Source organism: Equus przewalskii, chromosome 4 (genome assembly GCF_037783145.1).
Source record: "Equus przewalskii isolate Varuska chromosome 4, EquPr2, whole genome shotgun sequence".
NCBI lineage: Eukaryota > Metazoa > Chordata > Mammalia > Perissodactyla > Equidae > Equus > Equus przewalskii.
In genome coordinates this window covers 64909434-65039138 of record NC_091834.1, presented here as the reverse complement: position 1 = coordinate 65039138, position 129705 = coordinate 64909434, and the positions used below count along the sequence as shown (strand labels likewise).

The 129705-nt window shown below is 35.9% G+C and overlaps 1 protein-coding gene and 1 long non-coding RNA gene across 3 annotated transcripts; one reads left to right on the top strand and one right to left on the bottom strand.

Moving 5' to 3' along the window:
• The first annotated feature begins 11310 nt into the window (after positions 1–11310).
• On the top strand, positions 11311–115272 carry DPY19L2 (dpy-19 like 2). 2 transcript variants are annotated; one of them, XM_070616219.1, is made up of 22 exons: positions 11311–13043; positions 21569–21593; positions 22973–23060; positions 25604–25741; positions 40943–41063; positions 43972–44065; positions 49782–49839; positions 51562–51653; positions 53845–53944; positions 67682–67759; positions 68568–68654; positions 73353–73412; positions 81431–81511; positions 83798–83899; positions 85243–85314; positions 87752–87798; positions 95930–95954; positions 102453–102572; positions 103513–103687; positions 106895–106994; positions 108293–108418; positions 113840–115272. In XM_070616219.1, the coding sequence occupies exons 1-22, from the start codon at positions 12665–12667 to the stop codon at positions 113994–113996; spliced, it is 2325 nt and encodes a 774-aa protein (XP_070472320.1). In that variant the 5' UTR covers positions 11311–12664; the 3' UTR covers positions 113997–115272. The 2 variants fall into 2 exon arrangements, with proteins under 2 accessions (XP_070472320.1, XP_070472321.1); XM_070616220.1 differs by lacking the exon at positions 102453–102572.
• Positions 110347–111850, bottom strand: LOC139082871 (uncharacterized). Its single transcript, XR_011539207.1, has 2 exons — positions 111758–111850; positions 110347–110789 (listed from the first exon to the last, which is right to left on the bottom strand). It is a non-coding gene; the product is annotated as an uncharacterized lncRNA (long non-coding RNA).
• Positions 115273–129705: the final 14433 nt, after the last annotated feature.

The window sequence follows — 129705 nt, the reverse complement described above, 5'->3', positions numbered from 1 at the left end:
GTCCTCTACATAATGAATTCTTAGAATCCTGGGACTTTACACCTCTCTGTACTGCATGATACTGAAGACTCTATAAAGCTTAAAGAACTCCTACCTCTCATTCTAGGCATGAGCTCTTGGATGTGCTGTAATGATATTACACACAGCAGGCTGACACAAAATAAGATTAGCCGAATTCGAAGTCTTAATCCTTCTTCCACATGACAGTCCCTCAAAATATTTGACGTTATCATACCTTCTGCTTTCAGAAGTCTGCTCTATTACCCTTAATTTTTTGTGCATGCCAAACACCAACCTTTTAAAAATCTTTTTTTTGGAATAATTCCAAGCTTGAAAAGTTGCAAGAATAGTATAAAGAAACCTTGTATACTCTTTACCCAGATTCACCAGTTGTTAACTTTTTGCCTCATTTAATTTATTATTTGCGTTCACACTGAGTAGTGCATGCATACATATACATACACACACGTAATACATACAAATTGTGTTTCTGAACCATTTGAGAGTAAGCTTCATATATCATGCCCCATTATCCCTAAGTAATTCAAAGTGTATTTCCTAAAACCAAGAAGATTCCATTAAATAGCCACAGTAGACTTAGCAACTTCAGTACAATACTGTGATCTACCATCTGTACTCCAACTATGTCAAATGACTTGGTGATGTCCTTTCCAGCATATTTTTTCCTTCACTACAGATCCAGTTCAGAACCACATATTGCTTTTAGTCATCATGTTTCTTTAATTTCCTTTAATCTGGTACAGTTCCTCAGCCTTTGTCTTTCATGGCAACAGGATTCCTATTTTTCAATGGTTTATAATTTATTATTGTCCTTAGTTATCTTGATGTTCAAATCATCCCAGCTTTGGTGACTGGGAGTCCCTTAAGCTGACTCCTGTGTCCTTTTGACATGCCATAACTTGTTTTTTTTTTTAGCACTTCTTCAATTTCTGGCATAAATGTTGTTCCAGGCTCACCTTTACCTTTCCTGCCCCAGCCCTGGAACCAGCCATTTTTACAGGAAGCCCAGATTCCTTTTAGTTGGGAAACTGTATTAGAAACCAAGATGTGGGTGCCAGATGTGCTCATTGGGGTATATTTGTTTCTAGGTCTTTTCAGCCGACAGTTAGGAATACATATATATATATATATGCACACACATTCACATATATGTATGTGTGTGAATGTGTGTATAAAACATATTAGAATCATGAGTTTATGCTAATATCTCCAAGTCAAGTGCACTCGCATAGGGTCCTTTTTCCTTGCTTGGCCCCAGTCCATAGCTATATCTGCCTTCTTCCCCAGTGGGAACCCCGGCTCCCAACAACATCAACATATTTATTCACTCAGTTTTACCATATACCCCAAATCATTTCACATGGCTTCACTCACACAACTACAATAAACAAATCTAAAAAGAGCTCAGGATTTGTCTGTGGTTGTTCCCCACCTACTCAACCAAGTGTATAGAGTCAAATGACATGTTTAGCAGTTACTTAGATTAGCTCCTTTTATGTTCTTCTGTGTTATGTTATTCATTTGCAATACAACTGGGTTCATTTGTTCAGTTTAGTTACAGTTTTAAGGGGTTTTTTCTTTTCATTCTTACTGATTAAAAAAAAAAATAGAGCATTAACATGCTTCCAACAAAAAAAAACTCACAGAACTGATAAGTGATTCTAGCAAGGTTGTAGGATACAAGGTTAATATAAATAAGTCAATTGCTTTCCTATATACTAGCAATGAACAATTGTATTTTGAAATTAAAAATACAGGGGCTGGCCCCGTGGCAGAGTGGTTAAGTTCGCACGCTCTGCTTCGGCAGCCCAGGGTTTCGCCGGTTCAGATCCTGGGCACGGACATGGCATCACTCATCAGGCCATGGTGAGGCAGTGTCCCACATGCCACAACTAGAAGGACCCAAACTAAAAGATATACAACTACGTACTGGGGGGATTTGAGGGAGAAAAAGCAGAAAAAAAAAAAAAGAAGAAGAAGATTGGCAACAGTTGTTAGCTCAGGTGCCAATCTTAAAAAAAAAATACAACACCATTTATATCAGCATCAAAGAAGGGGAAAAGAAATACTTAGTTATAAATATAATAAAATACATGCAAGATCTATAAAACTACAAAACTTTGATGAAAGTATTCAAAAAAAGATCTAAATTAATGGAGAGAATTCCAAGTTTGTTGATAGGTAGACTCAATATTGCCAAGATATCAGTTCTTCTCCACTTAATCTATAGATTCAACAAAATCTCAACAAGTTTTGTGGCTATCAAAACACGGATTCTAGGGACCGGCCTGGTGGTGTAGCAGTTAAGTTTGTGTGCTCCATGTTAGCAGCCTAGGGTTCACCCGTTTGGATCCCAGGCATGGACCTATGCTTCACTTATCAGGCCATTCTGTGGTACTGTCCCACATATAAAATAGAGGAAGATGGGCATGGATGTTAGCTCAGGGCCAATCTTCCTCAGCAAAAAATAGGAGGGTTGGCAGTGGATGCTAGCTCAGGGCTAATCTTCCTCAAAAGAAAAAAAATAATTAAAAAAAAACTGATTCTAAAGTTCATATGGAAACGGAAAAGACCCATAATTGCCAACAAAATATTGACGAAGAACAAAGTTGGGGGACTGACAGTACTCAACTTCAAAACTTACCATAAAGCTATAGTAATAAAGACAGTATGGTATTGGTGGAAGAATAGACAAGTAGATCAACAAAACAAAATAGAGATCCCAGAAAATAAACCCAGATGAATATATTCAACTTATCTTTGACAAAGGAGCAAATGCAATTCAGCAGAGAAACAATCTTTTCAAAAAATGGTGCTGGAATAACTGGACATACATACACCAAATAATCAATCTAGATACAGACCTTGCACCTTTCACAAAAATTAACCCTAAATGGATCACAGACCTAAATGTAAAATGCAAAGCTATAAAACTCCTAGAAGATAACACAGAAGTAAATCTAGGTATTTCTTCTTGGCCTTTTGGCTGAGATCAAGTGTAGAAGTAAATCTAGGTAACCCGGGCTTTTTAGATACAACATCAAAAGCACAATCCATTAAATAAAAGTTAATATGATGGACTACATTAAACTTAAAAATTTCTGTTCTGTGAAAGACTATTAAGAGAATGAAAGAACTGGCCACAGGTGGGAGAAAATGTCTGCAAAACATATCCGATAACAGATTTGTATTCAAATATACAAAGACCCATTAAAACTCATCAATTAGAAAACAAACAACCCAATTTTTTTAATAGGCAAAAGATCTATCTGAACAGACACCTCACCAAAGAAGATATAAAGCTGAGAAATAAACATCTGAAAAAACGCTCAGCATCATACATCATTTGAGAAATGCAAATTAAAACAATGAAATACCACTACAGATCTCTTTAAATGGCTAAAATCCAAAACACTGACAATACCAAATGTTGGTGAGGATGAAGAGCAACAGAAACTCTCATTTATTGGAGGTGGGAATACAAAATGGTGCAGCCACTTTGGAAGACAGTTTGGCAGTTTCTTGCAAAGCACTTAGTCCTACCATATGATCCAGCAGTAGCGCTCCCAGGTATTTACTCAAATGAGCTGAAATCTTATGTCCACATAAAAACGTGCACATGAATGTTTATAACAGCTTCATTTATGCCCAGACTAGGAAGCACCCAAGATGTCATTCAATAGGTGACTGGATGAACAGACTGTGGTACATCCAGACAATGGAATATTATTCTGCAATAAGAGGAAATGAGCTGTCAAGGCATGAAAAAACATGGAGGATCTTAAGCACATACTGCTAACTGAAGAAGCCATTTTGAAAGGGCTACCTACATACTGTATGATTCCAACTATATGACATTCTAGAAAAGGCAAAACTATGAAGACAGTAAGAAGATCAGCAGTTGCCAGGGGTTTGGGAGGAGGAAGGGAGGGATGAATAGGTGGAGCACATAGGATTTTTAGGGTAGTGAAACAATTCTGTATGATATTATAATGGTGGATACATGACATTATGAATTTGTCAAAACCCAAAGGACTGTACAACTCGAAGAAAGAACCTTAATGTAAACTATAGTTACATTAGTTAATAATAATGTATCATTATTAGTTCAATTGTAACAAATGTACCATACTAATGCAAGATTAATAAGAGGAGAAACCGTGTACAAGGGTGGGAGACAAGGGATATATGAGAATTCTATACGTTCTGCTCAGTTTTCCTGTTACCCTAAAACCGCTCTAAGAAATAAAATCTATTAATTTTAAAAAGCCCCAGAGATACCACTTCACACCCACTAGGATGGCTGTAATAAAAAATGATGGATGAGAACAAGTGTTGGCAGTGATGTGAAGAAACTGGAACCCTTGTATATCGGTAGTGGGAATAGAAGATGGTGTGGCCACTTTGGAAAACAGTTTGGCACTTCATCAAAGGCTTAAGCTCAGAGTTAGCAGATGACCCACGATTTCCCCTCCTAGTTGTACACCTAGGAGAAATGAAAACAAATGTCCACACAAAAACTTGTATGTGAATATTCATAGCAGCATTATTCATAAAAGCCAAAAAGTGGAAACAATCCAAATGTCCATCAACTTGTGAATGGATAAAGAAAACTTGTATATCTACACAATGGAACGTTATTTAGCTATAAAAAGAAATGAAATATTGATAAATTCCACAACATGGATGAACCTTGAAAACATTATGCTAAACAAAAGAAGCCAGACACAAAGGACCACATATTGTATGATTCCATTTATATGAAATGTCCAGCAAAGGGGTATTCATAGAGACGGAAAGCAGATTAGTGGTTGCCAAGGGCTGGAAGGAAGGAAGAGTGGCAATGACTGCTAATGGGTACAGGTTTCTTTTCGGGGTAGTGAAAATGTGGAATTCGGTAGTGCCCTTGGCTGCACAACCTTGTGAATATACTGAAGTCACTGAATCCTACACTTTAAAAGAATGTATTTTATTTTATGGTATGTGAATTATATCTCATTAAAACTATTTTAAAATATAAAAGAAAAAAAAGCTATCCAGTAAATCTTTTATTTCCTTTCTTTAGGGTCTAACCTGTCAATTTTGAGGACTTTCAGGGGAATAAATTTTGTGGACTTGTGAGTTAAGAGTGGGCAGTCTAGAATCTTCTCCCTGCCTCAATTTTTTTTTATCTGTAAAAAGAAGATACTACCTATTTAATAGCACTGTGCAGCCTTATGCTCTCAATTTATATTAGCTTATTTTTATTCCTTCCTTCTTTTTTTCCCAGGAAGAATTGTAGCTGGTTCTTTGGACTCCCTGGGAAAGAAAAAGGTGATATAAATAATTCCTTCTCCATCCTGAGCCTTGATATGGTAACAGTTGCTACCTTTCATCAGACATTTACTTTATCTATGCACTTTATATATATTATCTTACTTAATCTTTGCAACAACTCTATGAGGTAGGAGCTACTATTATTCTCTGGAGGTATGAAAAAACTGAGGCTTAGAGAGATTAAGTGCTCAGAGACCCAAGTGAGTAAGAGCCAGGATTCAAATCCAGTCTGCAGTTATAACGAGGACACTGCACTAACCCCTCAAATAAATACTTCTAAATTTTAAGAATTAAAAAAAAAGTCTACCTTGCCCTTTCTGAATCCAGGTACACAGCCTTAATTAAGAAACATAAAAGCTGCATAATGACAGTTTTTTTCCTAACATATTATAAATTGTCACTAGTAAGTAACTCAAGAAGAGTTTCAACAGACTGACCAGAAGGGAATTTTAAACTACCACATTTATCTTTTAGGGATGGGTCAGTATCTCTGTGGAAGCAGTACTCTGCTGCCCAAGCAAGAGTCTGGTGGTCTTGATGTAAACACTTAATACTTATTCAGGGATGTTTTTCCCTCCCCTTTATACTCTAGTTGTCATTTAGGCTGCTGGAGGATAGAAGTAATTAGAAAATGGGAACAATGAAGCTTACTGTACTTAGAGACTGGAGAGTAAGTGGAGTCAGGGAGGAACCAGAAGAACAGAGACCAGGGCCAAAGTGAAGGCAGGTTGAGGCTGGGCTGAACAGACGAGAGAGAGAAAGGCTTAGCTCATCTGGGGTGGCAGTGACAGGTGTAGCAACTAGAGGACAGGATGGGGGACAAACTGTGGGGTAGACTGCAGAGAGCGAGACCCTCAGGGTGGAATCAGAGCACATAGCAAGAGACAGAGGAGGAGGGAAGGGAAGCACCGGTAAGAAGAGAGTTTGGCACAGGGCACTGTTTTACTTAATAGGTATATCTTTCCAGCTACCCTAATATATGTACAAATACTAACTAGAATCAAATAAGTTTAAAAGACTAGTAAAGCCATGTGGTCCAAAGTCTTTATTTCAGAGTTGAGGAAATCAGAGCTAGAGAAGTAAAGTAAATTACCCAAAACATACAGGGCCCAGTCCAGTGAGATTTCTAGGTCACTATGTCATAATCAAAGTTAAATCTTAAATCAATCTAAAATATGTGATATAAAACATTCCAACAGTGCCTTATGTATCATTGCTGTTTTTGCTATGTTTTGCATTTAATCTGCCCGTATATATTCTACAATTCATTCTTTAATATATTTTAAGACTTTTGCTTATTAATATTAAGGTAATAATTCTTGTATTAGTTACTTTGATAGTAAATAAAAATAATCTCAATACGTTGAAGTTTGTACACAAAACTATTGTCACTGGGTTTATGGAAAAATTGATTTCTGGGGTATGGTATATGTATATATGCACATGCTTGTGTATATATTGGTTAAGTCATGTAGCAATGATTACTGAGTACCCTTCTGCTCAAATCAGTGTGCATATGCTATGCTGCAAGTGGGTAGTCTCCCCAAGAAGGGAGTGAAGGAATTCTCCCAATTAATTCATGGATTAACCTCCCTTCCTCTGAATGAAACATGCCTCTATATAAGGCTTGCTGCCTGCAGCCGCAAAGAGCAAGGAATGACAGGTACTGCCAAGCCTACTTGGTTGTTTAAGCAATCAAAGTTTATTGATAAAGGGAAACAGAACAAGGAGCAGGGATAAAGGGGAACAACAAATTGGTACTTACAACATCCACACCACAATCAGCTGGGGAAGTCCCAATAGTTTGTAGGGCAGGTGGGAGTGCCGATTGTCCAGGTCTGAGGCAAAGTGTCCTTTCCTCAGCAAGACTTCCAATTATTCTATGCCTGTGACTCCCTTTTATCCTAAGGTTTCTCTGGGTTCCAACTCAGGGTTTTAGACATTTGGATATTTTGACTTATTTCTTCTTGTTCCCACGGATGGGATGTTTTTATCTTTTTTGTTCCCACGGATGGGATGTTTCTAAAGTCCTGTCAGGTGCCCATTGGGGTGTTCAGCCCAGACAAGGAACATGACACAGGACATATTTTTTGTAACTTGTGCCTTAGAGTCAAGGCTGAAGTAGCTATCTTTGGCCCTGGGACCAGACACATTCCTTTGTGTGGGGCCCACGCCTAGTGTCCTTGGAAGGTGCAGGGGTCAATGAACTCTGTACAAGGCTGTTCAAGGTCAAGGGGGTCTCAATTCATCTGATATAGGCCTGGGGAACTAAACTAAACTAAACATAAAGAATATGCTTTATTTTTTTAGGACCAGAATACGGGTGGCTGAGAGACCTCCAGTTTTCAAAGGAGAATAGGCCCCTCATGGACACACAAAGTAGATCAGAATGCTTAGAAATTCCAACTTATCACAGATACCTTTTCTCCTGCGGACAAAATGCAGTGTTATGCAAAGCATCACATACAGATGCATTTACATTCAAGCTATATGCTTCACTGCAACTTGGTGACTTTCCATTTTCTCCTATGAAGAAGCACCTGCATCCAACTAGAATTTAAGCAGGCTCTATAAAGTAATTCAATAGCAGCAGATGTACTATTGTAAAATGGATCAATCCAGGAAATGTAACGGTTTTAGACTGAAGCAGTTGTTTTATAAAACACACATGTGCAGATACATTTCTTCTACTGGAGGCAACTTGCTGAAGAATTTGAAAGGATCTCTTAACATATGAAAACAGACCAGTTAGAAGATAAATAGCTGCCAAGAACCACAAACCCACGGTTATCCCATTTTTGGGAGACAAAAATAGAGATACATGATTAAACAAAAAGATTTTTTCATTTTTGTGAATTTATAAGAAGTCTCACAAAAGTATAAAAAAATGAATCCCATTTGGTTCGCCTTTTTAAAAGTTCTTAATTGAAATGAGTAAAATTACTAAATCAAATTCTTCTAGAAGAATCTTGCATATGTGGTTCAGTTATAGTTACATAATTAGGAGAGCCTAAGAATTTTGCTACCATCTTTTGGACCAACTAACGATGACAGACTGGAGATAAATGCTTGGATGCCAATTCCAACTCCTTGCAGCATAAAAGGGAAAAAAGTATTTTAATATATAAGAAACTGTGAAATAGCACAAATAAACACCTATCTTTTTGCAGAAGAGTATCAATTAAAGTGAAATTAGTATTTTAAGTTATCAAATTATAAATGGAAAATTTAACATTTCGAAGTGACGTTCATGGAACTACCTCTATCTTATATAACCAAGTAGATATAGATGTTACTGACCTATCATTTATATCTATGTATTCGCACAAAGTTAAAACATTTAAACTTGATAAAAAGTTATCTGAATCAATTAAAGCAAAGTCATTATTATTTGGAAAACCAAACATCGGCCATGAGGAATATCTTAATTATTTTGATATATGAAATATACAATGTAATTATTTTTGTGCAGGGTTACATTTGGAATTTCCCTATATTTCATATTTAGTAAACTGATTTATTACAAGAACAGGTTTTTTCTTTTTAAAAATGAATTTAAAAACTACCTACATTTTTAAAATTCTGATTTACAAGTCATTATTGCCATCTGCTGGTTATATAGCTTCACTGCATTTTTTTGTAAAAATTACCAAACGCTTTACTAAAAGACAGAGAAAACAGAGACGAGTTTTAGAAATAGATGACTGGATTAGAAATCTCTATGCAAGAGAAATAATTTGCTAAATCATGAGGCATCTTCATTTCAAAGAGGATAATGCAAGAATATATTGCATTGTATAAAGTTATAATGTGCTATTTTAATTGTCAGTTCATCATGGAATAAGTATCAAGCATACTGGTTTAAGTTATTGTCATTATAGCATGTAGCTAAAATAGTACTCAAATAATTGTTCAAAATAACTAGGTCAAAATAAGTGACTACTGTTAGAGAAGTTATAAAATGTCACGATTGTATTCAACTGAATAAAACTAAGTACCATGTTTTCCCTCACATACACAAATCTATTCCTCTCCTTAGTAAGAGAATGCATAATTACTTAGGCAAATGTATCTCAGTTTTTTGAGTTAGCAAATGAACCTAGAACTTGTATTACTGTTTAATAATAGAACTAACATATAACTTAATGACAAAGAATCCAGGTGAGCAAAATATTAATTCAAAGTAATACTCATCAGAATACTCTGAATATGGTTAATCTACAGCAAGATATAGCAACATCTTTTTTTTAATTAAGCACATATTATATTTTAAGTGCTTTAACATTTTTCAGATGAGGAAATAATTATTAGAGAGGTTAAGTTACCAGCCCAAAGTCACACACTGGTAATCTTCCATATAGGAGTCTTTTATGTAAAAGACTTAGAATGGAGCATGGTACATAATTAATTCTATGTGTTTACTATATATCTGAATCATACATATCCTGCTTCTTTTACCTTTAACACTGTATCTTGAGTATTTTCCTATATTATTAAATATACATTCAAAATGACTTTAGTCAATTTAGTAATGCTTCACTATCAGTGCTTTATAATTTATTGTTTGGTGTTGAGGTTATTTCTAATTTTCTCCGATATAAATAATAATACAATGAACATTCCTATAAAAATTTTTTTTTAAGTGGTAAAAATGAACAGATTTTTACTTTCAAGGGTTAGACAAAGGGTAAGAATATGCTTTATTTTGTTAGGACCTTGAACGTTCCAAAAGGCAGTTGCAAACTCCAGGAAACAAACAAATTAGTCAAAAAAAGGAAACATCAGAAATGAGCAAAATAGGGGCTGGCCTGGTGGGCGAGTGGATAAGTTTGAGAGCTCTGCTGCAGGCGGCCCAGTGTTTCGTTGGTTCGAGTCCTGGGCACTGACATGGCACCACTCATCGAGCCACACTGAGGCGGCGTCCCACATGCCACAGCTAGAAGGACCCACAACTATGAATATACAACTATGTACTGGGGGGCTTTGGGGAGAAAAAGGAAAAAAATAAAATCTTAAAAAAAAAAGAAATAAGCAAAATAGATCGAAAGGTGGAAACCAAAATCACAAAGCTCAGTTCAGAGTTGTACAAGAAAATGTCACTGAAAATGAGATCTAGCCAACATTCCAGTAGCAGCCACTCCTATTTCCCACAAAAATACCCACTCCTCATATAAAACAAAGACATAAAACTTATAAAATCACTTAAATGTATATTCCAACTTTTAACAAGTTCCCTCAGATTGTTTTTTAAAATATTCAACAAGAAATAGCTTAAAATAAACACATCTAATAAAATCACAGCGAGTTGGATGATAAACAGATTCATTGGGCAAACATTAATTTTTTAAAAAGCACAAATGGCCATACTAATTTCAGGTAAAGTAGGGTGTATAATTCAGCTGACTTGAAATTTCTATGGGAAAATAGGAATTTCCCAAACGGACCTCAGAACGCATAGACAATGTAAATAGACCCATAATAATAAAGAAAACTGAAAGATTAAAGAAAAAAGAGGCTCCAGAACCAGATATTCTAATATAGACAGAAAGGTACAAATCCACCCAATTCATTTTATGAATCTAATATAATTCTAATAAAAAAGGAAAACACAATCGTAGCATTTCATTCATTATTCCAAAACAATATTAAAACAGTCAAATAAAAAACTAAGGTATTTTATTTTGAGTTTGGGTATTTACTCAAGATCGACCACCCAAAAATACCTCGTATTTTAAATTCAGTATTGGACAGACAGAATTCATTAGCTGTTGAAACTTGGGCAATTTAGAACAGCCTTGAAGCTCAGTTCCTTAATTTGCACAAAGTTACTGTATGAATTAAATGGGAAAACATTTTAAATCCCAAACACAGTGCCAGAAACGTAGAAATGCTCCTTGGGAAAAAACCTTACAAAGCAACAAATTAACAATAGTGCTTATTGGCTTTAAATAAGTGACCAGATGAATAGTACGTACTGTCAGTGAATGCTTTAGACGTTCAGATTAGGAGGAATTCCTGTGGGCCAGAAGGTGATAGGACGCAGACCGGCAGGGAGAAAAGGACGAAAAAGCTACGGGGTGGCTTTTCGGTACGAGTAAAAGGATAGTCATGGAGTCTTATGCTGCAGATCTCACTCGAAGTGACTGGAATGGAAGATTTGTGTCCGAAGAAGTGGGAAATTAAAGTTGAAAAGGTAGATTGGGGCAGATTATTGAAAGCGCTTTATCCGTGCAAGCCAAGGAGTTTAAATTTTATTTGTGGGCCGGCGGGAGCCATGAACATTTTCGAGTGATGCTGCGTCAAGAAAATTAACCTGGCCACAACGAGCCACATATTAGACGGAGGAGAAGGGGATTAGGAGATTTAATCCGAGCCGTCACAAAACAGACGGAGGTGAAGCGCTGTGCGCTCCAGCGGCATGGCTTGTGACAGAGGACACAGAAAATGTGAGCGGCCACTGCCCATCTATACCAGCCGTTGTGGCATTCTGTGTGTAGCGATAGTGACTGACAGGCTCTGGGCTCCCCTCTCAGATGGTCCCGGGTGCTGTCTGATTTAGGAAGGTGAGATCGCTGAGCACAACGCTTCTAGGGCTGGCGAATTCTGAGCAACCTTCTCGGGACACAAAGTTTGACTTCAAGAAAGGATTAGTCAGCGCTGTCCTCCAAGGGGAAACCGCGGAAACAGCGAATGCGCGTCCACCCGAGGCTCCGGGGTAGACTCGCCGGGCTCACGCCTGCTCTGCCACCTGTCGCCTTGTGGCCTCAGCCTCAGCGTAGGAGCAGGACACTGACTGCCCCATGGAACGTGTTCCTGGGAGGTGAAAAGAGAGCTTCCTAAAGTGCCAGGCGCAGCACAGGCGCTCACTTCCTTCCCTCGCTTTCTCTGATTTTTTCAACTAAGGTCTCCTTCCCCTTTAATAACCTCGAGACAGGTAACCTTTCGGTAAAAGTAATAAAGCTAAACTTGAACTCGAAGAAAGGAGTTCAACTGCAGAGAGCTCTTCAGAGTCGGCCCCAAGGACGATCCGGACTTGAGGCGTCGCGCGCGGGATTAGCACCGCGCGGAGGATGCGCGCGCAGGCGGGACCCCAGGTCTGCGCGCGGAGGATGCGCGTGGGCGGCGCACAAACTGCGCGGGCCGGCCCGACCCTCCCGGCCCCTCATCCGGGATTCGCGGTCGCCTTGACGACCCGGCGGCCCGCAACGGCGGCTGGGACCAGTCGTTGAGTCCGCGAGCCGCTTCAGGCCCCGGCGGACCTCGCCTGACTCGGCTGAACCCGCGCCGGAGAAAGACCCAGCTTCATCCGAACAGGGACTATGAGAAAATGGTTGGGCAAACGAGGAATAAGCTCAGAGAAGCGGCTTCGGCGCCGATGCACTCTCCCCGCTCTGTGCAGTCTAGACGGCGGCGCCGGGCCACCGGAGCCGGGGAGCCGGAGTTGGGGGAGGAGCGGCAAGCGGAGTTGGAAACGCCGGAGCTGCTTTTGCCTCTAGGCGGCGGGAACCTGCCAGGGGGCGCCCGGCGGTGCTCGCCGCGCAGGACCCGACACCCGAGGGTTCAGAATTGCGCGCAAATGGAAGTGGTCTCAAGGGCGCTTTTTCTCGGCCGCTTCCAGTTCCTCACCTGTTTCCTGGAGCTGCTCCGCAACAAGGCGCACCTGTTGCGGAGACGTCCGTTCCTGGGCAGGACCATCTATGGCATAGGTGAGCAGACAGGGCGGGGAGAGCCCTCGGCCGGAGCCCCGTCGACGGCTCAGGGCCGGATGCCCTCCTTCCAGGGTCCCGGGGGGCAGGCTGGGTTCCGAGGGAGCCTCCGGCCCTCTGAGTCTCAGGTTTGAAGTGGTGTTGGTGAGTCTTGAAAAAAGGCCAGTTTAATAAGTAAGCCTAGCAGCAATAATGACAAGGTCCAAGCTCTGGGACATCACTGACAGGAATTCCCAGCCCCTTGGGGCCGGCCCTGTGGGTGAGTGGTTAAGTTCGCCGCTCCGCTGCGGCTGCCCAGGGTTTCGCTGGTTCGGATCCTGGGCGCGGACGTGGCACCGCTCGTCAGACCACGTTGAGGCGGCGTCCCACATGCCACAACTAGAAGGACCCACAACTAAAATATACATCTATCAACTATGTACTGGGGGGATTTGGGGAGATAAAGCAGAAAAAAAAAAAAAGATTGGCCACAGTTGTTAGCTCAAGTGCCAATCTTTAAGAAAAAAAAAATCCCCAGCCCCCTTAGTTCTTGTTTTAAAACATTTTCCAGAGTTTTCGGGCACAGTGATCACCTCTGTGTCACCAACAAAATGTCGTCTTAATCAGGGCAGACATTTATCACAGGCTGTAAAAATAATAGGCTAGCTCTTAAGGGGCAGACATTATGTTCCTCTGCATCTTAAATAAAGCAAAATAAAGTATTGCTTTTTTTAAAGTTGAGAATCTTTAATAGTGGAAATAGGGTCAAATTAGACAATATATTGTCCCATGTTGGCACCCATTTACTTTCATGTTGTTGCGGAGCTTCAGTGGCTAAATTTGGAGAATTATCTTCTTAGTTAAGCACTTGAAAGATTTTTCTTTATTTACATTCTCATTTTCTGTAGCTTAAGTGGTAACTTAAATGTTGTTGTTTCAATAAAATCAATTTTGAGCTTAATCCGTGGTCATACTGGCTACTGACATAAATTGAAACATAGGTAAATGTCTCATTACGTAGGTCGTTGTGATTTCTTTGCTACCATAAGTTGACTGTTGATGTTAAAGTTGAATGAGTCTCCACACTTAGGGTGTTAAAAATACTAGAGGAATAATAGATGAGATTTCACATTTAGATTTTATCAGATGTCTAATTATGGCAACAGTTAGATCCCACATCAGGAATCAGCATCGTCTTGGATACCAAGCTGTTTTGACATCCCAAATACAAGGTCCAGAGCACCCATGTCTAGCACATCAAAGGCACTGGATGAACGTTGGGTGAAATAATGATTGAGTCTATTAAGTGCTATGAGAGTTCAGCAGAGCAAACTAACACTTTAGGATGGAAAGTGGGAAATGAGATCTGGGAAGACTTTTAGGAAAAAGTGGGATTCAAATTGAGACAAAAAGGCTAACATTTGGATGTGTGAAGCAGAGAACAAGTATTAGAGGCCAATAGAACAGCATAATCAAAGTCTATGAACATGAAGTGAGGCTGAAAGGAAGGGTACAAGGAGTGGAAAAAGAAGAGAGTAGGAAGTGTCAACTTGAAAAGCAAATTTACCTGTTATTTTATCTTCATGATGAATTTATTCGGGAATAGCCAAAAGAATTGGAATTCAGGCTGTGCATTCTATGGTAGCCCTTAGGCTAATCCGGAAAACAGAGGAGGATAGCTTGCTTTTATAGAGAAGAATAGGGAGTAGGAAGGGGCTGTTGTAAATAAAAGTTCATTGGGGGAAAGTAACAGGTCAGGGTGGCAGTGGCTTCTCATTGGCTGAGCTGTTGCCTGGTCGGGAGAGAAATCTTCCTTCAGTAGTAAAGTAGCTTTACTTCCTCTCAGAGATGCAACGTCCCTCTGTCTCTTCCTTTTTGGTGTAATTGGCAATGTATGATAGGGTCTGAGAGATCCCCCTACAGGCCTTCTCAACTCCAGTTTAGTTAAGGTTTCCTTTATTAATTTCCACACTTCCCCTTTTGATCAAGATTTTTGTCTGAAAGCATTGGTGATCAACCGTCAGGTTCTGTGCATGTAGTGGTCTTGTCCCTTGGTGCCAGGAAAGACCTTTTCTGTTTGTTGGTGGTGGGAAAGTGCATAGTGGTTGGAAACTATTTAGGCCACATGTGAGTCACAAGGAAGGTTAGAGGGAGAATTTTCAGGCATTTCTTATTCAAAGTCTATAGTTGTGTGAGGTTATAACAGAAATCATTTCAAATTGTTGAGCTAACATCACCTTATTAGGTACATCATCTTTACAAAGGTTTGACAGGCAACAGGTACACAATTTAATAGCAAGTACAAAAAGCAGGATTAAGAACAATACAACAAGCCCAGTTTGCAGGATGGTTTTACTCAGGAGCCCAGACTTGAAGGTGAACACATCAGAAGACAGTGGATTGTTAGGTGAAATTTGTTGAGGCCAGTGTGCTTGCTTTCTAATCTTATGTAGTTGGGTTTTTATTTCCCCGGAGATATTTATGCATGTGCAATAGGAGGTGTTCACCACTGCACAGATACCTCCTGGTTCAGCAAGTAGATAATCAGGGACTGTACAATTGTCTAAAACTACCTTGGCCGATGAGTTAAGTGCCTGTTGCTGAGCTGAAATCGCTTTGGCTGTGGAGTCAGCCAACTCTTCTGGTGTCAGGGAGAGATTCCTGAATATTTGTTTGTTGGCACTCACTCCAACTCATGGGAAGAAAGCTCTTCCTACCAAGGCAAACCCAGAGTCACGCACGCCTCTTGGAAGTGCTCGTTTAAAGCAGTTATAGTGGTTTAATGGAACAGAGAGGCCTCTGTTTGTAGAGAAGATAGGACGTGAATACAGCAAAGGCACATTGTCCTTGTATTCTCCAGCCCAAGCATAAAGTTGCCCAAGCATAAAGGCCAGTTTTGAAACCTCACAGATGAAGACGTAACAAGGGGGTACATAAGGCCCCTGCATAAGTTATATCATCTGTAGATTCATTCATCGGCACAGAGGCATTAGCAGTATATAACCAAGGCACACATACCATGTTGTTACCTACTGAGAGGTTGCCTAAGTATTTGAGTATATCAAGAAGTTTACAAATGGCCTGTGTTACATTGATGGCCTCACAGAATTTTTCACACAAATATTCAAATAATCTTGTTTTCCCCTCCCAAGCCTGGGTTAAATTAAAGCAAGGAACTAGTTTAGGTGGGCTTAGCACCCTGAGTGGGTAAAACGGGCCAGCAGAGATATTTAGACAAATAGCATCTGGAATCCCAGTGAAATTACTTATAGGGTGAACTAAGGGGTCGTTACTGTCTTGGACAGATCAAGGTTTCTGTTGGCAAAGCCAGCAATCAGAGAGGTTTCTCCCTTTCTCAAGGGATTGGTAAATGCAAAGAAGGGCATTATCCTTCCAGGAAAGACAGGGAGAAAAGAAAATAAGAAACAACAGTGGGAAGAGGGCATACAGACCTGGTCCAGTCATCTTAGGAAAACTGTCTGCCTCACATGTCAGTTGCTTCTCTTCTTAGTCAGTTTGGTTTGGAGATCTCCAGTGTTTGTACAGGACCAGCTGTCAGGTGCAGCCTTCCTTAGCTATGAGATATGTACCCAAGGCTCAAGTCCCTGAAGTTTGGGTAGTGAGGAGGGCCTAGTAGAGTCCCTTCCAAGGAGATTTCAAGGGCAGTAAAATTGGAAATATCAGTTTGGAGTACTATATCCAGAAATTTTAAGGAAACTAGAAGAATTTAGGATCCAGTCCAGCTTACAGGTATAATAAATCCTTAAAGACAATTAATAGGACTGGAATTTAAAATCTACAAAGGTTCAAACATAATTTCTTTCTCCACAATGACACCCATTTTTATTAAAGATAATCATAGAAAAACTAATTTGTGTTAAACTTGGCCTGGTTATTTATCTAAATGTAGCAAGAGTAGTGATTGACCATAGAAGCTCTTTTTTAAGACTGTTTTGGTGAAACCTTGTAAGCAAGGTACTAGGCTGATTTTTCCAGTCACTTCCTTAAAGCTGTCTGGTCATATCTGAGCCCATTTACATCTTTTTTGAATATAACATTCTAGTCAAAGCCTTGGTGATGTAGCCAATATTTCCAATTGTGTCCTGTTAGAAGGTGAACAGACCTTCACTGAACCCATGCAAATGCATGGATTTTCATGAAAGGAATACTTGAGTTTCTGAATTCTGGAGGGATCAGCTAGAGAGGAAAAAGATGAAAGTTGAAACCCTTGTTGCAAAGATACACTTTACCAAATAGCTATAAGTTTTGGATAGCTTAAAGGAGAGGAGAAAAAGAGGTCCTTTACGTCTGGGGAAAAAAACATTAAAGCAATCAGTTTTCCATTAGAGTTGTAGAAATTCTTACCCCGTTCAGTGCTGTGATCTTAAAGTTATCAAAACCTGTATTCCAGAGTACTTGTCAAAGTCTTTTTCATCAATCTCTTTGAAAATGAAACACATTTGTAAGAGCATCAGAGTAAAACGATATCTGTAATTGACAAAGGCCTTTTAAACAAAGTCAGTGGGTAAATGCAATTGATAAGGATATTTGGGTATTTTTGAGACATTGCAGATAGTAACCAGAATTACAGGTCATAACATTATATTAGGACATATAAGATTTTTAGGAATTTTATACAATTTCTAGAACACTTTTTAGTAACATTCATCCATACAGTATGACCTAAAGTTTATCATCCCTTATTTGACCATGTTTCTCGTGTGACTTGACATACCAAAGAAGCCTAATTAGTGTTATATATCTCTTTTTATAAGGAAAGGAAATAAATCTTTTGAGATGTCCTAAGTGCCCTCTGGAAAGTCCCAAAGTCACATCCAGGTCAAAAAAATGTAATTTAGAATTTGAATATTTTGAGAAACTTAGTATCAAAAGGTTTGGACAGTTGACTAAATAGGATCACAGATCATTATTAAATAATACTTAAAAGTACCTATTTGACCAGAGTAGCAATAACAGGTTTCAAAGGGAAATACAAAAAGTTTCATAGTTGTAAGCAAAACTTAACTCCTTCAGTACTAAGAAGATTCGATTCTCTTAAGTAATTAAAGACCTGTTAGAAACAACACTGGAAATTATTTTGACAAAGCACAAAAGTCTCTGTTTTCTAGGCATATTGCTTAAAGAAGTTTTCAGTCTGTTTCACCAGCAGACCAATAGCCCAAGAAGCTTCGTCCTTTCAACAGAAAAGAAAGCCAGATTTAAATTTTGCATCAGTTTATCTTGATATTAAAATTCATTCATTCCAATCTTAGCCAGACCTGACTATTCATAAAATTCTTTTCCCAAATTCTTTTGAAATTCTTCTTTCTGTAAACCTTCTACAACTTTCTTTTTACATTCAGATTTTGTCCTGTGTTTTCTTTTTTTCCCGTTCTGAAATAACCAGCCTCTCTTTAGGAAAAAATTACTTTCTTTTCCCTCAACAGAATGCATTTTCATTCCTCATACCTTCTTTCACCAAAACACACATCCTACATTTTTTGAATACAGAGATGTTTTCCTTTTTGTTTCTAGTAGCTTTAGTTACATATATTAGAATTCTTAACCCTTAGAATCCCCAATTCCTAGTGAAAACTAAGAAGGAAGCAATCATGGACTGGCAGATTTATAAATACATTTCATATTATCTAGGAGTATATGCCCTTTTGAATAGTGTAGTCTTTCACTGTGGCACAAGACATGGTACAGACACAAATTTATCATTAGTTTCTTTGCAATCGGAAGCCAAAAGTAGATAAACCTATGTTCAAGAATTAATGTTTTAGTATTTTATCTTGTTTGAAAAATGATTTAGGTACTCAACGACTATCCATCATTTAGTTTAACTTGGCATAAACTTTGATCTTATTTACATTTATTTTAATTACTTGCTCTTAACAATCATGCTTGGATTAGACATTAAATAACCAAACGTCATGTTAAAGTTACTTTCTTGCTGACAAATTTTGTAGCAGAGACAGCATGAGCCTACTTGACTAGTAAACCTAAGTGGAGAAAAGAAGTTGCACATTTGCATTACACCCAATACTAACAACTCTGAAGACATGTCTGTTTTCTATTTACACCAACTTTAAGCTATCTTTTATTTACCAAAGGTTAGTCCTAGATCACATAAACCTGAAAGCATTTAAGTTAGTTTCTATTTATATTTCTGAAGTTTAAGAATACTTAATTTATAAGTGCTTAATTTCGAGACACTTAAATAGAGCTTTTTACAAATCAATTCTAGCAATACCATTCAATGGTAGAAAAATAGCACATCTCTATAACATATATACAGACACCTAGACATTAAATAGAGATCTCATAGCTTTCATTTTAAAACTTTTAGCCATGTCTCAGGTCTAGTAATTTAAAACTCAAAAGGATAGTTGGATCCAAATTGTATTTCTGGCAGAAGGACTAAGGTAAGGTTACTTGTTCAGTTGGCCAAAGTCTTTTACCAAAGATGTTTATTTGCATGTTATAAGGATCCTTTCAGAACTGTTTTTGGAGTCATTTTGTCTATTATCAAAAGTCTAGGGTAATTGCTATTTAAAATTTCCTTTCTAGTTTTTTATTTGCTCTAGGTGACTTAGAAATAGTAATTAGGGATTTAGCATTTTAATCCTCAGAGGGTGTAATTTTAAAGGGGCAGATTTTCACAGAGGGGAAGAGGAGAAGGTGGTGCCAGGGGTGGAGCCTGGGCAGGAGATGGCTGCTGGGGTGGAGTCTGAGACAGAGGAGTCTGGGAGGACAAGCAAGGTGGTGCCTGAGACAAAGAAGAGGGATGGGAACAAGAGGCTTCAGAAGCCATTTTGTCTCCCTCAGTTTTTTAGTGGTTTTGGCTAATTTAGACAAAGTATCTTGTAGAGAGGCAGTTTTAGAGCTTTATGCATGTCCAGAAGCCTCCAGGCACCAATGAAAATAGATGTACCATTTGTTTTGCTTAATTTTAGAGCACAGTCTTCCAATTTGGTTTTAAGAAAAGCTAATTTGGGAAGATCGAAAGTTCCCCATCATGGCCATTATAATTCCAGACTGCCTTTTGGTCTGCTTGGCCCATTTAGTTAAAAATGTGCATGTAGGGGGTCCAAAATTCTCAAAGATAAACCCAGCCAGGGCCTCCGAAGGAGGGTTTTCCTCAGACCATTTAGATGACAGGGATCCCACTTCTGAAATGTCTTCTAAAAACCCAAGAAAGTTGCTAAAGTAGCTGTGATCCCCAAAGGAATCTAAAAACAAAAGTTGTATTCCCTGCCTGATTCCACAAGGAATCTGAAAACCAAAGAAAAGCTCCTAGATTTTCAGCAAGCCTGAGCCCCAAAGGACCTTCAGAAAACAGCTGAGTACTCACCAAGGATGACGCCTTGAACCCAAGAACAGAGCCTTGAATCAGGAGAACAGAGTTCCTCCCCCCGAGAAGACGAAGCCTCTCCCTATCCCAAATAATGTCTAAGGAGCTCAAAACTCAAGGAGAAGGGAGCTCAGAACCCGAGAGGAGACTCACCAAACTGAAAGGAGGTGGCAACTCAGAGAAGCAATGAACACAAGGGGCTCAATGTGGGTACCTTGCTCCATTTGGGGGTCGCTGTCTCTCGGGGGTCGCCTCCTTTGGATCACTCTTTTCTGATGCCATATATGTCAACTTAAAAAGGAAATTTGCCTGTTGTTATATCCTCAAAACAAGTTTATTTGGGAATAGCCAAAAGAATTGCAATTTAGGATGTGCATGCTATGTTGAACCATGGACAAATCAGGAAGACAAAGGAGGGGAGCTTGCTTTTATAGAGAAAAAGGGAGAGTAGGAAGGGGCAGTTCTAAATGAAAGTCAGTTGGGGGAAAGTAACAGTTCAGGGCAGCAGCGGCTTCTCATTGGCTGGGCTGTTGCTGGATGGGGAGAGAAATCTTCCTTCAGTAGTAAAACAGTTTTACTTCCTGTGGGAGTTGCATCCTCAGTCTCTTCGTGTTTGGTGTAATTGATGATGTGTGATGGAGCATGAGAGCTCCCTGTATAGGCCTTCCCTGCTCCAGTTTAGTTAAGGTTTCTTTAATTAATTTCCACAGAAGTAAGTTCAGAAGGTTGACTGGGACCAGCTATGGAGAGTCTAATGCAAGACTAGGTTTAAGGCATTTGAACTTCATTCTGCCCTGATTGATTCTTTCTTTTCTTTAAGAAAAAATTTTTTTAGTGAGGTAAAATGCACATAACATAAAATTAACCATTTTGAAGTGAACAGTTCTGTGGTATGTTGCAAAAGAGTGATGAAGTTATTGATGTTTCAAAACTGTGTAAATGAGACACATAAAGACTTTCAAGTCGCATTTGCTCCTCAGATCCCCCTGGCAGAGGTAAGCACTATTCACATTTGTTTTATGTCCTTTTGGAATTTTTCCCATGCTTATATAGACAGAATTAGCTAGCCATCTTATTTTTGTGTGTTCTCTCTCTAGACATGTAAGGTAACGCATTTGAAATAGTTATTTTAAAGATGTATTATGATAAAGCAGTATTTAATGACTTTTTTCATTTTTTCTTTTTCCAGCTGCCTTTGTGGGAATTTTGCACTGGTAAGATTAGTTTCAGTTTGAAATGAATAAAAACGTTTGGACTAAAAATTGCCATCGCTGTTTGCGTACAGTGAAACAATAACCTGTTGTTATGTGTATAGAACATCTGTATGTACATCAGTTTACACACATATATATTACTTTAAAAAAATCTCATATGTGAAGCAGCATTTACAAAATGAATGCATTAGGGGAATTGTAACTTAGGAATTAAAATGTTTTTGCTTTACGAAAGGATTCACCACTATGTTTTTTAAAGATCTAGCTTTTCTAGTGTACTTTGCATGTTTATTTCATGGTAAAAAAATCTCCCTTATTTTACAGTAATTGTGTTTTGTTAGTGACATAAGCTTAGAGATAAGGTTTTAGTAGCACCTGTCAATCAGAAATCAGGTAGAAATGAAGATAAAGACTCTGCAACAGTAATACAGAATTAAATGAGCCTTTCAGTGTGCATGCACATGAACCTTATTATACAAGTGATCTATTTGTAAAATTGTGTGTAAAATAATATTTTTTCTCTGACATATTTTCATTTCTACCTGAGCTCAGGGATTTCCACTCTTGGGAAGAATGGGATCTGCCCATGTTCTGTTGGGACGGTGCTGTTCTGGCTCTTTAGTCTGCAGGGAGATTTTGGTGTTAGAACTAAGGCTATAATGGTAAGAAACATTTCCCACAGGTGTTGGTACCCTGGCATATGTCCCACATGTACATGAAGGTGAGTGCAAGACAGGGCTGATGTATGGAATTTTGCTTTATTTTCTACTTCATTGGAAAGCATCTACTGTGTAAACTAAGGTTAGCATGATTGCCGACTATAGCTAATTTTACTTATTACATATGCTTCTATTTTCACTGGCTACAGCTGTTTTCTTGAGCTGCACTAGTAAAATATCTTGAAGTACAGTCCTCTGTTCTTTGGCACTTGAAAGTTGGTCCCTTATATGGTATTATACATATTTAAAAATTGCTTTAATCCAAAGTAATTTTATTTAAAATTCCCAATGCTTTTCAGCAGTTACAGAGGCATGTCCCAAACCTGACATATTAGAACCACTTGTGAAACTTAACAAACAAACACAAAAACTTGCCTTTGTTGTGATTTAGAGGCCTGGAGTGGGAGGAGGGCTGGAGAGGTCCACAGGCGGTTTAGGCAGACAGTCAAGATCAAGAGCCCAGGAGCTAAGGAATTTCAGCTGTGTGCCACACTAGATTTATAATGTCTAAAAATGTTAGTAAGCAAATTATAAAATTATCTCAATATTTATTATAAAAATTCTTTTTCCTTTTTATTATTTTTGTACTTTATAACGTAGTTATTTTAGTACTGTTTTTGAAACGTGTTCTTATAATATGGTGCTTCATTTTTTTTCTAGGATACATTTAGTAACACTTTTTGAAAATGAGCGTCATTTTTCTCACCTCTCATCTTTGGAACGGGAAATGACTTTTCGCACTGAAATGGTTAAGTTCTTTCTTCTAATGAATTCATTTGTAGTTTAAGAATAGTAAGAGTATAAGGTGAAACTTATTAAGAACTGAAATGAATTTTTTGTAAACTGTGCTATTTCTCAAGCTATTATCTGAGTTTATTATTGAAATAGAAAAATGTTTTAGGATTCTTTTTCTTTAACTTGACTCATCTCTCCTCCATTCCTAATGCAAACTTCTTTTGAAAATAATAAAGGTCAGTTATAATAGCTGAGGAAGAAGGGAAACAAAGACATTTAAGAAGTGATATGGGGTATCAAATGTTATCAGAAATCGCTTTCTCTTGGGCTAGAGGTGGGAGATCCATGTTTTACCTGGCTGTTTTAATTTTTGTTTTTTAGCTCTCTTGAGGTCAAGATTTTTTTTTTTTTTGCTGAGGAAGATTCACCCTGAACTAACATCTTCTGCCAGTCTTCCTCTTTTTGTATGTGAGCTGCCACCACAGCATGGCCACTGACAGACAAGTGGTGTAGCTCTATGCCTGGGAATTGAACTTGGGCTCCCAAAGCTGAGCACACCAAACTTAACCATTAGGCCACTGTGGCTGGCTGACAAGATAACCCCTCTTCAGAGACAACTTTTGATATAGTTTCTTTAGTAATTTTTCTGTTATTTTGACAACTAGTCTATAAAATGGAGATAATGCCATCTGCTGTACATATTTCACATAATTATTGTGAGGATTAAAGGGGATAATGAATGCCAGAATTGTGGAATTTTACACTTAAGAGAGACCAGGACCATCCTCCAGATGAGTGAGTTAGGGGCCAAATGAAGAACTGAAACCAGCACTCCTGGCTCTCCTGACTCTGTAGCCTCTACTTTTGTTTGTTTGTTTTTATTTGTGGCTAAATTAAAATGAAAAATTTAAATTCAAATTAAAAAAATTTAAAAATAGCAGAACTTATTATTTCAACTGTTTTTAAGTGTACAGTTCTATGGCATTAAATACACTGGTATTGTTGTGCAACTGTTACCACCATTTATCTCTAGAACTTTTTTATTCCCCCAAACAGAAATTGTACCCATTAGACACTAACTCCCCCTACCCTCCCCTGAGCCCCTGGTGGCCTCTGTTCTATTTTCTGTCTGTAAATTTGCCTGTTCGAGGTACATCAGCCACTGCTTTTCAAATCTCACCCTTATAGCCCCCTTAAAGGTTCAAAGAATTGGATACATTAGCATTTGTATGGCATTTGAATTTTTAATATTTTGTAGGTATTATTTCCAAAGAGAGGATATAGAATATTGTTAAATGAAGAGTGTGGTGGTGGAATCTGGGCTTTGATGACAGATCACTGGATTCGGATAGCAGTTCTGTGCTTCGTTGGGTGATGGCTGGTCACTTCACCTCTCTGATTCTCAGTAATCTCATCTGTTAACTAGAAATAATGCCAGCCTGACAGAGGTTTATTGAAAATGAAGGGAGAGAATGAACAAAGCACGTAGCACAGTACCTGGCACCAAACAATAACTTATTAATAAAAATTTATTTATATGTTTTCTATTTCTCTAAATAGAGACACGCATATTAGATTTGTTGCCCTCATAAGCAGAAAGGAAAAATCCTTACATTAACTCATAGGTTAGTCAAAGCTATGAGGAAATGCTCTTTCAGACATCAGCTAAAACAGATCTTCAATTTAGTAGCCAATAGCATTGCTTAATCTATCAACATGAAGTAGTTGTATGAGACAGGAATGACTGTAGCATTGAAGATTATTTTTAATGTTTTTTTGGAGAATGTATTACAAACAATGTGGTCCTTTATTTGCTTTTATATTTCAGGTAGAAAAGCAGGAAATTGATGAGGGAAGAAATATGAAACATGCTTTTGTTAATCTTTGAATTTTAACTAAACAGCACTTTTAATAGCCTAATAAAGTCATTATTTCATTTGCTGAAATAATACCTAGGATAATCCCCTTTTCTGGATACAGCATTTGTCTCATGAACAAGGGTCACTTGACACTTAGTTAGCTTTCACTTTGTGCAGAGCTGTTAGGTGGAACTAGGAAGTAAGTTGAAAGCATGAACTTCCTTCTCATAATGCTGATGATCATTATATGTTATTTATTAAGACCTGGAAAAAAAAAGAAGTAATTTTCTGTATGCAGAGCTGGGCAAGGACATGGAGGCATCTCTGTGCCAAAATTCATCAGATCTCAACGTCTAGGCATCTCATAATGTAGGAGTAAAATCAGGCTTGGTAGAATTAAAAATATATGGTTTACACATTTTAAGACATCGTTAGAAATGCTCCTTAAAACATTTAAGCATCCCTGCAATTCTTTTTCAAAAGAAAAAGAAAATACAGAAAATATGAAAGAATAGTACAGTGATAACCTAAAAATGTATGCCTTTTTGAGCCCAAGAATGCAGCAGCAAGGAGAAATTAGAAGACTCATTATCAAGCTTTTCCTTTTGTTTTTCCAGAAGAAATTGTTCTAAGAGGAGTTATAAAAATAAACATTTTCAAATTTTACTTACATTGATAATTTGTGCCTTTTTTTAAGGGACTTTATTACTCCTACTTCAAGACCATTATTGAAGCACCTTCATTTTTGGAAGGATTGTGGATGATTATGAATGACAGGCTTACTGAATATCCTCTTGTAATTAATACAGTGAAACGTTTCCATCTTTATCCAGAGGTGAGTAGTATTTTGGGACAAATATTTGTAGAAAGATTCTTTTTTATCAGATAAAAATAGTAAGTAAGGACAGTGATGTTATAAAAAGGAGGAGACCTTGTATGTGTCTTTATAGTTGAGCAGAGTATCAAAAGTTCCACTCCTAAATTTAAAGACCGCAGAAACTATGCTCACCTGAACTCAAAGAATAGAACCTTAGTACCAAAGTAATCCAGTGTAACGGACAAGCCATATGGGAAGGAGCCGAGAAGAGTTCTAAATGGTGATGGTCTGTTGGGGATGGCTTTGGAGATGGTGTGGATGGGCATACTGATCGCATGAAGGGACAGTAAAAGTGATGAGCAGAGCAGTGACCTTGGAGTTAGATTAATAAAGCAAGATTTACTTAGTCACATAACCAGAAATCTATGAATATCTCCCAGTGGTTGGCCTAATAAAGTATAGATTTTATGGTAGTCTGCAAATTCTACAAATTGAGAAAACAACAAAAAAATTAGTAAATTCGGTTTGTAAACTCTTCAGATAAATGCTAAATTTGACATCATGGTAAACACTACTTTTGAGTTATCTCAGAATCTAGCAGATTAGTTAAAATTTATTGCTTTTTAGACCTTTCTTCACATTTTATAGCTTTTTAAAGTTATTCTTTTGATTTTGAAATTTTCAAATTACAGAAACTTAGAGAATAATACACAAATATGCATGATCAGCCACCTCGAATAAGTAAATGCTAATCGTTGGTCATTTTTGCCTCAGATATTTAAAATAATTAGAGCACTGTAATACAGTCAGTCATCTTTGTTCAGTCCAGTTTGCTGCTTTCCCCTTCCCACAAGTATCATTATCATGAATTTGATGTGTGTATCCTTCCAGTCCCTGTTTCCAAGGATTGTTTTATGCATTTTTATAAATCCGTATAAATGCTCTCGAGTGAATATATCACACTACAGACTTTTCCCTCAGCATTATATTTTTGAGCCCTGTATATGTGTTTATATTTTTTCTTTAGTTTTAACCTTTTTTATGAATTCCAAAATTATTTGTGCTTCCCTATTTATAGATACTCAATTGTTTTCGGTTTTTAAATTATAAACAGTTCTAAAATGTATATTCTTGTGTGTGTTTTCTAACTGTGTATGTGCAAGATTTTCTCCCGGGTGTATTCTACAAGTAGAATTACTGTGTTGTAGAGTGTGTATTTTGTCATCTTTATCAGATATTGCTAAACTGCTCTCTGAAGCAAATGTAACAGTTCACACTACTGTGTAGAAGAATTCACTTTTCTTCATATCCTTATTAGATTTCAAATTATCAAAATTTCTAATTTTTGCTCTTCTAACAGCTATGATAGGCTGTTTTAATTTGTACTTCCCTTGTTATTTGTGGAGTTAAGAATATTTTCATGTTTAATAGACATTTGGATTTGTTCTTCTATCAATACCTGTGTAAATCTTGTCACCTGTTTGGTGGTTGTTTTCTTATTGATTTGTTGGCATGATTTTATATTTTATAGAGTAATCCTTACTAATACATGCTGTATACCCTCTTTAGTGAAATGTGTCTTCATGTCTGTTGCTCATTTAATTGGATTGTTTGCTTTTTAACATTGAATCTCAAGGTGTTCTTTATATATTCTACATACTACTTCTTTGTCAGATATGTGGTTTGCAAATATTCTCTCTCAGTCTATGGCTTGTCTTTTCATCCTCTTAAACAGGGTCTTTTGCATAACAAAATTTTAAAATTTTGATGAAGTCCAGTTTGTCAGTTTTTCTCCCTATGGATCATGCTTTTGGTGTCAAGTTTAAGAATTCTTTGCCTAGCCCTAGATGCTAAAGATTCTCTATGTTTTTTTCTAAACGTTTTTAGAGTTCTGTGTCCTACGTTTAAATCTGTGATCCATTTCATTTTGAGTTCATTTTTGTATGTGATCTGAAACATCAGATTTGCTTCAAGGTTCTTTGTTTTTTTGCCCATAGATGTCCAGTTGCTGGCACATTATTTGTTGAAAAGGCAGTCTTTCCTTCATGGAGTTGCTTTTGCACCTTTGTGAAAATAAGTTGGGCATGTTTCTAGTGGTCTGTTTCTGGGTTTTCTGCTCTCTTCCATTGATTTGTGTGTCTATCCCTCTGCCATACCATATTGTCTTGGTTAGTATACCTATATAATAAGTTTTGGATTAGGTACACTGATTCCTCCTACTTCATTCTTTCTCAAAATTGGTTTAGCTAGTTCCTTTGCCTTTTAATATATATTTAGCAATAATCTTTTTTATGTCTGAAAAAACCTTTCTGAGATTTTGATAAGAATTGCATTGCACATGTAAATAAATTTGGAGAGAATTGGCCTCTTTAATGTTGAGTCTTCTAACTCATGAATATGGTATGTCTCTCATTTATTTAGATCTTCTTTGGTTCCTTTGTTAGCACTGTGTAGTTTTTGGCATATAAGTCTTGTACATGTTTGGTTAGATAAACACTTAAGTATTTCATGTTTTTGAGGTGATGGTGAAGGGGATTGTATTTTTAATATTGATCTTCATGTCTTCATTGCTAGTATATAAAAAATGCAATTAATTCTTTTGTATGCCATCTTATATCCTACAGCCTTCCTGAACTCACTTATTAGTTCTAGGAGTTGTTTGCTTTTTTTTTTTGGTAAATGTGTAGAGATTTTCTATGTAGATAGTCATATCGTATGCAAAAAGGAACAGTTTTATTTCTTTTTAATCTGTTTGCCTTTTGCTTCTCTTATTTACCTTACTGCACTGGCTAGAACTTTCAGCGCTATGTTAATTAAGACTGTTGAATTTGGACATCCATGCCTTGTTCTCGGTCTTAGGGAGAAAGCATTCAGTCTTTAACCATTAAGTATAATGTTAGCTGTAAGCTTTTGCACATGACCTTTATGAAGTTGAGGAAGTTTCTGTCTTATTTCTGTTTTTTCTGAAAGTTCCTTTTAAAATGATATTGAATGATTTCAGTGCTTTTTCTGCACCACTTGATATGATCATGTGATTTCCCTTTTTTATCCTGTTAATATAATGGGTTTCTTGATTCACTTTTTAATATTGAAATAGCCTTTCATCCCTGGAATAAACCTTACTTGTCATGGCATATAATTATTTTTATATATTGCTGAAACCTATTTGCTCATATTTTGTTAGGGCTTTTTATGTTTGTCTTCATAAGGGATATTAGTCTGTATTTAATTTTTTGGTACTTTTTTTGTTGGTTTTAGTATCAGGGTAATACTAGCTTCAGGCAATGAATGCGGAAGGGTTCTCTCTTCTTTTTTCTGGAAGAATTGTATAGAATTGATGTTAATTCTTTTTTAAACATTTGGTAGAATTTTACAGTGAAAACATCTGAGCATGAGGATTTCTGTTTGGAGAAGTTTTACATTTGAATTCAGTTTCCTTAATAGTTACCAAGCTATTCAAATGATCTGTTTTATACTGGGTGCAATGTGATAGTCTGTGTTTTTCAAGGTCTATTTCATTTTAATTGTCAACTTTAAGTGTGTAGAGTTGTTCATAGTATTTCTTTATTTTCCTTTTTTCATATGCACTCTGTAGTGATATCCCCTGTTTCGTTCCTGACACAGATAATTTGTATCTTTTCTCTTTTTCCTTGTCAGTCTTGCTAGAGGTTTGTTAATTTTATTGACCTTTTCAAAGAGCCAGGTCTTTCATTTCATTGACATTCTCTATTGTTTTTCTGCTTTCAGTTTCACCTCATGTCTGCTCCTTATTATTTCTTTATTATTTTGTTGGCTTTGGGTTTATTTTGCTCTTCTTTTTCTAGGTAGGAACTTAGATTATTGATTTTTTTCCTCTTTCTTTTTAATTTTTTTCCCTTTGGTGAGGAAGATTGGCCCTGAGCTAACACCTGTTGCCAATCTTCCTCTTTTTGCTTGAGAAAGAGTGGCCCTGCACTAACATCTGTGCCTATCTTCCTCTATTTTGTATGTAGGACGCCTCCACAGCATGGCTAGATGAGCAGTGTGTAGCTCCGCACCTGGGATTTGAACCTGCAAACCCCTGGCCACTGAAGTGGAGCACGCAAACTTAACCATTACACCACCAGGCTGGCCCTTTCCTCTTTTCTAATGTATTAATTTTACTGCTATACATTTCCCTCTCAGCACTGCCTTATCTCTGGTTCACAAATTTTGATATGTTGTATTTCATTTTTCATACACTGTATATTTTAGAGCAGTTTTAACTTGAGCCAAATTGAGTGGAAATTATTGAAATTTCCTATGTCCTTCCAGCCTCCATATGTGCACAACCTTCCAAACTATCAGCATCCCCCACCAGAGTGGTACTTTTCCTACAGTTTGTGAACCTAGATTGACGTATCATCACCCAAAGTCCATAGTTTGCATTAGGGTTCACACTTGGTGGTGTATATTCTATGGGTTTGAACAAGTGTATAATGGTGTATGTCTACCATTATAGTATCAGACATAATAGCGTCCCTAAAAATATTTCCCTAAAAATACTCTGTGCTGTGCATATTCATCCCTCCCTCCCCTAAAACCTCTGGCAACCATTGATCTTTTTATTGTCTCCATAGTTTTGCCTTTCCCAGAATGTCATATAATTGGAATAACGTAGTGTGTTTTCAGATTGGCTTCTTTCACTTAGTAATGTGCATTTAAGGTTCCTCCATGTCTTTTTGTGGCTTAATAGCTCATTTCTTTTTAGCACTGAATAATATTCCGTTGTCTGGATGTACCACAGTTTATTTATCCATTCACCTACTGAAGGACATCTTGGTTGTATCTGAGTTTTTGCAATTATGAATAAAACTGCTATAAACATCCATGTGCAGCTTTTTCTGTGGACGTAACTTTTTGTTTTATTTGGGTAAATACCAAAGAGCATGATAGGTTGATTGTATGGTATGAGTATGTCTAGTTTTGTAAGAAACTGCCAAACTGTCTTCCAAAGTGGCGGTACCATTTTGCGTTCCCACTAGCAATGAATCAGAGTTCCTGATGCTCCACATCCTCACCAGCATTTGACATTGTCAGTGTTCTGGATTTTGCCATTCTGATAGGTATGTAGTGGTATCTCACTATTTTAATTTTCTTTTCCCTGATGACATATGATTTGGAGCATCTTTTTGTATGTTTATTTGCCATCTGTTTATCTTCTTTGGTGAGGTGTCTGTTCATGTCTTTGGCCCATTTTTTAATTGGATAATTTGTTTTCTTATTGTTGTTTTAAGAGTTCATTGTATATTTTAGATAACAGTCCATTATTGTTTATGTGTTTTGCAAATATTTTCTCCCAGTCTGTGGTTTGTCTTTTCATTCGCTTGACATTGTCTTTTGCAGATCAGAAATTTTAAAATTTTAACCAAGTCCAATTTATCCATTGTTCCTTTGATGAATTGTGCCTTTGGTGTTGTATCCAGAAGGTCATTGCCAAATCCAAAGTCATTTAGATTTTTTTCCTGTTAAATTTGAGGAGTTTTATAGTTTTGTGATTTATGTTTAGATCTGTGATCTATTTTGAGTTAATTTTAGTGAAGGGTGTAAGATCTGAGTCTAAGTTTATTTTTTTTACATGTGGATGTTCATTTGTCCACAAACCATTTGTTTAAAAAACTGTCCTTGCTCCATTGTATTACCTTTACTCCCTTGTTAAAGATCAGTTGACTACGTATACATAGGTCTATTTCTGGGCTCTCCATTCTGTTTCATTGATTTATTTGTTCTTTGCGAATTCCACATTGTTTTGATTTCTATAATTTTATCATAACGCTTAAAGTTGGGTAGTATAAATCCTCCAGCTTTGTTCTTCTCCTTCAATATTATGTTGGCTATCTTGAGTCTTTTCTTCTCTATGTAGACTTTAGAATCAGTTTGTCGATATCCACAAAGTAACTTGCTTAATTTTGGTTGGGATGTGTTGAATCTGTAGATCAAATTGAGCTGACCACTTGTTGACATTGGGTCTTTCTATCCATGAATATGGGATATGTCTCCATTTGTTTGGTACTTCTTTGATTTCTTTTCTCAGAGTTTTGTAGTTTTCCTCATATGGATCTCATACAAACTTTGTTATATTTGTAGTTATTTCATTTTTGAGGGTGCTAATGTAAATGCTGTTGTGTTTTTAATTTAAAATTCCAGTTGTTCATTGCTGGTATGTAGAGAAGTGATTGACTTTTGTATATTAGCCTTGTAACGTGCAACCTTGCTCTAAGAGATCTTAGTTCCAGGAGATTTTTTGTTGATTCTTTTGGATTTTCTACATAGAGGATCATGTCATCTGTGAACAAAGTATTTTATTTCTTATTTCTCAATCTGTACACCTCTTATTTCTTACATTGTCTTATTAGCTAGGACTTCTAGTATAATATTGAAAAGGAGTGGTGAATAGGATATTCTTGCCTTGTTTCTCATCTTAGTGGGAAAACTCCAAGTTTCTCACCATTAAGTGTGACTTTAGCTGTTGGGTTTTTTTGTAGATATTCTTTATCAAGTAGAAGTTCCCCTCTAATCATAGTTCATTGATAGTTTTGTTTTAAATCATAAATGAGTATTAGCTTTTCTCAAATGCTTTTTCTGTATCTATTGATATGATCTCCTATTTTTTCTTCTTTAGCCTGTTGGTATGATGGATTACATTAATTGATTTCGAATGTTGAACCATTCTTGCATACCTGCTATAAATCCCATTTGATCATGGTGTGTAATTCTTTTTATACATTGTTGGATTTGATTTGCAAATTTTTTGAGGATTTTTGCATTTATGTTCATGCAAGATATTGTTCTATAGTTTTCTTTTCTTGTAATAACTTTGCTTGGTTTGGTATTAGGACAATGCTGACCTCAACAAATGAGTTCTTAAGTATTCTCTCTGCTGTATCCTCTGAAAGAGATTCTAGAGAATTGTTATGCTTTCTTCCTTAAATGCTTGATAGAATTAGTTGGTCACCCTATCTGAGGCTGGTCCTCTTTGATTTGGAAGGTTATTAATTATTGATTAAATTTATTTATTAGATATAGTCCTATTCAAATTGTTTCTTCTTGTGTGAGTTTTGACAGATTGTGTATTTCAAGGAATTGGTTTACCTAGGTTATCAAATTTATAGGTGTAGGGTTGTTCATTATTCCTTTATTATCCTTTTAATGTCCATGGGATCTGTAATTATGCCCCCTCGTTAATTTCTGATTTTAGTAATTCATGTCCTCTCTTTTTTTCTTAGCCTGGCTGGAGGCTTACAGATTTAATTGACACTCTGTCATTAGATGTATGCATGTTAAGGATTGTTATGTCTTCTTGTAGAACTGACCTCTTTATCATCAAGTAATATCACTCTTTATCCCAATGACTTTTCTTATTATGAAGTATGCTTTGTCTGAAATTAGTATAGCTGCTCCTACTTTGTTTCAGTTAGTTTTAGTATAGTATATCTTACTCCATTCATTTACTTTTAATCTATATATGTCCTTATATTTAAAATTGGTTTCTTGTAGAAGCATATAGTTGGGTTTTGTTTTCTGATCCACTCTGACAGTCTGGTCTGTTGACTGGTGTGTTTAGATCATTGACATTCAAAGTGATTATTGATATAGTTGGATTGATATCTACTATATTTGTTACTATTTTCTATTTGTTGCACTTGTTTGTTTTTATTTTGTCTTCCACTCTTTTATGCTGTTTTGTGGTTTTAATTGAACATTTTATATTATTGTATCATCTCTCTTTTCTTATCAGTGATAATTCTTTTTTACTTTTTTTGGTGGTTGCCCTAGACTTTGAAATATACATTTATAATTAATCTAAGACCACTTTCAGATAACACCACATCACTTCCTGGGTAGTGTGAGTACGTTACAATGACAAAATAATTCTAATTTCTCCCTCCCAACCCCTGAATCATTGCTGTCTTTCATGACTCATAGACAAAAGCAGACATCAGTACATAATCATACGTAATTGAATACATTGTTATGATTATTTTGAACAAAGCTGTTAGATCAACTAAGAATAATAAAAAGAAAAGCTTTTATTTTGTCTTCATTTATCTTTTCTTTGATGATCTTTCTTTCTTTATGTAGATCCAAGTTTCTGCTATATATCTTTTTTCATCTCTCTAAAGAACTTCTTTACAAAATCCCTCAATTTCTGTTCATCTGAGAAAGTCCTTATTTCTCCTTCACTTTAAAGGATAATTTCACATGTGTACAGAATTCTAAGTTGGGTTCTTTCTCTCAACACTTTAAATATTTCACTTCACTTTCTTCTTGCTTGAATGGTTTCTGAGAAGTCTGATGTAATTCTTTACTCCTTTATAAGTAAGGTGTTTTTTCTCCTCTGGCTTCTTTCAGGACTTTTTCTTTATTTTTGATTTTCTGTAGTTTGAATATGATATGCCTATGTGTAGTTTTTTTGCAACTATCATGCTTGATGTTCTCTGAGCTTCCTGGATCCATGGTTTGGTGTCTGACATTAATTTGAGGAAATTCTGAGTCATTGTTTCAAATATTTCTTCTGTTTCTTTCTCACTCCTTCTGGTATTCCGATTACGTGTATGGTATGCCTTTTATTGTTATCCCACAGTTATTGGATATTCTGTTTCTTTTTATTTTTGTGGAGTACTTTTTTGTCTTTTTTATTCTTGCTTTTCAGTTTTGGAGGTTTTTATGGAGATATGCTCAAGCTCAGGAATTTTTTCTCAGATGTGTCTAGTTTACTGATAAGCCCATGAAAGGCATTCTTGATTTCTGTTACAGTGTTTTTCATGTCCAGTAGTTCTTTTTGATACTTTCTTAGAATCTCTCTTTTTCTGCTTACATTTCCCATCTATTCTTGCATGCTATTTACTTTATCTATTAGAACCTTTAGCATATTAATCATAGATTTTCGAAATTCTTGATCTGGTAATTCTAACATCCCTACCATATCTAAGTCTGGTTCTGATGCTTTATTTCTTAAAGCTGTGTTTTTGGCTTTTAGTATGCCTTGTAATTTTTTTTTAATAAATGGACATGATGTACTGGGTAAAAAGAACTGTTGTAAATAGACCGTTAGTAGTTTTATGGTACGGTGTGGGGATAAAGGAGGTATTCTATAATTGTATGATTAGGTCTCAAACTTTTATGAACCTGTGCCTCTGGACTGTGAACCTCACAAGCGCTTCTCAGTTTTTTTCTCACCACCTAGGTGCAACAGGATGGCTAGAATGGGCTAGAATTGGGTATTTCCCTTCTCACATGTGGAGGGCTAGAGGAGGCTGGAGTTGGGTATTTCCCTTCCTCCCTGTTGGTTAGGCTCCAATAAACAATAGAGGATTAGGCTCTGGTAGGATAATTTCTTCTGAGGGCAGGCTTTGTTAAGAAGAACACAGAGTGCTCTGGTGTATTTCAAAATGTTCTCTTTTGCGCTCCCGCTGTGGAAGCAGGAAGACATTTTTGTCTGATAGCCATCATAAGAACTTGGTGAGCTCCTAGAAGTAAAACTCATAAATGTGTGGTCGCTCACCTTATCACTGGAGTTTTTGACTCTCAAAGTTGTCTATGTTGTGCCTCCAGCAATTCATCAATTACAGTTCAGGTTTTTTTACTCTCCAACTGGTTCACATGGAGGTTTCTCCTCAGGGGTTTCTGTTCCAGTAAGTTGTGATTCTCTGTATTTTCCTGTGAATCTTTCCAATTTGGGGTGCAGCAGTTTGCCCTGTGACCTCACTTCTCTTATGGATCTAAGAAGAGTTGTTGATTTTTCAATTTGTCCAGTTTTTTGTTATTAGGATGGAGTGGCAATTTACAAGCTTTTAACATGCTAAACTTGGAAACCTTGTATTTCATTTTTATTCAGTTCAGTGGATATTTTTTTATTTCCCTTGAGACTTCCTATTTGATCTGTGGGTTTTTTAAAATTGAATTTTTTTAGTTTCCAAGTGTTTGGAGATTTTCTTTTTATCTTTCTGTTATTAATTTATAGCTTAAATTCATTGTGTCTATACTTTGTTTCATTTAAAATTTGTTGAAGTTTGTTTTACAGCACAGAATGTGGTCCATCTTGATATATATTCTGTGGGCTCTTGAAAAAAATGTGTATTGTGCTGCTTTGGGGTAAAGTATTTTATAAATGTTGATTAGATCCTGTTAAGTGATGGTGGTGGTAGTATTTTCTCAACCCTTGCTGATTTTTTTGTCTAGTTCTTCTATTAATTGTTGAAAGAGGGATGCTGAAGTCTCCAACTATAATTGTGGATTTGTCCATTTCTCCTTTTAGGTCTATCAGTTTTTCTTCACATATTTTTAGCTGTGTGTTTAGTCAATATGCATCTAGGATTCCTATGTCTTGTTGGATTTTTATCATTATAAAATAACCCTCCCCACTTCGCTTGTAATTTTGTTTGTTCTGAGTCTAATTTTTCTGGTATTAACATAGTTACTTCTTTCCTTTGATTAATGCGTGCATAATATATCTTTTTCCATCCATCTACTTTCAGTCTGCCTTTATCATTATATTTGAGGTGAGTTTCTTGCATAGTTGAGTCATATTTTTAATCTAATCTGTCAATCTCTGTCTTTTAATTGGTGTATTTTACCACTTATATTTAATGTAATTATTAATATGTTTGAGCTTAAGTCTGTTATTTTTTATTTTCTGTTTGTTCTTGGTTTTTTATTTCTCTGTTTTCTTTATTTTGTCTTCCTGTGGGTTATTTGAATGTTTTTAGGATTCTATTTTGATTTATTGGTAGTTTTTGAATATATCTCTTTGTGTAACTTTTTTAGTGGTTGTTGTAGCTATTCCATTATATGTATGTAGCTTATTACAGTCTACTACTATTGTCATTTTATTAGTTCAAATGCAATGTAGAAACCTTACTCCCTTTATGCTTTCTTCTTTATAACATAATCATCTTAAATATTTCCTCTGCATCCATTTAAAACCATATCAGATAGTTATGTGACGTTTGTTTTAGCCATCAAACTTAATTTTAAAAACTGGAGAGGAGAAGGAAAGTCTACTTTATTTTACCCGATTTTTAAATTTCTTCCTTCCTGATGGTCTGTGATGCCTTCTTTCATCATTTCAGTTCTGTTTAGAGAATTTTCTTTAGCAATTCTTTATGGTAGGTCTGCTAGCAACATATTTTCTTAGTTTTTTTCATCCTTCATGTCGAGTTCCCTTCATTTTCTGAAAGCTGTTTTTGTTGGATATAAAATTCTGGGTTGATAGTTTTTTCTTTTCAGCATTTGACAAATGTGCCACTTCTTTCTGGCCCTCCATGGTTTCTGATGAGAAATCTACTGTCAGTTGAATTGTTTTTCTCCCTTAGGTAAGGTTTTTTTCTTCCTTGTTGCTTTCAATATTTTTTTCTTTTTTCGTTTTCACAAGTGTTCAAAAGTAAGATGTTTAGAACTTTCAAAGTGTGATGTGTCATGGTGTGGATTTCTTTTATTTATCCTATTTTTGGTTTCCTTGGCTTTGGTTTCCCTTTCTCCTCTACTTTCAGGACTCCAGTGACACAAATGTTAGATCTTTTGTTATAGTCCCACAGATTCCTAGGGAACTATTTTAGTTTTCTTTATTTCATTTTTATCTTATTTTTTATTATTGTTTTCAGTCTTTTGCTCAGATTGAGTAATTTCTGTTGTTCTATCTGCCAGTTCACTGATTATGTTCCTCTGTCCCCTTCATTCTACTGTTATGCCCATCCATTGAGTTTTTATTTTGGTAATTGTATTTTTAAGCTCTGAAACTTTCATCTGCTTCCCCTTTATTCTATTTGTTTGCTAAATAAGACTTTCTGTTTCTTTTCTAAGACATTCTATTTTTTCATTTGTTTCAAGCATATTCCTAATTGCTCACTGGAGCAATCATTCTAATATTTTTGTCATCTCACTGTTGGCATATGTTGATTTTTTTCATTCAGTTTAAGATCTTTCTGATTCTTGGTATGATGAGTGATTTTCAATTGAAATCTGGATGTTTGAACATTATTTTTTGAAACCAGATCTTAGTTAAACCTTTGTTCTACTTGGCTTCCTCTAGCACCAGTCCTACAAAGGAAATAGAGAGTGCCTGCCATCTTGTTACTGCCATGCAAGTTCCCCTCCTGGCCTCTGTTGACCCCAAGATGGGGGTGCTCCTCATTACTGCTGGGTGGGACAGGAGTTCTGACTCACCATGTGGTCTCTGCTGACAACATGGTGGGGATGGCTTCATTGCCACTGGATGGTAATGAAAGTGTTGACTCTTCACTAGGCCTCCTCTGACATTACCCCATTGAGAAAGGGAAGAAACAACTCATTGCTGGTTGGGGTGGAAGTCTAGGCTCCCCAGGTAGTCTCTACTGACACCATGGGGTTGGAGGACTCTCTATTTGGCCTTCTGTTACACCATCCTAGTGGGTGGGTTTAGGTGACTCATTAAAGCCTAGAGAAGGTTGAAGTCTAGATTCCCCATTTGACCTTTATTGGTGGGAATGGGACCACAGTTTTTTTCTGTAGTGTTTGGTTGGAACAGAGACATTTTTATCTAAAAGTTTTCTGTATTCCTAGGCTGCCCCTTTCTTGGTCCTTTGGCTAGAGAGCAGGTTGTTATTGGTCCTTTTTGTGTCTGCACCCATTGGTGTTTCTGGTTGCCAAGTTCTGAACCCCAATCTGAGAAAATGAGGCAAAAGGAAAGTCCAGGGAACTCATCATTGTGTCATTCCTTGGGTCTTGAGATCCCTAGCTAGTTTGCCTTCTTCTCTCTGCCTTGTAGAGTCTTCTTATGTTTGATTTATATAATTCCTGGGAGTTTTAGTTGTACTTGGAGAAGCAGGGAAAAGTAACATCTACTCCATCTTCCCCAAAGCAGAAATTTGCATTACTTAAATATTTATATATTGTTTTTTTGTTTTCATGCAGTTCAAGTTATTTTCTAATTTCCCATGTGATTTCTTCTTGGACTTATTGGATGTTTAATGTCATGTTTAATTTCCAAGTACTTGAGGGTTTCCCAGATTTATTTCTTTTTTTGTTTTCTAAATAAGTACTTTTCAATGTAATTTGTCACAGTAACAATTGTATAGCACAGACCTGGCTAAGATCTAAGATGAAGGAAGCCATTGTCTGCACCAACTTTCTGTATATCCCAGTTTACTCTTCAGAGATGCTCTTCTGTTCTTATTTCCTCTGAGGATTATCTGTATAACTCTGTTGTAAATGCAAAAGTCGAAAAGACAAAAAACCCATTTCTTGACTCTTCAACTTTAGTTATGGTTGACTTTGTGTAATAAGATGAGGGTTTAGCTTATTACACTAGCTCCATTTCTCCCAGTGTTTGATAATTATAATTTTTAGTTTTTTGATTATTTTCGGAACTTTATGTAATAAAAGCTATTTCTTGTTCTATTAATTTCCAACAGTATGGTCTCAAAGACTTCAGCTAATGTTTTCTTTTTACTTATTCAAAAATATTTATTGAGTAATTAGCACAGTTTTCACTTTCTTTGATGTTATGAAAGGTAACCATGATAATGTAGTTCAGTTGTTTTTAAAACTTGATAGCATTATAAAGGACAAGGCAACAGGAGTTGTTCACTCTTATTTTCACACTGCATGAATACAATATGGAAAAGATCTAGATTTGCTTGCAATCTTACGTAGTACTTCAGTGTTGAAGCAAATGTCCATACTTTTTGTGTTCATAAGGAAATTGATTTCTCATCTAAAGCTAAAAATGGAAGTTTGGAACAATATGTTTTGGAAAGGCAAAAGCATTTAATGCTTACTATATGCTAGCACTAATATATAAGCTCTAATCTCTCATCACTCTTGCAAGATGGTTATTGTTAACCTCATTTTAGAGATGAGGTGGCTGAGGTTTAGAGGTTGGCGTATTACTTCAGGCCATAGAAACCATAACTTGCAGTCAGAATTTGAGTTTACTTCTAACTTCAAAGATGTGCTCTTCTGCTATATCAAGCTACATCCCAGAAAGGAGTATAATTCTAGATTTAGCACATACATTTAATGTGGTAATTTTTTGTACGTGTATGGTAAATACACAAGAATATAAATTAACAAATTTTAGGAGAAGGTCAGTTTTATAAAATTAAGTGATAAAATAGTAAATCTATACTTTTGGATATGAAAAGGTGTTTCTGATGTTGTTTAGTGATGTATATTACTTTAGCATTTTATAGTACATAACATTATATAATATCAAATAACTCTGTGTGTTTTTGTATGCCTAGGGTGAGACTGCAAGGATGATCACCAAAATATTAAAAGTAGTTAGTTCTAGGTAGTTTTTACTTTCACTTGGAACACTTTATTCTTTTCCTTTCTTCTCCCAATGATCCTGCATTATTTTTTCCAAATCTGTAAAATTATTTTTAAAAAGTCTTCCAGGCATGAGCGTTTTATCTTGTTTGTAATTTTTTTTGTTGTTCTTTTCCTTGTCTTTAAACTTTTTAAAATGGATTGCAGAATTGGTTAATTAAATCTGATTGGTCAAAGTTTTAATGGGCACGGGAGCTGTTACTCCATATGCAGTTGGTTTTATGTTTTGTAGGCTATGAAGAAAATAATTTCAAGGACTTAAATGAAGTGTTATGAAATATTTCTGTAAATCTTTGCGTTTTGCTATTAATAGCCATCATATTTTAATTATATACTTTTATACTATTTTAGAGCTACTATTGTTTATATTACAGAGTTAATTATAGGAGTATATTACAGAGATGTTGATCACTGCATAAATGTTTGTAGATGTGCGTTACTCAGTAATATACAACTTTAGTCTATAATGTGTGTGTGTATATATAATTTTAAAATGACTATTTCCCAGATGAAATGATTTAAATAAATTTGTCAAAATTTATAATGTCAAAGACAATCGTTATAAAATGGTATTTTGGGGGCCAGCCCAGTGGCACAGCGATTAAGTTCACATGTTATGCTTCCATGGCCCGGGGTTCACTGGTTCGCATCCCAGGTGTGGACCTATGCTCCACTTCTCAAGCCACGCTGTGGCAGGTGTCCCACGTATAAAGTAGAGGAAGCTGGGCACGGATGTTAGCTCAGGGCCCATCTTCCTCAGCAAAAAGAGGAGGATTGGTGGCAGATGTTAGCACAGGGCTAATCTTCCTCAAAAAAAAATGGTATTTTGGAAAAATTATTGTGAAGATAATCTTTTTTCCTCCAGTGTCTCTTTGTTTCTGTCTTTTGTAGGTGATAATAGCCTTCTGGTATCGCACAATTGTGGGACTGATGAATTTCATTGGGCTAGAAACTAAGACCTGCTGGAATGTTACCAGAATAGGACCTGTAAATGAAGTTCAAAGCTGTGAAGGCATGTTTCTTCCTAAAATGCTGCTGTGCTGTCATTAATGTTTACATAAACATTTTGTAATATTATAACTCAATTTAAGAATTATTGTAAACTGCTGTGATTTATTTTTTTCCTTTAAAGCAATTTAGAACTGACTCATCTAAAAGAGTATTTACCCTTTCAAGTAATTATCTGAGAAGGCTATGTGCTTACTAATATGAGTATTAATTTGGAATTTAATTTTAATATTGATATACCTCAATGTAAGGCAATCCTGAATATGTCGTTCTTCCATTTCAGAAAAAGAAGATAGAAAAAAAGGTTTTGGGGTAGCTTGAATATATAAATTTAAGGAATGTAGAATAGTCGTATGTCTTCCTGTGATAGCTAATATAAAAATTTAGTTATGCATACGTATTTAAAAATCAGATATATGATAATACATTGATTTAGAAATATTCTTTTTTTATACTCTCACAGTCTATGAATAGCTCTAATCAAACTCTTCATTTGCATCCTATACACTGGTATCTTTGTCAAAGACCCGCTTTTTGAATCATATAAATTTTCCATGATCTGCAATTATCACTTCTGTTTAAGATGTTTGCAGTTTAGCTCTTTTACAATCTAAGTATGAAGCTGTCCTTTGAAACTCTTATTTAAAGTCACGTATATTTGCATAACATTTACACACAGGATTTTTTTCCTTTATTTCTTCATATTCTTTACAACATCACTGCTTACTACATTTTACAAATATATATATTTTTTCTTTTTGATGAGGAATATTGGCCCTGAGCTAACACCTGTGCCAGTCTTCCTCCACTTTGTATGTGGGATGCTGCCACAGTGTAGCTTGATGAGCAGTGTATAGGTCTGTGTTCGGGGTCTGAAGCTGTGAACCCTGGGCCACTGAAACAGAGCATGCACGCTTAACCACTACACCACCAGGCCAGCCTCCATAAATATATTTTTATAGACTTGTTTACAATAATATTAAACTCTTGGAATATATACTAAATCTGTATTTCTGTATTTCCCTTGCATTTTTACTGATTCCCTCAGGTAATTTTTATAACATCTAAAATAGCGTTGATGGAAGATATTTGAGGGGCAATTAGACTTTTTTTTTGTACAAAGTAAAGGAATCAAGAAAATACCTCATAAAATGAGAGACTTTGTAATGACTCAGTCAGGTTAGAAGGTATAACCTTTTCTGAGGGATGGGAAAAATCACCTTATGTATGTACATATATGGTATTTATTAAGTTGCCACTAAGTAATAGGTTAGTGTTGGCACTTGGGACCCCAAGATGAACCAGGTACACATGGGGCTTTATCCACGAAGAGTTGATACGTAAGAGGGATGGATGTTAGTGGTTACAACTGTGATGGATATTAGAAATAATAAGGTTGCTGAGGTTAGGAGTTAGGGAGGAGAAGTGTTTTAAGAATAGAGACCAGTGTATTCAAAAGTCCTGAGGCAAGAGAGAACTGAGAGAAGGCTAGACTTCCTGGAGCAGAGAGATGGGGAAGAAAAAATGGTGTGAAATGATGCTAGGAATGTAAGCAAGGGTCAGATAATGAAGGGCCATTTGCTGGTTAAGGGTTTTGTACTTTATTCATTGAAGAATTTTAACAGATTTGCATTTTTAAAACATTATTTTGGCAGTTAAATGGAAAACATACTAGTAAAGGACAAAGGTGGGTTCACTGAGGCCAGTTAGGAGATTCTTGTGCTCTCAGCAAGTGATAGCCGGGAAGTGCATGGATTGGAGAGAGATTTTGGAAGCAGAGTTGATGAGATTTTGTAATTGTTTGATGGGTGAGGGGTAGGAGGATGAAGTCACGTAACTCTGGTTTCTGGCTTAAGTAAATGAATCCCTTTGAAAGGTAAGAAACATTTTAAAAGTAGCAGGTTTGAATTGCCACATTAGTTTGAAGTACCTGAGAGACCTCAAAGTGGAGATGTCAAGTGGCTACCTGCAATACACATACCGGAATAAGAAGAAAGTTCTGGGCTGAGTATAGATTTCTAGTAATCTGTATGTAGATGATCATTGGAACCATGGAAGTGGAAGAATTTCCTTAAGGAGAATATGCAGACTGAGAAAAGAAGAGGGCATATGACAGAGCCTGTGGTCGTCCGACGCTGAAGGGGAGTGTGTAAAGGCAGTTATTAGGACAGACTGAAAAGGAATGGTTAGAGAAGTAGAAGGAATCAGAAAGGCTAGTCTTAAGATCTTGGCTCTACCAGTTACAGCTAAGTAACTTTTGGCAAATTACCTAAGTTTTCTATGTTCTGTATTCTCAACCATTAAAAAAAAGTATTTTTATGCCCACTGATCTCATGGATGTGTTCTGAGAATTATGTGAGATGATGATTGTAAAGCACCTAGTAGACTCTGTGTTTTTTTTATATATATATATATAGTGTTGTACGTGGGATATATTAAGTATTAAGGTTCTGGGTATATATAATAATGGATCAAATAACTAGATTTTCTCATATAGACTAAACCTACTTCTTGAGGTCAGGGGCCATATCTCACTTACCCTAGGGCCTAGTGAAAGATAAAAATAATGCAGTGGATTTTCTCTTGTCATTCATCGAGTGACTGTAGAGACAGTTCTAGATACTGAACAACAGCAGCTTCACCTAAATAACGTGAAGCACCAACTAATCATTACAGTATAATAATGCTTCATAAGAGTAAAGTATAAATGTACCTACAATAAAGTATAAATGTAATTAACACTTCTTGGAAGTGGGAAGTACTAATGTAACTATTAAATAGAGAGCAATCTGAAAAGCAAATGCTTTAAGCAAGTTCATGAGCTCTTGATTACAAAGCACTGAGATAATTATGCCCAATTGCTTTATAGTCATTTATTCATTAAATATTTAATAATGTTTGTTTTTTTCAAGGATTTGGAGACCCTGCTTACTTTTATGTTGATGTGATTTTTATTTTAAATGGACTAATGATGGGATTGTTCTTCATATATGGTGCATACCTGAGGTAAGATTACTGTATTAAAAAATCTTTCAGTGGGCTTGTAAGGACTGGCTGACGTTTGTTGATTAAATGAAAAGGATAGTAATGAGATTAATTAATTAACAGTAGGAAAATTTGTAGATTTATTTTTTTAGAAGCTTAGCCAATGTCATGCAGCCAGAAACTAGAGCTATCACTAAAATAATATCTTAAAGCTCTCTTTTTTATTTTATTTTATTAAGGTCATGAAAGTTTATAACTGTGAAATTTCAGTTGTACATTATTATTTGTCAGTCACCATATATATGTGTCCCTTTACCCCTTATGCCCACCCCCAAATCCCCTTGCCCTCTGATAACCACTAATCTGCTCTCTTTGCCCGTATGTTTATCTTCTATATGTGAGTGAAATCATATGGTATTTTTCTTTCTCTGCCTAGCTTGTTTCACTTAACATAATCCCCTGAAGTTCCATCCGTGTTGTTGCAAATGGGGCGATTTTGTCCTTTTTATGGCTGGGTAGTATTCCATTGTGTGTATATACCACATCTTCTTTATCCATTCATCAGTCCATAGGCACTTGGGTCGCTTCCACGTCTTGGCTGTTGTGAATAATGCTGTGATGAACATAGGGGTGCATAAGTCTCTTTGAATTGTTGATTTCATGTTCTTTGGATAAATACCCAGTAGTGGGATAGCTGGGTTGTATGGTATTTGTATTTTTAGTTTTTTTAAAAATCTCCATACTGTTTTCCGTAGAGGCTGCACCAGTTTGCATTTCCACCAGCAGTGTATGACGGTTCTGTTTTCTCCACAACATCTCCAACATTTGTTGTTTTTTGTCTTGGTGATTATAGCCATTCTAATGGATGTAAGATGATATCTGTGTAGTTTTGATTTGCATTTCCCTGATTATTAGTGATGTTTAACATCTTTTCATGTGTTAAAGGCCTCCTTTTTATCTATGTAGATATTTTTTTAGCTAATTAAGATTCCTTAAAGTTTTTAATGAAAATACCTCTATGTCCTGTGTAAAATTATTATAACATTAGAGGAAAACTTTGGTTGGCATTAGTAGCAGATTATTTCTAATTTTAGTCTCTGTACATGTGTAATTAAGAAAGCAGTAAAAGAAAATGTCTATCGTGTGGCAAACACTTATATTTGATAGCCTATCTTTCTTGATAACAGTACCACAATTTTGTTTAGGGTAGCAGTGTGCCCAATCTCAGGTGAAAGGTTGAAGTTAACTATGACAATCATGTATTCTGCTTCCCACTCTCCATTGTGTCTTGGGATAGCCATATGAGCCACCTTTTTCAGTGAAAAATAAGGTAAAGTCAGCCTTGGTGTCACCTAGGAAAGCACTTGCTGTTCTCATGAAAGGATAGACTCAGATTCCCCTTCTCTGTTTCTTCCCACTTTTACTTGGATGTCATACTTGGAGCTGCTGCAGTTGTCTTGAGACCATGAGGCCATAAACATAGCACATATGTCTGCTCTAGCATTCTTGTGCTGCTGAACCATTGCCAACAGATACTTATCTTTCATTTTCTTGTTGAATGATATAATAAAAATCCATATTATTTAACACACTTTTGTCAGATTTTCTGTTTCTTAAGCAGAATACGTGCCTAACTGAATCATCAGCTTTCTTTACAGTGTTATGCCTGAACCACACAACATTTAAAGTTGAAAATCTAGATTTAATCTTTCAACAAGAACTTATTGAGTTTTCATAGGGTTTATGTCTATATTGCGATTAATTTATATGCACCCCTTGTTTTAGGAACTTTTCAGCATAAAAATCTTAGCATAGAATCAATGAAAAATTGTGACATATTCAACATTGTACCAGATCTCCTATCTAGCCCAGTAGGTCAAGAAACAGTAGTAGTAAGTATAAAGATTGGAAAACATGCAAAAAGGAAACAAGCTTCCTTACAGGCAGAACACATGATTTTATGTTGAAAATTCAAAAAATCTATGAGTAAAGGATTAAAATAGTAAGAAAATTTATAATGTTACTGGACCCAAAAATTAGTGCACAGACATTGTAAATCTATACTTTTAGCATCAAACAGAAAATGAAATTTTAAAAAGATGCCATTTAGAATACATTGAAAGCATGAAGATAAATCTAACAAAAAATATATATGACCTCTATGTGAAAAATGTAAAGCTTTATTGAGAGACATTTAGGAAGATCTAAATAAATAGAAGAACATACCATGTTCACGGATTACAAGACTCACTGTTAAAACAATGGGAGTTATGCTAATTGATTTATAGATTCAATACCTCACCAATTTTGTTGACCTTGATAAACTGATTTTAAAATTATTTAGAAATGCAAAGGGTCTAAAACAGTTAAGATATTCTTGAAGAAGATAAGAGGATTTGTTTTATATTAATCATTTCTGTATTATAAAGCTAATGTAAATAAGACATTGTGATATTGGCATATGGATCAACAAATAGATCATTGGAATAAAGTAGAGCCCAGAAGCAGAAACATACATGTAAAGACACTTGATGTATGACAGAGCAGATATTGCAGATCAGTGGGTAAGGATAGGCTTCTCAATAAATGTTGCCGGGATAATTGGGAGATCATATATAACAAAGAGAAGTTGGAGCTATCTGAAAAACAAATTCTAGTTGGATTAAAACCTCAAATATGAAAGACAAAATTATGTTTAGAATGTTATATAGGAGAAGATCATCAGTAACTTGGGATAAGAGAGGATTTCTTTCGTTTTTTTTTTTTTGGTGAGGAAGATTTTCCCTGAGCTATCATCCATTGCCAGTCCTCCTCTTTTTTTTTGCTTGAGTAAGATTAGCCCTGAGCTAACGTCTTTGCCAGTCTTTCTCCACTTTGTATGTGGGATGCCTCCAGAGCATGGCTGATGAGTGGAATATGTCCGCGCCCAGGATCCGAACCTATGAACCCAGGCTGCAGAAGTGGAGCATGCAGAACTTTAACCACTTGGCCACTTGGCCACTGGACCGACCCCAGAAAGGATTTCTTAAACAGGGTATAGAAGTCCAACTATAAAGAAAAAAAACTGATAAATTCAATGAAAAGAATTTAAGTTTGTCAAGACATAATAGAATGAAAAGATAAGCCACAAATTGGGAAAAGATATTGCAAAGCATATACCCAACATAGTATCCAGACATCACATTCATTAATTTGACAAATATTTATTGAATGCCTATTGTGACCAGAAACACTATTCTAGATGCTGGGAATATAAAACAGTCTTTGTCCTTGTGGAGTTTATATTCAGGGGGTAGACAAAGACTAAGAAGACAGACAACCCAATAGAAAAATGGACAAGATGCTTATGAACAGACGTTTCCCAGAAGAGGAATTTCAAATTACCAATAAACATATGAAAGTTGGCCACTATTATTAGTTATCGGGAAAATACACATTTAAATCACAATGAGATACTATTTTACATCTACTAGACTGGCAAAAGGAACTTTTATCCATGGCAAGTGAACATAAATTAGTACAATTATTTTGGAAAAACAGCATGCGTTATCAAGTAAATTGAAAATGTAGATATCTTATAACTCAACAATTCTAACTTAAAGTATATATTCCTAAGAAACTCTTGCACGTGTACATCAGGAAATATGTACAAGAATATAGCAGCATTGTTTATAATAGCTCTAAAGTGGAAACAGCTCAAATGTCCATCAATAGAGAAATGTACATATTGTAGTTTATTAATGTAGTGGAATACTATACAACACTGAGAATGAATGAGCTACGTCTACATGCATCAACATGGATGAATCTTACAAATATAATGTTGAATGAATGAAGGCAGGCACAAAATTAAAAAAATACTGCATACTTCCATTGTATAAAGTTTAAAAACAGATTAAAGTAAATGATAGTATGGTATGTATATAGAAGTGTTTTTATTGATACAGTAGTAGCTGTCTCGAGGTGGCAAGTGGGGACTAAGGGTGTGATCAATTTTCTACTTCAGTGACATATTGTGTTACAAGGATGTTCACTTTGTAATTCTATGAACTATATAGAAATTTTTATGTACTTTATGTATGCCATATAGGAAAAATATATTTTATATAAGCTCATCATGGTATTTTGAGGGCAAAGGGTTATTGTGAAATTATGTTGACAGGCTTTAAAATGTTCTATTCTTGAAAGTAGTCTGTATTTTTTATGCTTCTTTTTGTTTCTTTTGTGAGGAAGATTGGCCGTGAGCTAACATGGGTGCCAGTCTTGCTCTACTTTATGTGGGATGCCACCACAGTGTGGCTTGACGAGCAGTGCTAGGTCTGTGACTGGGATTCGAATCTGTGAACCCTGGGCCGCCAAAGTGGAGCGCACAAACTTAACCACTGTACCACTGGGCTAGCCCCTCATATGCTTTTTTTTTAAATATGGAAAATGTTACACAAAACTAAAACTTTTTTTAAATTAGTATTTTTCATTGGGAGAGCTACCCAAGAGATGATAGTTTTTTCTAAATTGGTTACGCAGTTCTGCAATATCAAATACGTTACTGGACTCCAGGCTTTAAGATGAATATGTAGATAAAACAAGTGTGGGCTATAGAAATGTCGCTAAAACCAAGAGGAGATTGGAAACTATGGCATATGAGAAACAAAAGAAATAGCAAATCAGGGGGAAATTTGGTGTTTCTAACCCTGGTCACCCTCCCCCACTGGCAGTTACTTGGAAGGTAGACAGTCCCTTTCTGTTCTTTGGTGGTAAACAATAAAATGTTGACATCCATATCTAACTTGATCAAGTCTAAAATTAATTGATATCTTTCCCCTTCTTCTGATCAATACAAGGAATTTTAGAATACTTTACTTCAAAATAGCCCCTTCCGTCTTGGAATTAGCACTGCAGTTCAGTACTCCCGTTACCCCTCCACAGCAGCCGTCGTCATTTATGTCGTCAGACCTTGCTCAGATTTGTCCACGTGTTCAGAGTTTCTTTGTGCAGTGTCTGTTCTTGCTTCTCACAGCTTCCTTCTTTCAGTTTCTTCCTTTTTGAAGTGTATCCTTTGAATTTCCTTTTGTGAAATTCTATAAATGGTAAATCACTTCCCGTTAGCTTTCTTTTGCTTGTTTTTTAAAACTCATCCCTTCCTTTATTCAATCATTCAACCAGTGTTTATTGTCTTCCAAGTGTGAAACTATGGATACAGTGATGAAGAACATATGAAGAAAAGGCAACTTTATGAAATGGTTCTTAGTCTTTGAGGATTATCAGCCCTCCTTGGTCTGACTTTTGTATTCTATGTTGTTTCTTTGGGACTCAACAAAAGAATATTTGCAGGAGTTTAGGCAGTTCAGAGTTGCTGCTAAATGAAACTGTTAGACTCTTCATCTCTTAATCACTCTAATTTCAAAACACAAAAACTTGTCTCCATTCAGGTTATTCAAAGAATGCAAGATGGACTCTGAAGTGTGTTTGTTAAAAATTATTTTATATTCACATCTTGTATGTTTTACTTGGAAAATATTTTAAATATAATAGATTGTAAAATACAGATTACTTTAAATGTACACTTTGTATGCTTGTACATTCAAGATTAAAACATCAATTACATGGGTACTTTTGAAATTTTTACTGTTACTTTATGATTGAGTACTGTGACTTTCTTAAATATGATTTTAAATTCTAAGAGACAATTTTGTGAAAAATTCATATTGTGATTGTATCCTTTTTTTTTTTTTTGCAGTGGGTCTCAACTTGGAGGTCTAATTACAGTGTTGTGCTACTTTTTCAACCATGGAGAGGTTTGTTTTCTAGAAAATAATTTTTAAGAAATAGAAGGGGCTGTGTAGGAACCAGGAAATACATTCATCAAAACAATATATGATTGTATATTAGTTAGGACTTCGCAATATTTTAAAGAACCTTGTGTTGTAAGTTGATATTTTAATCATGTTGATATACAGTTTTTATGTAATAATTAGAATTTATGACATGAAATACTTTGCCTAGTTTTTAGTGTGTGTGTATATATATACACATCCATATATTTTATAGAAAAAGGAAATACTGTACATCTTGAGTTCAGGCACTTCATATACATTATCTCACTTACTCCCACCAAACTTTTTTGGGAGGTGGTTGTTGTCCTCACAGTAGAAGATATGAAATTGAAATTTAGAGAGGTTAATTTACTTATCCAAGATTCTGTGTTCACTACATGCTGAGCTGGGTTTCCCATTCTGCGTTTGTCTGGCTCTGAAACCTTGCTTCTTTCTATTATGTCATGCTTCCTTTTCAGTGACAGAAAATGCTGAATTCCAAATAGAAGTTAACTTACTAATTCAGCCTGAGAGGACATGATCCACCTAAAAAGAGCTCGTAGAAGCTTTTTTAGAATACAATAGATTCGTTCAACAAAATACTGAGTACGTGACAGTGCCAAACTCTGTTAGATGCTGAGAATATGGCAGTGAAAAGTGAGAGAATTTGACTGCTAACTTTTGGAGGCAAAATATGGAATATGTTGTGGTACAGGTTTTATAGGGTAACAGTCTTTATTACTATTGGGAAAGATAGATACTTGGTTAATTTTTAAAAATGAGTGTGACAAGGGAATCATAAAAATTAATACATAAATATCTTAAATATATTAAAGGAAACAAATGCATTGTCAGTGAGCAATGTGTTAATGTAAAGACAAGATCTTTTCTTTGGCTATGCCAGACGATTAGCATTAAGAGTTCTTTCTTATACATACCGTAATTCATCTCCCAAGGTTTACAATTTTGGCTCCTTGGAAGAGAAGCAATACTTTTAAGACTCTTGCAAGATTATAAGAGTTTAGATTCTCCCTAGAATTTCAGAATTCTTGATACAAAACTTTTATAATATTCTCACCCATATGTCTTAGAAATAGTTTTAAAGTCTATAAAAAATTTAATTAATACTTTTATTATATGCATCCTATTAGTGATTCCCAAAAACTTCTGGTTGTTTTTACAAATTTGCAGTTAACTCTTTTAAAGTGTATTTCACAAAGTCAGAGGCAGTCTTAATTACTTGAAATGTGTGTCTATACTCATTAAACTTGTTATGTATAAACTCTCTTGGTGTTTGTGAATGCCCTAGGTGCCATTTGTTTATGCTTTTCTGGGCGTATATACATCCCAAAGCCCTGGGATGCCAGGGTCCTCACTGCAGAGCTGGAATGTGGCTCTGGTTTTTCAGTCCCTGACTCCTCACTGCTCCTGTACCTGCCATCTTGTTTGTCCTGTGGGTTTACTTATGTTTGACCTGATATATCTTTGTCTTGTTTCTGGACTTGCTAATTAATAGCTCTCTGTATAAGTTATGTGTTAATGTTATGTGCCCGTTAAGAGAGCTCCAAAAACAGAGCTATATCAGGCATTCAGAAATGTGAATGAGCCTAGTATTAAAATTATTAAAACCAGCCCAGTCATGATTTTTAGATTAATAATGTTTATTGCAAACATAAAGTGACATAAGCATTTTATTGACTTCAGGCTACTCGTGTGATGTGGACACCACCTCTCCGGGAAAGTTTTTCTTATCCGTTTCTTGTACTTCAAATGTACATTTTAACTTTGATTCTCAGGTAATTTTTATTTATAAAACAAATCTAAATAAATTACAAGTTAAGTTTCTTAAAGTATGCTTCAATCGATTAAGTTATAGTTACCATATTTAAGCTCACTCTCTTTTTTTCAGTTACTTTAAAAATAGAGTATCCAGTTAAGAAAATAATCTAAAATCGCTATGTAAGAATTGCTTTCCACTTACGAGTCTAGGCTATAGATTTTAGATAACCACATTATGTTTTAATAAATCAGAATGTATGTGTTCATATATATTTGGTAAAGATTGAAAGATTTTTAAGAAACTATTTTTTTCTCAAAGCTTGTGTATGCTGACTCATCATTTTCCAACCTGTGGTTTTTTGATAGAGCATTAATGTATGTCCCATGAAAAAAGTGTCTGTGCACAAATGAATTTGGGAAGTGCTAGGTTAGATAGATGAGGAGTTTATATATTCATATATTTATGAATATTTCTGAACTGTTGATGTTTCCAGCAGTTCAGCCAGAGTTTCCTCTCAATTGTTTCTCTTGGACACAATTTTTTTTGTTGGGATTAAATTTATAAGCATTTTAGAAATTTAAGAGGTCTGAGAAACAATAACAACAAAAACATAAATAGCAGAATACTATAAATAACTTTATCAAAGAAATAAGTTTCATAGAATGTTAATGAGATCTCTCACCGTGTGAGGTAGTGATCACTTCCTTCAAACTCCCAGGAAACCGCTTCCTTCACTTCCTACTCCCCATCAGGTTCTGCCTGTGTGGAAGTCGTTGTGTACATGTCGTCTTTCTTTCTTAAAGCTGTAAATTTGTTAATCAAGCACACAACTGTCTGCATATACACTTAGTATATTAAAATACCCTAGGAACAGGGACCATGCCATATTTATCTCCAACCACAGAGCACTTAGCACACTACCATGGAGAGATTTAAGGCTCTTGTAAGTTAGCTTGAGGAAGGGAAATAGTGGCATACCGGGATAGCCACCAGCCTCGAGAAAGGTGCAGACTATCTTCTGATTTGTTACCTACATGACAAGTTTATTTTTGGATTGAATTTGAATTTAGGAATGTGCTCCCTGTCCAGATTTCTATGTCTTTGCTCTGCATATTACTTTCTCTCAAAGATTATCGTGGAAGAAGCTGCCTATTTATTTTTACTCATTCCCAGTTAAATTCCTAGAAAGATGGTTTATTTTCTACTTTTTATGTAATATTAATTTTAAATTTAATTTAATTTTTGATTAATTTTGAAGTAATTTTAAGTAATATAACCCTGACCAGTCAGTGGTTTCGTGGAATGAAATTTGTTAATTAGAACATTTAGGGTTGTATCCTTTAGTGCATGTGCTCTTACTCTGTATCTTAGCCAAAAGTAATTTTTGTTTGCTAAATATAAGGTAACTCAGTACTTAATGAATATATTTTGTGATCATATTACTAAACAATAGGAATACTTAAAATTTTGCTTTTCAAACTTTATGTAATGTAGTACAAGGATTTATCAAAATCCAATGCAACATTTATAAAAAGAATAGCTACGGTTTTATTGTTTACACAAAATGCTTGCATTTCTTTTTTCATATTCTAAAAGATAAAGTTTTCTTTGGTAAAAGATGTTGGTTGCTAATATATATCATAATTACAGAATGGACAATTAAAACTTCAACATGCAATAGTTTAACTGTATTCTGTAATTATTCTAAGTCATTGTTTTAAATTATTTTCTTTAAATTTTTCTCATAGTTGGTAACTTATTACTTCTCCAGCACTTTTATTTTCTTCACTGATTTTTGAAACATGAAAGTGGTGATGTAGAAAAGCTATGGCTGCTCATACAGGGTAAATATCTTGAGGTATTAAGGGTCAGTGCACATTCTATTTTATGACCTTCTTGCTGAAGTATTAAATTTCTAATATGCAAAGTTAGAGGAAAATAAACTCTGATGTTAAAAATTTCATTCACTCATAAACTAGATACAATTCATTATTTAAAGCTCTAATTTTGATTGTCTTATGCTAAGTGTTTTTATAATCCAAGTATTTTAATTTCTTTTTAATGAGCTTTTAAAAGTTAAATATATTTGTTGTCTTATATCAAAGGTAAGGGGATGATTAGATTTTATCACTGTGCAATTAGTCTTTCTGTTTAGTGATAGGCTACTTTTATGGTAAAACTTATTGGTATCAATTCTCTCCATTAAGGACCTCGAACAGTAGTAGAAGGCATTTCATTGCACTCTGTCTTTCCAATGTTGCTTTTATGCTTCCCTGGCAATTTGCTCAGTTTATACTTTTTACACAGGTAAGATGATTTTAAACTAATTTAAGTTGAATTCAAGATGTGCTTGGTTGTTTCTATAGGAGTTTTAAATTTTGATTATATTTGTACCCTAATAGATTTTAAAAATATGGAGCAATTATAAAGTGTGTGATTTTTTAAAAAATCATATAATTTAACTTTCTATTAGTATATTGGCTAGTTAAACAGATATTAATGATCACCATGCAACAGGCTTTTTCCTGTTATTTTAAATCACATTTTTTTATGTTGGTATTTGAGGTGATCTCTATAAATCTGCCTGCAGATTTTCCTTTTGCCTTAGGAATCATTTTGGATGTCAAGCTACACAACATGATAAGGGCCAATGCTACTCTTCATGATAGGGAATTTCTGCTTTTAATCCAGCTAAATTTTGGCTCTTTTGTCTGAAGACCAGAATCTTATGGGACACTTCCTCAGAGCTTTAGTCATCATATTACTCGAATGAATTGAGGCCATATCCTGTTTCCCCAAACAGCTTAGTAACTGATGGCAAGAAACTGAGGTGGGGAAGGAAAAAGGTCAATTTTGATGAAATTTCATGATACTAAGATTTTCCAGTAGAGCTTCTTTCCACCTAACTAACAAACACTGATGATGATAATGTTCTTTGTTGGCAGCGAGAAATTCTTCCAAGAAGCCTTGTGCTGCCAGTTATCTACAAAGAATGAAATTATAACCTCAGCTTAATTGGTGCTGCATGTTTAAAATATTCTCTCTGCTTTACTTCCTTATGGTTGGCCCTTTCAGGTTATCACACGGAAATTCTATAGTTTTCATTATTTGCACATGCCAACATAGTGGACTAGATTTCTAATGTGTATCACTTTCTTGCAAGCAAATTTATTAATCCAGTGGTGCTGGTGAAACTAAATAGCTCTCTGGGTAATTTTGATATTGCCTTAATGATTTTCTGTCCATTTAAAAGATATACTAAGCTTTTAGGTTTTTTTCTTTGTTCTTTTTTTATTGAGATATAAATGACATGTAACATTATGTAAGTTTAAGGTGTACAATGCATTTATTTGATACATTATTATATTGCAATATGGTTACTACCTGATTACCATCATAGTATTAGTTAACACCTCTATCGTCACATAATTATTTATTTTTTGTGGTGAAAATATTTAAGATCTAGTCTCTTAGCAACTTTGAGATATGTAATACAATATTAACTGAAATCATTATGCTGTGCATTAGATCTCCAGAACTTATTGATCTTCTGCTTGCAACATCTTTGTCCAATGTCTCTCTTATTCCTCACCCCCAACCCCTGGTAACCACCGTTCTACTCTCTGTTTCTATGAGGTTGGCTGTTAGATTCCACAAAATGATATCATACAATATTTATTTTTCTCTATCTAACTTATTTCACTTAGTATAATGCCCTCAGGCTCCATCTGTGTTGTTGGAAATAGCAGGATTTCCTTCTTTCTCATCACTGAGTAATATTCCATATATATATACACACACATGCTTACACACACTACATCTTTATCTTTTCATCTATCCACAGACACTTAATGTTGGTTCCATATTTTGGCTGTTGTGAATAATGCTGCAATAAACATGAAAGTGCAGATATTTCTTAGATACTCTGTTTTCATTTCTTTTTGATATATACGCTGAAGTGAGATTGCTGGATCATATAGTAGTTCTATTTTTAATTTTTTGAGGAACCTCCATACTGTTTTCCACAATGACCTTACCAATTTACATTTCCGCCAACAGTGTTCAAGGATTCTCTTTCCTCTACATCCTTGCTAACTCTTGTTATCTCTTGTCTTTTTGATGATAGCCATTCTAACAGTTGAGGGGATATGTCATTGTGGTTTTGATTTGTATTTCCCTGATGATTAGTGATGTTGAGCATCTGTCTATGTACCTGTTGGCCATTTGGATGTCTTCTTTGGAAAAATGCCTATTCAGTTCCTCGACTCATTTTTTAGTCAGACTTTTTGTTATTTGAGTCATATAAGTTCTTTATATATTTTGGATATTTAATCTTTTACTCAATATATGGTCTGCAAGTAGTTTTTTTCCCATTCCATAGGTTGCCTTTTCATTTTGTTGATTGTTTCTTTTGCTCTGCAGAAACTTTTTAGTTTGATTTAATCCCACTTATTGATTTTTGCTTTTGTTGCTTGTGCTTTTGGTGTCATAGTACAAAAAAATCATTGCCGAGACCAGTGTCGAGGAGCTTATTCCTTATGTTTTCTTCTGGGAGTTTTACAGTATTAGGTCTTGTGCTTAAGTCTTTAGTCCATTTTGAGTTAATTTTTGTGAGTGGTGTAAGAGTTCAATTTTATGTGAATATCCAGTTTTCCTGACACTGTTTATTAAAGAGACTATCCTTTCCCTACTGAGTATTCTTGGCTTCCTGGTCAAATATTAATTGACCGTATATGCATGCATTTATTTCTGGGCACTCAATTCTGTTCCGTTGGTGTATATGTTAGTCTTTATGCCTATACCATACTGTTTTTATTACTATAGCTGATAGCCTAATGAAGGTTCCTTATAGGTTACAATCTTGTATCCTTTTTCTGTTACTGCTTTTGAGATTCTCTGTTTGACTTTGATTTTTCACAGTTTCATTATACAGATCTTCCTCAACTTACAATGGGGTTATGTCCTGATAATCCCATCAAAGGTTGAAAATATCCTAAGTCAAAAATGCATTTAATACACCTAACCTGCAGAACATCATAGCCTAGCCTAGCCTACCTTAAATGTGCTCGGAAGACTTACATTAGCCTACAGTTAGGCAAAATCATCTAACCTGAAGCCTATTGTGTAGTAAAGTGTTGAATATCTCATGTAATTTATTGAATACTGAAATTGAAAAACAGAATCATTGTATGGGTACATAACGGTTGTAAGTGTATCAGTTGTTTACCCTCATGATCGTGTGGCTGACTAGGAACAGTGGGTCCCTGCCACTGCTCAGCATCATGAGAGAGTATTGCACTGTATACTAGCCCAGGAAGATAAAAATTCAAAGTATGGTTTCTACTGAATGCATGTCATTTTTGCACCATCATAAAGTCAAAAAAATCCTAAGTTGAACCATTGTAAATTGAGGACTGTTTGTAGTGTGTCTTAGAGAAGGTCATTTTGAATTGCAGTAATGGGGTGATCTGTTAGCTTCATGAACTTGGATGTTCAAGTCTCTCCCCAGGTTTGTGAAGTTCTCAGCTATTATTTCTTTAAATAAACTTTCTGCCCCCTTCTCCCTGTCATCTAGAACTCAAATGATTCTGATATTTGATCGTTTGGTGGCATCATATAGATCACATAGGCTCCTTCATTCTTTTTCTTTCTTTTTTCTTTATTCTTCTCTGACAGAGTTATTTCAGAGTTCCAAGCCTCTAACTCACTGTTCCATCTTCTGTTTGGTCTATTCTGATATTGATGCTCTCTATTGCTTTTTTCATTTCATTCATTGAATTCTTCAGCTCCAAAACTTCTGTTTGGCTCTTTTTAATGATTTCTATCTCTTTGTTAAATTTCTCATCTTGTTTATGTGTTGTTTTCCTGATTTCACTGAACTATCTTTCTGTGTTTTCTTGCAGCTCATTGATTTCCTCAAAACAGCTATTTTGAATTCTTTATTGGGTGAATCACAGAATTCTGCATATTTGGGTTCAGTTACCAGAGGATTATTGAGATTTTTCGGTAATGTCATGTTTCCTTGATTCTTCATGTGCATTGGAGTTTTGTATTGTTTTTGCATTTGATGTAGCAGTCACCTCTAATCTTTACTAGTTGCCTTCAGGTGGGAGATATTCTTCATTGGTCCTGCTTGTATCTGGTGCTTTCTCTGACCTTGAATGGATACACTGGCTCCATGCTTCTTGCTCCCTCTTTGTGGCAAAATTATTAAGTTGTATGTCTTTTTCTAGATCTTACAACTCAGCAGGCTGGCTACTGGAAGCCTCTTTTGTTTTCCTGAAGGTGGCACTGCAACTCAAGTTTGTGGTTTCTCCCTTGTTCACAGACCCTGGCTTGTTTTCTATGTGAGCTCCTTTCCTGCCAGAGTTCACTTTTGCTGCCAGACTCTATATGATACATTTTTCATGATTAGTATCAAGATTAATTTTCCTTACAAGGTGAATTTATGAACTTTCTTTTAACAAGTGTAACTGTTTTATTAAATATGCTAGATTCAACAGGAAACAAGTAGAAAGTAACTGGGTTCTTTCTCCTAATGCCTCTTAAAATCTGTGTTTTAGATTTGTTCCCCCCACCCCCAATTTAGGTGAAATCTCAGGAGGTCCCATATGTAGTCATTTCCTTTTCACTTTGAAAAGTATCATTTCAGTAAATTTAAAATTTTGAGATCTTTAAAATATGGTATCTTCTGACCAAAGAACCTGATATGTATATCCACTTATTTAGTTCTTGCTTAATTTATCTCAATGTTATATAGATTTTTAGAGATTTTACAGATCTTTCATTAGATTTTCCTCTAGGTGTTTTCTGTTTTTGATGCATTTTAAAAGATTGGGTATTTTATATTTGCTAGGTATATAGTTCTACCTATGTTAATTAGGAAAAGTTGTTAATTGTGTTATTCAAATCTTTTAGATTTCCACTATTTTTGTTTGTTTATTTCAGTTACTAGAGGAGGAGTGTGTTAAACTCTTCCACTGTAACAGTGGAGTTGTCTATATCTACTTTTAGTTCTGTGAATTCTTACTTCAAACATTTTGATGCAGTATTATTATGTGCACAGTTGTTATATATTCCTTTTATTTCTAATACTCATTGTCTTGTTTTTTTAATAATAGCCATCCTACCAGGTGTAAATAATATATCATTGTGGTTTTGATTTGCATTTCACTGACCTCAGCATTTTTTCATGTCTATCTGTTGGTCATTTGTATATCTTTTTTGGATAAATATCTGTTCAAGTTCTTTGCCCATTTTTAATTGAGTTATTAGTTTTTTTGCTAGAGTATTATGAATTCTTTATATATTTTGCATATTAACCCCTTATCATATATATGGTTTGCATATATTTTTTCCTATTTAATAAGTTGCCTTTACTCTATTGATTGTTTCCTTTGCTGTGCAGAAGTTTTTTAGTTTGATACAATCTCACTTGTGTATATATCTGATAAGAGATTAATATCATCAAGAAGACAAGAGATAACAAGGGTTAGTGAGTTTGGAGGAAAGGGAACCCTTGTGCACTGTTGGTGGAAATGTAAATTGGTGCAGCCACTATGGAAAACAGTATGGAGTTCCTCAAAAAATTAAAAATAGAAGTATTATATGATGCAGCAATCCCACTTCTGAGTATATATCAGAAGGAAATGAAAACAGAATATCAAAAAGATATTTGCACTTCATATTTATTGTGGTATTATTCACAACAGCCAAGATATGGAAGCAACTTAAGTGCCTGTCAACAGATGAGTGGATAAAGAAGATAGCATATATATATATACAATGGAGTATTATTCAGCAATGAGAAAGAAGTAAATCTACCATTTGTGACAATATAGATGGACCCTGAGGACATTCTGCTAAGTGAAATAAGTCAGACAGAGAAAGACAAATACTGTATATCACCACTTATATGTGGAATCTAAAAAAGCCAAACTCATAGAAACAGAGAGTTGAATGATGGTTACCATGGCCTGGAGGGTGGGGGAAATACGGACATATTGGTCAAAGAGTACAAACTTGCAACTAGAAGATGAATAAGTTCTGGGGATCTAATGCACGGTAAAGTGATTATGGTAACAGTATTGTTTTATATACTTGAAAGTTACTAGGAGAGTAGATCTTAAATGTTCTCACCACAAAAATGAAATGGGAATTGTGATGTGATGGAGGTGTTAGCTAACACTGCAGTGGTAATCATATTGCAACAGATAGGTGTATCAAATCAACACATTGTATGCCTTAAACTTACAGAATGTTGTGAATCAACTGTATCTCAATAAAGCTGGAAAAAAAGTAATAGGGCAGCCCTTCTTAGAGATTCTAAGCTTATGTCCTTATACTATATGCTCTACATCTCTGTTTTTTCATGTCTTTGTCATTTTTTGCTTTCTTCTAGATGTTTTCTTCTGACCTGCCTTCCAATTTATTGCTTTTTTATTTTTCTGGGAAAGATGCACTCTGAGCTAACATCTGTTGCCAGTCTTCTTTTTGTTTTCTTCCCCAAAGCCCCAGTGTATAGTTGTACATTCTAGGTGTAAGTCCTTCTAGTTCTTCTATATGCTGCTGCCACAGCTTGGCAACTGACAGAGGAGTGGTGTGGCTCCGTACCTGGGAACTGAACCTGGGCTGCTGAAGCGGTGAGAGCGCCGAACCTTAACCCCTAGGCCATAGGGGCTGGCTCCGATTTATCACTTTTTTGTTTGGCTGTGTTTAACCTGCTTTTAAACCAATCTTTGGTTTCTTAATATTGATTATTGTAATGTTTAGTTGTACATTTTCAATTTGGTTCTTTTTTTATGGCTTCCAGTACGCTCCTGGAATTTTCAATCCTATCTGTTATTTCCTTGCAAATGTCAAACATAAAGTCTGTGTCTGATGATGCCAGACAGGTTTTTGAGTGGTTTGCAAGATAAGAGTGGTTTTTACACTTTTGCAGTGTTGTTTAAAAAAAGATAGAAAAAGAATATACAACAGAGACTGTACGTGCCCACAAAGTGTAACATATTTACTGTCTGACTTTTTACGTAAAAAATCTGCTGACCTTGAACTACATTCTTCTTTTTTAAAATTTTTTCTCTTGTAATCTAAATAGTTTATAACATTGTGAAATTTTAGTTCTACATTAATATTTGTCAAAAGCCATATAATTGTGCCCCTATACGCCTGTGCCTCCCCCACCACCTCCCCCTGGTAACCACTAAATTGCTGTCTGTCTGTAAGTTTGTTTATATTTCCACGTATGAGTGAAATCATATGGTGTTTGTCTTTCTCTGTCTGGCTTATTTTGCTTAATGTGGTGCCTTAGAGGTCCATCCATGTGGCTGCGAATGGGACAGTTGTGTCTTTTTTTATGGTTGAGTAGTATTCCATTGTGTATATATACCACATCTTTATCCAGTCATCAGTCACTGGACGCTTGGGTTGCTTCCACATCTTGGCTATTGTGAATAATGCTGCAGTGAACATAGGTATGCATAAGTCTCTTTGTATTGTTGATTTCAAGTTCTTTGGATAAATACCCTGTACTGGAATAGCTGGGTCATATGGTAATTCTATTTTTAATTTTTTGAGAAATCTCCATACTGTTTTCCACAGTGACTGCACCAGTTTGCATTCCCACCAGCAGTGGAGGAGGGTTCCCTTTTCTCCACAACTTCTCCAACATTTATTATTTTTTGTCTTGGTGATTATAGCCATTCTAATGGGTGTAAGATGATATCTAAGTGTAGTTTTGATTTGCATCTCCCTAATAATTAGTGATGTTGAGCATCTTTTCATGTGCCTGTTGGGTATCTGTATATCTTCTTTGGAGAAATGTCTGTTCATATCCTCTGCCTACTTTTTGATTGGGTTGTTTATTTTTTTGTAGTTCAATTGTGTTAGTTCTTTATATATTATGGAGATTAACCCCTTATTGGATGTATGAGTTGCACATATGTTCTCCCAGTTGGTGGGTGGTTTTTTCATTTTGATCTTGATTTCCTTTGCCTTCCTGAAACTGTTTAGTCTGATGAAGTCCCACTTGTTTATTTTTTCTTTTATATTCCTTGTCTGAGTGGGCATCATAGTTGTAAAGACCCTTTTAAGACTGTTGTCAAAGAGTGTATTGCCTATATTTTCTTCTAAAAGGTTATGGTTTCAGGACTTACCTTCAAGTCTTTCATCCTTTTTGAATCTATTTTTGTGTGTGGGGAAAGATAATGATCTACTTTTATTCTTTTGCATGTGGCTGTCCAGTTATCTCAGCACCATTTATAGAAGAGGCTTTCCTTTTTCCATTGTATGTTCTTGGCTCCTTGTTGAATATTAGCTGTCCATAGGTGTGTGGTTTTATTTATGGGCTTTCAATTCTGTTCCATTGATCTGTGTGTCTGTTTTTATAGCAGTACCATGCTGTTTTGATTACTGTAACTTTATAATATGTTTTGAAGTCAGGGATTGCAATGCCACCAGCTTTGTTCTTGTTTCTCAGGATTGCTTTGGCTATTCTGGGTCTTTTCTTGCCCCGTATGAATTTTAAGATTCTTTGTTCTATTTCTGTGAAGAATGTCATTGGGATTCTGATTGGGATTGCATTGAATTTGTAGATTGCTTTAGGTAGAATGGACATTTTAACCATGTTTATTCTTCCAATCCATGTACATGGAATATCTTTCCATTTCTTTGTGTCATTCTCAATTTCTTTCAGTAACGTCTTATAGTTTTCCTTCTATAGGTCTTTCACCTCCTTCATTAAATTTATTCCTAGATACTTTATTCTTTTTTGTTGCAGTTGTAAATGGGGTTGATTCTTGAGTTCTTCTTCTGTTAGTTCATTTTTAGAGTATAGAATGCCATTGATTTTTGTAAGTTGACTTTGTATCCTGCAACTTTACTATAGTTGTTGATTATTCCTAATAGTTTTCTGATGGATTCTTTAGGGTTTTCTACATATAAAATCATGTTGTCTGCAAACAGCGAGAGTTTTACTTCTTCAGTGCCTATTTGGATTCCTTTTATTTCTTTTTCCTGCCTAATTGCTCTGGCCAAAACGTCTGGTACTATGTTGAATAAGAGTGCTGAGAGTAAGCACCCTTGTCTTGTTCCTGTTCTCAGTGGGATGGCTTTCAGTTTTTCCCCATTGAGTATGATGTTGGCACTGGGTTTGTCATATATGACTTTGATTATGTTGAGGTATTTTCCTTCTCTACCCATTTTATTGAGAGTTTTTTAAAATCATGAACAGGTTTTGGATCTTGTCAAATGTTTTCTCTGCATCTATTGAGATGATCATGTGGTTTTTGTTCCTCATTTTGTTAATGTGATGTATTACATTGATTGATTTGTGGATGTTGAACCATCCCTGTGTTCCTGGTGTGAATCCCACTTGATCATGGTGTATGATCTTTTTAATGAATTGCTGTATTTGGTTTTCCAATATTTTGTTGAGGATTTTTGCATCTGTGTTCATCAGCAATATTGGCATGTAGTTTTCCTTCCTCGTATTGTCCTTGTCTGGCTTTGGGGTCAAGGTGATGTTGGCCTCATAAAATGTGTTAGGGATAATTCCGTATTCCTCAGTTGTTTGGAATAGTTTGATGAAGAATAGGTAATAAATTGTCTTTGAAAGTTTGGTAGAATTCTCCAGAGAAGCCATCTTGTCCTGGGCTTTTGTTTTTGGGGAGGTTTTTTATTACTGTTTCAATTTCTTCACTTGTGGTTGGTCTATTCAGAGATTCAGTTTTGGGAGGTTATAAGAATTTATAAGTCTTAAGAATTTATCCATTTCTTCCAGATTGTCCAGTTTGTTGGCGTATAGTTTGTCATAATATTCTCTTATAATCTTTTGTATTTCTGTGGTATCTCTTGTAATTTCGCCTGTTTCATTTCTAATTTTATTTATTTGAGCCTTCTCTTTTTCTTAGTGAGTCTGGCTGAGGGTTTGTCACTTTTGTTTATCCTCTTAAAGAACTAGCTCCTTGTTTCGTTGATCCTTTTTACAGTGTTTTTTTTTTCAATTTCATTTATTTCTGCCCTGATTTTTATTATTTCCTTCCTTCTGCTGAGTTTCAGCTTTGTTCTTCTTTTTCTAATTCTGTTAGGAGTAGTTTAAGATTGTTTATTTGAGCTTTTCCTTGTTTGTTATCGTGGGCCTGTATTGTATAAACTTCCCTCTTAGGACTGCTTTTGCTGCATCCCATAAAAGTTGGTATGGTGTGTTTTTGTTCTCGTTTGTCTCCAAGTATTTTTTGATTTCTCCCTTTATTTCTTTGACGACCCCTTGGTTGTTCAGCAGCATGTTGTTTAGTCTTCATATTTTTGTTCTTTTTCCAGTTTTTTTCTTGTAGTTGATTTCTACACAGCATTATGGTTGGAAAAGATAGTAGATGTGATTTCAATCTTCTTAAATTTATTGAGGTTGCCTTGTTTCCCAATATATGGTCTATCCTTCAGAATGTTCCATGTGCGCTTGAGAAGAATGTGTATTCTGCTGTTTGTGGATGGAGTGCTCTCTATATATCTATTAAGTTTATCTGGTTTAGTTTCTCATTTAAGTCCATTATCTCCATGTTGACTTTTTGTCTGAATGATCTATCCATTGATGTGAGTGGGGTGTTGAGGTCCCCTCCTATTACTGTGTTGTCGTTGATATCTCCTTTTGGATTGTTTAATAGTTGCTTTATGTACTTTGGTGCTCCTGTGTTGGGTGCATACATGTTTATAAGTGTTATGTCTTCTCGGTGGAGAGTCCCTTTTATCATTATATACTGCCCTTCTATGTCTCTCTTTCCAGTTTTATCTTGGAGTCTCTTTTGTCTCATATAAGTATGGCAAGTATGGCAACACCTGCTTTCTTTTGTGTGCCATTAGCTTGGCGTATTGTCTTCCATCCCTTCACTCTGAGCCTGTTTTTCTCTAGAGCTGAGATGTGTTTCCTGGAGGCAGCATATTGTTGGGTCTTGGTCTTTAATCCATCCTGCCACTCTGTGTCTTTTGATTGGAGAATTCAATCCATTTACATTTAGAGTGATTATTGATATACAAGGGCTTAATATTGCCATCTTATCCCACTTTTCCCAGTTCTTCTCCATTTCCTTGTTTCTCGTCCCTTGTGTTTCAGACTGCCAATTTGATTAGGTAGTTTTCTCTGTTGGTATTGTTTGTTTTCTCCTTGTTTATCGTAAATCTCTCTGTTCTAATCATTTGTTTAGTGATTACCCTTAGGTTTGTGTAAAAAACCCTGTAGTTGAGATAGTCCATTTTCTGATAGCTTCTTATTTTCTTACCCTGTACTAATTCCATCCCTTTTCTCTTCCACTTCTAAGTTATTTTTGTCATATCTTTTCCCATCTTGTGTTGTGAGTTTGTGGTTAAAATGATGAGATCATTTTTGTTTTGGTGTTTTCCTTTTCTTTATCCTTGATGTTAAAGTTAAGTGTTTAGTAACCTGATCTGAAAGAGAGCTGCTGTTTTCTGATTATTGCCTACGTATTCATCTCCTTCCTCAAGGCTTTGTAGGCCCTTTCCAATTTTCTTTTTCCCAGGTATGAGAGCCTGCTTGAGGATTTCTTGTAGGGGGTTCTTGTGGCGATGAACTCCCTTAGCTTTTGTTTATTTTGGAAAGTTTTTATTTGTGTCATATCTGAAGGAGATTTTCACTGGATAGACTATTCTTGCCTGAAAGTTTTTGTCTTTCGGGATTTTGAATACATCATTCCACTCTCTCGTAGCCTATAAGGTTTCTGCTGAGAAATCTGCTGATAGCCTGATAGGGGTTCCTTTGTAAGTTATTTTATTCTGCCTTACTGCCCTTAGTATATTTTCTTTGTCCTTGACTTTTGCCAGTTTCACTACTATATGCCCCGGAGTGGGTCTTTTTACATTGACAAAGTTACGAGATGTGGGGGCCTGTTTCACATGAATTTCCAAGCTTCCTCCCCAGGTTTGGGAAGTTCTCAGCTATTATTTCTTTGAGCAAGCTTTCTGCTCCATTCTCCTTCACCTCCTCCTCTGGAGTACCTTTAATCCTTATGTTGCATTTCCTGATTGGGTCAGATATTTCTCTGAGAGGTTCTTCATTTCTTTTTAGTCTTCGTTATCTCTTCTCCTCCCACTTCAAGCATTTTTATTGTACTGTCCTCTAACTAACTGATTCTCTCCTCTATATTGTCAGCTCTGTTGTTTAGGGAATCCTGATTTTTCTTTATTTCCGCCATTGTGGTTTTCGTTCCAACAATTCTGACTTGATTCTTCTTTATGGTTTCAATCTCCTTTGTGAGGAAGCTCCCGAATTCATTAATTTGTCTTTCTGTGTTTTCTTGTAACTTGCTGAGTTTTTTTATGATAGCTGTTTTGAGTTCTTTGTCCTTTAGGTTATGGATTTCTGTGTCTTCAGGGTTGGTTTCTGGGTACTTGTCACTTTCCTTCTGGTCTGGAGCTTTAATATACCTACTCATGCTGCTTGATGGAGTGGATTTTTGCTTCCTCATGGTGCTCTTATCTTGTAGCAGCTGCCATGTACCACCACTAAGTGGCAATCAGATGCTGTGTTTTCTGGGCCTGGCACAAACAGGGGCTCCCTAGCTCCAGCCACTGACTGCATTTCTTTCTGAGCAACTGATCTATGGCAGATCTGGAGCCCTAGGCAGGGTGAGGTATACTGTCCTTCCCCAGTGCTTCCCCTAGTCCCTGCTTGTCTCTCCGTATGGAGCTCTGGGAAATTGCAGGACTGTGGCCTTCCCATTTCCCAACCACCGCTCCCTCGCTTGCTGCTCCAGGCACCAGGTGATAGTGGGGCTGGAGTTCCAGGCGGGGACCGGGCACCGTTTCCTCACCTGCACACTTTCCCCGCTGCCTCTGCCACACTCTCCACACTGTGCTCTGGACACTGCTGGGGCCATGCACTTTCCCCACTGCCACTGCCAAGCTCTCTAGGCCATGCTCCGGATGATCCTGGGGCTGGAGTGCCAGGTGGGGATTGGGCACCTCTCTCTCCTGCATACTTTACCCCCACCACTACCACAGTCACCACACGGTACTCCAGACAATTCAGCTGCTGCAGTACCAGCAGGGACGGGGCACCCTTCTCACCTGTGTACTTCCCACCACCACAGCCAGTCTCTCTCCACAGAGCTCCTATCGATCAGCTTCTTCTTCCTCCAGAGGATCCAGCCCCACCACCACCTTCAGGAGTATGGCTGCATGGATCTCTCAGACGTCTTTTGTGATGTGTATATGTCCTCTGTTGGTGTATGACTGTCCTTTTGGTTGTATGTTAGAGGGGAGAGGCCAAGGGAAGAGCTCACTCCTCCATGATGCTGACGTCACTCCTGAGCTAGATTCTTCATGGATCTGTTTCTGTTGTCTTAGAGATAATGTCTTATCTCCTCCTGTATCTGGGTAGTTTTGATGTGCTTTTAGACATTGTATGTAAACAGTAATAGAGTTAACTTGAGACTTAGTCAATATTAACTTCTTCCAGAGAAGATTAAATTTTCTTCCAGCAGGCAAATAAAGGTGCTAACAATCTTGAATCATTTTCATGCAGTTAGAGAATGAGATAATTCAAAGGTGGGCTTCAGTCTTTCTAAGGGTTCCTTGATTTCTGGTTCTCTCTTATATATAGCCTTTTGAAGCCACAAACCAAAGTCTGGGGACTTAGCAGGGATCCTGTTCTTGGTGTGCCCTGACTGCTGAGTCTGTGGAAATCTCACAGCTGTCTGTCAGCTAGCAGGCATCTGCTCCTATTGGAATTGACAGATGCCTCTGGGACAAAAATGACCCAAAACTTCATGCTCATCACTGTAGATTTCCATCTTTTCTCTGGTCTTGGCTTCCTAATTCTTTTTTGCCTTGTTGGTAATCTGTGGCTTTCATACAGGTGTTTTTTATATTTTTCCTAGCTATTCCAGTTCTCAGTGAGAAGGCTGGTTCAAATTACTTTGACTATCACTATTGGAAATAGAACTCTGCTCTTGCATTTACTTTGCTTATGAATAGTGAAGTGTTTGTTTTCTACATTTTTTTTCACTTTTGCTTTTTTTTATATTTTTATTTCAGATAGCCTCATTATTTCCCATGTTTGTTGTTGGGTATATTGAGCCAAACAAATTTCAGAAGATCATTTCTATGAACATGGTAACATTTTTAATATTTATAAGTCAAATATTAAAATAAAATTTCAGTGTTTATTCTGAGATGTCTTTAATCTCAGAACTTGTTCTGTTTTAGGAGTGTCTTCTCTGAAGTAGTATTTAATACATATGATGTTGATAATATCCAGAAGGAAAATGGGAAATGTGCATTACAGATAGGATATTATAACAGATTTTACTTTCAACTAGACTGTAGATGTTATGCACTCTGAAAGTTTTTAAAAAATTTTATGTTTTATTTATTATTATAGTCTCTACTTTTGAAACTGCCTTTTCTCCTTGAAACCTGAGATTTTAACACTTTGCATGAATATGACACTGCAGATTTTGTGTTTTTGCATTTTTGTTAAGTATCTTAGTTTCGAAACACTCTCCTTTAAGAACATAAAAATAAATATCTTTTAGATAAGAACATAAAATAGAACTTTATTAGCGATGAAAATTCTCAAATACTCCAACAAAAGTAAGATTAGAAATCTAATACTTGGAACTAAGTCTTTCTTATTATATCACTCCATTATTGAATCAATAAAACCAGTAGATTTTTCCTGTTTTCTTTGTACCAAGTAACAGAGAAAATAATTAAATTCTGCTATGTAGAATTTATGGTGTTAAAAATACTTAGAACCTATCAGTGTGTTGAAATTCTATTATCATTTGGCCAAGATCTATTTATTAATCTTATTTGTGCAAATAAAGTTTGTTTTAGAAATGGCTATATGCCTGTAGACAAAGTATGCATTATACTATATATCTAATAACTATAAAACATTCTTTTCTTCAATTTTCAGATTTCAGTTCTCCTTTGTTTTGTGTTGATGTTTGGAAATCCAATGTATTTATCTTCTTATTATTCTTCGTCTTTGTTAATGACATGGGTAAGTGTTTGCCAAGCTCATGAAGGTTTTTTTTTTTTTACCTTTCAAATAGCGTATTTACCCACCCGATACAGGTTTAGGAGAATAAATAGGGCCCTTTCCTGGTTATTACTCACATAAAAAAGTTTTCCCAAATAATACCTTTTTTCTATTTCATCTTTGAAGAATAATATGGTACAAAGTTTACCTTTTTAAGGCAAAGCCCAAATAAATATTTTAAAAAGCAATCACAAGGTAATGAGACTTACTTTTAAAATATGCAATATTTTATGATAAGAATTAGTTATTTCCTTCTAAGTCACTTCAGTTGGCTAAATACTTATTGCAGTGACACTGCCATTGCCCCAAACATTTTTGGAACTCCTCTGAATTGCCTTCATAGACTGTGGCAAATTCTTTTGAATATCCTCAAAAGTGACAAATCTTTGCCTTTCAAGGGTGGGTTTGATTTTTAGCAACAACGAAAGTCTTGTGAATAAGGTGGGTGATTGGGCTGGGTGATATAGATCTTGATCAAAATATGACATTAACAATAAAGTAATAAGACTGATTTTTTTGCACCCATAACTAAATTATCTCCCCAGGCAGGTTAGGAAGAGGAGTTCCAAGCTGTTTTGAGCAGTGGCAACACAATTGGAATAAGTGTGTAGTCCTCTCATGTGACTTACTTTCATGGAATACTACTAGTTTGTATATGTATTTGCAACAATGGTTCAGTAAATCAGTTTTTTTACTTTATTCGTAAGCCAGACCAGGAATGTTCTCCACTGGAATATTCCTGGAGTGTTCTCTTTCCACAGTGATCAGAAGTGATACCAACTACAGTAATACCAAAATACAGCACTTTTCCATGTATGGTGCATTGATTGAATCTTTTGGGATTGCCCTTATGTTTTAACATTTTTGCTCCACACACCATTTTTTTACTCACAGTAAATTATCTCTGCTCTTTCTCTCTCCCAAAATATATAAGCTCTTTTCAACATTTTGTCAAACTTTTTCAGCATTACAATATCCACCTCTTTTTATGAAAACTTTTTTATTTTGAAATGTAGCACAGATAGAGAAAATTGCATAAAACAAAAGTTTTATATACTGACTTAGTACTAACTAGTACTGTTTAATGAACTGTTATTTGGCAAACATCTTTAAACTACCATAAAGTCAAAATCAGAACTTTTCCACCCATTGTAGAAGCCCTCCATGTGACCTGCCCCAATTGTAACTCCCTTGCAGTGCTCTAAAACAGTCGTGACTCCCTCGACTATGGTAGTCACTCCTAGCTTCCCTTTGTAGTTTCATCACTTAAGTTTCTTCTTTTATCTACAGGTTTCTCATGTTATCTCCCTGGTTTTTTTCCAGGAAATTTATTTGTTGAAGAACGTACGTCACTGAACATGTGGATAGTTCTATGGTCTAGATTTTGCTGTTTGAATCCTCGTAGTGTAGCTTTACATCTTCCTTTGCCTTCTGTGTTTATAATATATAGTAATTGGATCTAAAACTTGGACACATTCACATTGGATCCCTTGGCAAGTCTATAGCATTGTGTTTTCATCAGGAGGCACATAATGTCTGGTGCCTCTCTTTTTATGATAGCAGCCATCAACACTTAGTACCAGATCTCGTCATTCAGTAGGGATTGTCCAGTCCTCCATTTACAGTTCATATAGGGAAAGTAAAGTGCATGTCCAAATGAGGGGCGTTGGGAGGAAGTAGAAAAGTATTTGAAGAGATAATGACCAAGGTTTTCCAAATTTGATGAAAATTATAATCTCAGAGTTGAAGAATTTCAATGAATCCCAAATACAAGAAACATAAAGAAAGCTATAGTAAGGCACATTATAATCAAATTGCTCAAAATCAATGATAAAGAGAAAACCTTAAGAACAGCCAAAGAAATAAGACATGTTAAATACAGAACAAAGGATAATGATGTCAGATTTTTCATAAGAAAAAATTGCCAGCAACAAGACAGAAGCAACATCTTTAAAATACTTAAAGAAAAATTACTATAATTCTATAAAATACTATAATTCAATCTATAATTCTGTGTCTAGCAAACATCTTTCAAAAATGAAAGCAAAGACCTCATGACCAGCAGATTGGCACTAACAGAAATTTTAAAGGACATCATTTAGATGGAAGGAATATAGTATTAGATGTCAGTGTGGCTCTACACAAATGAAGGGTATTGGAAATGGTAGCTAAAGGTAAATATATAAGATTTTCCTGCCATTTGGACAACATGGATGGACCTTGAGGGCATTATGCTGTGTGAAATGAGTCGGATAGAGGAAGACAAATACTGTCTTTCCACTTAGGTTTTCTTTAATTTCTTTCAGCAGTGTTTTGTAGTTTTCACTGTGTAAGTCTTTCAACTCTTTGGTTAAGTTTATTCTTAATATTTTGTTCTGTTTGAGGCTATTGTAGATGGGATTGTTTTCTAATGTCCTTTTTAGATAGTTCATTGTTAGTGTATAGAAATGCAACATATTTTTGTATGTTTATTTTTGTGTCTTGATACTTTGTGGAATTTGTTTATTAGTTCTAACAGTATTTTTGTGTGTGTGTCTGGAATCTTTAGTGTTTTCTACATATAAGATCATGTCATCTGCAGAGATAATTTTATATCTTCCTTTCCAATTTTTATGTCTTTTATTTTTCTTGTTTAATTGCTCTAGCTAGGACTTCTAGTACTATATTGAATAGAAATAATGAGAGTTGACATCCTTGCCTTATTCCTAATCTTAGAGGAAAAGCTTGCAGTTTTTCCTCATTGTGTATGATGTTAGCTGTGGGATTTTCAAATATGGCCTTTATCGTATTGAGGTAATCTCCCTCTATTACTAGTTTGTTGAGGGTTTTTATCATGAAGGGGAGTTGAATTTTGTCAGTTACTTTTCTGCATCTATTGATATTATGTGATTTTTATCCCTCATTCTGTTAGTGTAGTGTACCACATTATTTGATTTGCATATGTTGAAACATCGTGGCATTGCAAAGGTAAATCTCATTTATCATGGTGTAGGATCCATGCTGTTGAATTCAGTTTGCTAGTATTTTGTTGAGGATTTTTGCATCTATGTTTATCAAGGATATTCGTCTTTAGTTTTCTTATAGTGTCCTTGTCTGGCTCTGGTATCAGGGTCATTCTGGCCTCGTGAAATGTGTTTGGAAGTGTTCCCTCCTCTTCAGCTTTTTGGAAGAGTTTGAGAAGGATTGACATTAATTCTTCTTTAAATGTTTGGTAGAATTCACCAGCAAAGCTATCAGGTCCTGGTCTTTTCTTTGTTGGGAGGGTTTTGATTACTGGTTCAATCTTCTTATAGGTGTGTTCAGAGTTTCTGTTTTTTCATGATTCTGTCTTGGTAGATTGTATGCTTCTAGGAGTGTATCCATTTCTTCTATGTTATGTAATTTGTTGGCATCTAATTGTTCAAAGTAGCCTCTTATAAACTACTTTGCTTTGGTTTAGTTGTTTCAGATGGGAGAGTAAATGTGGTTCCTGTTATACCAAATTGACCAGAAGCAGAAGTTTCATCCTGATTGATTTTAATTACTTAATTTATTTTGGGGGTGAAATATTACCGTGTTTCTAAGAATAAGAAATATACAAAATGTTATACTCAGAAAATGTCACTCCTTCTCATTCCTTGCACCTCATTCTCTCCACCTTTCTTTTCACTTTGGTCCTACCTATTTCTTTTAAGATATCTTGTTGGTTTTCTGGTTTACCCATTTAGTTGTTTTTCTTTTTTTGCACTAATAAATATTACAATACATATTTTCTTATAGCCCTTCTTACATACATAAAAGGTGGCATACTATAGATAGTCTTTTGCACTTTGACTTATTGACCTATCCTGGATACCACTCCATATCAGTTCGTAGAGATCTTCCTCATTCTTTTTTATAGTTCTACAGTACTCCACTGTGCATGTTCCATAGATAATTCAACCACTGTCCTGTGTTTGGGCATTTAGGTTGTCTCCTGTATTTGCATTTACAAATACTGTTGTAATGTATAATCTGGTACATTTATATTTTACTATTGTTGGAAGTTCAGGAATCCCGGCCTGCCTTGGTCTAACTAAATGATGCAAAGTACTCCAAATCTAAATGATACGAAGGCCTAATATTTCAGTTTCTCATGGGAATGTTTTTTATTTTCACCCAAAACTTGGCAATAAACAAAGACTGCCATAGGTTCTCTCCTAATTAATGTTTTAGTTTCTTAAATCACCTTCTTTCCTCTGGCACCTGGAAAGTTCATTTTTTTCTTATAAGTTCAGTTAGGCATTTTAAAACATTTTAAAATATTTTATTTGGGAGTTTGGAGAGGAAAGATTTTCTTGTTAATTTAGACCACTAATTTTGCTGGGTAACTTAAAATATACACTTGTAGAGACACACCTTCCACATACTGTCTACTTCCTCAGAGGAGTTACCCTGCATAAATGTCCCAAGCAACTCAGTGAGGAATTAACTGGATTCTAGAGGCAACTTTTTGGTACACAAAGCATTTGGGAATTTTGCCATGTCCAAATTTAGAAAAATCAACAATTAAGAAGGAAAATGGCTGATGATAGCTGAGATGGAAAGGTGTGACTGTGTAATATTTGAGATGTACCATTCATATAAAATATAAATATTAGTTATACTTAATTACTTCATTTTATATCATATGCATTTCAGATGATAATGATAAAGAGAAACAAAATTCAAAGATTGGGAGTGTCTGAACTCAACTTTTGGGTAAGTTTCAACATTTTTAACGTGATTTCTTCAATCTTTTTTTAATTTCTATTAACTGAATATGATTGATATACTTAAAAAATTGAATGATTTATAATTAATAAATCTTATAAATAGCTACTTGCATAAGATGGGAAATTGTCCTTAGCAACATCTACAAGTCATTTTCAAGAAATTAGTTCATTGATTTCAGCCCTATTCTCAGATCTTTCTTCCTTTACTTTTAATTCTGCGATAGTCCTACTACCTTGCTGTTTTTAATTTCTTCCTATGTGCCTTGGGTTTCTTTCTTTAGATTTACTAACCTTCTCTTCAAAGTAACTAAGTCTGTAGTTCTGTCCCCACTTTCCCTTTTTCTTTTCATTACATCTGTCTATCCTCTATCTTTCCTTCCGCTTTCAAATTTGGACTGTTATTTTTGTCCTTTTAACATTTTTCCTACAATCTCCCAGCCTCTTCTTATTTCAGCTCAGCCACTACCTAATTTTCTTTGAGTTCTTCCTAAATATACAAATGTATGGCCCATGTTATCTCTGTGTTTCTGTGTTTTGTTTCCAAGTAAAATAAGTATATTATTAGTTATACACTACAAGCCCTAATTCTCATAGTATCAGACAGATGACATTCATTCTTTTTCTCTGGGTCTTTGATGTACTCCTATTAAAAAATAAAACCTGCCACATTGAAGAACTATATGATTACATATTGTATGTTGATAGGGTAAGACTGGAAAAATTATGGTAAGATAAGAAGGTAGATTTCTACTTAGAATACAAAAGAACAAAATGGAATGAGTTGCCAGTTTCTCATTGCTGGAGGCATTCTCCCATCCCTTACGGTGAAAATGTAGAAATATTTGTGCACTTATGTTGTTGGGTGACATGACCCTTCCAATATATGATTTTGTTTTACTTTAGCAAAATTGGCGTTGGTTTTTTATTTTTTAAGATTAAGCCAAGAAAACAACAGAAAATTCAAAGATTTTCATTTGATAACTGAACTCAAAAGAAAGTCAAATTTCAGTTAGAAACTTGAAAAATGACAACAAATAGCACAGTGTCCATGGACATTTATGGAATTCTGCCAAATCTGCGCTCAGAGGAAAATTTATTGTCTTAAGTATTTTGTTTTATATTGGAAAGAATAAAAATTAAGCTTTCAACTCAAGAATTCTAAAGAAATAAAAATGAGAAAAAGTTGACATATAACGAATGTTCAGCTAATATTTGTGTTTTGAAATTGATATAATTGATATTGTCAGTCTCTTGCAAAAGGGAAAAACAAATCATGGTAGTCGTTCTAAACAAACAACACAAAAGATATTCTGGCTTTTTATAGCTTTTTTTTTAAAATGGAAGACAATCAAAAGAGAAAAGCAAAGATATTTTTGTGAACTAACTCTTTTTCTTACCAAAAAACCCTGTTTTATTACTCCAAGTAATTCTTTCATGCCTGTGGAATAAAGATTATATTTTATATTGTATTCTGTCATAATTGAAAATTTGAAAACAAGCAATTATCATCTTTTTACATTGGATGACAGTAAAACAATACATAGAAAAATTGTCACTTATGATGGATCAAAATCTAATTTTAATATTCTTTACCATCATGTGGCAAGTTGGAAAAAAGATTCTTTTTTTTTTTTTTTTTTGCCTTCCTGGTTATTAAGTGTTCTCTATTTTTTAGCTTCTACGTATCTTTAGTAAAGATAGGTGTTTATAACATAAAGCCTGAACAAGGTACTTTTAGACCTAAGTGATTCGTTTTATAGTTTGCTTCAGTAAGAGGAAATTCAATGCTTAATGGGAGACTCCAGTTTTTGGTTGCACGAAAATTACTGAACTGAACTCATGCTGAAATTTACTCAAAAACACCAAGAGGAACTCTGTGTGTGTCGTAGGAGATGAGAATCCTTACAAGAAGGGAAATGGAACCTCCTTGGTAATCTAAAGCTCAATACTGAGGTCAGGCAAGGACAGCATGAGAAAAGCTATTCTTACTCACGAACATAGATTTAAAATTCCACCTAGATTAAAAACACTCCATGGATATGAAAATAAAAAAATAAAAGATTAGCACTCAAAAACAGCTATATATATAAAAAAGGTAATCCATTCTGATCAAACTGGATTCATCTGAAGAGTGCAAAGATGTTTCTGGAAAATCCATAAATGTAAATTATCACACTGACAGATTAATGAGAAAAATACCTTATGATCAGCCCATTAGATGCAGAAAGTGAATTTGATAAAATCAAACACACCATTATGATAAAAACCCTTAGCACAGTGGAAATAGCAGGGAGTTTTCTTAACCCAATAAAATTCTTCATCAGTCATTCGTCTTACAGGTGATGTATTTGAAGTGTTCTATTTAAAATAAAGACTAATATAAATATGTGTTTTTCACGTTTTATTAAAGGTCCAAGCTAGCACATTAAAGCAGGAAAGTAAATAACAGGAATAGGAAGGAAACGGAAAGGAAGAAGCAAAACTGACTATAATATCATTATTTACAAAGAAAAAGATAATTTTCAGACAAATTATTAAAAATTATAAGAATTGAATAACATGGCTAGATATAAGATTAGTATTCAAAAGTCAGTTACATTCTATTCTCTGATGACAAAGAACATATTTTTAAAAATGTGCCATATAAGGAAGAAAACATGCATAGTATCTAAGTAAACCTAACAAAATACATACAATATTTGTATGGGAAAAATTACTTTAAAATTAAGACATAAATAATATCCAAATAAATGGAAAAATATATCATGTTTTTGCATAGGAAGACTGTATAATATCAGTCTCCCCAATTGATGTTTAGATTCAGAGCAATTCCATCAAGATTACATTGGAGGTCATATTCAATGAATGATGCTGGAATAATTTGTTATGTTTATGGGGAAACACATCATACACAAATATCAGTTTCATATTTGGCCATTGTAAATCTTTTCAAGCTGGATCCTTTCCCCTTTTGATCTGTATTCATAATTCTTTGCATACTTCCTTATATTCTGGTTCAGCAAGATGCTCCAGGCTCATCTTGTGTTTTCCTTGCCCCAGCTCTGGAGTCATCCATCTTCCCAAGGATCCCTACTTCTTTTTAGCGTACAATGGTATTTAGAAACCAAGATCTGAGTGCTAAGTGTTCTGTTGCTGGCAGTGTGTCCTTCCTTCTAGACCCTTTCATTGTATGTATGTGTGTGTATGTGAACTCGGGTGTGTGTATGTATCTATATGTATGAAATTGTGATTACATAATTATACCTCCAATTCCAGTCCAGTGCTATAGGAAGACAGAGTGACTAGGTACTCTAGGACTCAAAGAAAAACACAATAGGCTGCTTTCTCCTGAAACTCCACCCAGTGGAACAAGGCTTCTCATGTCCTAGCCTTCCACCCCATGGTAGGAATCTGCATAAGTACATGCTTTTGTCCCCTGGGGCACTGGCAGAGATTGAGCAGAAACCTTTCCAGCACTGGGGGGTGGAACAGAGGGAAGGAGGGGCTTAGAGAGTGGTCCCAGGGAAATGCTCTATATCCTAGAGGTCTGGCATTTACTATCCCTGACCCAGCATCAACAGCTTGGCTTCCCACTCAGGTGACACCAGTAGGGATCAAACAGGAGCCCTACCCAACACTAGGCAGGCAAGGAAAGAGCTTTCTGCCCTCCACAAGCCTGATGTCTCCCTCCCCCCTCATCCCCCACCTAGTAGCAACAGGACTCAGGGGAAGCACTTTCTGCCCTGGTGGACAGCACAAGTAGGGACTAAGTTGGAGAGCCAGGAGCACCACATGAATTGAGCTGACTGGAATAGCACTGCAGAGGCTCTGAAAAGTAAATTGTCATTGCAACTGTAGTGCACAAAAGTAGGCCAGGACTTACATGCTAACCCTGAACAAGGTGACTGCTAACATAGAATGTTTAAATAAGATCCACAATCTCCAACATAATATCGAAAACATCCAGGATACAATAGAAAACCACTCATCATAATAAGGATAAAGAAAATCACAACTTGAATGAGAAAAGGCAGTAAATAGATGTCAGCACTGAGATGAATAGGATGTTGGGATTACTTGGCAAGAATTTTAGAGCAGTCATCATAAAAATAGTTCAGTGAGCAATTGTAAATACTGTAGAAGCAAACAGAAAAAAGACAATCTCGCCAAAAACATAGAAACTTTTTTAAAAAAAAAACAACTTGGGAGTTATGGAACTGAAAAATACAGTAACTGAAATAAAAAAGTCATCAAGCTTATGCTTGATAGCGGAATGAATATAATAGAGGAAGCAATCAGTGCACTTGAAGATAGAATAATAGAAATTACCCAGTCTAAACAATAGAGGAAAAATAGACTGGAAAAAATGATAGAGGTTTAGGGACAAAAGATCTAATGTTTGTATCATCGAAGTTCCTCAAGGAGAGGAAGAAGAGAGTGTGGCTGAAAAAGTATTTGAAGCTGGCAGAAAATCCCCCAAATTTGGTAAAGACATAATCTAAAGAGTCAAGAAATCAAGTGAATCTCAAGTAGGATAAACCAAACAAAACCCGTGCCAAGACGCATCTTAATTAAACTTCTGAAAACTAAAACAAAAAATCTTGAAAGCAGGCAGAGAGAAATGACACATTATGTAAAGGACAAAACTGATTCAAATTACAGCAGACTTCTCATCTGAAACTGTGGGGGCCAGAAGGAGGTGGCACAGCATTTGACAAGTGCTGAAAGAATTGTCAACTACGAATTATGTATTCAGTGAAAGTGTCTTTTAGGAATGAAGGAGAAATAAAAGATTCTCAGATGAAGGAAAACTAAGAGAATTTGTTGCTAGCAGCGCGATCCTTAAAGAATGGTTAATGGAAATTCTTGAAGCAGAAAGTAAATGATGAGAGAAGGAATCTTAGAATGTCAGAAAGAAATAAAGAACAACAAACAAGAAAATGGATGCACATAGGAGTAAATATAATAGACTTTTCTTCCCTTGAGTATTTCCTTTCATGTGTTTTCTTTTGGTTTATTTTGTTGTTCTTTATCTAGATATTTGAGTTAATTTACTTTTACTCTCATTTTTATTGATACAAGTTTTTGAGGCCATGAATTTTCTTCTATCATTGCTTTACATGTCTCTCTGAGTTTCTAATATGTAGTTTTTGTTACCATATTTTTAAAAAATTTTTTAAGTTTGTGTTTCCCTTTCCCTTAAGACTTAATAGAAGGTTTGCTGATTTCCAGGAGGAAGGACCCTGTGACCTTCTGACTCTCTTATTAATTTCTAGTTTTATTACATCATGATTACAGAGGGTTGTTTGTAATATTTTTATTTTGTGGAATTATTGGATGCTTTCTCTCCGACCTAATAGATGATCTTTTTTGTGTGTGAATATTTCATGTTTGCTTGAGATGAAGGTGTATCCTTTATTATTGGGATGCCAAGTTTGATATATTTATCCATGAGATTTATTTTTAACAGTGTTTTTGTCTTTTATATCTTTATATATTTTTTGCCCACTCACCTATCTTGTATTGAAAAAGTATATTTAAGTTTTCTATTATTAGCATGTTTCTGTCTATTTCTCCTTACTGTCTAGTAGCTTCTGCTATATAAAGGTAGTTGCAGTACGTAGATATCCATACTTAGTATAGCCTCATCATGAATTATGTCTTTTAGTGTTAAAATGTTTTTTATATCTAATGCTTTTTGGTGTGAAACTTTTAATGATATTAAGGTTATAACCTATGATTTCTTGTTTGCCTTGGTACACTTTTGCCACTGTTCTATTTTTCCCCTTTCTGAATCTGTTTTAGTGTGTCTTCATACAGCATAGGTCAGGTCTCCCTTTGTGAGATAATTTGAAGATTTTAATTTATGTTGTAAATGTTACATGTTTTATTGTATTTATTGTTTCTCTACATATTTTGTTACATGATTAGCTTTCTTTTTATATTCGGGAAGGTTCTCTCCTCAATTATTGCATGCTTTAAACTATTTTTCTGTATTCTTTTTACCTGAATAACATTGGCTAGATATAAAGTCCTTGTTTCCCGCTGTCTTGAGATTTCTGAAAATGCTTCTGTATTATTGTCTTGCTTTGTATGTTTCTTTTAATGAGTCTGATGTTAGCCAAATTCTCTTGCCCTTTTCAGTTATGTGGGCTTTGTGCCTGGAGGCTCTGAGGAATTTTTCTTCATTTTTAATAGTTTTACTAGCATATGTCTTGAGGTACCAGGTCAATTTTCCCAGTAACTAGTGTGTCCTTTCCAAATACAGATTCTGCGTTCACTTATTTCCAGGAAGTTTTCTTGGGTTATCATTTAAATACTAGTTCTGATTCATTGTTTGCCTTTTCTTTTTCAGGGACTCCAGTTATAAGTATGTTGCCTGTCTTCTGTTTCTTACCACTTTCTCTGATGCTTTTACTTCCTTCTTTAATCTCATTTTCATTCTTTTGATTTTTTTAACTGCCTTTACTTCAGTGCCCTTATTAAATTTTTATTTGAATCTTTTCTCCTTTAATTACTTTGAGATTGTTTTCAGTTTTTGATAATTTTCTCCTTTTCTTCCATTTCTTTTCAATGTTTAATCAACTCTCTTTTCATTTCTTTCTAGTTTTGTCCATTTTTGTTCTTAGTTTTTGAAGTCCTCCTTTAAGTTTTTTATATCTCTGAATGCTTATGTGAGGATAGTTAATTCAGCTTTTAGTTCTCCATTATAATTTTCTGCTTTGTGAGATTTTTGTTGTTCACTGGGATATCATCAGGTGAAATGTTTGACTCTCATTTTTGTTATCTTCTTATAGGAGCTTTAGGTAAATTGTATTGACATCTTTCATCTAATTATTTTGTGGACAGAACTGTTGTTTTTTTTTAGTCCAAGTGCAACTGCTTTTGTCAATGTAACAAATTGTGGTTTTATCAATGAATAACTTTCTTTCTTTTGATGGCAGTAGTGATTATCTTTTTATTTGTTTGGTTCTCATTTATCTTTCTAGATACTAAATTTTTCCTTCTTATTTCTTTCTCTATGCATTCTCCAAAGAGTTTCTCTCTTTTCCTTCTTCCTTCCTCTCTTTCCAGAATTAATGCCTTTCTCAGATAAGTATTTTTTATCCTTCACTCTTCTATGTCCCCGCTGTGTCATCCATTCTTTCCTCTACCAGGAGTCTTTTCATACTTAAGGTGAACTTTCACTTCTTGGGTTATTGTAGTTCAGTTTTGGGGCCCTCACTTCCTTCTTCCTTCTTTGACCTAGTTTGGAGACTCCCGTTATTCTCTGAAAAGGCTTAGATCAGGAATTTGACATATAACTCTGCTGTATTTGTTGTTTCTTTCTATTTACAGGTAATCTGAAGTTTGTACTGTTACCTGTTCTCTGTATGTGTGGTTGTATTGTTCTACTTGTTGCATAGTGTGGAGAGATTTGGATTTAGGCTGCTATCATTTTCCTCAGGCTACCCAAAAGTCCACATTTGTGCTTGTTCTAATCAAGGCTAGCCAAAAAGTAAACAAAAAACAAGCAGAAACCCCTGTGTAAGTTTTAGTTCATATTTCTCTCTTTAAAATGAAAGATTAAGTTTTCAAATTTCAAGTTTTTCTTTCTTGAAGAGGAACTCATATAATTATATTTCCAAAAGAGTGATGGAATAATTTTTAATGATATAATCCTATTTAAAAATAAAAGATTTTCAGCTAGGGAATAATATTTGGAAACAAACATATAACCCTCTTCTTTTCTTTGCAGAAATTGAAAAGAAGTAACTTTAAAATTCCTTTGTATTTAGGATATGTAGAACCCTAGTGTTGTTATGTATTTTGTAGCAGTGTCATCAGTTTGAATTCTTTGCATTTAAACAAAATTTTCTAAAGAAACTTCCTTTTTTTATACCTCTTCACTAATACACCTCACATGATTAAAATTTTCCTATGCCATTTATTGATATAATTTAATATTTTAACTGAGTAATTTATAATTTTTAACACCTGACTTCTTTCTGTTTTATTTTCTAGCTAATTCAAGGTTGTGCTTGGTTTTGTGGAACACTCATTTTGAAATTTCTGACATCTAAAATCTTAGGTGTTTCAGACCATGTAAGTAATTTCCAGTTAAAACAAAAATTCCTGTAATTATATAGCTGGATGAAGACTTTGAAACCATCTCTCTTTACCTCTTCATTTCATAGAGGCTAAGTGCCTTTTTCAAGGCTCCCGTGCTAGTTGTTGGCAGAGTCAATACTAAAACCCTGCAATTGAATGATTTATTCAACCCACTAACAGAAAAGTATCAGTGAAGGCTGACTTAGCCTTCTAGGAAAAAAATTAATAATATCTGAGTTAGTTATTTGTTTATATTTCATTTAAAATGCAAGTAATCATTGTTTAAATAAGTTTGTTCATTTATTGCAGATGTTAACATATAAGCAGTCTGTACTCAGCTTTGAGTTATAGAACTCAAAATCTCAATATAGTTTTAATTTTTATAATTATGGACTAAAATTAAGATGTGATATGATATTTTTAAAGCTTTTCTTGTAATGTAAAAAGAGAATGTTAGAAGTTCCCTATATTTTCACCTTCTGGAAAATACATGGACCTCTTATCCCTCATGTGTGGTGTTTCTCTTTGTTTTAAGGCTAATGCCTTAAATAATGGTCCCTTCCAAAGCATAGGTCTCTGTTAACTAATTAGGGAGTAGAAGACAGTGTGTGAAATTACTTTTGATGTTTAGCACTTTCTGCTTGGATGTGAGCATCCATGAGTGTATCATACAGTAATCTACTCTGAAATCTACCTTGTCTAGTCCTATCCAATTGAGGACCCTGTCTAAAGCTGAAATTACTTCAACTTTAACAAGGGATTATAGTATTTACTCTCTCAAAAGTCAAGTGCCATCACTATCCACTACGACTGAGCTTGCATACATGTTCATGTTAAATGTAATTTCAAAGTGTAAGGATTTATTTGCCATTTATCGCTAGCTTTACATAGAGGTTTGTTAAGTTTATTTGTTGCCGCTGTTCTCTGGTATGTCTGACGCGTTTTGTTTTTTTCCTTCCCTTTTTATTGTTCTTAACTTTTTCTTCTGTAGAGGGCATACATTTTATGATAAACTTAATTTAGGCATCTTAAGTTTTTTATTTATCTATTAAGTTGGTCTGTGACTTTCTTTCTTGCCTTGCTCCACATTGTCCCCCAACTCTTTGCAAATCTTAAACACACACAACTCCCCTTAGTACTCTTAAGTGACTTTCTTTTTGTAACACCTGTGAGAAAGATTTGAAACTAAAGTGGTTTTGTTAAATTATTACTAGTCACCAGGCCTACCCCCTATGTTAGAAAAATAAAGTCAATTCTAAATTATCCTTGGTACTGGTAGATAAAGGGAACCATGAAAAAATTAAAATCACGAACAATCATCAAACTTGATATAAAATAATTTCTGTCCCTGTAAAATAATTTGAATTAAGGTTTTGCATACCAAATATCTTCTTTCTTCTGGCCTTCTGAGAACACATTGGAAAAATAACTGTCTCACTGACAGTAGGTAATAAATAATCAGTAGGAAATAGGAGTTCTATATTGGGTTGGTGGTATTTATTTTAAAGCCCTTGGAGAGCAAGTATCTGAATCAAAGTAGTATGTATAGTTGTTGTAATTCTTATGAAGAATAGCTCTCATATTTAAGGGCTTGAATGTATGTCTGAAAAACCCAAGAAGCACCAAAAATGGCAATGAGTGTATGAGGCTTTGTGAAAATGATAACACATAGAAAATTTGTTCATGATTTACAACATGTGGTGAATGGGTTAACATGAAAATTTTTTTCTTGATAAATGATCTGATTATAAAATCTCATGATTAACACCATAGTGGTTTCTGCTCAGCAAATGTTGACGTTGGCTCACTCTTTACATTATCATCTTCTCTGCTGATTTATTCTTTGGGGAGAAAGATTGACCTTGAGCTAACATCTGTGCCAGTCTTCCTCTATTTTTTGTATGTGGGACACCACCACAGCGTGGCTTGATGAGTGGTGTTTAGGTCCGCGCCCAGGATCCACACCCAGGAATCCCGGGCTGCCGAAGCTGAGTGCGTGAACTTAATCACTACACCATTGAGCCAGGCCCTTTTTCTGCTTATTTTTTCTGACCTCTTTGTACTTTTCATTTCTCTTGATGTTTCTCTTTGTTTCCAGTTTTCTTCATAATTCAGTGCACAGCATGTATGGTTAACTGTGTTTTTTTGTTTTCTTTGACAGACATCCACGTACCTTGGATCTGTCTGCTCTATAGACTTTATTGCTATTACATCAAACCAGTTATTATTGACTATAATTATTTGTGTAATTTTAATTCCTTTCACTTTATTTTCTTCTAGATTCTCCTGAGTGACCTTATCGCAGCCAGAATCTTAAGGTATACAGATTTCCATACCTTAATTTACACCTGTGCTCCTGAGTTTGACTTCATGGAAAAAGCGGTATGAATGTTTCTTTGTTTTTTCCTTCTCTACAGGTATGGTGGTTTTTTCTCTTACATTTTCCTTTTAATCTGAAACTCAAAATTTTTATTCAGAAACACCTAACTTACTTACTGTATCATTTTTTTACTGTAACTTGTGCTAATCCTATGGCCTTCCTTACCTGTTTTCTTATGTGTAAAATCAGTAAACAGTGACCCCCATCTTAAAGAATTATTGATGATGGTTAAATGAGATAATCCAGGGAGAGTGCTTAACATATACCAGCCATAGTGAATTACTATTATTACAGTTCAATTACTTTTAATAACCTAGGTCACTTAGAGGTGTGGGACTACTCAAGAAAAATAAATCCAAATTCTTGTTTTTGTTTTTAAAAAAATTCAGTTTTATTTCATCTAATACTCCAAGTATTATAAAAATTTTTAACAAGATGTTGCCAAGAAAGGTGTACTACTAATTATACATTATTCTCTTATCTGTCCAACTAGTCATACATTCATTCAAAAGCTATTATTGACCACCAGTTATCTGTGAAGCAGGTTGCTGTAGGACTACAAAGAAGAAAATGACTTGGTTCCTGCCTTCAAGAAATATATAGTTTATGGGGGCCAGCCCCGTGGCTGAGTGGTTTATGTTCATGTGCTCCGCTTCGGCAGCCCAGGGTTTCACTGGTTTGGATCCTTGGCACGGACCTAGCAACACTCATCAAGCCATGCTGAGGCGGCGTCCCACATAGCAGAGCCAGAAGGACCCACAACTAGAATATACAAATGTGTACTGGGGGGCTTTGGGGAGAAGAAGAAGAAAAAAAGGAAGAATGGCAACAGATGTTAGCTCAGGGCCAATATATAGTTTAGTTACATAGTGAATTGCTCCCTGTCACAAATGTCCTGAGAATTCTTTAGCTGATATTATTTCAGTACTTATTCATACGTAGGCTAGCTTTCTTCCTTGTTAGCTCTACTTTCACAAATGAAAATATTGGAAATTTGCAGCCCAGGACATGATAATGTAGGGCCCAGGGATCAGTAAACACACATTTTAAAACTTAATATGAAGTAAATAAAGATAACACCAAAAGAAAGGAAAAAATAATAGACATAGCTAATATTTTGTTTAATGGTTTTTATCATTAAAATTTTTGATAAATTTGTGCAACTGTTTTTATAATTTTGATTCTTGTATTAGAACATGAAAGTTGATAAATATATACTCTGTTAATGACAAAGATATTTGTACCTTTAAGAAATTTCGTTATGACACTCAATTTGACATAGATTTTTACTCATTTAATATAAAATTTAATAAATGACTATTTTGAATAATTTGCTATATTTCAGACTCCACTGAGATACACAAAGACATTATTGCTTCCAGTTGTTATGGTGATTACTTATTTTATCTTTAAAAAGGTATTTTTAAAAAATTTTACCACTTGCTTTTGGGTTCAAGATAAGGGCTATAATAGATTAATACTAATAGCTCAGAATTCCGTCTTATTTTTAGAATGAACTCTTCCCCTCACTGGCAATGTTTTTATTCAGATCTTTCTTTATCTATTATTATATGGGTTCTTTTAGAAAGCCACATTAGAAAAGATATCTTATTTATTTTTCAAAAGAAATGTATGAATTACCCACCATATACCAAGAATTACATTAACATTGTAGGTACATTGGGACAAATAAGACAGGCCTGCCCCTATAGTCTGCAGGTGGGAGGGGCATTAAGCAAATAATCACACAAATGTTAAAATTTTTATAGGTTCTATGAAAGAAAAGTACAATGACAACTTTGGTATCTTTCAAATATAAAGCACATTTAAAGAAACCTTGATCTGTTTTGAGACATGCACAGGAGAAGTTTTTGTAGCCATTTAAAAAAATCATTCTTTACATGTTCCCTGTTTTCACAAGAAAGGAAAATATTATCACAATAGAAGAAATAATGTTTAAAATACCATTGGCAGGTTTTCTTGATCTGAGGGTGGTTTATCTAAAAGCCTAGTTAAAAACAGTGGGTCCTTCGTTTTTGGCAATTTTGAACCATCTTTATTGGTATTGTTTACAAGTTGACTTGCCTTAAGTCAGTATGTATTATTTTATACTTTTAAGCAGATAGCAATAACATGATTTATTTACCACTGTACCAAGTGTGGTCCTGTTCAAACTAGTTTTCTATATTTAAAGTCAATTGCATATCTTGTCTGTGTAGCTCCAGTTCCCACATTTTTCATTCCTTTGTTTTCACATAGAATATGAATAATTTATGAATGAGAAAGCATCTCTCTCTACGTCTCTGTTGTTTCACCCTTGATCCAGTTCCCTAGGGACCCCTTGGAAAGAGTGAGGATAGAAGTAACAGAAGGAACGGGAAATTATGCACAGTTTTGCTGCTCTCCATCCTGGTGGCCCTACCTAGCCTAGCTCAAGTTGCAAGTGTTCTCTACTAGCCCGTTTCTATTCCATCACGACAGTGTGGTATTCTTACAGGCTCCACTTGGAGGGGCTAATGCAGGAATTAACTATCGAGTGGGAAGATAGTCAACACAGGAGAAAATGATAGCTAGATCTACTATTACTATTTTTTTTAATTAAGATCCAAGACTTGTAAACACAATACTAGCCCCAAAATGCACCACAGCTCAAACCACACGTGTGTGCTAACATGTGCATGCATGCACACACACGTCCCTGCAGCCACTAAAACTTAGCTCCTTTCTGCTTCTGTGTAAATCCCTCAGTTTCTGTTTGTCCTATTGTGGCTTATTTTTCATCTCAATGATACTTCTGCTGTTCATTTCAATTTTCACTTGTGTGAAATCAACTTCCAAGAGGGAAAGAAGGAAGACATATCTAGAATATGATTTTTCTATGGCACAACTGAATCTTGAACTCCTATAAATGCATATATTCTATTAACTATACCCTGGAATAAGTTTTTGCTTGCCTAAGTGCCTAGAATCTCACTTATGCCACTTGAAACATTCTTCCATGCAGGATGCTCTTGAGTCAATAGGGGAGTTAAAAATTCTAAACTTAGATTTCATTGTAAGGTAGAGTTCAAATTTCACTATACATTTTTTCACCGTTTATCCATGAGTTACAAACCACATGTCATGCAGAGTGCAAAATTTTAAGTTCCCCGTAAATTTTTCTATCTTAGCATTTAAGTTGTGTGGGATTCCTGCTAAGCCTTTTTGGCCAGATTTAGCCTTCACATTCCCCTTCCCTCCTCCGTCTCCCAGCCTCACCATCGTCGGGTACATTCTGATAAATGCTCTTAAGCCTTCTGTATCAGTCATTTCAGGCTGAGATAGATCAGGGAAGCAGATATGCCACAGCTAATTCTGTAATAATCAGGAGTTTGAGTGAAATAAGGATATAAACTGGGGGGGGGGGGGGGGCGGGGCGGGGAGAGAAAGAGGACAAGAGAGAGATTCCTAATTCTCTTGGAAGGCAAAGATAAAACAGTCTCTGAAGGTATGTGGAGGAAGCTGCCTCCTTTGTGGAAACCAATCCCCCACCTTCAGCTCACCCCCTCCCACTAAAATATAAACCTAAACCCTAGTATAGAGTTATCCACATATCAAAGGGTAGAATTTTAGAGCTGAAATGGACCTTAAAGCTGAAATGGACTCCAACACTCTTTTCTTTTTTTTTTAAATAGGATTTATAACTGCAAAACATTCTTTGCCTGGGGCAGAGCTGGAACTATACTGTTCCTGAAGACTCACTTTAACAATAAAAATACTTCTCTCTAGTGGGGGTGTTTATGTTAATGAATTGGGGCACTTTAAATATCACATAATTCCTTAGAAAAGTTTCATTTATTTGATTCTATTCACAGGCTTTTCGTGATATTTTATGTGTCTTATCTGCAAACACTTGTCTAAGGTAATTGTAATTATTTTTAAATCATACTGTATTCAATTATTAAATAACACTGTAATATAGTTTTTCAAATGAATGTACAGTAGACTTCAGCATTATGATTAAGAAAGGAGACGTGAACCAAACTTAGATGTTTTCTTTAAAAAAAGAATGAATGTTTTATTCTTATGGATCTCTTTTATGTATTTGGTCTTGTTTTGGAGATATTTATATTTGTGAATTAACTCAAAGTTTAAATTGGTTTAGTTTATTTTAGTATATAAACATACAAGAAACATACCACTCAAATAAATCACACGTTGCTATAGGACATGAGAAGTAAATTGTGAAGAGAGCTCCTTCTGAGGAAAATCTTAACTCGTTACATTTTATGTTTGTAGATATGTCATTAGATTTTCTGTATTTAATGAATTTATTTTTTACGACAGTTTTAGATTTACAGAAAAATTGTGAAAATAGTACAGATAATTTCCGTGAACCCTATACCCCATGCTTATATTTTCAGTCAGTAGAATGGTTACCAGAAGAGTTAGAGTCTTATGTTCAAAATCCTTGAAATGATAGAATCTTATTTGTTGAAATCATTTCCAAACCAAGGGGGTAAATAGACCCACTCTACTGTTTTCTGGTTAGGTGGAGCTCAGGGGAATGTGTCTTGACATTCTCCAGAGAGTGTATTTAGAGCCTGAAAACTATTCCCATAAGGAATGCTAGAAGGGCCCTGGGAAATTTAATGGGATAATAGAAGTTTGAGGGGTACATGGCAGCTGTCTTCAAATTTTGAGAAGGTGTAGGGCTGCCCTGTAGCCTACTGGTTACGTTCAGTGCACTCCACTCCAGCAGCCCAGGTTCAGTTCCCAGGCATGGACCTACACCACTCATCAGTGGCCATGCTTTGGCAGTGACCCACATACAAAATAGAGGAAGACTGGCACAGATGTTAGCTCAGGGTGAATCTTCCTCAGCAAAAAAAAATAAGAATTAAAAATTAAAAAAATAAAATATCTGAGAAGGTGTAATATGAAAGAGCACAGACTTTGGGGGGCCAATGAGTGGAAAATACTTAGTCAAAATAAGGAGGTCTTTCTTAGAGATTAAATACCTGAAAATGATCATCCTGCATGTCTGTGTGTGGGCAGAAGGCTCCTTTAAATAGCACAGATAATGCATGCTTGTGGTAATACATTCAGACAAAATGGTATATCAAGAAAAGAGGGTGCTGATTGTAAATGGCTTTGTATGTATCATTCTAGGAAACACATATAAAAAGACAGTATTTTTTTCATGGAATTGTAGTATTCCATTAAATCGTAGTAGTAGTATTCTGTAACTTGTTTGTTTCACAGTGTGTCTTGAGTGTCTGCCTGGAACTTCCTCACACTTTGTATTGGTCTCCATGTTTTGTTGTTCATCATCATGAGTGATGACCAAGTACTTAGCCATTCCCACATCAATGGATATTTAGATTATATTTATTTTTTGTCATAACAGCCAATGCTATGAGTAATGAACATTCTTATACATGTATCCTTGCATACTTATTTTAGTGTTTAGAATGTTTAGTATTTAGAATACTTGAAATGGGACTGCTGGATCATAAGGTATGAATATTTTATAATTTAGTAAATACTGAGAACTTATAATGATAAGCGTCGATTTCCCTGCATCTCTATGAAGACCAGTTATCAAACTTTTAGCATTTTCTGATAGGTAAAGGAAAAAAATGACTCATTTCATTTTATAAAAATCTTTACCAGTGAAGTTTTACATCTTTCTATGTGTGTGTTCTCTATATTTCTTCTAGACCATTTGAATATTGATTTGTAGTGTTTTTTGTATTATAGACAGTAACCTTTTGACTATTATGGTGTAACATAGTTTCTTCCAGGATGTCAGTGTATAGTTTATGAATGCTCTTTGCTTTATAGAGATTTAAAATTTCTGTTCAGTCACAACTGTACGTTTTCTGCTTCTGTGTTTGGTTGTTGCTTAGAAACACTTCCCTACATCAAAAATCATTAAAATATTTCCACATATTTTCTTTCGTAATTTTCTCTGTCTGGCAACTCATTGATCTCTATTTCTATGGAGTCAGTTACTAGAAAACTGTTGCATTCTTTTGGTTGTGTCGTGTTTCCTTGATTTTTCGAGTTTCTTGTAGCTGATGCCTTCGCTTTTCATGGAGCAATCACTTCTTCCCCTGGGGAGCCAATAGCAGCAATGGCTGTTGTTTACCTCAGTGGTGGAAGCTGCCCGTGTCTTCTGCAAAGCAGGCCACAGGGGTCCGTGCTGACAAACGCTGTGGGGTCCTCTCCTGTGAAAGCTGTTGGAGTCCTCACTGACAAAAACTACAGGGGTCCCTGCAGAGCAGGCCCCTGGGCACTGGTATGGCATCTGCCCCGTGGCTGAAACCGATACCCCTTGCCCTTTTTCTTTATTTCTATCTGTTTCCAGGTGTCTCAGCTAAGCCGATCTCCGTAGTGATCCTTTCTGTGGAGTTATTCCCTGTTTTTTGCTCCACACATTGGTTCTTAACTGGGCTCTTGAGCCCTCCCAGAACAATTTTCGTTTGTGGATAGCTGTCTGATTGTTTTTTGTGGAGGTACCAAGGCATGTATCTACTACTTCACTGTCTTGCTGGCGTCCTCCATAATTTTCTGTTTTGCATACAGATTGTTAATCAACCTTGCATTCGTTTTGTAGTGTGTTGACATATAGGAATCTACCTTCTCCCCCTCAAATGAGGTATTGTCCCAACACAATATTGTGTGATCTTTTTCCCAATCATTTGAAATATCAGTTTTAATCAGATAGTAATAAATTCTCATATGTACTTGATTCTGTTTTAGATTCTCTCTTACATTGATCCATTTGTTTCTGAGTCAAAACAGCACTATTTAAGCCTCCCCTTTATTGTTATCATTTTTCATATTTATTTATGTTTACTTTTCCAGGTAAGCTTTGGAATAAATGTGTCTAGAATCTCCCTCGCCCCCAGGCACCCACCGTAGTCTATTGGAATTGCCTTAGATTAATTCAGGGAGAATTTAGTCTTTATATCATTGATTCTCCAATCCAGTAATGTGATGTATCTCTACTTATTAGTGTGGGCAAGTCACTTAACACCTCCGTGCCCCAGTTTCATCATCCATAAAATGGGTATAACAACATCAACCTCACAGGGTTACTGCATGTATTAGAAGAGTTAATGCATGTGAAGTGCTTAGAACTGTTGGCAGAACAAACACTCAAGTGTTATTATTACTGTGGTTGTTATTCTAATTTTTATACTTTATTCAAGCTCTGTAGTTTTCTTCCCCTATGAGTCTTACTAAGGTTTTTTTCTTTTGGATCTTACAGATTTTTTCCTTTTTTTGTTGGCTATTGAGAATGATATTTTTAGATATTTGCTAATTTATCATTACTATTTTATAGAAAAGCTGTTGATTCTTAAACATCAGTTTTGTATCCAGCCACATTAACAAACTTTCCTTTTAATTCTATAGTTTTTCAATTGATTCTCTGGATTTTCTAGGCAGGTTATCATATAATCTACAAATAATAATCATTTCTCAATATAGATACCTCTTTTTTTTCTTATCTTCCTGTATTGGCTAGAAGTTCCAAAACAAATTTGAATAATTGCAGTGCTTTGTGTTTTGTTTCTGGCTGGAAGATGAATGCCTTTACTGGCTCACTATTCTGTTTGCTGTCAGTATGTAATAGATAGCCTTTATTTATTTAAGGAAGTTTCCTTGTAGTCTATATAAACCAAAATATTTTTTAAATTAAATATCAATGTTGAAACTGTATGGTTTGTGAATTATAGCTCAATAAAACTGTAAAATAAAAAGATGTATTTTCAGAAGTATTTTAGGATCATTGTATGGCTTTTTTCCTTTATTGAGTATCTATAAATAATATCCTCATAGGTTTCTTAATGTTGATCTATTTCTGAACACCAAGAATGAAATCTGTTTGGTGTTTGTGCATTATTTCTTTAATACTGTGCTGAAACTTATTTGCTAATATTTTATTTAGTGTGTGTATATGTGTATGTATATATATTCACTAGTCTATAGAGTTTTTGTGGGCTATCCCTACCTGGTTTTGGAACCAAAGTTGTAATCATCTCATAGCTTTATATCTTTCTCTGTTCTTGGGGATAGCTTAATTAACATGGAAATTATCTGCTTCTTAAGGATTTGACAGACTCACCCATAAAAATATCTTGGCCTTTTCTTAAAGGTGGGAGCTTAGCCTTGACTGTTTTTTCAACATCTTAAAATAGCAGTATATTTATACAGATACTCTTCTTGAGTCACTTTTGTAATTTATATTTTTATGAAAAATAAGCCATTTCATATAGACCATAAATTATAGAAATAATTCTTTTAAAACAATTTCATCTGTATTTGTAATTATCTTTTTTCTTCAGATTTATCAGAAGTCTTTCTTGTTTGGATTTTTCAAAAAACCAACTTTTTGTTTTATTTATCATTTATGAGGGCTGTTCTCTTATTTTATTTCTGCTTATATTTTTATCTATTTTTATTCTTTTTTTGGTGTCTTTTTATTATTTTCTGTGTTTAATGTCCAGCTCACTTATTATCAATGTTTATTCTTTTCTAGTAAATTCATTAAAAGGAATCATTTTTCATCTGAAAACCACTTAAACTATATCCAGTAGGTGTGTGTAGCATTACCATTAATGTTCATTACTATTTGGTCTGTGATATGAATTGTGATTATTTAATCTAAAAATTGTGTAGAAGAATGTCTTAAAATTTTTAGCTAGTTAGTTTCTTTTATATTTTTGCCTTCATGGTTTATTTATTTGCTCTTTATCAAGGTTAGTGTTCAGTTTTTGTAAATGTGAGCATTTGAAAAACATGTATTGCATATTTGGGGAGAGTTCAAAGTTACATGTAATTAACAGTGCTGTTCTAAATTCTTTAATATATCAATTTATCTTTCTGTTATTTTCTCAGAATGCTATCTTCATGTATCACATTGAGAATGTATTTTGTCTTTCAAAATTGTAATGTTAATGGTTTTTGCTTTACATAGATAGTGCTATTGTTCATTTCATGATTATTATAGGATTGTACCTTTGATTATTGTAAAGGATATTCTTTGCCTTATTTAATACTTTCTGCTTTGAATTCTCCTTTGCAGAAAGTTAATATTGCCACATCCACTTTCTATTTTAGTATTTGCCTGGTGTACCTTTATCTGTGCTTTATTTTCAACCTTTTTGTGACATTTTGGTTTAGATATATTTCTAATTGTTGGATTTTATTTTTTCCCTTCAATCTAGATTCTCCTACTATTCGTTTTTAAATTGGTGAATTAAACCCATTTTGTGATAACTGCTAAGTTTGGATTCTAGCTTCCATATTTGTTTATGTTTTCTATTCATCATGCTTTAAAAAAAATTATTTTCTTGACATTTGCTGACTCGTTTGTCTACACCCCATTTCTGTTTTCCTAGTTGTTTCCCTTAAATTTTTAGAAAATATATTAATATCGAGTTAATTAGTTTCTAAACGTGTTATTCTCAACAATAATAACTAATGCTTATTGGCTGTGTGCCTGACGGTATTTTTAAGTTTCTTACCTCAGTAAATCATTACAACCACTCTGTGAGAGAAGAGTTCCATTATGATACTCATTATTTAGAGATGAGGAAACTGAAGCACAGAGGAGGTAAGTAATTTTCCCAAAGGCAAACAGCTAGTAAGTAGTATAGTTAGGATTCAGACTCAGGGACTCTAGCTTTAGAGACCTGCTTGCTTCCCTGCTGTGCTATTGGAACACTTCGCCCTTCCCACACACCGTCACCTCCCATGTTATACTGAAGCAATCTGACATTTTAGCTAGATTGTTGTAATATCTCCTGTTTTAAGAAGTGTCTGAACATTTAGACTAAAGACAAAAGAAATTTTTGTACTTCAAATTCTACTGGTTTGTTCTTGACTGTTTCTTGTGTCTCATTCTTTCCTCCTCTTAGATTCAAAGACTGCATCTGCTCAAATGCTGTTTTGTAGAAAGAGTGCAGAGATGGCATACTGTCTGAGTGCTTTCTTGTCTGAAAAATGCTCTCATTTTGCCCTCAGATTGATGGATTGGTTAGTAAATATTTCTAGAATTTATTCAGCATTTTGTGGATATTGCTTCATTGTTTCCTAGCATGGAGCATTACAGATAAGAAATCTTAGGTCTTTACTTTTGCTCTCTGGAAACTTAAGAGTTTTGAGAGCGTGTGTGTGTGTGTGTTTTATATGTTTATTAATTCATAGGACATTGTAATTTGAACACTCAAATCTTTCTTTAGCTCAAGGAATTGTTGTTCTCTTATTCTTTTTCTTTAGCCTCCCTTTTTTGAACATCTTTTCTTGCTTTTATCACAACTATCTATTTCTTTTTTCTCCTATGTTCTCAGAGAATTCCATGACCGGGTCTTCAACATTTTCAATTTCAGCTTTATACATTCTGCTATTCAGCCTTCTTTTGAGGTGTTAAATTAGGCAAATATGTTTTTCTCAGAATTTCTGAAAGCTCCTTATCATTGCACTTGTTCTAATTGTATGGATGCAATATCCTCTTAAACTTCTCTGAAGATAATTATTGGAATTTTCACCTAATACTCTCTTTTATTTCTTGCGTTAACTCTTATTTCCTGAGTGGTCAGTTCATTTGCTCATTCGTCTTGGTTTTTCTCTTTCATGCTGTTTGTGTTTCATGATTCGGTTGTATATTCATATTTTAAATTAGCTGCTAGATTTATTTGTATCAGTAGTTATTGTCAGAGTCTTTGGCCATTATAATAATTACTTACCTACCAGGCCTCTCCCTTGCATGCACCAGCTCACCATGGGATTCTGTTGTGACAGGCAGATTTCAGGACACTGCATCCCCACCCCCGCCCCCACGCTTGACTGCATTAGTTAGGAAGGAGCTGCAGTGGAGGCAAAGTAATTTGGTGATTCCGCTACTATACTGAAAGGCTTCTCCTAACTCCCTTCTCCCCCTTTTTTTTAATCTCTAGATGTGTGTGTGCCCTCAAACTTCCATACTTCTACTTGCTTTCTTGAACTGTCTTCTCTCTCCAACCCCAAAATCTGTATTAGGTGGCTTCTGCATCCTGTAAAGCCTCTTTATAAATCTAAAATATCTAGTCTTTTCAATGGGACGATAAAAGAGGCAGTCTGATACTCTTGTATAATCTAGCATGAACTCTGTGAGGGTAAGAACGGCATCTGCGCCGTCCTCGCTGTGCTCACGATGTGGTGTCCAGATCACGGTAAGTGCACCGCAACAAGGTAGTAGATTTTTAGACCTGAATATTTAGTAAATTTGTTGGACAGCTTTTCTGGAACTGAAAATATTGATATGCTTTACCCAATAATTTTACTTCTGGACATTAACCCTGAGGAAATACTCAGAAATGCTCAAAGGTTTATGTACAGCGATGTTCATGTTATTTATAGCTGTGAAAAATGAAAACAACTCAGACGTGCAGCAATGCTTAAAGTACCGTATATACTGTACATGGTTGAATATTTAATAAAAATTCTTTGTATTCACTTATCCTTCCAGAGGTACAGTCTCCAGTGATCAGTGAAACTTATTTTATCTTAACCAAAGAATGGCTTTTTGGTATACTTTAAATTAGGTTGACTGTAAATCATGCCTTTTAAATTTCTGTAATTTTTATTGATGCTATCTAATGTTTTTATTTTTATTTATGCTCCTAAGTACTTTAGAGAGAATCAAATTTTAGAAATCTAAAACATGGGGCCTGCCTGGTGGCGCAGCAGTTAAGTACACACCTTCCGCTTCGGCGGCCCAGGGTTCACGGGTTCGGATCCCGGGTGCAGACATGGCACTGCTTAGTACACCATGCTGTGCTAGGCGTCCCATATATAAAGTAGAGGAAGATGGGCATGGATGTTAGCTCAGGGCCAGTCTTCCTCAGCAAAAAGAGGAGGATTGGCAGCAGTTAGCTCAGGGCTAATCTTCCTCAAAAGAAAAATGGAAAAATCTAAAACAAATAAATGAAGTTTATTTTCGTGTAATCATAGTAATAATGGACATTCAGTAAATAGAGAATATTTTTGTTTTATTCCAGAAAACAGCTCCTTGAACATGGTGAGGTAAAGCTTTCATTTTAATCTCTGGTAGACTTGTGTATTAAATTCTAGGTCAAGGATAATTCACAAAGGTGTAACCTGCTGCTGAGACACCATCTGCAGTGCTTTGTGGTTCAGCCTTGGTGATAAGTTTCTCCTGATCCTTCGCACTCCTTAAACTGCTCTGTTTTGAATACTAGTAAGGATTTGAAAGCCAGAGGCTGATTTATGACTGTGGAACATAATTAAATTAAATTATCTTCATTTATTCATTCTCCCCTTCATTCAACCATAACAAGTATTGATTTCTAGCCTGCAGAGCTAATCACATACAGTCCATCAGGGCAGGTACCCATGGCCTTGTGACTGGTGGCCTTCTGCCACGTGAAGACTTGATGGTCAGTCAGTTACAAGCTTAGCAGTGTTATGGGACACAAAAGATAGTATAGCAGTGTTCCTGCACTCAAATATGTAAGTTTTCAATGGAGACATGAAACAAATAAGACAGCATTTTATATGGTGCTGAATTATTTTGTGGTGTACAAAGGGAAGGATCAGCACAGGCTGGAAATATGATTTCCTAGGTAATGGAACTGAGTCTTAAAGTGAAGGTCAAATTGACAAGAGAGGGCAACTGAATTTGAAACTAATGGGAATAGTTTATGATGATAACTATTATCTTTTTAATAGTTATTATGTGCCATGTACTGTGCTGTTTGGTTCTCATAATACCATTTTTCAAATAAGAAAATTATGTTAATTAGGTGATACTGCCTGTTACAGAGATAAAACACCAACATTTCAATGATTTCACTCAGTAGAAGTTTAATTCTTTGCTCACATAAAGTTAGAAACAGGAGTTCCTGATTAGCAAGTGGCTCTCCAACAAGCAGTGATTGGGAGACCCAGACTCCTTCCATATGTGGCTCTGCCATCTTCAACATGTGGCTTCTGGGGTTGATGTGCTCGTCTGCATCAAGCCAGCAAGCAACAGAGGGGTCTCTGCCAAGAAATAGAAATCTAGAGAAATTAAGTAGCCTACCTAAGGTCTCATAGCTAGTTTGTAGGAAAGCTTGCATTGAACCCAAGCAGTACATTTCTAATGCTCTTAAAGTAATAGCACTTACTGCTTCCTACAGACAGGGTATTTTTTGTAAATGATTTACATATATTCATAATTTCATTCTCACAACAACCCATTGAGATAAGTACTATTGTTTATATTTCACAGATGAGAAACACTGTGGCATAGAAAGGTTAAGTAATTTGCCTAAGGCCACAAAGCTAAAGTGACCTTAGGTTTGTGGAGCCAAAGACAGTGAGCCCAGGCAGTGTAGCAGCGGAATCCGTGCTGTTAGCCATTCAGCCTACTACTGCCTACAGTGAGCTGCTCTTACATAAATTAGCCACGTCACGTTACTGATTTAATACACAATATTTAAAACCCACCTCTTTTCAGAAACATAGTATTCCTTAATTTTCTGCCATTTCTCACATTATTTTGCTACTTTCTCTTTCATTTCTCGAGTTACCCTTACTTTTGCCCATTTTTTCTTTTTTTCTACTAATTTGATCAGTTTGATTTCTATTGTGTGCCTATTGTACACCAAGTACCTGCTTTTATGGAATTTAACGTATGGTAGAGGAAGACAAAAATGTGAACGGATGATTATATGTGCAATGATAAAGATAGATACAAAAGTCGTACAGAAAAAAGTGATTAGATCTGTGTGGAGGGGGTGGGGCTGTCAAGGAAAGATTTTATTAATGACGTTTGAGGATGTGTTTACCAAGGTCAAAGGATGTGCATGGAAGACATAAGGTAATAGGTTATGTTTAGAGCTATAGGCAAATCAGTAATGCTGATGCATAAGAAAGGCAAGAAGTAGCAGGAAATGAGATGGGAAAAGTAACCAGAGTTCAGACTATGGCGGCTTCACATGCAAAGAAGCTGCACGTCGTTCTAGACTTTGTTGTTAAGCAGGAGATGATACAGTCAGATCTGAGTTTCAAATATTTTAAGTCTGTTGGCAGTAAAGAGGATGGTTTTTTAAAAAGGCAGTCAGAAGTCAAGCCAACTAGAAGGAAGACAGTGACAGCAAATCTCTTAATTTTTTTAAACTGAAGAGAGTTTGCTAAACTGATGTATAGGCAGATTAGAGATTTAAATTTCTAAAAACAGTAGGTCTTATGGAAGGAAATGATCTATTTCCATGCAGTGCCATTGTGAAGTCTTATGTCTGCTGGATGAGAGGCTGGCTTCTCATCCCACTCCCACTTGTGGCTCACGCTTGGTAAATCTGTGCTTACAAGGCTTGGGAGATGGCGACTGTTTTCACGTTAGGGGTGATGGGGTATGGAAGGCATAAACCCTGGGAGAGGTACGGGGCTGTGCCTCACTCTGAGTGGGATATGATAACAAAAGGTTACACGTTGCAGCTTGTTTCAGGATTGGCTGAGGAGGATTCCTTAGGATCATTTTATCACCAGAGTCTTAGTTCTCAACTCCCTGCTTTGTGCCAACCCTCTGAATCTGGGACAGTCTGCATCCTTCGACTTACTGAACAAACCCTGGATTATCTCCCCACTGTCATGATATTATTAAAGTGTGTTAGAGTAAAGAATTCTGTTGTGATTTTTCTTCATAATTTAATTATCTGTATTTATTGCATCAAATTAACTCCTTTTAACCAATTTTTCTATCTTATGGGCTTAGAAATTAGTGAAGGAGTACCTACTAATTCGTGGGAAAGAAAGAGAAGGGAAAGAGAGTTAGGAACAATATTTATTGCCAGAATGTCATAGTCCCAATGAGGAGCTAGTATGAAGACAGGCTAAGGAGAGAGAACATTGAAAGTATTGGCTCCTGAGTATTCTTTTGACCCACTCAGACCTCTTTTTGTCCATGATAGTCAGTCCTGCATCAGCCTTCACTTGTTTTTCTAATCCCTGGAGTTTATTATATAAAGTTTGATCCTTTATATTTTACGTCAGTTGAGTTTGTGTTTTCTATTATGAACAAAGTTTTTCTATTACTCACAGCCAAAGGGTTTTCTGTGACGTACAGTGAAGGCATATGAACCAGTACAGAGATATTCTGTTGAAGGATTGAAGTGTTGCAGAATTTGGGGGAAGAATTACTTCTCTTAAGAAACTGATTGAGTGATAGATGTTGGGGGTCTGTACACTTCTGTGTTCACAAACTGAGAGAACCATGTTGTTGAATAGTTTATTTTTGAGAGGAAGCACAGGGTAGTGGTTAATGGCATAGACTTGGCAGCTGAACTGGACTCAGATCCACTTACTAGCTGTGTGATCTTGGCTGAGTTACCTCACGTCTTTTGGGGAGCAACAATAATCAAGGTGTTTATGTCATATGGTTGCTATGGGATAAATGAGTTATAAATAAGGTACTTAGAATAATGCCTAGTGTAAGTTAAGCACTGTGTAAATGTCCACTTTTATAATTAGTGTGCTTTCTGGACCAATACTTCAGGAGGCTCCAACCAGTATTCTGCTCCGTGTATCATGTGCTACTGGAGGGCACCTCTTTAGTGTATTCTCAAGGCATCTTCACACTGTGTTGGGAGGTAGTTTTGACAGGAACAACCCACCCTTTGGACTGGCCTTAGACACTTGGTCCTTGTATTCTCTCTGCTTGGTGTGAGCTGCTACCTCACATTTTACCCAGTTGGGTTCACTTATTCCAAAGATGGGGAATGAACAGTTTCCTGAGCTTCAGTTGCTTCCTTGCCTCCAGCCTCTTTTTTGTGAGGATTTTCCTGGTAATTTTTATATGGAAAGAGATACTAGTGAATTGGCAATAGTTTACATACAGTAGTGATTTTGGACTATACTTTTTGACTGTAGCCTTCTGTCCTCCACTTGGTGATTAAAAAGAAAGCTATTTAATAGAATGGGAGATAAAATAACCATGGCAAGAGAGCTCAGGAAAGTCAGGAGCCTGAGTGTAGAAGAATGGTTAGGAGCATTGGGTGAGAATAGAAAGAAAACGTAAGTGATGCCATTTGGAATAGCTATTCTGTGTCATCCAGCTACCGAAAACATCATGCAGAGAAGATAAGGAGGTGGTAGGGATCTTGCAAGTCTCCATATGAAAACAGAGTCCTCCTTTCAGCCATTAGATGATAGAGGAACAGCAAAGAGAATTACTACTTTGAATTTAGTTGTGATCATGTGAGAAGTTGTTGCTAAAGTAGAAATGATGGGAATTAGGGGAGAAAATGATAGTGACTCAAAATAACCAAAGAAAGGAATATTGGAAGAAGTCGGATGTGTGCTTGCATTGATTAGACCATATGTATTATAGCCTATTTCTAGATGCCACATTTTAAGAAAAACATGATCAATCTGTACCACTTCCAGAGCAGGGCAACCAGAACTGTGACAATACAGAACTAGTGATTGAAGGTTTCTGAATATTTAGCCTAAAGATAGAAAAAGCTTTCTAAGAGTGAAGGTGGGGATAGTGCAAAGTCATAATTATGATATTTCAATAATAGAGAACTGTCATGCACAAATGGGTTTGGACTAATTTTATGCCATTCCTGAGGTGTGGAAGTTACAGGGAAACATGGCTTCAGGTTTAGAAAGGATTTTCTAACACTTAGTGCTATCATATAGGCATTCCTGTGGGCATAGTCCTATTCAGGAAATAGTAAATATCCAGTTTGTAGATTGATAGAAAAGATCCCTGTTTTGGATAGCTAATTAAAGTAGATGACCCATGTCATCTACCAATCTATGATTTAGTGTTCTGAACAAAAGGACCCCTTTGGATATGAAGTGTGTTGGTGTCTTTTGTTCCCTCCATAACATGTTCTTCATTTTACCCAAAGATGAATTTGCCTAAAGAAAAATGAAGCCTGACTTTGAAATGAATGTTCCACATTCCATTTTTGGTTCCAAGAATTACAAAAAAAATAAATTTCACTTTTAAACATCTTAACTTAAAAAAGGGGAAAAGCCAGCTTTGGGTACAGTTTTTGCCATTCCATGTTAAATATAAATTATGTATTTCTGGTTATAAAATGACACATTTAACAAAATTGGAAAACACAGAAAAATCACCATTCAGAAGTAACCTGTTAACTTTTTAGGTATATTTTCTTACAGCCTTTTCCCTCCTGTGTGTGTATATCTATGTACACATGTGTATATATGTACACATATATATGTACACACAGGTGGTTTTCACAGAATTAATGTCATTCTGTATGTACAGAGTTTTGTACTCTGAAAACTGTCCCATGCTATTGAATAATCTTCAAGTATGTGATCTTTTAATGGCGGTATACATGTGGAAATGCAGTAATTTACTTATTCTTCTATATTGGTCACTTAGGTTGTTTCTATTTTTGCTGGTAAAAATTGGCTTCAGTGATTATCTTTGTAGAAGCATTTTTGTGTTTTGATTATTCCTTTAAGTTAAATTCTTTGAACGGAAATTTAAGGCAAAGAGGTTGGCTCTTTTCTAGTGTCTTGATAAATATTGCTAAATTACAGGAATGTACCAATTAACTATTTCAGTGTGTTTCATGGCATCCTCTCTAACACTCAGTATTAATTTAATGTTTGGCAGTTTTATAGATGAAAATGTCTTTAATATTTAATTTGTTGAATTGTTAGCTAGAATGTGAATATTTAGTTGCCACTTACTTTGAGTTGCATTAATTCTTTGTCCATTTTCTTGTGAGGAATTGGTTGATATTTTATGACTATGTCTGTGAGAGAAGTTTTGTTTGAAACCTTTGTTCAGTGGCATCTTGATCAAAATGGGGTGTCCTACTAATTAGTACAAATCTTTATATAATTCCACTCCTTTGAAAATAATCTAGTTTATGTTTTGCTGTGATTTTTGTTGCTGACTGAATTTTGCTAACATGCAGATTTGTGAAGCATTCTGCATTTTTATGTCTCTAGGACTCACTTCCTCACCTTGTGTAGGTCTTTGCTCAAATACCAGCTTTCAATGAGGCCCACTCTGAAGATCCTCCTGATGATTGCAACTGCTCCCACCTGTGGCCCCACGCCACACCCTGCGCTCCCGGTCTCCTTTCCCTGCCCCATTTTCTTTTCCATTGCCCTTATCACCTTCTGATAGAGTATATAATGTGTTTATTTATTTGCTGTGTCTGTTTATTTTTTGTCTCTCCTTACCAAATGTACTAAAATGTAAGCCTCACAAGGGCAGAAATTGCTCACTGTCGTTTTATTCACTGTTGTGTCTGAAGCACCCAGAACAGCACCTGGCATGTAGTAGACATTCAATAAATCTTTGTTGAATGAATGAATAGATATTAATAGACATTGCTAAGTTAAAAGATCCTTGTCCATACATCTGAAATTTATATAATGTTAAAAACCAATGTTACCTCAATGAAAAAAATTTAAGAAAGATCCTTGTCCTAATGCATAATAATAATTTTAATATACTTTTTTATATTTATTAATTTTAAAATATATAAAGTGAAACTGTCATTTTGTTTTGTGCTTTTATAGCTGATTTTTCACACATTGCAGTTGTTAGCATTTACTGCTCTTGCCATTTTAATTATGAGGCTGAAGCTGTTTTTGACACCTCACATGTGTGTTATGGCTTCCTTGATCTGCTCTCGATGGGTAAGGTATTCATCCTTGTATAGCTACACTATCATAACCATAATAACAGCAGCATAGTTACCATGGCTTTGCTGAGTAATCCAAAACTTAAAAACATTGTGTTTTTATCTTAAATGATTTGAAATGTTAGTTCATGATTCACTGTAGAATAAGAAAAGCAACTTCAAGTAGCATTAAAAATTATTCCTAGATCTTAACTGACATTTCTTCAAAAGTGATGAGGCACACTTCTCCCTGTTAGCATCCTATCCACAGACATAGTTTTTGGAGTTCAGGTCTATGTAAGAGCTTCTTGGTCCAGCAAAACTATCCTCAGGTACTCGCCTAGTACTCGAGTAAGTGCAAGGTACTTGCTCTAGTATTGTCCTGTTTGGCTCAGAGAATCCCTAGGAGAAGTTGTCGATTCTGGGGTTCTGTTATTGTATCTAATTTAAAAAAGAGCCAGACAAAGTAGCTAGAATTTTGGGACCAAGATCTTCTGGAAACACATTATTGAGTTTTGATTGTGAGAGCATTGCCTTAGAGTACCATAATGCTTATTTTCCTGAGAGGAATATACATGTCAATACTACTGGGGTTTCCCTAGTTATTCAAGATATCCATAAAAGGCAGCCAGATGTTACAGGATTTAGTTCTAGGATGTTGCAAAATTGTAGTTTGCTAATTTTAATCCCTGGTAGCAAATCAGTACTGGAAGGATCGGATATTCCTCCCTTAATCCTTTAGAGAGGAAAGAAAGCTCAATTTTTAACTGAGCCCTGTAATTCCAAAATATTTGACATTTTTAAACAATAGGTGATGAGATTTCTGTATATTGTTAGTGTACAGATAGTATCAAATGGTAATCCACCATGGTTTAAGTAGGAAGGTGAGAATTTGTTATTGACCCTATAGCACTCTTCATTTAAGAATTATAAATAAATGGTTTCTTTCATTTCAGCTCTTTGGCTGGCTTTTTTGCAGAGTTCGTTTTGAGAATCTTATCTTTGGTATTCTAACAGTGATGTCAATACAAGGTTGTATAAACCTGCGTAATCAATGGAGCATAATAGGAGAATTTAACAATTTGCCTCAGGAAGAACTGATACAGTGGATCAAATACAATACCAGACCAGGTATGTAACTGTTTAGTTATTTGTATAACTAGTTTTATATGCACACATCCATACTCACATTTATTTATATATGCATATATATATTATGTAGCTATCATTTCATATATGTGTGTATGTGTGTATATATCTATATATATATAAAATTTAAAATATGCACACATAATCATTTATGCCCTCACAGATTTTGAGGATGCTAATTGCAATGTCTCAAATCAAACCTTTCAAAAAGTGATTTTCTGTGCTCTTTAAACCTCTCCTAGATAACCGTTGAAAAGAATTTTAATTAACATCAAGAATTAATGATCATGAGTTGTACTGTAACTCTAAAATCATTATTTTTTAACCGTAACGGTGACACATATAAAGAAATAAATCTTTAATATCAAAATTCACACCTTGTGGTAGGCCGCTGGAGAAGATAGTTTTGTCTGTGGGAAGGTTAACAACACCGCTTCTATCACTTTTGTCAGTGCTGACTGTCTGCTCTCAGTCTGTAGATCCAGTCACATGCGGAAGAGTTAAAATCTTAGATACTGTATTTTCTTCACTACATCATCTCAAAGAGATGAGAGATGAGTATATATTCTACTTCTGCATACTCGAAAGTCTTTTTTTAGCTTACCTTCTTTTCTTACTATCTTTAGCCAAAACTACCCCTGAAACAGATATTTCATTTTTAAATGCCTTTCTAGAGAATAAGTATATTCTACAGTAAGTTATCTATAATCTTGTCCAAGACTATTTTTGATATTCAGTAATTTTCTCTGGCACAGGTTCTTTACTATGGTTTATTTCAGTTTATCCTGTGACTCCTTGAATTGATTTCCTCTTCTCTCTCATGTGATACTCACCATTTTACTAGTTAGCCATCATTAAGGTAAACTTCAATTGAGATATTTGGTCTATGACTTTCAAAGGGTAAAGGCAACAGTGCCTTATACTTAGGCTGCCAGCCCAGTTTAATCAGAATTTTCAAATTAATCCTCTACTGACTTTTTCCCTATAGCATACAAGGTAGGTACTCCCTTCAGTCTCCCTTGCCCCTCCTCAGTTACAGCTATTTTTCCCAATCTTTAAAACGTACCTGATCTTTTAATCTTTTCTTGTGTCTTTATTTGTTCCAGTGGTTGTCTTGGGTTCTTGGCAGAGAGCCTATGTTTGGTAACTTATCCTTCTAAGATAACTCCAACAAACTCCTACTTCATTTTTAGCCACCTCTTCTTTGATCTTCTTGTAAATATTTTTCATCCCTATCATTAAGAATTCTTTCATGGTTACCACATGTTTGTTAAAAGCAGCATGAAGTTCTCTACATGGGGGGACTACTGCTTATGTTCAGGTCCACCATGTAGGGTTATATAGTTTGCACACCACACAAAGGTGTTCAGTTGAGACAATGAGTAGGAACTGAAATCCAGCCTCTGCTGCACTCACTAAGTCATGTATTAGTAGGCTGTGTCAAATTAGAAGGGACACTTTTTGCTAATGCAGTCATGTGCTGCATAATGATGTTTCAGTCAACGATGGGCTACATATACAGTGGTACCCCCATAAGATTAGTACCATGTAGCCTAGGTGTATAGTAGACTGTGCCATCTAGGTTTGTGTAAGTCACTCTATGATGTTCGCACAACAATGAAATCACCTAACGACACATTTCTCAGAATGTCTCCGCTTGATTAGATGACACATGACTGTACATGCAGTAGGCTAAGTGGAGTCTTAAGTGTGTTTATAGGAAAAGATCTTGTTCTTTCCCAGTCATGATCATATTTACTTCATCACCAAGATGAAAGAAGTGGGTGGGGAGTATTTCTCCCCCTCTCTCTGCCATAGATGATTTCTCCTTAATTGTTTCAGCTTTTGCTGGACAGGCTCACCTCGTTTCTTCTGGATGACCCTGGCCCTGGGCTTTGCTCTCTCTAGCCCAGGGTTTCTCAACCGACATTAGAGGCTGTCCTGTGCATTGCAGAATATTTAGCAGCATCCCTTCCCTCTACCCACCAGATTCTAATAGCACCTCTCCCCACCAAGGTGGAAACCAAAAATGTCTCCAGAAGTTGACAGTGTCCCTAGGAAACAAAATCACCACTGGTTGAGAACCACTGTTCTAGCCTAAGAGCTTTCATCATTAATTATTGAATCTCGCAATAATAAATACACATTTCTACTTCAGTTGATTTGCATATTTTCAAATTCAAGGCATATAAGATTTTCATTCAAAGTTACATTTAGAATGATTAATTATATTTGAAATAAACAAGTTATTTACAGTAGATCTGAATAGCATGCCTTGTTCTTATTAGTGATTCTATTGTGTTGATTAAAAATGATAATAACCTTCATAATTATATAATCATTTATGATACAAAAGTGCAGGAAGTAAGCATTTGGTCTTTTTGTCTTCCAAGAGACAACTGAAACTGAAACCAGATAGTAGATTTTGGTGTATCTCTAGTTATAACCAAAAGGCTATGTATTTATACATGCCATTACTCCAAAAAGTACTACTAACACATAATGAAATGATTCGATGGAATGTATAAATTGTATAAAGTCAAACGGAAACAAGGAGAACTTAACTATGAATATTTAAAGATGATCTGAGGGAACAAAACAATACTTTCCTCTAGCGGGTCCTCAGGTTTACAGTTCACAACCCACAAAAAGTCATTTTAAAAGATGTATCATAAGACTTGCCTTTATAACAGTCTCTCAGTTCCTAGCATTTTAAATTATTGGAACAAGATGTGAAATTTTGGAATTCTTTCTAGTCCTGTGTGTCTTCGTAGTGCTGTCTCTTAGCATAGTGCGTGAATGTAGCAGGAAGCTGTGTGAAGTGGCTAAGAGGGTGGCCTCTGATGCTTCCTAGCTGTGCAGTCCTGGGCAAGTCACTTAACTTTACTGAGTCTCAGCTTCCTCATCTACAAAATAAGAATAACGTAGAACCCACCTCAAAGTTGTGCAAATTAAATTGTTTAATCCTGGTAAAAATATTTAGCACAGTTCCTGGCACCAAGATAACGTTTAACGAAAGTTGGCTGCTGTTATAGTAGATAATCAGTAAGTATTGAGTGAAGAAAAAAAATGTCAATGATTATTATTTAAATGTACTTAATCTTTCTTCTTTTGGGTTCAAATATTATAGATAAGTAACTTTTGGTTTTCTTTAAAACATGTAGTAAGGAAGATAATCTTGTTTTTCAGATGCTGTTTTCGCAGGTGCCATGCCTATAATGGCCAGTGTCAAGCTCTCTACTCTTCACCCCATTGTGAATCACCCGCATTACGAGGATGCAGACTTGAGGTTGGCAACTGATCGACTATTTCAATGAGACGCACTTACAGCTTATACTGACTCTTAGGGAAAAATTTTTACACACACACGTTCTCATCCTCATATTCATGGTAGAAGTTTAAAAAATGTAAAATAATCCAGAAATTAGAATATGTACCTGTTGACTCTAAAGCAAGCTTAGTAAACCCGAAAGCTGAAAAAAGCAAAACTAATTTCTCTGAAAGTGAAAACCGTGTCACATTTATGACTTGTCTATGTGGGTGTGTGGGGGCAGGGGGTATGTGTGTGTTCCAGTGTAACTCCTAAGTAGTAGTAATAGAAGATGGGGTAGATTTGGCTCATAGCCATAGTTGGCCAACCCCTACTCTAGCTTCCACAGCCCCCTCTGCCTGATGTAAGAAACCATTCTTGATCTTACTGGGGGCCAATGACTAGCCTTTTTTAAACAGAAAAACTACATGAAATTTGCTATATTACATGCTTTTATGAAAATTTAGGGTGATCTTTTGCTAGCTGATTATGAGAACTCTAGTTTCCATTGAAGTCTGAAAATTTTGTTTTCCTTAAATGACTTAAAAAGTCATTCTAGTCATTGTCAGGGTAATTGTTTTCTTTTAATGCATTTTTGGCCTATTGTTAGAGGTAAAATTTTAAATTATTTGAAGTTTTATGTCTGTTTCTGGAGATTGGGCATCCCATATGCTTGAAATGCTGAAAAATATCTAATGCATAAGTGGTGATTTCTTCAGGACTTCATAAACCTCCAATTTAGGGCCAAATCTTGTGTTGTACCATGTAATAGTGAACATCCCTGTTTCTCAAGCTTCTGTTAAGGTGCTCTCTCTCCCTGGCTGCTACCCTGGATGTCCACTCTCTAAATGTTCTGTTTCCTACAGTCAGCTTCAACTCATGCTTCTCAGAGCTTCTATAGATGAAATTGTCTACTGAAATCTGTATTTTCACTATATTCAGCCTCTATCTGAATGTGTTCCATGAGCAGATATTTTATGAATTATGCAAAGCAAAATTTGTATTCTGACCTATTATCCTGCTACCCAACTCTAGCCTCTAAACTGGTTTGTATACTAATAAGCAATACCTGCAAAATTCAAACTGCTGTAAGTTTTAGCACATGCAAAATATAAGTAGACATTGCTATCCCCAAAATAATTCATGCTGTTTGGGATTATATATATCAATGCTCCATTCAGTGAGCATCGAGATTTTAATTTGCTAGCAAAATTTTTGTAATCTGTTCTATTGTCATTTGTTTAAAAGAATTTTTAATCTCTCATTTGAATTTAAAGGGCTCGTACAAAAGTAGTTTATTCTACATATAGTCGAAAATCTGCAAAAGAAGTGAGAGATAAATTGTTGGAGTTACATGTGAATTATTACGTTTTAGAAGAGGCGTGGTGCATTGTGAGAACTAAGTGAGTATGAGCGCTGTGCTATGTGATAGGGTATCTTTTTAAATAATTTTATCTAGAACAGATAGTTTTATCTAGAACAGATAAAATTTAAAAACTAAAATACCAAATGTTGGAGAGGATACAAATTAGCTGGAAATATCTTACATTGCTAGTGGGAGTAAAAATGGTACAGCGAGTTTGGAGAATTATTTGGAATCTTCTTATAAAATTTAAGCAAATATCTACCCTCAGCAATTCTATTCCCAGGAATTTAAACAAGAGAAATTAAAACATCTGTCCACGAAGGATGTTATAGCAACTTTATTCCTAATAGCTCAAACTGGAAACAACTCAAATATCCACCAAGAGAAGAATGAATAAACAAATTGTGGTATATTCATACAATAGAATACTACTCAGCAATAAAAAGGAACAAACTACTTATATATGGGAAAAAAGATGAATCTCAAAAACATGCTGAGTGAAAGAAGCCAAACACAAAAGAGTACATATCATATGATTCCATTCTATGAAGTTAAAAACAGATGAAAGTAATCAATAGAATAGGAATCAGAATAGTGGTTGGCTGTGGTGGAGCAGGAGGTGAGAGAATATACAGGACTGAGGAACTTTTTTTTTCTTCTTTTTTTTAGAATGATGGCAGTGCTCATTATCTCGATTGACATGTTTCTTATATATGTGTGTGCATTTGTCAAAACTCATGGACCTGTACACTAAAATTCAGGCATTTTTACTTATGTAATTATACTTCAATAAAAAGTTACTCAATATAAAGATAAATATTTATGCAAGGAAGAACTCTTAAAGTTCTAGGACTTAAAAGAACATTTTAGAACTGTTGCTAACAGACTTCTGAGAACACCAGGAATAAGGTCCAAAGAAAGAAGAGCAAATGTTCTCTCAAGACAAATCTTACTGGTAGTATTAGTGCAGATCATGTTTGAAAAGGATTCTGAAAACATACCTGGGCTCAGACTGAAAAACAGCTGTGATTAATTAGTGATTCCTGTCACGGGTTTAGTATTAAGAACCAGGTGAGTATGTACAGGGTATTTGCCATCTCTTAGGTAGAGAACACTAAGTTATAGGTTATTCTCACAAAATCAGCTGTTTGTACTTTTCTTTACAACTCTATTCTATTAAGTGTTACGTACTCCTTGCCTGAACATCCTCAGAGTATGACATGTAAGGAAAATAATGTAAAATGCTAATTGGTTTTCATAGTCTGTACAAACTGAATTTAGGACTTACTGGTCTAAGGCCCACAATAATTAAACATAGGACCCATAAGAAACCAATTTTAGAGGATTTTGGTTAATATTGGCAAGAAGAGGTTGAGTTTCTTCCAGAGATTACAAGTATAAGAGATGAAAACACAAGCACTCCTCACTTTGCATGGTACTATATTAACTGAAACCCAGGCTTTTCAAAACTATATCCTTGCTTTGCATGGTTCCATGGAATCTCAGTGTCAACGCTGACCGAAACTATCATGGAACTGTTTGAAGCAGGGGCATAGTTCCAATGTGTATCTGCTTCAGTTAACAGGAGGCCATACAAAACTAGGATTCACTGTATTAAAAACAACTATTTGAAGACTCTGGAAAGTGACTCAGAAACATGAGCAAACTTACTCTTGAAGGACTCCTCTGATTTTTTGACTTCCTTACCTGAGAGCACTTTCTAAACCACCCGCTTTGTGCCTCAGGTGTAGTCACAGCCTACTGGCTTGAGGGGACAAATGAAAGAGTTCCGAGAGCATAGCAGCTGGATATTTAAAAGGGACATTTTGGAAGCAAGAGCACTGCAGAAGGGCTTAAATCTAAGATCTGAGTATAAATTCTGCCCAGATCCTTGGTTAACTACTATTCCACACATTCCTGTGGGAAACCCAGGGAGCCAGGGAAAGGGCAGACAGAACTTCTGGTGGAATTTGCTAATTTCCTATGCTTTTGACTAAGTACATTCCCCAACTGGCACACGCCCCAGGAAGCAGAAAGCAGAATCATCAGAATCATGACTGAATCAAGGTGTCAGGGGCAGAAATAAGGAATAACAAAGAAACTATGCATTTAGGGGAGAGTCCCAGAAGCAAGGGAAATACAGAGAAGATGGGCTCCATGTATGAGCATGACTCTGCCCATGGCTGATAAAAACACAAGGAAAGCCCCAGAGCTGAAAAAAATGAATTAGCTGGCATCTTCAAAAACTGAGAGGAGATAGCTGCTACACATGACAGGACATCCAGGCAAGTTAACTGCCTTACTAGATCAACAACAACAAATTGACAATTACTAGAAGAACAAAACAGGTTCCAGAATCAGTGCAGTGTATTATCTAGTGTCCAGCTTCTGACCAAAAATTAATAGACCTGCAAAAGAAAATGGGAAAGCGTGACCAATACTCAGGAGAAAAAGGCAGTTAATAGAAACTTATTCAAATAGGCCCAAATGTTGGATTTAGCAGTCAAAGACTGCAAAGCTGCTATTATAAATATATTCAAAGAATTAAGGAAAATATGGTATTAATAAGTGATGAGATATGGAATCTCAAGAGAAATAAAAACACCCTCCCCAGAAAAATGGAAATTCTAGAGCTGAAAAGTACAATAAATGAAATGAAAATTCTTTAAATGTGCTCAACAATAGTTTTAATATGACAATAGAAAAAAAGTCAGTGAATTTGAAGGTAGATCAAGAAAAAATAGCCAATCCAAAAAAAAAAGGATCAAAAAGATTGAAGAAAAGTAACCAAACCCGTAGAGACTTGTGTAATATTATTAAGTAGTTCAACACATGAGTAATATAGTACCAGAAAGAATGAAAGAAAAAAAATGGCAGAAAAAAACTCTTGAAAAAATATTGGCCAAAAATTTCTCAAGTTTCCTAAAAGCCATTAACTTAGAGATCTAGTAAGCTCAACAAATCCAACTAGGATAGACCCAAGGAAAACCACACCTGGGCACATCATAGTCAAACTAGTGAAAAATGAAGAGAAAAATCTTGAAAGAAACAAGAGAAAAATGATGCGATATGTTAAACACTTGACTTCCTAGCGTACACAGTGGGATTCAATGGACAAGGGAATAATAATTCACAATACACCCATCCCTCGGTATCTGTAGGGGATTGGTCCCAGGACCCCCCGTGGATACCAAAATCCTGGGATGCGCAAGTCCCTTATGTGAAATGGCATAATATTTGCATGTAACCTACGCACATCCTCCCATATACTTTAAATCATCTGTAGATTACTTATAATACCTAATACAATGTAAATGCTCTATAAATAGTTGTTATACTATATTGTTTAGGGAATAATGACAGAAAAAAGTTGTACATGTTCAGTACAGACGCAAGCATCATAGGCCTTTTGATCCGTGATTGGTTGAATCCATGGATGCAAAACCGGATATGGAGGGCCAGCTGTACTGAAGGAAAGAAAAATAAATCAATAATTCTATACTCAATGAAACTATGAGCTATCTTGTTAAAATTAAGGCTGACTGGGGCCGGCCCCATGGCCGAGTGGTTAAGTTCGTGCGCTCTGCTGCAGCGGCCCAGGGTTTCGCCGGTTCAGATCCTGGGTGCGGACATGGCACCGCTCGTCAGGCCACGTTGAGGTGGCATCCCACATGTCACAACTAGAAAGACCTGCAACTAAGATATACAACTATCTACTGGGGGGGATTTGGGGAGATAAAGCCGAAAAAAAAAAAAAGATTGGCAACAGTTGTTAGCTCAGGTGCCAGTCTTTAAAAAAAAAAAAAAGGCTGATAAAGACACTAAAATCAATAAAATCTAAGATAACTTGTTGCTAAAAGACCTACACTTCAAGATGGGACAAAAGTCTTCTGGCTGATGGAAATGGATACCAGACAGTAACTCAGATATACAGGATATACTGAAATGCACTGGAAATGGTAAATTGGTAGATAAATATTAATCACATTAAATATACATATATATTTTTTCTTCTCTGAAAAATTTTAAGACAGGACTGTGTAAAGAAAAGATGATACCATTGTATTTTTGAGTTTATAATGTAAATGGATAGAATATGCATGACACTAATAGCACAAGAAAGGGGAGTAAAATGCAAATAAAAGGTATGATTTGCTGGAAATAATTCATTTTAATGTTAAGTAAATTGTGATACCATAAGACGTCTATTGTAATCCCTAGAGCAACTACTAAAAAAGAGTACAAAAAAATAATTAATAAGCCAATAGATGAATTGAATGGTATAATAACTTTTTGCTTGACATAAAAGAAATCAAGAAAGAGAAACAGATGATCAAAAAAGAGATAAAACAAATGGAAGAAAAAAGAAAAATGGCAAGCCTAAATCAAACCATGTCAGTTTTTGCAAGTGCGAATGGGGACTAAACACTCCAGTCAAAAGGCAGAGACTGGCAGACTGAATACAAAGCAAAACCCAACTGTGTGCTGCCTCTAAGAGATGCGTTTTAAATACAAATACACTGAAGGAAAGGCTGAAGGAAAAAGGATGAAAATGTTACCATGTGAGTAACATATGAAAGCTGGAGCGGATATGTAGTAGTATCTAGCATATTCTAGAAAAGGCAAAATGATAGTGCAGAATAATCGGTGGTTGTCTTGGTGATGTTTTGGGGAGGGGTTGTCTACAAAAGGTGCAAGAGAACTTGTTGGCGTGTTGGAAATTTTCTGTATTACGATTATGGTGGTGCTTACATGCCTATACATGTCTGGCCATACTCACTAAACTTTACACATAAAATGGGTGAATTTTATTGTACAAAAAATATACCTCAATATAGCTATTAAAAAAAAAGAAACAAATTCTGCCTGACTTCTTCCCTTTAATGACTCTCATGCAGGGTTATTTTCTGAGAACTATTATCTCATTTGGTCCAATCGTTGAGCCACCCAAGGCGGGAGAGGGTTGAGGAGAACAGACTTGGCATAAGAGCTTCCCTTCCCTGCCTTGGACTTTATGTTTTCATGCTAATCCAAGTCAGGTTAAGCCTAAAAATATGAAATTCAACAGGAATTAGATTATCTTTCCTCTAATTTTTCTCATTCTGTTACTAATGTGCCTTATGTTTGGATGGCGATATCATGTATAAAATATATTTATTTAGAGTTCATTTTGAAAATAAATGTTTAAGTATATATTTCTGAATGTATTTTGAACCTTTATTATTAGGTTCAATAATATATTGGTGATTTGGTTAAGTGGGATGTGAAAATGCAACATACTTAATTCATTTTTATTATCCCTAAATGTTGAACTTACGTTCGGTGAAGTGATGCTTTAAAATCTTTAATTTACTAAATTAGTCTCTAAAAATCTAGGAGAAATTTTATAATTTATATATTTCCTCTAGATATGAATGCATTTTTAATATGGATATATATGTGCCTGTTTTATTTTCAGGCCTGGTTGCAGTATGCTTGAAATTTGGGATGTGGAAGACCCTTCCAACGCAGCTAACCCTCCCTTATGTAGCATCTTGCTCAAGGATGCAAGACCTTACTTCACCACAGTGTTTCAGAATAGTATGTACAGAGTATTAAAGGTCAACTTAGAATGAGACTACCCATTACACTGTGGTGGAAAGAAGCATGTCAAAAACAATCACTTTTGGCTTAGTTACACTAATAAAAATCGCAAGCTTTAATAAGAGACCCTTAAAAAGAAGATAATAAAAATGATTTAAAGTTTTTTTGATTAATAAAAGGTAAATTATTTCATTGTTTTCCATTGAATGTCAACCTTGTCATTTAAATGATTAAGTCATTTCATACTGCATAAGCAAATGTTCATCTTAAAGTTTGAAAGAAAAATGTATGTAAAAGAACAATGAAATCTAATAAATCAAAGATACGTAAGTCATTTTGTATCCAGCTAGGTGAATTGCTTCCGATTTTCTCTAGTACCAGGATGCACCAGCTCAAACTCTTTCAACCATTTGGAATGGACTAGTACAGTTTCTGAAATGACACTTTCTTAAGATCCTGATACTGATCACAGCTTCTTTACCTCTGTGAGGAAATTTGCTTGTAACCATGTCTCATTAAGTTTGTTTTTGCTTTTACTAGCCCTCAGGAAAGATCTTTAAGCTTTTAATAATTTTTTTTTATCATTTCAACTTAAGTATTTTTAAAAACAGCTTATTTTGTAATGTTTTGAATCTCTTGAAATTTATTTACCCAACCAGATAAGTATTTTTCACTGATTATTTCTCAACCTAAGTCCAACAGGTTATCAATCTGTCTTTAGAACCCAGTGGTTTTTCTTTTAATATCCAGATAGACTAAAAATTGCTATGGTATGCAACCAAATTTTGGGGTCAAATATAATCAGAAAAGAAAATGTAGTTAAATTTATCAAGTGAGATTTTAACATTCTTAGATCTGAATGAAGCAAAGGCATTTTCATCTTGATCGCCCAGTAGCTCATTGGAGTAGTCTTTCTGTCTAGTCACCATCTTTTATAATAACATATTTTTACGTCCTCATTTGTTTTTGGATGAGGAAGGTGATGTTTTGTAAATTCTCTCCTCTAATACAAAACCTACCCAACAATAATGCTTTGAAAAATGGTAAATAGTTATCTTGAATATACTGTTACCTAAATGCACAGATAAACACTCTTTTTCTCTGCTTGGTAGATATTAAATATGCCACAGCTATAGTATTTTAATATGCATCTACTTTAAATGAATAATCTTGGAGTTTTTGTAATTTGCTTATGTTCTTGGCTTTCTATACTTGAAATAATAAAATAACTAAATTGCATGGATTAGTTCACTTACAGTAGGTAGGAGATTGTATACAGGAAAACCAATAAAATTATTCTTCAACTTTTATGGTTGTAAAATATTTTAATACAAGATATAAAACAGCTAAGAAAGCATGTCCACATTTTATTTATATTGGCATTTTCAAATAATTTGTTTTGGTGTAAGTATGGAGCAAGGAAGGAAAGGAGATACATCATTCATAAAAATTAAAATATGTTTTCAATGATATTTTCATAGGAAATATCTTAAATTGGTAGGATTTTTTTTTTTAAAAAAAGCTGTAATAGCAAATAAAATATTCAATACAACTATATTTACATGGGTTTATATATAGGAAAACCAGTAAAATTATTTTCAACTTTTATAGTTCTAGAATATTTTAATACAGATACAAAGCAGCTAAGAAAGTATGCCACATTTTATGTACTTTAGCATTTTCAAATAATTCATTTGATGTAAGTGCAGGGCAAAGAAAGAAAAGAGACATAACATGTAACATTCATAAAGTAACACATTTTGTATGGTGTTTTCATAGGAAACATTAAAGAAGTTGATAGAATTCAACAACAAAAAAAGAGACAAATTGTATTAAATAAAATGTTCCATACAAATATGATGTATTAATATGGATTTATGTTATTTTCTTGTACTATGTATGTTTAAAATTAAAAGAGCCCTTGAAGATTCTCCATGTGTTTATCTTTTTGCATCCTTTGTCAAGCATACATTTTGAAATTGAAATAGCTCTGATATGAAGGTAGAAATTGTAGGTTCCTGGATTTGTTAACCATATTTCATTGGCAATGATCTATCTTAACCATTTTAAAGCAATTCTGCAGAGTCTCATACAGAAGGCAGTGTACTGTGATGGAAATAGTGTGAGCTTTGTAACCAAGTGGATCCAAGTTTGAATCCTGGCACTTCCATTTACTAGATGTATTACCTGCCATCCAGTCAAAAGATGTTTATTGAGCACTTACTGTATGCCAGGCACAGCGCTAAGCTTGGTCATGTTACTTGACTCTCTGAGCTTCAGTTTCTTCACCTGTAAATCAGAACTTACATTACCTACTTGGCAGGGTCATGATGAGGATTTGTGAGATGTAGTTACAGTGCTTGGCACCTAGACACTCAACAGATGTTAATTCCATTTGCCCCCTCGCCCCTCCCAGTGAATAACCAGCTCAGTAGTATTAATTTATATGGTAGCTTATCTCGTCTCAGAATTCCAAGTAGTCTTATCTTTATTTTGTGTCAATACATAGGAATACTGAACTACAGCTTACTTTTATACACAGTATGCTCTTGGCTTCTTGCCTGCATATATTTTATTTTGAAATGTGAAAACTATGCATGACAGCTGTGGGTTGAGTGATGGGTAGATTTTTCTTCAGTGCAGCAAAGTGTTCTTAGTTTCCTATGGTATTTCATATTTTTGCACATTTATTTGAAACCATGGCTAGAAGTGAGTTGTACACAAGCTACAGCAATTTCCTCCATCACCCAGTTGTTACAAGCTGAGGTAGCCTCAATGAATAATACGTGTCCTGCTCTTGCTGCTAACAGACACCACCTCAAAAAACATTGAGTACTTTTCATATTAATTTTAATAAAATTATGTTTACATTTTATATGTTTCTATTATATGGGCAATACAAGCTCACTGTGGAAAATTAGTTTTGAAAGAAACAGGAAATTTGAAAGAAGGGGAAAAGATTAACAGGTAGTATTAACATCTCATTGTTTTCTTCCAACCTTACTTTTAAGCATGAATTCTTTGCTTCTTTTAACATAGTTTAATCAGTTTTAAGTTTTGTTCTTCATGTAGTAAATATGGAAATGTATATAATGGCTCCAAAACATCCTATTTTGTGTCTGTATATATATATATATATATATATAAACATATATCTTAATCATTGATAAGCTATTTCCATTTTTGCTATGGCATGTATGTATATATAGAACACTGCAATGAATATCTTAGTGCATTGATTTTTTTTTAATTTTCAAATTATTTCCTTAAGATAGATTCCATAAAGTAAAATTTCAGTAAAAGAATGTGGACACCCTTAAAGCATTCAGTGCAGTTTGCCTCAGTTTGTCTCTGCAAAAGGATGGTGTGCACCAGCAAAAGTCAGTGTATGACAATGCTCATTTCACAACACTCTCAGTAGCATTGGTTAGCCTTATTAAGAATATTTTTTGCTAATTTGGACACTCAAAATGGAATGCATTATTATTTTTACATTTATTCCATGGTTTGTGAGGCTGGGTACCTATTCACGTTTGTTGAATGTTTGCATTTCCTCTTGGGCATCGCCTCGTCACATCCATCACTTTTATGTAGCCAGCCAAGCACTAAGATTGTCTGGTTACAGATACTCATTGTTAGGGAGTCTGTCAGTCAGTGTTTAATCACGTTGATAAAGATGCCATATGAGTTTGTATATTCCTACTACTCTGTAGGCTGGGGAGTATGCTTCAGGCTCTAAAATAGTTTAGAATTTACTTTGTACCATATTAAGTATGTAATATTTAGTGTTAAATATCAAGTTTAAAAATTTCAATGCCTCAGCTGTTTAAGGATTCAGTGATCATAATTTCATGGTCGGACACAATCACCTTTGTAAATTATGTATAAAATTTCTTAAGCCATTATTAATCTAATCTGGACTGCCTTTCATAGGCTGTAGAAAGCAAATTATTGAATTTTCAACAGTTTTTGGCCTCATGTGAACTAGTGGAGCTTTATGTCCATCATTGTCCAGTAAAAACTCCCTGTATTCTTATTTCTTAGTGTATTCTCCAGAGCTCTGTTCACATTCTTTGATAAACCCATTGAGTCTCCTCCAAAGAGGTGGGAGTAGATAAGGGAGAAGAAAAATCTCTCTTTGAGAATTCTTTTTAACCGTGAGAAATCAAAGGAACATTTGAAAAGAACAGGTAGGTACATAACTTCATGCACAAAGATCAAATTAAGACAAATCAAAGACTTAGAAAGGCAGAACTTTAAAACTTTTAGAAGAAAATAGGGAAATGCAAATTAAAACCCCATGACATTGTAGAAGCCTGATAATCATAAGAATTGGTGAGAACAGGGAGCAACAAGAACACTCATGAAATTGTAGTAGGAGTGTAAATTGGTACAGCCACTTTGGGAAACAATTTATTACCTAATAAATTTTAAAGTATGTAGTCGTTGCCACCAACAGTTCCACCCTATAGAAATGTCTATATAAATACGCCAGGGGAAACAGAAGAACGTTCATGCAAATATTATTTGTTCCTGGAGGTGTGGAGAGCTGGAAACAATCTAAAGGGCCACCAATAGAATGGATAGAAGGAAGTATGTCCATACAATGGAATATTGCAGAGGAGCGAAAATGATCTTCATGCATCATCAGGAATGAATCTCAAGTATAATGTTAAGAATAAAAACCTGTTATCCAAGGTAGTATGTGTGTATGTGTGTGTATGTGCAAATATATTTGCCGTTTAGATAGAGCCTAAAAACAAAACAATATTATTAGGAGATATATGTGTGGCAGAACAATAAAAGCCTAGGCATAATAAATATGAAATTTAGACTGGTGAAGACTAAGGGAGAATGCAGTCCAGGAGGGACCCTGGGTGTTTCAGCCTTCCTGTTCCATTTCTTAACTGAGTGTTAAGTACATTACTGTTTGCTTTATAATTCTTTAAGATGTACATGTACTTTGTAATGTTTAACATATTTTATACCCTTCGAAGTAGGGCTTTCATACCACAGCGGTGGTTCTTAAACCTCAGATTCTTTCAGTGGCTCCACGGTGCTTAAACAAGCATCGGGAGTTGTTCTGACAACAGGTCCAGCCAGTCACACAACTTGTCCGATTGTAAACTTTGTTGAGCTTCCATAGTTGCGACATTTGTGCAACTAGTTTCTTCAAATGGCAGATGATGAGACAGCGTCTTTATTGAATAGCACAAACTGGATAGACAGAGTGATTTTTTTAAATTTTGTCTTATTTTAAGTTTTTTTCTATGAAAGTAATTCATGTTCTTGAAGGGAAAGTAGGGAAATCCTGGAGAGTACTGAAAGGAAAATACACGATCTTTCAGGAGGAGAACAGCTTCTAAAGATTACCACATCATGGTGCATAGGACTTGGAAGAAAGACCTCATTCATAGAAATTGTATTGCAATTCACAATAACTATTTGATTCTTTTTTGTTCATAAGTCAAGATGTGCAATATAATGTGGCTTCTTCATGGCCTTAAAGTAGCCGCCATATGATGAGAATTCTGTTTTTGCAACCAAGCGCACCAATGTATTTGATGGCTTTGTGTATCACACACTCATGTTCTATAATGTATAGGAAAAATACAAATGAAAATCGTTTTTATTTTTTAAAAAGGTCAAGATTTTTGTTACCCAACTTTCAACAGTACATTGATTAGAACTTCAAATTAGTCTCCCTGTTTCTCTTGAATTGTGTTAAATTGCTTTTTCATCTCTTCCTGTGATGAACTACAAAGATTAGGAAAAATACAAAATATACCTACTTAATATTAACACATGATCCATAAAGAGATTTTTTTTCAAAAGGGCAAAATTTCTAGCATGGATTTCAGTAATTTTCAATCGGCAACATTGCTTTTCTTTGAAATGAGATCTAAAAAAGGATTAATAATCGATATTTAATACTCTTTGTATGCCCTGCAGCTCTTAAGAGTCCTTTCTTTGTTCTGTTAAAAATGCATTGTCGGGGCTGGCCCCGTGGCCGAGTGGTTAAGATCGCGCACTCCGCTGCAGGCGGTCCAGTGTTTCATTGGTTCGAATCCTGGGCGGGGACATGGCACTGCTCATCAAACCACGCTGAGGCAGTGTCCCACATGCCACAACTAGAAGGACCCACAATGAACAATATACAACTATGTACCGGGGGGCTTTGGGGAGAAAAAGGAAAAAAATTACATCTTTAAAAACAAATTAAAAAAAAAATGCATTGTCTGCCTACTGTATAGATATAATGTGCAAATGTCCACAAACACTTTAAAGGCACTCTCCACTTTGTAAGAAGTTAGTGGGTGATAATCACTCTGTGATCAATGCCAGGACACAACAGAAAGAACACTTGAGCAGACCATGTCACTTCTCATAAGACTTTCTAGTGGAGATGCTGCTTGGTCTGTGTCTTAAAGCAAAGGTAGGAACTAACCAACCAAATGGGGCAGGGAAAGGGAGGCATCTTTCCAGGGAGAGGGAGCAGCACGTGCAACAACACAGCACCACTGAGGTGGGTGGCTAGATCCGGAAGCTGCATTTGGGTTCAGTGGAAGCATGTGCGTGTTGAGGTACTTACTATAAGCTGGAGAGAGCAACAAGTAGATCATGCAAGTAGCAGGGTCTAAAGGAAGATAGACCTCTGGAGTGGGAAGACAGTACACGCCCTTCCTCTCCAATCCATTCACTCTCGGGCTCTATTTCTTCATCTGTAAACGGGTTAAAATTCCTTCCTCACAGAATTGTGAGGATCAAACAAGCTATTCCAGGTAGAAGTGCATTTTGGAAGTGCATCACTACACGTGGGATCCATCTTAACACTTCCGACAACATTGAGTCCACTTTGAATTGGATGTTAACAAAAGGAAGTTCTAAGAGGTATTAATAATCCAAAAGAGCAAATAGCCAGATCATTTATATTTGACTTTGAATTATGTTAGGGGAGGTTTTCCAGATACTGACTTCCTTATTTATGCTTGCCTGAGATTAAAATTTATTTGTATCCTTTGACACATATAGACAATGGCCTTTATTTTTAAAACTCCATAAAAGAACTGCATATAATTCATATATAGATATTGAGATTATTCAAATGAAGCTTCAAAGCTCCTTCCTGGAATCTTCTCGATTGAGCCATGACCCAAGAATCTAGGAATTAACGTCTATACAAAACAGCACCTCAGCTACTGGAAAAGAAATAGCCTGTTCACACAGCTTCGCCAGAGAGACCTAAGGAATACAAAGGGGATCTTAACACGAGTAGTTATTTTTTTAACTAGGATGGTGTGGCAGCCACAAAGGCGCATCACTACTCAGATCTTCTTCCAAGAAAGAACTAACTGCTCAGCTGCAGTTACCTGACAGCTTCCAACTGCAGCACCTTCCGCATCTGTGGTAGCATCCAAGCCGAGGTCACACTCTTCCTAGGCAGTCCCCAGCCAAAGACAGCATGGTGAGTACCAGGGCCTGGCCATTTCTTCCCAATGCTGCACTTCTCAAACAGGCTACCTTTCCTTTGGAGCTCCTCATGGAGTAAGCCAGATCTCCCTTGTGGCTGGAGGCTCTCCCCGCTTGCTCCTCCTTTCCCAGATATCAGATCGGCCTCATGACCTGAATTCTTCCTCACCCAGTCCTGCGTCGTCCTCCTCTAACAGCTGATACCCTTCCAATATGCCTCTTACCCTCCTTACTCCATCCATCTCAGCATCTGCTTCCTGCAGAACCTGAACTAACCTAGGCAGATTGTCAATGCAAATCACAAGCAGAGCAAGTCCAGGCTTTTGTTTCTGTCTGTCGGGGAGTCTGGAGAGATTCTGCTGTTCCCTGTGTATGTGGGGCTTAGCAATACAAAAAACCTGACTGCCTGCAGGAAAACAGTTTCACTCTTTCACCCATCCTAAGTTCCCATACCACTCAGAGATAGTGCCACCAAGGAAGTTCCTCTCTTTTTAGAACCTTACTGGGTCCCCACGGTAATCCCTATGAGGCTTTAATACACTAAGTAGCCTTTGTCAGGAGAGGGGACTGTGTACCCATGAGATGCCTGTCCTTTCTCACAGTTCCAGCCCCTCGTCAATTTCAGAGTTCCCAGAATGGAGAAAAGTCCTGTGTGAACAGTAGAGCCCAGGCATTCAAACCATTGAGGGACAGTGAATACACACTGTACACTTTCATGAAGAGGTAAACACTGAGATTGGTCACAAAATTACGCTAGCCAAGTCCAGTTATTTTAAATGAACAATTGGGCTTTTTAGACTCTCTTTACAATATTGTGAAAAGCAAAACTATCTTAACCTGAAATATAGTGCCCCATACCTAACAAGATGACTTACGGTATTATAAAAACTGGATTAATTCCTTTTAAAGTAAGTAGGAAGAAATGCCCACTGAAAAAGTTATAGTGCGCAAAATGTTTATTTTATATATACTTAGTGCCATCTGCTGGCTGTAAAATATTATAACATTTGTCATGAAATACCTACAAAAAGTGTTAAGGAGCTAGTTTGCCTATGTTTTAATAGAAAATGGGAAAAATCCAGGGAAAAACAAAGAGAACCTAAGGAGAAGAACTACACTTTTTTCAGTTGTGATTCTCTCTGCAGAGAGTAGAAGAACAGTCATTCCTGGCTCTTCTCTCCCTCCCCACCACATATCTACCAGTTCTTCCGTCTCACTCCCTTTTCCTTCTGTGCCTTAGAAGGTTCTCTCGCTCTGATCCCTGCCTCTCTGTCCAGGATCACTGACACTCCCAGCACACTTCTCACTTCAGCAACAATGAGCTGCCTGAAATCTTCAGCACCTCTTTTTCCTGCCTGTGCTCACACCATCCCCTCAGTCTACTAAGGTCTTACCTGTCCTCCTCTCACTTCTTCTCCTTGCCCATCCTTCATGTCTCTGCTCAGAAGTGCCCTCCTCCCAGAAGCTGGTCCTGACCATTCCCTCGTGGTCTACTAACGCCACTCTACCTGCCCTGTTGTCTGATCATTTACAAATTAGCTGTTTACCTTTGAGAGTCTCCTACTGAGCTGTGTGCCACTTCAACACAGGGTTTGTGTCTTATTTATTTCTGTTTTCCACCCATCACAGTACCTGGAACATGGTGGTGCTCAGCAAATATTACATGAAGGAATAATGTGGAAAATAACTGGATAAAGTATAGGAAAATATTAAAGATAGGGTGGTTGGTGATACTTTTGGGCAATTTTAACTGTTTACTATCCCTACTATATGGCTAAATTATCCCCAAAATAGATCAAAAACATTTGCCCTGTGAAGAATGGGAAGCAATGGAAAATTCTTAGTAGAAATGTGGCCTGAATGTATGACAGCCAGTATTTAAGAAGATTAATCTGTGATGAGAGGAAGGATGGTGCAAAGGGCTGAAGTGCTAGAGACAAGGGTACAAGGTAAGAAGTTTCTCGTTGTCTGGTGCCTGCCCCAGGGGGATTGGGGCAGGTGGGTAATGGCCCAGAACATGAGAGCACAGAAAAAAGGTAGTTGGGGGTATGAGCTCTGGATTGGTTAGTTTGCCTATGAAAGGTGTTCTTGTGTTGTTTACTATCTCTAGGAATTAGCAAACCCTGGGAGGGGCAGCCCCTCCTGGGTCAGCAAGTCCCCAGGGGTCAAAGCATCAAAATACAGAAAATAAAAATCATGGTTAATAGCACTGTCTTTACCACTGCTCCTTCTCTCACCAGCTACATAAGACACTTACTTAACCGAGTTAAACTGGATTGAATTTGGGCTCTAAGTAAGTTATTTAAAAACCACCAACTTAAGCTTCTGGAGTGCCTACCCTGAAAAAACATTGAACGGGAACTTGCTTCCTTTTCCAGTGATGGAGCACATCTGCTGCTAGACAGGCTATTTGACACCCATTTTACTTCCGCTTTTTAACAATAAATATTTTCATTATTTCATCTATCTCCTAAAATTTCTTATGGAGCTAGACTTCTCTGGGACTCCAGCGTTCACCTATTTCTCACCTGAATCTAAAAGCTTCAGTCTTTTTGACTTTTCTGTGTGTTTTAAATGGCTTCTCTTTTCTCCTCCCCCTGAAATAAAAGTGTCAGTGCTCACGAGTCAGACACAAATCAGGGCTCGTTAGAGCCAAAAACCCTTAGAGATCAACTAAAGGGAGGTGCCTGCAGGACAGGTGTTCCCTAACGGCAAGAGAAGTAACCGCGAACAGAAAAGATGGGCACCCGCCAGGGAAGAGCGGATTCCATCAGACCAGTATTCTAACATGCTTGGTTACCTTGTTTCTTTTAATCTCAAGACTCCATTGATTGCCCTTATTTGCCGAGTTCTAGTTCTCCATGGAAGCCATGCTTGTGGGACCTGTTTGAATATACAAATTCATTGTGAAAACATTGACCAAGTACCTGTGAGAAGCCGGGCATTGAGCTAGGTCTTGGGCATGCAAAAAAATGGCATTCCTCTTAAGGCGTGTTTTGTACCCTTAAGGAAAATGAAGTTAGTAGAGAGTAAAAGGTACTAAAATGTCGTAGATCCTGCAATGGGAGCCTTTATCAGTATAGTGGAGACCTACAAGGGGAAACAGAAATTTCTTTCTAGTCTCATCTCCCATGCTCACCTGTACAAATTAAATCAGAAGACTCTGCTCTATTTTCTGAGTATGTCCACATTTTGGCTCATACTATTCTCTCCCTATTTTCTCCAACCTCTTCACTACCAAAATCCTACTCACATTTGAAGGTCCAGCTCAAATCTTTCCACTTCGAAGCCTTTCTTGAGCACTTAACGTGAACTCTCCCCTGAACCACTGTGACACTTTTTGTTCCACACACAACACATTTGACGTTTTACTAGCTGTACTTTACATTAACTTTATATGATTTATCACTGGAACTAAATCCTCAGAGACCCAAGATCATAATAAGTTCCTAACATTGACTATGCTTTTGCCCCTGAGAACCCATTTCCACACAAAGGAAGATGACAGACAAAATTGGCTAGAACACAGGGCAGTGAAATGAAACAGAAAGACTACCCCTTGGGGAATGCCTATTGTATTAGTTTTCTAGGGCTGCCATAACAAAGTACCACAGCCTGGGTGGTCTAAACAACAGAAATTTATTTTCTTACAGTTCTGGAAGATAAAAGTCCGAGATCAAGGTGCTGGCAAAGTTGATTTCTTCTGAGGCCTCTCTCCTTGGCTTGCAGATGGCCGTCTCTATACCTTTGTCTTCACATGGTCTTCCCTCTGTGTGTTTTGTATCCTAATCTCTTCTTCTTGTACAAGAAGTCATATTGGAATAGGGACCTCTCCAATGACCTCATTTTGCCTTAATTATCCTTTAAAGACCCTGTCTCCAAATTCAGTCACATTCTGAGGTACTAAGGGTTAGGAATCCAACATATGAATTTTGGGGGGACACAATTCAACCCATACACCTACTTAGCAGCTTATCCATCTCAGAAAGTAAATGTGAACTAACTCAGATCCAAAGACAATAAAAACTTTATCATTGGTTACATCCACAAAACCATTGACCATAGTTTTAATAGTATGAGTATCTGTTCTAGACACAAAGATCATCAATTAAGTAGAGAAAAACGGAACATTCTACCTTAGAGTATCTAAACCATTCATCCCACTGTTTTAGTAGATAAGATGCATAACAACCAACATCCAGTCATTTGCTGAATAATACAAGATATTATAACTTACCTTTGAGTGAAGTTGTACTTGCAGAATTTATATTGTACAATTTTGTTCTCTTATGTGAATAAATTATAGGATCAGAAAATAAAAGGACAGGTCAGGCAGAGAAAAAGCAGGAAAAGTAATTCAGGTAGGACCAGTAATCCATGAATGACCATCAAGTTTAAGTGCAAGTAAAGAATAAATCTGAATGCGAGAGTTGGGCCATGGGCTGGCTGTTTTAGCCACGGCCTCAGTGATGTGTTGATTGAAGAAGGATGAGTCTGAAGAAGACTGGAAACCAGGCCAACAGTGATGAAGGAAATGGACAGGCAGATACTACTGTAATGATGATGATAATAATAATAATAAGCTGTCATTTATAGGGCTACTTTGTGCTAGGCATTTTATACATCATCTATTTAATCTTTAGAACAACTTAGTAATGTCGCCCTATAGATGAGAAAATTGGGTCTCAGAGATGTCAAGTGCCTTCCTAAGATTCCCCAAATAGAAAGGGGCAAGGCTGGAAATTAGATTCCGGTCTGTCTGATCCACTGATAACAATCAAACAAACACCAAGCTGCCCTAGATGGATGTTATTTCCCTAAGGGGGAGACAGAACTGGAGGTCTAGAAAGTAAGGGACCCTGGAGTTGTCATTTTATACTGGGGCCAGGTGTTGGAGGAAATGAAGGACAAGGAATAGCTGGCTGAAAATAAAGGCATTGGCACTTCTGCAAGGGAAAATAAGATAGTAACCCTGTACGTAAAGAACTTGGGTTCCAAAGGTCCTCTCAAGAACTGTCTCAACAATTACTGACCAAGCAAAATACTCAGCTCTTTTCGTCGCCAACCTTCTTAGGGTTAGTGTAGGCCTGGGAGTGCAGGGCAGGGTTGAACTTGGGGATGGGGAACCAGTCTGCACTGGTGCCGCAGTGGAGAGGGAAAGGGAAGCAGGCAAATGGTCACCGTGTAGATCCAGGCGCTCCAGCCCACAGCAGGATCCTGCTCTTTCTAGTCCCACAGTAAGAAGCTATTTAGTGGGGAGATGCAGAGACATCCACTGAGTCCCGCAGCTCACAGCCCTGCAGCGGGCTCCCTGGCAAACCTGAGAGGATCCCGCTTCCTCCTGAGGAAGATCAGGTTTCTGCTGCCCAGACTGCCGACTAGGATGCCCTGCTAGGTCTGCTCACGCGTAGGATGTGCATTAAGCAGAAGTCTATGTACAGGTTTTGAAGCATTTCCTGTTTGCATGTTTACTGGCACTCATTTACTGGAACTTAAAATTCTCTGGAGGAAATCAAATTCCCATCTGAGGCAGTTTTGTGACAGTGTAAGGTGTGTGTGAGAGATTTGGTGTAGCTCCTGAGGGTGCAGAGCTGTTCCTGGTGATATGATGAATGTAGCATTCAGCCAGACGGGGCAGGCGCTCAATTTAGAACATGTGGGAGAATGACTGATGTGACATCTTGCTGAATCCTCTCTGATGCAAAGTTCCCCAAGTACGTAAAAGCCTTGGAAAATAACATGAAATTGCCTTGACTGCACTCATACAGCAGCAGAATGTAAATGCTTTTTTTTTTAACTAAAAAACATTTTTAAGGCTTTTGCTCCACAATAGGATGGAAATGATATGGCAGTGCAGGAGCACAGTGATGTCAGTGAAGTGCGGCACGCCATGCATTTGGTTGTTAATGCAGTCAGAGACACAGAGGAAGTCAGAAGGCCTATTCTTAAATGATGTGTTAATGCAAAAGTAAAAATGAGTGACTTATAAATGTATATTGAGCAGTCTGCTCTGCAGCCGACAGAAACTGAGATCAGAACAGCCACTACGAGTTTGGGTTGACTGAGATTCTCCATTTCAATTTCTTCATGGTGATTAATAACTTTAGGTTGACTAGGAAGACATGCGGCTTCCCATGCTTTATTTGACTTGTCCTGAAGTAGAGAAGATTCCATGTGACCACGCCTGCCAGCTCCAGGACACTGATGCTTGTGAAGTGTTGACCCCCTCTCAGGGATGAGAGGGCTGGGGTTACAGGATAGTTCTCAGATACATGTGACATATTATTATTATCAGATGTGTTTAAAAGACAAGAAAAATGCTGCCACTCATGCCAAGAATCTAAAAGGTCAATTTTAAGGCAAAGTCAGACAATTAAAAGAGAATGATCACATTTCTGCTATGTGCCAGAGACTGGAAGGAGCTCAGAAGACAGCAGTAAATTCTCTGCTGTCAAGAAACCTCAAGGAGGAGACAGACATAGATACCAATAATTACACTAAGTATTACAGATAATGGTGGTAGTTGTAGTAAGGTACGTTTCCAGAATGTGAACATAAAAATCGGTCACTGGATCATTATGTTTTATGGGAGTTTGAAGCTACCAATATACAAATAAGTTGCAGGTAGACCAATAGAGAATGGTCACCCGACAAAGCTCTCAGCACCTCTCTGGCAAAAACAGAAGTCAGATTCCCACAGTGTCTCTGAAATTCCCACATATCCAGCATTCTTAACTGCCTTCCCAAAGAGGGAAGGACGGGGAGATGCAAGTTGTATGTAGAATTCACTAACTGTTAGATGTTAAGTACTACTGAGACTGCCATTGCTGGCCGAGGAAGCTGCCTACAGCCTCTCTCTCTCACCAATTATAGATGAAAACCAATACAAAAAAACCAACGCCTTAAGGAACCTGAAAAGTAAAATCAACAGAAGATAAGCTGGAGACGGAAGTCAAAAATGGAAGAAAAACCAGTATTGGGTTTTTTTTCCTCTTTTATCTCACAGCTTTGACCTCAAAGTGCCCCAGTTACCATCTGTGTGCGGCGGGCACTGACATCAGAACTCTGAAAGAAACTTCCCTTTTCCACCATAGCAGGAAAGGGGGGCCCTGCAAGCTGAAAAGTAAGAGACGCAGCTCAAATTTTTCCTTTTTTTTCTCCTACCTCTAACATGGGAGTGGCCGCAGTCTAGAACTGCGTGGAGTGGCTGTGGCATGAGCCTAAAGCTCTGAGGAAAAACTCAGTCTCTCTGGTCAGCCCATCCGGCAAAAGCGTGCCCTGTGGGCTAAAGAGTATGGAGGAAGTCACCATCAGTGTTTTGTCACTTTTTTCTCACCACTTTGCCCTGAAGGCAGTGCCAGTCACATGGAATGGCATAACAGAATGGTCCAAGTAAATTCCAAGAGGAACCCATTTTTCTGGCGAGAGGAACGTGGTACAGGTGCCCCTGGGAGCTGGCGAGTGAGGGAAATCCTGGAGAGATCAGACCTGGAGAAGGGATGCTCTAACTGTGTACAAACCAGCCATGTTCCGGGCTAGTGACCAAGCTACACATGCATGAAACATACCCCAAGTAACATGGCGGTCACTTTGAGACCTGACCCAGCAGTGAAACCACTGTCCCACAGAACTTGTGATCTCTAGGTTGATTAGCTGCTAAAACAAACAAGCAAACAAAAATCAACATTCTCCAGATTTTTTTTTTTGAGGAAAAAAAATCCAATAATCTCCAGAGGATTTTAACAGGACCCAGAGTCTCACAACATATCGAATTGTTTAGTATACAATCTAAACTTAGTTAACACAGAAAGAAGCAGGAAAATGTGGTCAGTTCTCAGGGAAAATCTATCAACAGATGGCAATCCACTCCAAAACAGCAAAATGCGTGTTCTTTTAAAAGTGCTTATGTAGGCCATATTCTGGGCCGTTAAATAAACCTTAAAACTTTTAAAAATAATTGAAAGCATGCCAAGTCTGTTGGCAATCATAAGTAGGTATAACCACGACCGAATTAAAGGACAAAAAATCAAAAACAGAAAGATATCTTGAAAATACGCAAACATTTGGAAATTAACACAATTCTGAGTTATTAGTCAAAGAACAAGTTTTGAGGGAAATAATAAAATATTTTTAAATGAATAGCAATGAAAAGACAACTTATAACAATTGCTTAGAAAAAAATTATAGCATTGTGTGTATATTAAATATAATGTGTATATTAAAAACAAAACAAAGTCTCACATCAAGAAACTAGAAAAGAGCAAACTAAAT

Coding starts and splice junctions, on each gene's coding strand:
- DPY19L2 (XM_070616219.1), top strand. CDS start 12,665: ATGGTTGGGCAAACGAGGAATAAGCTCAGAGAAGCGGCTTCGGCGCCG. Junction 85,315..87,751: donor CTTATTTTATCTTTAAAAAG/GTATTTTTAAAA, acceptor TTCTATTCACAG/GCTTTTCGTGATATTTTATG. Junction 108,419..113,839: donor TGGTGCATTGTGAGAACTAA/GTGAGTATGAGC, acceptor TTTTATTTTCAG/GCCTGGTTGCAGTATGCTTG.